Source organism: Aedes aegypti, chromosome 3, assembly GCF_002204515.2.
Source record: "Aedes aegypti strain LVP_AGWG chromosome 3, AaegL5.0 Primary Assembly, whole genome shotgun sequence".
Taxonomy (NCBI): Eukaryota; Metazoa; Arthropoda; class Insecta; order Diptera; family Culicidae; genus Aedes; species Aedes aegypti.
The window spans coordinates 113532015-113676193 of record NC_035109.1 but is presented as its reverse complement, the minus strand read 5'-3'; the positions used below and the strand labels follow the sequence as shown (position 1 = coordinate 113676193).

Genomic DNA, 144179 nt, shown 5'->3' with positions numbered 1-144179 from the left:
GATGTAGGTTAATTGGATTCAGTTCGAAAATATTTCTTCTTAAGTAGAACAGCCGTGCAACAATGAGTTTCCGTCACCAACGTCGTTATTCGTTTCTTTTCCCATTTCTCCAACAAGCAAATCAAATCAGCAATGCTATTATCGGGTAACGAAATGTGCTCCAACAAGGCTATGACATATGATGCAATAACATGAACGGAAAGTGAGTGATTCTACTCTACGGCACCGCCGACGGTTTGCTGTGGAACGTAAGTGAACTACCATTTCGGGCAATGGATAATAAAGTGAGAAAGGATAATAACATTCAAACAAGTAAATTCCTTTCTCATCCGCTGAAGAGCTGCAGAGTTGTGAAACAAAATTGTCCGCCAAAAAAAGGCTAGGGTAAGTGTACCCTTAGTGGGTGGTTGTCTATAGTGACACTAGTGGCACAAAATTTCAGCCCATTTCAACACAATATCCTAGTTAGAAACAATTAGTTCAATTATTACGGAAATTTTTGGGAGTAACTTATATCAAAAATTCCATTTCACTTAGTATCCGGAAGGCCACTAAGTTTTTTTTCCGTAGGTTTAATATTTTTCCTATAAAACCAAGTTAAGAGCCTCTCAAACAACATAAAAATAATTCCTCTAGCTTTATCATTGAATATTTCATTAAAAATGTTCTTCTGATCGGCTATTGGCACACCGACCCTAGTAAAATAATGCACCGTAAAAGCTTCAACGCTGGTTGGTTTGCACAAAGCTCTTATAGCGAGCGACTGTGCAGAAAATCCGAGGACGGCATAGAGAAAAATTTTGCTGCTAAACTATCCTTCTGGAGAAATGCATTTCCACCAGTTGCCCGTCGTCATCGTCATCGTCGTTAGGCATCCCCGTCAGAAGCGCCGAAGGGTGCTGCACTGCAACATGTCGTACTACAACAATTGCTTCATATTGCATAAGTAAACCCGCGGGTAAATCCTTTGCTGTTGCATTTTCATGGAAGTTCGCACTGACTGTGCTCGCTCTCTATGATGTTGCCAGAATGTTTGATGCTCGTTAGGTTTGTTTAAATGGCAGAGGATACGTTCTTTAAAAAGCTTTCACATTTCCCCGAAAACCATTCGTCCGAATAGTTCTACGAAACAGATAGGAACAAAGATTTCTGAGATCACTATACCAACAATACTAATAACTTAAACGCTAATGACCAGTGCTGGGAATGGTAATAGTATTAGGCTTGACTTTTCGCGAAAATCACGTGGCACTCCCAGTACAGTAGTTCAAAAACGTGAATCTCATCAAGTAGCCTTTGTTGGGTGCACGAATTTTCTAAATCATGAGTGTCATTGAAGGCTCTAAATGCGGGAAATGCAGCGGGAAATAGAACATTTTTCTACAGTAATTTCGGGTTGCCCTTAGCAACGGGTGTTTTGCAATTTTCAAGGCATTTGCCTACAGCAGCGATGGGCGTGAGTTTCACTGGCTTCGCTGACTGTGATTGGCTTTGTTTGGCTACTGTAGAGTGAGTTTCAGATTTTTTCCCAACCCTGCTAATGACTATCGGATTAAAAAAAATGTCCATACCGAAGAAGAGGACAAATTCATAAAAACTTTGAAACATAAAACAGTTATTTAGGGTATTCAAGCCAAATATAATAACATCTAAAATGTATATCCCCTTATTAACAAAAATGTGTTTTCTTTCTGATGAACAAGCTTCTAATCTTCAAACAAATTTTCAAGCCTGCCATGTTGTATGCTGTAACAATATAAACGGGCTTTTGTAACACCAGGACAAGAGTTCTACAGAGAACTCAAAATAAAATTTTGAAAAGGATTCTGAAGCCACTTTCCTGGTAATAGGCAAATAAATACATTCAAAGCTAAACGATCACTTGGGCATTTGCCAGAAGAACTGTCATAAAAGGGGTGTGGGTTGAAAACGTGCCGTGAGCAGCAAAAGAAGGGTCAACCAATTTTTTTCTCGGAATAATTATTTTGCAGTCGATCAATGGGAACTGAAACCATAATAAACTTTTTTTCCTTCGAAAATCTACATAGAAAAAAATCCGTTCTCGTATCCGTGAACAGCAGACGTGAACTCGTCAACAAGCAAAAGTACACCGTGAACTAGATCATGTTTTTGCGTAAACATGATGGTAGTTCATGGTGTATTTTTGACAGTTCAGGTTGATGTTCAGTAGTCACTAGGCGGCGTTAGTCAGCATGAAACTTTTGTTTTGCAGATCTCAGGATCCTGACCACTTACAAAGATGGCTTCGGCAAAGTTGTTCGGTAACTCAAGGACTATAATTGTTCAAGCTAGTTGATGCAAAAATTTGCCACAAGCCGCTAGTGAGCTTAAAACATTTGTTTTGCAAATATCTCAAGAGCCTAATCACTTAGAAACATGGCGTCTTCGGCCGAGTTGTTCAGTAGATCAAATGCTTTCTTTGTCCTTGAAGTTCGAGATTTGGTAAAATAATGATAGCCTATTTCTGGGCTCAAATAATGATAGCCCTTAGACTACTGAACGACTTTACCGAAGATGCTATCTTTTTAAGTGGTCAGGCACCTGAGATATCTGCAAAACAAAAGTTATATGCTCACTAGTGCCGCCTTGTGGCAAAATTTTGAATGGACTAGCTTAAACAATGTTAGTCCTTAACTGACTGTACAACTTTGCCAAAGACGCCATCCTTCTTAATAGTCAGGATCCTGAAATATGTGCAAAACAAAAGTAAAACTTCCATGCCCACTAGTGCTACCTATCGGTCAAAATCCGAATTGAATGATATACCATCAGATAGCGCTTCACCTTCAGAATAACTTAACTTATGACCCCAAATTTCTAAATTATCTGGATCTTGAGATATACCGATTTCAAGCTGTGGTTTACTTGAACCGTATATAGTGCGTTTGTTATTATGCGACTTCCGTGATGATTTTATCACATTGTTAAGGGTCATACTGTAAATAAAAACTGTCGAGTATTGTTCTTCAGAAGATTCTTGAGGAATACAGTTTGGTTTGATGTTCATTAAGATCTTTGTTCCAAATTGATAGAATATAAATCACAACTGTTGTACAAAGTACAACAGCGCGACAGCCCGAAGGTTAAGACTGAGGTAGCCAACAACAAAAATTTTGTATTTCAGCTTCCAGTCGCAACCCCCAATTAACAAGTTTCAATTTGAATATTTTTTGTGGTAAGAAAATTATGCTGCTGGTAGTAAGTGCTGATGGATAAGTAAGAGTCAGCTTCCTTTTCCATGGATCGCAATACCGACCAAAGGTGACTCCCAGATCCTTTCCTCCTTCACTAATGAACACCCTTTCCGTGTTGATGCAAAGGTATTCTCGGTCTCTAGAAGCAACAATCATAACACCCTAACATTCCTTTCCCATGCCAACTGATTGTAAGGACTTGGCCGGCTCCGTTATTGATCTATAATGGGACATTTGTTAAAATGTGCACTTGGAGAATAAACGAAAAGTTCCATCCCTTATTTACTTGGATCGAAAAGCAATTCTTACTAGTTTCGGAGTAGCAATCCATTGACATGTACACTGCCGTTCTACGCATATTTGTCCCACGGTCTTTAAGGTTTACACAGAACATTGTCCTATGTAGGCGTAGAAGGGCAGTACAGTCAGCTATGCTATGCTATGCTATTGACGTTACTACAAGACACACTACTAAGGAAGGCCCCGCTTTTGATAATTTTACGTGTCCTAGAATTTTGTTAGTTTTTTTATTTCCAAAAATCTAATAATTTAAAAGACACGTAGTTTATTTTCGATACCGTCCACACCCCCTAGTTGAATGTTAGGGGTCATGAACTTCTGCTTACCCACGTATTTTGCAAAATTCACATCTTCTTTTCTGAGCAAGACCATCACTATATGTATGTGGATTATTAGTAATGCATTTTTCATTACAATGTTCCTTTTCTTACAAAGCTGTTCTTGTACTGCTAACATCCAAAACTACTAATATTTTTATCACAATTTTACAATTCTCTCTATCACATAATATCCTTTCGAATTTTTAAAAGGCCCATCCGCCCAAATTTCTCAGCTATAGATAAAAGTTCACAAACGAACAATCAGTTTCATTTTATTAAAAACTGCTGGGAATTTATAGTATGTATCGTGTAGGTAATTTTTTTATTTGTTTTCTTTGGTTATTCGATTGTAGTTTCTTATTGATGGTGGATTGGCTTTTCAGTCTTGATAAAATTAAAAACTTTTGTTTTATTTGGTCCAACGTTTCGATCCGTTTGGGCCCCTTTTCAGAGGCTTTTCAATTTATTGTCTTTTTTTATAAAATTTTTACGTTTTATTATAATAATTTTGCTTTTTTTACCAATTTTTACAAGTTTTTTGTTCAGTGTGGTTCGGTAATTAAATTACAAAAAGTTAATATCGACATTCATTTTACGCCTACGCATTTTTGGCATTTTGGAAATGACATTCGAGGAAAAGTTGCATAATCGAGGGGTCAATATGCCCCCTGAGCACTTTTCAAAGCTAAAACATTTTTGTTAGTGAACCGATTAGTGATATTTTTTCACATATTTGTAAGTCTCTGTAAGTTGTTTGTGTAACGAATGGATTTTTTTTTCTATTATTTGAAAACATATTTTTTCTAGAATAACTTAAAAAAAAAAAAGAAAAAAAGACACTACACGTTTATGCTTCCAGTGGACTATTTGCCCTTTGAAGGAAGCACCACACTAGACAACGGACTAGCATGCAACGCCCTCTCGAAAAGTTTTCGGCCTGAGGCGGGAATCGAACCCACGCTCCTTAGCACGATGCGGCTAAATGCCTCGGTGATACTAACCGCACGGCTACGAAGCTACACAACTTTAGGAGAACTTTATTGAAAACAGTAGAGTTCGAGTGGAGCAAAAGTTTCTTTTCTAGATTTCTAGCTCAACTCAAAACAAAACTAATAAATGTCATGATGGTTTGAATGCTATTCCAATTTTTACCCTGAATATCATAAAAATCGATTGAGATTTGGAAAAGTTTTGGTTATTTGTTGTTTTTCGATGTGAGTATTAGAATTTTCGTTGCATGGAACAAACAAAGATTAAATCTTTTTCAATATTTTATGTAAGCGCGTTTCTAGGCCTATCATTAGCATGTTTTGAGGAGAATTAGTTGCTTGGAAACAATTTTTGACCCATAGTGGGGCAAAAATTCGAATCAGCGGGGTAAAAGTTCGACCCAATGTTTTAATTGCCTAAAATTCACATACTATCTTCAAATTTAACGAAATTTGCCTGGCCGTGCGAAAATGTCACAAAAATTTTACATTTTCTCTTAGTTTAGCGAAAATCTGCTATTTTTGGGTATATTACAATTAACTCTGTTTTGGGCAATTTTTGATGTAAATGTAGTGTTTTTTTTTCTGTAAACATAAGTTTTTTGGCTGGTATAAATCATGTATGTCAAAAGTGTCGATATTTTGTGTTTCGACCAGCGAACTTTTCCCTCACACTAGAATCGAACTCTTACCCCACCGGTGGGGAAAAAGTTCGTTTAAGACTAGTTGTTTACGGAACAAGTTGCAGAATGATGATTTTTGCAAAAATCTGTAAAAATCGATTTCTGCAACGAGTTACGTACAATATATTTTGCAACTTCTTAGAAGACCACTTGAGGGTATCAGGAATTATATCGGAATGCATTCACCATCATTTTACAATTTCTAAAAAAAAATGTTGTGTTATGATTCATTACGTAACTCAAAACAGTTACGTAATGAGAAAGCGTTGCGTAATGAATCATTACAGCACTGGTTTCAGTTGCCTTATGACTATTCCCGTTCTACATCTCATGATTTTGAAGAATAGAAAAATACATAATTACAGCAAAGTTGATCATTGAATCAAGGGCTTCTCTGCGTTTGCTTAACTCAACAAATTGCTTCTAGCAGGTGCTAGTGACCTTCAAATATTCCCAACTCATATCACGGTGTCTTTTTTATGTATTTTTATAGCAAAAAATCGGCGTATATGCGTATATATTTCAAGTAGTGTTCTTATGAGCACTTCCATAGTTCATGAAGGCTTTCTATACCAAAGTTGTCATTTTCGCATATCGTGTGGCAGGAGACACCGTCAAATTGGCTTTGCTTTGAAGCCGCGGACTCTAACCACTCGGCTAAATAAGGCCCCATAAGCGTATATTTTCGCAATTTTTTTCACTTTTTTTATAACCTTCCCTGCAATGAACCATCCTCCCTTGAATTTTCATATATTTTATTTATTCATTTATTTTTTCAGCATCGACTTTTTCTTTCAAACTATACCACTCCAATGTGTAATAGCGTTTAAAGTTCTAGTATTTTTTATCATAATGAGTTTAGTAAACTTGGTACCAATTCGTGATTTGGAATTCGAATGAATGGTTTTCGGAGAAATATGATAGAACCGCTCTTTAAAGCGTCAATATGTTCACCCACTACGACTGCTAAAATTTGTACCACTGCAGATTAAACTGCTGGCAATACTGTCGCACAGCACATGGGCAGCCATTTGTTCTTATTTCCGTAAGATAAAGGAATAAATCCAATCGCTTCGAGCTGCACTAATGCGACGACGGTGTCCTCAATTTATCCTCATTTTCTCCAGTGTGCCATGTTCTACAATCTTCAACATTCCTCTGAATTAACATATACACTTGGGGCATAGTTGTTGCCACGGTTTCCGTTCGTTTTCATCTGTGTCGCACGCTTATCGATTCCATGCGCTGAATATTAGATGAGACATTTGCCCTCTCCTCTGTAAACACAATGCACGGTGCTTTCGTTGTTCGTTACTGCACATTAGACTGATGCAAATTTTGAAGTTTTTGCTCCCCTATGCCTAAACGATGTCAATTATGATGAAAATGATCCTCCCAAAATTTGAAATGATTCGGAAAAAATTTGTCTGTGCACAAGCCATTTGAAGTTTATATGGAGATTGCTATGAAAAACGCCAATCTTTTGTGTTCAGCCCTCTATCTCTTCGTCATAATATTTTATGGAAAAGTGAACACACTCATCTCATGTGAATACTTCCCAACTACAACTTTGCTGAAGACCACATTTTGATGGGACGTAAGGATATTTTGTTATTATTGATAACAAAGTCTATATCATGCTGAGATGATCATTCAGTTACTTCAATAGCAACACTGCTTTTTTGCTGTAGAACATAGTAGCCTGGATTACTTTAATCTATTCTTCCCGCCAGGAGCACCACTGTTGCCTGCCGAACAGTTGGTGAAGCATGCTACATGCAAACTAACTTTATGATGATGAATAACAATTTATCCTGACATCCAAACAAGAAGTGGTCTTCGCAAAGTTGTAGCTGGGAAGTTTTCACATGAGATGAGTGTGTTCACTTTTCCATAAAATATTATGACGAAGAGATAGAGGGCTGAACACAAAAGATTGGCGTTTTCCATAGTAATCTCCATATAAACTTCAAATGGTGTGTGCACAGTCAAATTTCTTCCGAATCACTTCAAACTTCAGGAGGATGCTATTTACTATAATTAAAATCGTTTAAGCATAGGGGAGCTAAAATTTTAAAATTTGCATCACTCTACTGCACATCCTACCTAGCAGGATGGACGATAGAACTCTGCCAGGAAGTTTATCGATCAGGACCAACTCACTGCCAGAAATCCTCAGAAAGTTTCAGATCTCCGACGGATTGTTTCTGAATTCTCAGTAACCAGTATTGAATTGAAATAGTCTGCTATTGATATCGTTTGAAGCTAGTAAGGAACATCGTGATTTAAAACAATGTATTAAATTCAAAGTTTTCCGTTCTGAAATCAGCAGAAAATCAACTTTGATAGTTCCTTGAAATATGAACTTTGTAATGCACTACACCATCTCTCAATGTTTCTGTATATTTCATAAAACGAGTTTTGATTTGTCAGTTGACAATTACCGTCAAGAAATTGATCTACGTTCAAATTTTATTAGACCTATTGTAAGTTTTTTACCTTATCGAAAGCGACGATGTCGTCGCCAGCCAAAGGCGCGTTTTTTATCGATGAAACGGACAATAAGTATGAACTGTGGATTTTTTATGTGTTGGAGCTGAAGTAGACTTTATCTGAAAATCTGGATTTTAAGAAAATAAAATCGGGGCATGATAACACCTGATTTCCTATGTAGTTATTGATAAGTGAAAGAGATATGGACCAAAAATGACACACCCACTCTCCAAGAAAGTATGCACGTGTATCTTGTTGCGAACCTCATTCTATTACAAATGAATTGAAATTGATTGTTCCATGCGTGATCGATGGAAGTCTGTTTTCTGTGGTGAACCCATTGAGTATATCCATGTCGAATGTATCAGTATGTCAGTAGCACAAAACCAAAAGTGGGGAAAGCAGAAGATAAACAGAGGAATAAATCGATGGTTGAGGTAAACAGCAAGCAACTAGAAACGAATGGAGTGGTTCTATAAATATTAACGATTTTCTCAAAATGCGCTTCGGATGATTGTATATTGCACCTTAGTATCAGCTTTCCGTGAATATAGAAAGCATTGTAAGATTTCTTGAACCAAGTTTATTGGTTTAAAATCGTCACGAATAAGAATTCACAAAACCATTTTTGAAAAATCGATTCACTGGAAAAACCTAATGGATCATAAATAAAAGCAATATTCAGTGACTTTCACTTAAAATAGAAGATTTAATCAACAACGGAAACATCTGTTTACTGAACCATACAACTACGACAATTTGCTTAATACACTTTTTGCTACAAATTCAAGGCATCGTTAGCGCCCTAAGCGTAGGTTACTCAAGTGTCCTATTGCGCTAGACTTCTTGCTTTTATACCATCCAGCTGGCATTCCGACGCCATAGAAGAGGGAAAAGAGATTGCAGTTACCGCATCGACATCACACAAAGAATGGCTTGGAAGATATCACCTTAGTGGTGCTATAGGGCTAGTACACGTGATAATAGTGATTACTTAATCGATATTTATAGCCCAAGTGAGCAGAAGGATACCGCCTCCCAGGAGTGAGCCGATTTACGTGCCAGGAATATCTTAAGAAAATGGGAAAAAAATTACCGACGATTATCCTTAGAGGTTTTTTTTTCTTATTTTCTATCTTAACACTGCAAGCAGGCAAATTACTCCGTTACTTTTGGGTATGATGCTGCTGTGCAATGAATGGAATAAAACGCAAACATTGGGCATATCTAACTTTACGTACCCAATATCCAAAGGTACTTTCAAATCTTGAATCAGACGATGATAGCTCACTTTCCAGCCGATTTTTTGAAATGAATGAGCGTCGACACGTTTACGCTGATATTCGGCAGCGCTTCCCATGAACATGCACAACACGAGCGATCAAACGAATGTCGAAAAAAAATTGTCAATTGAATGCCACTGGTCACGATAGCTTCGCAAGGAAGCATCACGGTTTTGTTTGTTTATGTTTTACTCTCACTGTATGCGTCACATTCGACATAACAGGCAAGATCAATCAATTTATGTTATTTATTATTCGATGCCTAAGTTCTATGCAAAACTTATGATTTATGCAAATGTCATCGATTCTGACGACATTCAATTGACACTGACCATGGCAACGAAACGAACGTCGCGCATAGTGTTGAATGTTTACAGCACTGGCTACCCCGTTAACTTGAACGATACCTACCTCCTGGAAACTATTGAGGATCATTTTCGTTTTCGTGTTCGTGTTTTTGTTTATTTCAGCAACAAAATCGGAATCATAAATTACAGGTATCTAAATTCATGAATATTTCTTATGTTTTCATGAATTGTATTCATGATTTTAGATCCTGTTTCATGATTTCATGACCTAAATTTCCACTTTTCATATCAAAAATAAGAATCATAAATGACAGGTAACCAAATCTTTGAATAGTGCTTATGATTTCATGAATTGCATTCATGGTTCTAGCAAGGGGTGGGACAGCCTACTGAGCTCGAGCTAGATTACGAGTTGTTTTTGAGCAACTCTGTTGTAACTCGATATATACGGTGTCATGTAAGCATAGCAATCATAAGCTTATTTGGGCTTGTTTTTTTTTCGTATTGAAAAATTTTCACGTCTTATCGCATGCAATCGGCAATCCTCATCAAAGGTCTTTAACTGAGTGGGACATTTGAATTTGTTCCATAAAAGCTTAAAAACAACTGAACTAGTACTAGAAAATGTATTTGGGCTAGTGTTAGTAGAGCTTATGAACTTCAACTCTAATTATTTAAATCAGGATTTCTCCAAACTGAGACCAAATTTGCTACAATTCTGTTCAATTGACGTGACGATTTCACTATTGAACTATCTATTGAAGTACTATCCTAGAATTGTCACGTTGATCTTAAAGTATTAATTAAAGAGTAATCTTCATGCAGTAAATTATTTTATATAATGGGAAATAATTAGGGAAAATATACAAGTCGGTTTGGAGGAACTTATGATCGATTATTCGATTTGAAAAATGTGTATTGCAGGGAACACGGAAAGAGATGCAGTTAAAATAGAAGAAGAAGTAGTGTATTATTCAGCGTCAGATGTTACATCTGATAATAGTTTTGATCCTCAAAGAAAAAAAAACTGTTAATGTCAATCTACCTGCAAATGATTTGATTTGATGAACCCCGTGACCGAACAAGAGTTGTTGTTGGCAATCAAAACCAATTTGGACAAGTCGGAATTGGGCATCTCAGAGAGCCGAAGGAGGTGTAGGGTTGTGAAGGAGAAAATGGGGTCGTGACGGACTTTGGTTTTAGGTTGGCCGATTGCGCTGCAGAATCGTTACCCGTGCTGTGGCGTAGTTGGTTAACGCGCCCAGTCTAGCGTATTGGGAGTCGTGGGATCGAAGCCCACCAGAACGGTTCTATTATTTTTCACAATCTTACAACTCAATTTGTCCAAATTGACTTTTGTGTCTACGACCTTCAGGTATTTTCAAAACACCGTCAGCTGGTTAAGCCGTAATAGACATGACAACCCTTGTTGAGTAATTAAAACCAGTCAATCTAGAAAATCTCTCAGAATTGATGGTCTGTCCAAACCGTTTTACTTGAAATGTTGGAATATTATTAAAACAAAGTTAATTGCAGTTATTAATGATGTTCTCAATGAGAAAATATAAAAAAAAAAATGTTGAGGGTGTCATAATCTTAATACATGAAATAGAAGCTGCATTCAAAATTACCGACCAATTACGTTGTTAAATTTTGATTACAGATTTGTTGCAAAAATTCCTAAAACTCGTTTAAGCAAATTTAGTCCGTTGCACTTGTCTGAAGCACAAAAATTTGCTAATGTGCCGAACACTATATTTGTAACAACTTATGGCATCAGAGATTGGATTTAGCTTGCCGAGAGTGTTAAGGTCCTAGGCGTTTATTATTACAACAACAGCAGAACAGTGATGAATTTGAATTGAGATAATGTTATCCTAAAGTTATTTTTTTTTTTCAATGTGGAATAATCAGTTTCTGAGTTTATATTTAATAATACAAAAAGTAATCTTTTTAAACACATTTGCTGCATTAAGAATTTGATATGTTGCATCAGTGGTGCCGTTAGACAAAAAAAAACGGAATGCAAAGATTAGAAACATTTATGGTAACCTTCTATGGCATCGTGCTACATTAAGAGTCGCTTTTGGTCAATTATGCTTGCCTAGAAAATAAGGAGGATCGGGTTTGATTTCACCCAACCTCAAAAGCAATGCTCTTTAATTAAATAGATATTTGCACTTAGAGTCAGTATCACCGTTTCTCCACAACTGAGCTAATCAAATAGATAATCCTCCACCAAAGATGTTTCCCTAAATTCACCAGTTCTATGGTGAGTGTTTTTTCTTCTAGAGATTTAAGACTGGAAGCACAGGTATGCAAACTGCGAAAAAGTGCGTAAGTATTGGTGGTATTCCTTGACCCAGATAAATTAATAAATAGGAATCGAACTCAAAATTCATGTTTCGATGATTTTAAGTTTCCTGTTTTGAGTCGCCTTAATATGCTCTAAAAAACGGAAGCTTCAAAAATATTTATTGAATATTTAAATTACATAAAAAGCAGAAGCAGAGAAAAGCTGAAAATGGTTTTCAATTTTAGTAGTAAGACATGAAATTGGCACTTTAACAAAAAAAAACGGGAAAAAGAGATAAACTAACTAACAAATAATTACTATTAGGTAGCAACTATTGTCACACGAAATAAAAAAAACACATAACAAACAAACATACTTAATGTATTACAATATTAAATGGAAATAAAACAAGTTTTTAGAAAATTAATTATATTCCGATCTCTTAGCTGAACATTTTGGCACCAAGAGCACGAATTGTAGGATGATTAATCACATAGGATATTAAAAGGAATTATGTTCATATAAGAGTAACGGACTGATTTAACGATCGGAAACTTGTTACTAACAAATTATGCCCTCCCATAGCGGCAAGGTCGCATAACCAAGGGGAGTGTTCTACAACTAGGAGACGCTATTGATATACAAATATGTATTTCAAACCCATATATTCTACGATGCAAAACAGCTAGACGGCTTATGTTTTCGGCGAAGTTGTTTATTGGGTTTTGGGATACGTATTGCACTCACTCAATCTATTCGATAAAAATTACTGAGTTTTTAACCAACGAAAGTCCAAAACCCCGATCAAATTATACAGATCTTAGTAATTTGATCAAAGTGTGCATGCTCGATTATTTCGATTTTTTATCTGTAGACCAAGGGCCACAAAATAATTATTCGAATAGCTCAATGATCGGCAACTAAAGGGTACTTTCGGTTTTATTCAAAATCTCAAATGTCCAGATGACAATCATTTAGTTGTGAGGATTTTCGCATAAAATGCTCATTAGGTCTAAGGCTATTTGGATTAAATAAAATAAAATAAATTCTTTAAGTTTGAATAGTTTTCACATTTTGCCGTCCAGAGGAGACTGTCAAATACTTTAAACCATATTTGGAGATGCAGATGACTAGAATGTGTTTGAAATATTTAATAATCATCTTCTTCTTCTTTCTGGCGTTACGTCCCCACTGGGACAGAGCCTGCTTCTCAGATTAGTGTTCTTATGAGCACTTCCACAGTTATTAACTGAGAGCTTACTATGCCAATGACCATTTTTACATGCGTATACCGTGTGGCAGGTACGAAGATACTCTATGCCCTGGGAAGTCGAGAAAATTTCCAACCCGAAAAGATCCTCGACCGGTGGGATTCGAACCCACGACCCTCAGCTTGGTCTTGCTGAATAGCTGCGCGTTTACCGCTACGGCTATCTGGGCCCCCATTTAATAATCATAGCGCCTGCTAAATGAAAACTTTTTAACTTACTAAACATGCAGTGCTTAGCAATTTCTCTTGAACAAATGAGTAGACAACTTTATTAAATATATTCGCCGGCTGTTTGATTTGCATCATAACATATATCAGTATAAATTCTTCTTCGAACATGCTGAAGGTGTTTGGATTCAATTCCCGGTTGGCCCAGGATCTTTTCGTAAAGAATATTTCCTTGACTTCTCTAGTATCATCGTACCTGTCACACGATATGCGAAAATGGCAACTTTTGAAAAGAAAGCTCTCAGTTAATAACTGTGGAAGTTCTCATTGAACACTAAGCTGAGAAGCAGTCTCTGTTCCAGTGAGGATGTTATACCAAGAAAAAGAAGAAGAAATGGGATGTAATTTATTCGGGAAATCACCCAAACATTTGTAAGAAAATGAGCTTTCAATAGCTGCTTGAAGGTTTGTAAGTCCTTTGAAACAGTTGATAATAAATCTTCGCACCGTTTAATGGAACATCTATATATATAAATGGAAACCCTAATTTAGTACTATACCATTTAATTCCACAAGAGTTCTCTCTAGAATCAAATGGTGTAGTACTAAGTTCTGTTTTTTCATTTATCCGCAAGACAGGCTTTAGGTGTACAAATGTTAAAAATCGGAGTCTTCTAAGTAATGCAAAACAGTAAAAACTGTAACTATGAACTCGATGTAAAAAATACGTTGAATTATGCTACTTACCATTGAGCCAAAATCACCAGCACCTTCTTTAGTAGCGGGTGATTATAAAACAGTAAAGACAAAGCACTGAATATAATAGTTTATCTGTTTTCATCGGGTTCTGAATTCTCAATACAATCTGTAGAAACTCTCCAGGTAGTTTGACACTTTTAGTTCACAATTGACAACTGAAATTAAAAAAAAACAAGACCCATAAAACAATGAAATGCACTTCCCAATAGCCGCCTCAACTTCCGATATTCTTCTGGTAATGCCGATCACGAAAATTTTCTCCCCCGCCCACTGTCGTAAACACCGCACGAGTTATTTGGTACCAAATCACCTAACTTCACATGACCGCCACCCACTGGTAAACCAGGAGATCAGGACGTCAGGCACAAACAATAATGTTCACACTGCGAAGAATAAACAATATGCTGGACAAGGACGTTCGTCAACCCGCCCCCACTCTTCTTTCTTCCACTCTGCGTATCACAACGGCTTCGGTTATATCACTCCAGCAGTCTGGCTGATTAAACTTTCATGTTTATGATATTCCCATACCAGCTTCTTTTTTCATGGCGTCTGTTGAATGTTGCTTTTTTGACGGCACTACGCTTTTTCCAAACACATTTCTTCTTTTTTGTTTGTTCGCACTTTATGGTATTTTTTTTCTCTTTTCTACACTGAAGTAATGGGTTCACTTTGGTGGTACGGCCAGTTTCGGCATCACCATCGGAAATGTTTTCCTTGTCTTCATAAAAATGATAGCTGGAGGCATTGGAAAGGACTACGGAAGCGGTTGGCTGCTGCGGAAGGTAGAGTTGCTGACGACGATGGAGGTCTGATTAATTCTATTTTCTGCTTGGTAGTATATTAGCTGATTCCACCATATAAGACCACTTGACGTTGTTTAGAGGCGAGAAGGTCCTTGACTTTTTGGAAAAAAAAATATGATAGAAGCAGCTAAAACTATTTCAGCTGAAGACAAAAGCAAGAAGGCTATTATGATATTATGTTGATTCAATAGATTTTATGGGAGTTATCTACGAGTTCAATCGCAGAAGCTGAAGCTGCTTACGGCAGTAAGAGAAAAAAATGGATTCCTTGAGGGACCTTCCTTAGCCGAGTAGTTAGAGTCCGCGGCTACAAAGCAAAGCCATGCTGAAGGTGTCTGGGTTTGATTCCCGGTCGGTTCAGGATCTTTTCGTAATGAAAATGTCCTTGACTCCCCTGGGCATAGAGTATCATCTCACCTGCTACACGATATACGAATGCAAAAATGGCAACTTTGGCAAAGAAAGCAAAGCTCTCAGTTACTAACTGTGGAAGTGCTCATAAGAACACTAAGCTGAGAAGCAGGCTTTGCTCCAGTGAGGACGTAATACCAAGAAGTAGAAGAACAAGAATGTTTCACCTTAAACTGCCAACACTAAAAAATGTCATTCTCCTTGATTACATTTTTTTTTGTTTAAAAAAAGAGAGCATATAGCCATAAGTTTGACACATGGTTTGGTGGTCATATTAGATTTTATAATGACATTTAATTAGGATATTTAAGCATCATTACAAAGTGCCCAAGTAACAATTTTAGTTTTACGAATTACTACCTGGGTGCTATAAATAAATGCCAATAAAACCACAGTCAAGGTACTTTGCCTTCATCACAACCCCCAAAACCTTTTGTAAACTAGAACGTAACTAGATAGCCCACTCTAAAAGAGGCTATGAAGTATATAGTTATGTAACACAGATAAAGCAAAGTAGCACTAACGGCAGCTATTTTGAGACCAACTGTTAACTGCAGTTAATGATGGTGATACAAACCAATGCAAAACATAGTGAAGGTATATAATGAACCATAGTGGTCACAATATTTCAAAAAAAGGACATGAAAACCGATGATTGCGTTATGAAACATATGTATTTACTATAAAACAAAATATAACAACCAATTGTTCATGCCGCTTCATTATTTGAATTGTGATTTGGTTTTGTCCAGCAAGAATTACCTCAAATAATCTGGCGGGGGTTCGACTGTAACACTTAATCGTTCTGATTTAACGGCTACGCAATCTTTAAGGGAATAAAACGGATGCGGCTTTGTTTCAAAAGTTAGCAAAACCAAAAATTCGTGTGCTCTCATGAATTCAAATCAGAGAATTCTCAAAGATTAGGCTGAAATACTAAGATTTAGAGGTGGCGCAAGCGTCTTGAAGGTGAATTTTTAAATTATAAAAAAGGGCTTCAGTTAAGTTACTATAACTACTATATTTTCTATCCAATTTTGAAACTTTCAGCAAAATCAAATTGTTCAAAATTAAATTCATGAAAACTTTATTGAACACCAAATTTGTCTAAAATCAAAACTAGTTTTAGTTAAAAGTAGTTTACTCCAAATTTTTCCTTATTTTACTAAATATGTTATCTTTGTTTGACCATAACTTCATAAATACTCAATCGAATTCAAATCTTTTTTGCATTCTTTTGAAACTTATTCAATTGTTCCCAAACTATACAACACATTTTACTAGAAAATTGTTTTGACCAAGTTATTCAACAAAAAATGCACAAAACATGCTTTTTTCACAAAAAATGCAGGTTTTGTCGAACTTTTTGCCAGTTAAACAATATCTCTAAAGCTGGAACGAGTTTTTCTTGTTTATTAAACATTTTACAAGCACTTTGCAATAATTTTGAAATAATTTTAAAACAAAAATAGTTATGCTCATGTTAAAAATATAGTTACTATTCAACTCGTTATTAGAACAAAATGCATTATAAACTTAAGTTTTATATAATCCAAAGAAATTTGATTTTTTCATCAAAAATAATGTTGTTTTGTAGTTTTTGTTTAATAACTAAGTCAAACCCATTTTTTTCGAAAAACGTGTTGTATGAACAGAAGATTGCTTCAAAAACATGTTGATAAATTTGGAATCGGTTGAGCATTTATGAAGTTATGGTCAAACAAATATGATTTTATTAGTAAAATAAAAAAAATTGGAGAAAACTTTATTTACCCAGACTGTTTCGATTTTAGACAAATTTTATGTTCTACAAAGCTTCCATAAATTGATTTTTGCAGATAAGGTGTGGCCCACTTAGAATTGGAACAAACATCTTTGGTTCTTAAAACGCCTCTAGTGCACAATGGTCGGGCTCCATATAAAAGGGCGGCCAAAACTACCAAAAACTTTTTTGAGATTTTTATGATCTTTTTAGTTTTAAAATGTACCTCATGTGTTATATTATTATGATCCTTAATTGAAATTGAACTAAAATTTAAATTTCTATGATTTTCATGACTGCAAACCAGCTGAAGTCGAAAAATTGAAAAATGTAACAATAAACTAAAGCACTAAATTTATAATTTAGGAATGCAATATTTCACCAAAGCTACCCACTATCTGAAAGCTTATGGTTCAACACTTTTATTGAGCATAAGGATGGAAAAAAATATTTGGTTTAAGTTTTAATACTATTCAATATTACACTTTAGTAATTTTGGTGATTTTGAATATGAAAAACAACTCTTGTCGCGTCATGTCGCCGCCAGTTCGAATATTGCACATCAAAAAGCATCCTTAGATCTTACAAAAATCCTTTAAAATTTTTGCAGAAATTTGCTGATTTGCAAGTTAGAGCTATTTGAATAATTCAATATTTTACATATATTTTGATGATATTTTTCATACAAAGTTTATTTAAAATATATTTAACCACTATTCATACACATTTTGATCAAACTCAATCAAATATAAACAAAATTTGTGCTTTCAGCCCAGTTTGATAACAATTTTAATTTAAAAAAATCTTTTTTTTTTCAAAGTTACGTAATTTGTGAATAACCCCTTCTGAAACAACAAAAACGGCAAATAACATATTCAGATTACATATTTCATCGATTAAGGCGATAAAACTAGTTTTGGCCAAACTTCACTTTTTCCCGACCATTGTGTAGTGGTCCAATTTAGAAACCGTTTATGTGTGCTCTATAATAATAATAACATCACATAATTTTTTTTTCGTACCTGAATTCGAACGCACTTCTGAGAGATTCAACGTGGAAGAAGAGAGAAAGGAAATAATTGCGCACAAAAATTTGAAAAAAAAAAACGCCTTGATCTTCAAACCTTAATGAATGATGTTGCTGAAGAAACAAATCCTTTTTGTGCTAATTTTGTTTGGGATTTTTGTACATGTTTGCAGGGCTGTAATCCCATACTAAGCTGAAAAATAGCAAACAGACTCATGAATATCTCTTCTGTTATCCGTCGGATTGAATTTCCCTCTCCAGAATTTTTTTTTTTGATTAAGGTTTGAAGAATGAGTTTTTACTTTGGGATTATAATTTTGTACCGTAATCCGGGGTAACATTGATCATTTTTTTGAATATTTCTTAAATATTTCGTTGGAAAATGCAAATGTTGCAAATTTTATATTTTTAAAACAAGTACTGCCACCCATAGCTCGTGACTATATACTGCATTTTGTTTATTGAAAGATTCAAGCATGTTTAAAAAAATGTTTTACGTGATTTTTTGGTTTAGATGATATGGGGTAACATTGATCACCTATGTAAACAACGTTCGGTAATTTTGAAAATATCGTTACTTACTTATATCATGGCCTCCGAAGCCGAATATGAAGGCCAAACGCTTACAAGTCATTTACTTTTTGAGTTATTTTAAACTTAAAAACACTTCGAACCACGGAATACGCCTAAAGGTAGGCAATATCCTAAGAGAATTCTATATTCTTTACAGTATTTCGTTAATGTTGCCTAATTGAGCATACTTATGAAAGTTTTGACAACGGAATCTTTTCCAGCGATGCCATTTTTATTAAGAACCGCATTTTCCTTGCTAATATCGTTTGCAAAACTTATGTGAGACATGAATCTTCGGTAGTATCATCCTTACCCATTGAAATCATTGTTTCGAAAAGTTGACAAATTTACGCATAATGTAAACGCAATTTCCGCAAAAATCCTCACTTACATCAGCTTATGAATATAAGAAAGAGATGCACCATTCGTAATTTGGAAATGTTTCATCAATAAATGATGAGACGAACTTTTTACGAGGTGAGTCATTCCGATCAATGTTACCCCGCTGATCAATGATACCCCGGATTACGATACTTACATTACAGTACTTGCGTGTTTGGAACAGATCTCTTTATTTGTCCATAGTAATTTCCATATAAACCTACATTATCTTTGGGCCACCTTTAAATCACCACCTAGAAAGCTGAAAATTTCACGGAACACTATTTTTATGGTAAGGATGGTTACGAGCATATGGGAGATAGGATTCTCAAACATTTTTTAAATTTGAACCGCCCTAGTGGACAGTTTGGAAACAGCTAAATTTGCTTCAGAAACATGTTAAAAGATTTGGAATCGGTTGAGTATTTATGAAGTTACGGCCAACCATTTTTTTTTTGGTATAATGAAAAAAAATTAAGGAAATTAATAAAGGAAAATAATTTAAATTAGGATGAGATTCGATTTTACACAAATTTAAAGTTCTACAAACTTTTTATAAATTTAATATAGGAGAAAATGGTGGCAAAAGTTTTAAAATTGATTAGAACATAACGAATTTATGGTGACTTCACTAAAGGCCATTGAAAATTTACTTTCAAGACACTTGCGCAATCTCTAAATCATAACATATTTAGCTCAAACTTTGAGGTTTCTCTTTAAATATGATTCAAATGCATAAGAGCACACGAATTTTTGGTTTTAAGAACATTTGAAAAATAAGCCGCACCCTACTGCTTAGCCGTTAAATCTGAACTCAAAATAATATTGCAAAAAGTGACTCACAAATTTAACGCCGATATGTATAACGCATGCTTGATATGAAATTACTTTGAAGTAATGGTTATTTTGCTTACTTTTTTCTACTTTTACAGTTCTAACCTCTCTAGATTTGTGATACACCTTAAGATTCTTCAATTGTCCTTTCGTCTTCATTTTTTTCTTCCAAGCGTTATGGCCCAACAGAGACAGATCCTGGTTATTAGCTCTTTAATTCTGAGTGAACCGAGTGTTGTCTTTGACAATTGACCATTTTTTTATGGGGGGTCTGTAGCCTTGAGGTTACGCTTTCGCTTCACAAGCGGAAGGTCATGGGTTCGATTCCCAGCCCCTCCACAACAAAAACCCGTCCAGCCACCAGAAGACGCCTCACGGAGGACCGTGCTTTGGGGGAGCACATCCATCCTCCGTCAGTATCAGATGGTGACTGAGACAAATTGACCCTCTTCGCAGGCAGCTAGCCTCACTAACAACAGAGCTCTCTCCTACCTGCTCGGTGGGAGAGTAAAAAAGAGTAGGAGAGAGTGAAAATAAGATGTAAATATAGATAAGTTGAAAATAGATCTATACCGGTAAAGAAGAAGCTACCGATCAACTGATTCCGACACAGTAGTGGCCACGAGCACAAAATGCCTTAAAAAAAAAGAAAAAGAAAAAAAAAATGACCATTTTTCCATTTGTACATCGTGTGACAAGCACGCGTTATGCCCTGGGATGTCAAGAAGATTACCTTCACGAAAAGTTGCTCGACCAGTGGGAGTTGAATCCACGGCCCTCAGCATGATCAATGGTCGTGCTGAAAAGCTGATCATATACCGCTTCGACTATCTGGCACCAAATATCCCTCTACCCTTTCAAAACTATATCAAATATAAATTATATCTAAATTAAATGTAGACGAAGGATTTATAGCGATTACAATAACATTTGTGAATATTCTTCCAATTGAATATCAAATTGAATAGAAATTATGCCAAAAGTCTGCCAATGGGTTTATTAAGAAGAACACCACCAGGCATCGAAAAGTGTTGATAGAATAACACTTAAAACTCAATCAAGGCCAGTTAATCAAATTGTCATTAAAACAGACAAAATACAAACAACAAAGCAAGCTCGCTCAAACGGTTTGTCCAAACTTTTGCGAATTGGGATAAAATCAATGGTAAACTTGTCATGACAATCACAGGGCGCAACATTGTTGCAACCTTTTCGTCTCGCGATTATTCAGTTATTTGAAACACAAAACCAAATTTATTTGATGGCTGCTATTCGATAATGTCAAACGAGTTTTTTTACAAATATTTCATAAAGTTGCTGAATTGCGAGATTTTGTAAAGTACGAACATTACGTATGGTGAATGAAATTACCGTTACATGAACGAAATTTTGTTCAACAAAATGGATATTAGAAAAATGCGAAAATATGTTTTAAGGTTGGGCTCTCCCATGAGAGAAAAATTATTTTGAGATATTCTTAATTAATTACACGCTTGGGATTATGCTACATAAATTCGTTTAAAATATATCCAGAAATTTGACAAAGAACTTTCAAAAAATAATCATAATCTTCCCAGACATCAAGAAAGATTACTATAGGATGCATTACCAGAAAGGAATGATCTGCGTAATTATGCTTGAGAACGGACCATAACGAACTATTGCTCAGAACATTCAAACACCTTACGCATAGCTTTCAGGATTCACCTACCAATAAGTAAGTTAGGAAGAAGATGGTATGTAGAAAGTTTCCGTGGACCCTATCGGAGGTCATCGGAGGTCGTGGACCACTAGTATGAAACCACTATTGTTCTTTCGCTTCAATATCACGCATATTGTTTGAACCTATTCGGTGTTCAACTAACTTATTCAAGAACTTCTTTTCTTCGTATCGATCTGTCACGCCCGTGCTTGTTATTTTCAATTAATGTCCGCATGGTATTTTTTCGCATTCTTCACCACAGCACCACATATCAACTACATCCTGTTAACCAACAATTTATCGATCAAAAAGAAAGAACGGCAAGTTCCACAACAACTGATTTCTTTTCACCCCACTTAGTAGATATTTTCTTTTCAATATATTAGTAAACTGCTTCCACCGGCAAATCCTCGTAAATTTCTGTAGAGAACTCAAACCGCAATCGATAATAAACGTGCGTGTCCTATACTAATCCGTATATCGCAACACGCTCCTCCAATGCACTCAAAAAATTCTTATTTCCATTTTAACTTTCGTCACCTTTCACCTTTACGTATTTTCGCAGTAAAACCAACAACCACCAACTAACGTAATGGGTCCACCTGCAACATCAACACCATTTCCGTCGATATTGAAGTCGGTTTCCTTTGAGACACATCACTCTAATGGAATTCCCTCTGCAGTTTTTACTTTTACAATTCGGTGTACAGAACAGTAACACGCGTCGGCCAAATCGATGATCCCCCTCCGTTCTCATTCAAGTCAACACACTCCTGGTGAGAACTTTTACTAACCTACACCACGACGACGGACCGGCTTTGGAGAAGGTCAAGCAAACGTCTTAGTAGCCGAACAAACACTGACTGATTGCCGTTCCGCTGACGGGAAACCTTCTGTTCTGCTGCCACTGGAGTTCATGTTCCAAGCGTAGCACGCGAAGGAAAACATTCGGAAAAGCCGAAAACTTCCCCATGGCCTGTCCTTCCGCAACGACCCGCGGCACGCATGAGAGCAGGGTCGGCTTGAGGGTTGAGAACAAAGTTTGATACACAACAAATTCAATTAATAATCTAGTTAGTTAACTGACTGTTTATTTGAACAAGAGTATATTAGAATTGAAATAAATAAAGCTAAATTATGCATGAGGTTCTACCCAACCAGAATCTCATAACAAGATTATAACACATTTCTATCAACAGCATTAAAACATAACAAAAATAGTATAATTACTTTTTGAATGAAATTTTTAAGGATAGGAACCAAAGACGAAATTAAAACATATCTAGTAGTCAGGCAAGGAACATGGTGGTCTTTTTTGGCAAGGAACAATTTCGTCTTTTGAGGAACTGGAATTACCTGCAAAAACATTAGCGTAGAAATTTCCTTGAGTATTTGCTTTTGAAATTAAGTGATTCAAACGGCTCGACGCATGTGCCTTTTTAATAAGTATAAATATAATCGAAATTGGAATTTTGCGAACTGTTTGATGCTTCTAATCAAAAAACTATCCTTAGTCCTTATTTATAACGTTTTAAAGCATTAAGACAGGTTAAATTCGTTGAGTTGTCGAATACTGTTTGCATTATTTTCTTCTAAATCTGCTGTTTTTCCTTACCTTACGCCGTCTCTGTTGGTAGAAAAACATCCACCCGAAGTACCAGCTGTTCGTGGCTAAATTCGAGTTTCGAATCGCGAAACCCGACCAGCCACGTGTTTGTGTGTGTTGTAGGAGTTTTCCATGCCGTAGCTGTTCGCGCCACCGTCTGCACCTGTCACGCTTCTCCTTCACCGCTCCATAGACGAATGTCGCATTTCATAGGTAAAGAGGAAACAGTTGATCCGGTTGATATTCTTCGCCGAACAAACACAGAGGCCCGCCGCCGCGAACACGGGGCCAACGTTTTTGTTTTGATAGAATTTTCCTTTTGTTCTTTAAAGTTCTTTGTTTCATTGTTACACAAAGAAACGCATCAACCGGTTACGAAGGTCCTGACATCGGAGCCGGGCGCTGGTGTTTGTTTGGGACATGAAATTGATATCATGCGTTATTAAGCATACTCTATATGATATATCTACATATATTGTATAGCCATTAGTCATTTAAGTATGGTACAGTTTCGATTCATATTCCGAACACCTAAGGCATATAGTAGCTTTATATACAAATAATAATAAAAAACCCGTCAGGTTTTATTTCGGATATATTCAATTTAACTGATAGCTAACAGTTAAATTTAATATATCAGAAATAAACCTGACGGGTTTTTTATTATTATTTGTATAGGAAGCTACGATATGCCTTAAGTGTTCGGAATATGAATCGAAACTGTACCATACTTAAATGACTAATGACTATACAATATATGTAGATATGCTGTATTATGTCTCATTGGAATATGATCAAATTTCGAACAGTATTGATAGAACGCATATGGATCATTTTGCAATCAGTTATTCTTATTTGGTTTTACTGATCTCAAACTAAAGAATCATTACAATACCTAGTGTCTAAAATGACTTCAAAGATATCGAAATTGAGTTGCAGACTTATTTCAGTGAAAAATTTCAACAAAATCGTCATACAAAATCCGAGTACATTTGATATATGAGACAAAACGATATAAGTTTCTCATTCATTTCATACATGAATTTGTAAAAATTGCATGCAAGAATTTGCATGAAGTTGGATGTTGTTAGTGAGTAGCTTATCGTTATATGACACGATTGGTCAACGTTTAGATTTTATTTAACACTTCAGTCGTCGCGCTGTTGTATTTTGTACAACACTGTGTACAAAAACTCGCTTCTCGTTTACAACAGCAGCGTGGTGGTTCTGAAGGTGGCAAACCGCGCGACGACTGGAAGGGGTAATACAACTCATAACACCATTCCTGGACATTCCCAACAAACATTTTTGCTGAATAAAATTAACATTAATTAGGTACTCCTAAGCTTATTCCAGTTTATTGGTTATCTTTTGGCTACTAATGTAACATGGGCACCGTTTTGTCTCAAATTCCGAACAGACTCATATTCCGAACACTCGGTTTTTGTATGGCGATTTGGTTGAAATGTTTCGCTGAAATATGTCACCAAATCACAAGGAAATGGCAGTCAATTGCAATTCAATTTTAACGTCTCCAGTATAATTTATACCGCGGGAGTAGTAAAGATTCTCTGGTTTGAGACCAGTAGAATCAGCTCAGATAAATTTATATGCGAAATTATTAATTTGAATACGGTTTATTCGTGCTGTTCGGAATTTGAATCAAGGTGTTCAGAATATGAGACAGAATCAACACAGTTTTCGGCATTTGAATCAAAATGTTGTTCCATACTTTTACGTAAAAACAATACTAAAACTAATTAAACCAACATTATTATTGGTATCCATCAGCTAACAGTTAGGCTTTGCGAGGAAATTAAAATTTACACAAATATCAGTCAATGTATGCCAATCAGATGCATTCGAAGTCACTATTGGCCTTAAGTGTTCGGAATATGAGTCAAAACGGTAGTTCAAGGGCATTTCAAATCGCAAAAAGGTAAGTAAGTAAGAGTTTATTGGAGGAAAATCCATTTTGATTGAGATCAATGGGTACGAGTAAAGGATGTAATATGCGAAAAATAAACATGCGTTCATTCTTTGTTGAATATTTATAATATACTAGGGCAAATGTATCATGAGTGGTGTACCTAAGAGAAAATAGATAAAACATGCTGTTAATGTAATAAAATATATGATTTTAACGTATCAATGGCTAGATTTCAAATTTTTCTATGATACAAATGTAATAAAAATCACGATTCATTCATACTTTCTTTGCAAAAATCCTTGTACCAACAATAGGGACCCTATTCTTATAGTGGAGGAATGTTTTTAGCATGATTTCTTTGATAGCGCAATCCATTAATTCTTATAAGGCCCCACTATGGGCGCTCATGCACCAGTAGCGTTGGGCTAATTCGAACAGAACATCGATGTTACTGAATCGATTTAAATTCAATATGTCGAATCGATTCACCGATTAAATCGAATCATTTTAATCGATGTTTTTGAATCGATTCGAATGTCAGGCTCATATGAAAATTTACAAGAACAAGTTTTCAAAATAAGACCAAATGAAATTGCACATGATTTTTAAATTCCTCCGAGTGAATAACGCTTGAAATTAAAAATTATATATTAAACACTTCAAAGCTGATTCAAAACTATCACAACTCATTAAAAATTCTAATCGTTTTGAATCGAAACAAAAAATCGAATAAAGAAAATCGATTCACTCGATTTTGAGTGCTCCTAACATCGATTCAAAAAATCGATTAATCGAAACATAAAAATCGATTTTTGGAACACCGATTCAAAATCGCGCATCGCTATGCACTACTATTGGTGCAAAGGAGCAACATTTTAAAGCAAAATATTTATTTCAAATAGCTTTATGATAAAATTGAATGATATTATCAATTGCTTGTATTATTTGCACATTGTACATCCTAGAAAAATATCACATAGTCATTTATTTGTTTGAAACAAGCCAAAACACCCCATTTTGGATACTATGATTCAATTGGACCAAGCGAACATTGAATATCAAAGTAATGTTTCGTGAACCAATATCATTGTATGCCATTATATCCCGAGCAGAAGAAAATAACTTCTGAATACCAAATTGAGGTATTCCATACCAGATAATTTCCAATACTTACAACCTGAATGAGGTATGAATGAGCCCTGCATAAGAGGTAAAATACCTCAAATAATACCTTCTGCATATTCTACAAATACCAAGCCGATACTTAGATCAGGTATTGTAATACCTAAATAATACTTGATGGATTTTCATATAAAAGTGAAATTTTTCAATACTAGTTCAATACCTCCAGCAGTCCTCAATAGCTGTCGAATACCAAAATGAAGTATTTTTAATTGTTTTAAACATTTTTTTCAAATACTATTATAATACCAAAATGAGGTATTGATAACTGAATAATACCTAATTCTGGTATGATACCAAAATATGGTATGCATAAGTTATTGGCGAGTTATTCTTTCCTCCTCGGGATGCGGCATTGACCAGGCCGCATGCGCTACTAAAGTATCGAACATCTAGTACCTCGTAATATGTAGAACCCAAATGATTCACACGATCGAAAAAAATTCGGAAACAAACAAAATCATTCTTTGTATTTTCATGAGAAAGCATGCACGACGTGGCAGTACTAGATGCATCTTATTTAACCGATTTCACATTCTAGAGGAGACCGAATCGATGGAAACCCAAAACAAACGTTATATGGTGAGGAAATTGTGAGATTGTCTTCATTCTCATTTGGTGTAAACAGACAGATGCGAGAATGGTATTATTCGTTTTCGCGATGCATCGCAATAGTACAGCAAATGGATTCGATCAACGGATATCGAAAACAAAATAAACTTCCCTAGCGAGCTGATTTTGTTTATACGAATGCTCGGCTACCAATGCCGTTGACATGGTTTCTTAAAATCAGCACTACGGTAGTAAATGTAATTTAATTTTTACTACCATCGTTGGGGGTAAAAAAATTACAAATCTGAAATATCTCAGTAAATATTAGAACTAATGCAAAAATTAATTGAAGTATCCAGAGTTTAAAACACCATCAGGTACAGATAGTTCAATTCGGGAAAGTCTATGGAATAATTGGGAAAACGGAAAAAGACTAAGGTTAATTTTGTATGGAGGAATTCTTGACGTCTTCCAACAGCCTACTATGACAAGACGAAGTTTGCCGGGACTACTAGTTTATAATAAAAGCATGAAACGAGCTCATCAAATTGATGATCCATCCTTGACTGTAAACCTGTAAACAACTTTAATCTGCACAAAAGCAAATTATCACTCCGGCGACGAGAAACCCGAACTCGATTTCTTCCAACTCCTCGTGTTGTGTCGCTCCGAACAACGTTACCGATCATGACCCTCTGTACGATAAGGTAGCGCGCCGATGGGTTTCTGTCATATCGCCCTTGTATTGTAATCGAGGAGAATTGAAAAGAGTGCGATCATGGTAAACAAATAAGCGGATATTCTAAATCTCGAAAGATTTCTCTTTCTTCGCCACCGAAACCCAACACGGTTGTAAACTCAGAACGCGAGCAAACTAAACAACTTCGGCGACGACGCATTTTTATTGTTTGGGCTTCAACGAAGCACTGCCCAGCAGAACGCGTGCAAAATGAACCGATTTATAGATAATTTATAGATAAATAGACATTTTTTTTGACGTTGGATAACGTCTTACGGCAACATACTGGGGTACAATTTCGAAAAACGAAAAATCGCTCGCGTCACGAAAAGTGGTTAGATTTTGACTGTTAATAACTTACTAATGCCCGGATAGATTTTCTAGATTCTTGCACCAATCGATTGGAAATCTTTCTACGAATCTACTCCAACAATGAAAACTATTGATTCTCATGGCTAAACTATTGAAAAATTGAGAAATATCGAAGCATGTCTTATTTTTCGAAGAAAAGCACATTTTTCCTGTGTATTCCTGACACAGACATCATTGAGAGATATCTTAGCCAATGTTGCTGAACAACGATCGGAAACGCGAGGCACGATGAATTTTCGTAGGCATCAAAACAGAATCTGCGAATATACACAAACAACCGTTCGGGCGCTTCATTCGTTCGTGTTTCATTTTCGGATCGCTGTTTCTCCCGACGCTATCATCGGGTGATTTTCCATCGCTTGGTAATGTGAACGGTACGATCCACGCCGCCTGCTCTTCGCGAAGAACAAAAAAATATTCATTTCGATCATCTTCATGTGGGCTTGCAACAATCACGCTAAACTTGCTCCGCTCAAAAATGAGTGCCGAGCGCACAAAATTGGCCTCTTTTCGTGCAGCACAGATTCTGTGCAAAGGGGCTGTACACAGTTTTGTGCAAACGGTGGTAAACAAATCTGAATGAGTGAATTGCGCACAGAGGAGGAACGCTTGGAATGCGGAATTCGTTTCCATTTTTGTTTTGCTTCTTAAAACATTAAAAAAAAAACTTTCCAATTTTGAAGATTTTCAGAGATTTTTTCATTTGAATAGCCGAAGCGGAAGCAAATGGGGAAAAAACTTTCGCATTTGCGACCACCTTCCGGCTTTTCGCTAGAAAACATCTCAGAAAACTCCCCATCTTACCAACGGCCAACTGTTTGCTGCCACGCGGGATATCATTGACAGTTCCCTTTTCATCGATCTCGGACAGCCGAAGGCGAAAAGTCGGCAACTCACAGAATTAGTGCGACCTACTCAGAATTTTCACTCAGTCAGCCAGTTCTGCATTGGTTGCTTCATTCTGTGTAGTTTTAACACATGCGCTGCGTGGAGCTGGCTTAGCGTAGAGTGTTTGCTTGACTTTACGAGAAGAAGCAACCTTGCAATAAATCACGAGAATGAACAGCACGTGGATAAATGAATCCTATGAGGGGAGAGGCTTCGCGAACCACTTATCGGTGTGTTCATTTTGCTTCTTCGACGTTGCATCCGTTCGCTTTTTGCGATGCTCTTCGTGACGCAAAAATGAAAAATGAATTTTGGCGAATGTTGGATCGCGAAGATGCGTCGATCATTGTTCACGAAGAAGATCCATCACAACCCTGATCTTAGCCACTTTCGTCTTTCGAAGGGAAACGCCCCTTTCGGTCCTCTTCTTACTTCTCTTTATTATCTCGTGTTCAGTCAAAGCCAATCAAATTCCACTTCACGCGCACGCGCACGACCGCATTTTAATTCAATAGCCTTCGGTAATCTTTTGGTGTGTTTCTGTCTAAGAATGGAATGAAAACCCAGTTCGATGGATTGTGACTACCACCAACCGTCCTTATCAGGACGACAATTTAATTTTGAAAGAGAGTTATGAGAATTTTACACCGTGAAGAGCGACATTACTGGTGAATGGATGTGATGGATTCATATTTCGGTCAGTCATTTGCCACATGCATGCCAAAGCAATCAGTATGAACTTGTCGAATTGAAAGCTAAAACTTATCAGCAACAGCTTTGTTGATGATTTGATTTGGTAAGAAATTGTCGATCGAAACCAAATAAGCGCATAGAGAAAACTGCAAAAATGCTACCGCCGCCCGACGGGAACCTAGCTAAAACTTTGTTTGCCGTTGAAAAACTAATCATCCGAAATTTAAATTGGTAATTAAATAAATTAATTAATTAATAATAGGTGAAATATCTTAAGCCGTAACTCTTTTACGTGGAATACATTGTTGTGGCTCTGAAAAGGGCCGTTTTGCTTGAAATTGCGTCCTAATTCAATTTAAACTCGTTCGCCACGGATACGACGAGCCAGCTAGAAGGCCTTCGGCATGATGGTGACACGCTTGGCGTGGATCGCGCACATGTTAGTACCCTCAAAGATAGGCCTCGCTCGCTTCCTGCTGGGCCATGACGCCAAGCTGTGTAATCGCAAATCGGTCTTGAAGTCCTGAGCGATTTCACGGACCAGGCGCTGGAAATACAACTTGTCGATCAGCAGCTCCGTAGAATTCTGGTAGCGACGGATCTCACGCAGAGCGACCGTTCCTGGCCGATAGCGATACGGCTTCTTGACTCCTCCGGTGGCTGGGGCGCTCTTGCGAGCGACTTTCGTGACCGGCTGCTTGCGAGGGGCTGCTTTCCAACCATCGTCGTAGTAGTGTTCTCTGGACGGATTGAAACAAACGAATGATTGAATTTGCGCGGCTGCCGGTCCCTTTTATGACCTTCTCTTGCGAGCGAGCGAGACGAACAGTGAACAGCGAGCGAGCAAGAAGAATTCATCCATCGCGTACCGCATAAAAGCAGCCGAGCCGGCGGCCGAGCATCAGTTTTGTTACAATCGTTGCCGAAGTTAGACCGGCCTCGGAAAAGGAAGCGCCAAGCGTGACAACATCCAGTGCATCATCATCCGCCGTCTGGCTCGCCGTGGCGACGTCAATCGTACCTCCGGTCTCATCTACGAGGAAACTCGCGGTGTGCTGAAGTCATCCAGAATTCTGTCGGCTACGCTCTGAAGTGGCAGGGCCATACGCTGTACAGATTTGGAAGCTAAATCGTCCCCATCACCGACAGCAAAACTACCACTGAATTCACAAAACCTGAGCATGAAATGGCGATCGACGATATCCTCACCCAACCGTCCTTTTCAGGACGACAATTTAATTTTGAAAGAGTTTCGAAAATATTTCACGCAACATTATTGGCAATAGTCACAGCAACAGGACTGTCGGTGAATCAAAAATAATAGTTTTGGTGAAATTTTTAGTGATTTGCGGTAAACATTTTACCAAAATCAGTAAAATTCCAACAATATCTACAAATTTTGTTTACCGAATGTTCCGCTGCTGAGTTATTATCAAAATTCGTAACTCACCCTTAGTGTGTGGACAAGAAAACCAGCATCAATAATTTACAATCATTAAGGTGAAGAAGAATCGAAGCCAAACCTCAAATTTTCAAGAGCACGGATCTGGAGAACCGAAAACACGTTTGAGCTGAAAACTTAATCGATTGGTCACCACCAGCGAGTGACCAATCGATTAACTTTTCAGCTTAAACGTATGTATTGAAAATTTGAGGTTTGGTTTCGATTCATCTTCACCTTAAGCTGCTGCAAATCCAGTGTCCGGTTTGTGAAATCGCTGGCTACGAGATGGCTGAAGAAAATCAGCTCAAGCCGCTTGTTCAAGCGCCCATCATCATCGCCACCGCAAATCTTATCGGGCGAGGAGGATTTCAACCTGTTCGCTGGCAAAATGTGTCCGCGTTACTCGATTCTCACAGTTCAATCGGCCCTTTTCAGTGCCAACAAATGTGTCCTAAAGAGTTATTTGTGTAATATTTGCTAATGTGTTTACCATATTCTTACATTTATTCATCTCGTAGCATCATACAATATCTGATTAGTTATGAATAATTGACAAAACGACAAATCGAGAATGTTTCCGAGTCGTGCTGTCGGAATGCAATAAATATATTTTCTATTGTTAAGGAATGATTCAAATATTACATAACCCAAAATGTGCCAGTTCTAGACCCCCTCCTTCCCCACGTAACAACTTTTGTATGGAAGATTTAAATTGTGTATAAGGGCTGTAACACTATGGAAGACCCTCTCCCTCCCCCTGTGACGGAACGATATATTTGAACGATAAGGCCTGATGTCGTCACTGCGTTCGCATGTTTTCCAATCTCCGTTGTGATGCGCCGTCATTGCCAAAGCCAAGATAAAATTTTCCTCAGTACCGCCAGATGCAATTTCTTCTTAGCAGACGCAAAAGTTATCTTCTTTTTTGACGTTGGATAACGTCTTACGGCAACATATGGGGGTACAATTCAGAAAAACGAAAAATTGAGCATGTAACGAAAAATGGTCAGGTTTTGACCGCTAATAACTCAGTCATTTATCGATAGATTTTCAATATTTATCCATGAATCGATTGGAAATTTATCTACGCGTCGATCGAAATGCAGGACACTATTGATTATTAGCAACAAACTATTGAAATATCGTAAAACGTTGACCCCTTTCTTATCTAACCAATCACGTTCAAGCACATTTTTCGGTTCCGCTTCCCACTATAAAAGCGCACCGCACCCTGCTTCTTCCCTCATTCTTCTTTTTGCCGTCAGACTGTCAACACGGTCGGCGAGCAAATTTCGAGAGTCATTCGCGTCCTCAGTTCAGTTTTCAATAGGACGCGAATACAACACGCATTAGAACCGAAGAACTACGCATTTCGGAACCGCAGCAACTGAAGCCGCTCATTTGAGTACACCAGCCAGCATAATCGTTTTCGGCCAGAAATCGTCGCTACCAGCCAGTGCTCCGCTGTCATTGCCATGCGGGAGGCTAGCGCGGTCATTCTGGTTCATTAGATCGAGCGGCACAGCCGTCACCGTCCGTGTAATATTCCCTAATTTGTACGAGATGGCTGAAGAAAATTGACCAAAGCCGCTTGTTGAAGCGCACATCGTCATCCGCACCGCAAATCTCATCGGGCGAGGAGGATTGAAACCAGTGCGCCGTCAAAATGTGTCCGTGTTACGCAAATTCCACAACTCAATCGGCCCTTTTGAGAGCCAACAAATGTGTTTTAAAGAGTTATTTGTATAATATTCCCTAATGTGTTTACCACATACTTGCTATAATCTCTTAATTCATTCTATAGCATCATACAATAATTGATTTATTACGAATAATTGACAATACGGCAATTTGAAGCTGTTTCCTAGGATGCTGCTGCAGTGCCGTCGGGTTGCAATAACAGCATAATGCTAATCTGTACATCCCTTACCCAGACATCAGTTTCATATAGCCTATTTCCCTGATAAGAAAACGAAGAATATGAAAAGAGGAGCATCATTTGCTATTCTAAGGGTATAAAGCATCCCTCCTTCGTTGAATCTGGTTTCATTCTGTTTTCGCTTTCGAGCTGGTAAGAGCTCCTCCAAACCTGCTCAGTTCCTCGCCACCAGAGGCAAGCTGTTGTACGAGATGGCTGAAGAAAATCGACCAAAGCCGCTTGTTGAAGCGCACATCGTCATCCGCACCGCTAATCTCATTGGGCGAGGAGGATTGAAACCAGTGCGCCGTCAAAATGTGTCCGTGTTACGCAAATTCAACAACTCAATCGGCCCTTTTGAGAGCCAACAAATGTGTTTTAAAGAGTTATTTGTATAATATTCCCTAATGTGTTTACCACATACTTGCTATAATCTCTTAATTCATCTCATAGCATCATACAATAATTGATTTATTACGAATAATTGACAATACGGCAATTTGAAGCTGTTTCCGAGGATGCTGCTGCAGTGCCGTCGGGTTGCAATAACAGCATAATGCTAATCTGTACATCCCTTACCCAGACATCAGTTTCATATAGCCTATTTCCCTGATAAGAAAACGAAGAATATGAAAAGAGGAGCATCATTTGCTATTCTAAGGGTATAAAGCATCCCTCCTTCGTTGAATCTGGTTTCATTCTGTTTTCGCTTTCGAGCTGGTAAGAGCTCCTCCAAACCTGCTCAGTTCCTCGCCACCAGAGGCAAGCTGTTGTACGAGATGGCTGAAGAAAATCGACCAAAGCCGCTTGTTGAAGCGCACATCGTCATCCGCACCGCTAATCTCATTGGGCGAGGAGGATTGAAACCAGTGCGCCGTCAAAATGTGTCCGTGTTACGCAAATTCAACAACTCAATCGGCCCTTTTGAGAGCCAACAAATGTGTTTTAAAGAGTTATTTGTATAATATTCCCTAATGTGTTTACCACATACTTGCTATAATCTCTTAATTCATCTCATAGCATCATACAATAATTGATTTATTACGAATAATTGACAATACGGCAATTTGAAGCTGTTTCCTAGGATGCTGCTGCAGTGCCGTCGGGATGCAATAACAGCATAATGCTAATCTGTACATCCCTTACACAGACATCAGTTTCATATAGCCTATTTCCCAGATAAGAAAACGAAGAATATGAAAAGAGGAGCATCATCTGCTATTCTAAGGTCATTCCGAATCGAACTGCCGTAGTGAACGGTTGCGTGTCTTTTTGAGTTGCGAGACAAGTTCGAATTCTCCTCCGTTCGTGTGCGAAGTGCTCTTTTCGCGATTTCCCGCTCCCGCGACTGCTCTCCGGCGCTGACCTACCTCCTTGGGGTGGCTAGCCAAAAGGCATCTCTGCAAGCAGAGCAACCGCGGCCCATAGCGATGGGTCGCAACAGGAAGCAAAAGGCGGACTCCGCCTCGACCCCCACCCCGCTGGCCGACAGTGGGCAGACCAGCGCGCCGAAACGCGCAAGAAATGAGGATGCCAACCCGGCGGCGTACAGCAGGTTGCTGGCAAACAACCAGTTTGCCTCCCTGCCTGTGGACCAAGCCCCCCCGGGCGCGAAAGTTCCCCCCCTCTTCACGGCGTCGAAGGACCTCTCGGCGCTGCGATCCGAGCTAGCGGCCAACAACATCCGGCCGCTGTTCAAGCTGTGCCATACCGGCACTAAGATCATGTGCGCCTCCGGCGCCGATTACGACAAGGCCGGCAAGCTGCTGAAGGCAAAAGGGGTGGAATTCTACACCCACGATGCCCCCGGCAGCAAGCCGTTGAAAGTTCTCGTCCGAGGGCTGCCGGAGTTCACCCCGGAGGCAATCGTGGACGAAATGCAGGCGGCTGGACTCAAGCCGACGAATGTGTTCCCCATCCGGAGAGCACAAGGAGGACGACATCGGGACCAGCTCTACCTGGCCCACTTGGAGAAGGGGTCCACCACCATGGCGGGACTGACGAGGGTGAGAGCGCTCTTCAACATCGTCGTTGAATGGGAGCGCTACCGCCCGAAGAAACGTGATGTGACGCAGTGTGGCAACTGCCTCGCGTTCGGGCACGGGACGAGGAACTGCCACATGAAGCCTCGCTGTGGCAAATGTGCCGGCGCGCACGCCACGATAACATGCCAGCCAATGGAGGAGGGCATCGAGCCGAAGTGCGCCAACTGTGGCGCCAACCACGAGGGCAGCAGCCGCAACTGCCCCAAACGTGCGGAGTTTCTGGCAATCCGCCAGCAAGCGTCCGCCAAGAAGCTGGGACGGCAACGCCAGCGCCAACCACCCCCACCGCTGACCGAGGAGCACTTCCCGACGCCCCGCTACCAAGTGCCCAATCTGCCACCGCTCCAACCAACCCACCGGCAGGCATCCCGCCAGTCGGCCCCTTCCGTTCAGCATCGCCTCGCGGCCTCCGCCGCCGCCCCTCCGGTGCAGAATGCGCCCCCTCCTGGATGGGGGAATCCTGGACGCAGTGTCCCCGGCACCCCTCCCTCCGACGACGGCTCCCTGTACACTCCGGAGCAAATGTTGGAGTACACCAGGGACTTGTTCCAACGGCTGCGCGCCTGCCGTTCCAAGTCGGAGCAGATCAACGCCGCCAACTCGGTGGTATTCGCCTTTCTCGCCAAATATGGCCCGTGAGGCCACCACCAAGATCCTCAACTGGAACGCTTGCTCCCTCCGGAGCAAAAACCGAGAATTGTCCGCCTTCCTGGACCAAGAAGGCATCGACATAGCCGTGATCACGGAGACGCACCTCAAGCCGGAAGTTAACATCTTCATCCCCGACTTCCGGCTCGTGCGGCTTGACCGGTGCGGATCCGAAGGTGGAGGCGTTGCGGTTGCTCTGCGGAGGAACGTAAACTGCACCCTGCTGCCGAGCTTCCAACTAAAAGTCATCGAGGCCGTAGGTGTTCGGGTGGAAACCTCCATCGGCCCAATCACGATCATCGCGGCGTACTGCCCGAAGCAAACCAACATCAACGACGGAACATCGGCGGCCCTAAAGCAAGACATCGTCAAACTGACACGGCGGCAGGGGCAGTTCATCCTGGCTGGCGATCTGAATGCAAGGCACGAGATCTGGGGAAACCCCCGGCGAAATAGGAACGGCCTCATCCTACAACAGGACCTGGAGGAAGGCCACTACACCATCCTGAGCTCGGATTCACCCACCCGCCTGAGCCGGTCCGGGGCCCATGCGACCATTGATATCTTCCTGACCAACATGGCCGACAACATCTCCCAACCGGTCGTTCACCAGGACCTGAGCTCGGACCACTACCCGGTGGTGGCAGAAGTTGGTTCCCTGGTCAACCGGCATCGGGTCACCCGGCGCAACTACCACCGTGTCGACTGGGGCCAATTCCAGCGGTGTGTCGACGCTAACATCCAGTACGAGGCTCCCCTGGCGTCCGCTGAAGACATCGACCGGCACCTGCAGAGCGTCGAAGAGGCCATCTCCGTGGCCCGAGAACAGCATGTACCAGCATCTGGTCAGGTGAGCAACACCCTTTTTATCGATCGTGTTACCAAAGATCTCATTCGTTTAAGGAACACCAAACGCAGGCAGTACCAACGCTCTGGTCTGCCTGCGTTGAAAAGCGAAGTCAATCGCATATCCAAAATAATCAAGGCCAGAATGGTGGACCTCAGGAACGATGATTTTTCCAACAAGATCCGCTCTCTCCCAGATTGTGCTAGGCCATTCTGGAAGATGACCAAACTTTTGAAATCCAAACCCAGACCTATTCCACCGTTGATCCCATTAGACAACACCGACTCTAAGGATCGCTTGATAACCCCTGCGGAGAAGGCTGCTGAGATAGGTCGGCATTTCGTCAGCTCCCACAATCTAGGGCTAGACATTCCTAGCCCACACGACGCTGCTGTTTCCGAACACGCAGCTAACCTACACCGATCTCCCAACGACTTCTCGGAGGAGTTGGAGATCACTGCTGACGAGTTACTGGCCTATCTCAAAACATCCAAAAACATGAAGGCCCCAGGTTTCGACAACATCCTGAACTTGGAGCTCAAGCAATTGAGTCTCCAGTTCTACCAACATCTGGCACTGATTTTCAATCAGTGCCTTCGACTTAGCTACTTCCCCTCGTCGTGGAAGTCAGCAAAAGTCATCCCCATTAAGAAACCTGGGAAGGATCCTTCCTCCCCCAAAAGCTATCGACCCATCAGCCTTCTCTCAGGGTTATCAAAGCTCTTTGAAAAAGCGATCAACAGACGGCTGCTTTCGGCAGCCGATCAAAACAACATCTTGCTCGAGGAACAGTTTGGCTTTCGACGCGGTCGTTCAACCGTGCACCAACTGACTCGAGTAACCAACATCCTCAGGCGGAACAAGTCCCTTGCCAAATCCTCCGCCATGGCGTTGCTCGATGTTGAAAAAGCATTCGACAACGTCTGGCACGACGGCCTGGTGTACAAGCTGCACCGATACAATCTTCCCACCTATTTGGTGAAAATCATCAAAAACTATCTGTTTAACAGGACGTTCAGGGTTTCCCTTAATGGAGTCAACTCAGACCCTCACAACATCCCCGCAGGTGTCCCACAGGGCAGTATTTTAGGTCCCCTACTATACAACCTGTTCACCTCGGACATGCCTCAGCTCCCTGAAGGCGGCTCTCTGTCACTGTTCGCTGACGACACATCAGTCGTCTACAGCGGCAGATTCACGAGAGCACTAACATCTCGACTCCAGAGAGGCCTGAACGTCTTGTCAGATTATTTGAACAGCTGGAAGATCTGTATCAACGCAGCGAAGACCCAGGTCATCCTCTTCCCCTATTCCAAATCCCCCAGACTTGTTCCGGCTGAGGATTGTAAAATCACCCTCGGTGGATCAACGGTGGAGTGGTCTGATGCAGCCGACTACCTTGGGCTAACGTTAGACAGCAAGCTTCTCTTCAGACAGCAGGTTGACAAAACGGTCACTAAAAGCAACATCTTGCTCAAAGCATTGTACCCCCTGATCAACCGGAAGTCAACTCTGTCTCTGAAGAATAAGCTTGCTGTTTACAAACAGGTCATTCTTCCAGTAATTGAATATGGCGTTCCAATCTGGGAGAGTTGCGCTAAAACCCACCATCTGAGGCTCCAGAGGACCCAAAATAAGTTCCTCCGGATGATCCTCAATAGTCCTCCGAGAACGAGGACAACCGAGGTCCACCGTCTGGCTGAGATCAAAACACTAGAGGAGCGCTTTGGTGACTCGATCGGCAGATTTAGGGCTCGTTGCCATCAATCGGACCAGCAGGTCATCCGGGACTTCGTTCCCCCCTAGGTTATCAAATTTTTCTTGTAGTGTAAATAGTTAGTTAGGTTATCAAATTCTCTTTTTATTAAAACTACCAGAGCCCATAAGGCCAAGAAAAACTAGGGTAACACCACAAAATTAAACCAGCCAAACAAAAACTATGACAAACAAAGTTGAAGGACCCCTTCGGGGTCAAACTCTTAATATGTAAAAATACTTTTGTACCAAAAATCCAAATGAAAAATAAAAATGAATTTAATGAATGAATGAAAAATGCTATTCTAAGGGTATAAAGCATCCCTCCTTCGTTGAATCTGGTTTCATTCTGTTTTCGCTTTCGAGCTGGTAAGAGCTCCTCCAAACTTGCTCAGCTCCTCGCCACCAGAGGCAAGCTGTTGTACGAGATGGCTGAAGAAAATCGACCAAAGCCGCTTGTTGAAAATCAGTGGGGTCGCATTTGCCAAGTGATCCATTTCATTCATAATTTTCTTATCAATTATCGCAGTCATGATCATTGATTAGTTGCGAGTTTGGTGATGCATTCCCTATTACGGACATCATTTTCATACTACAAACAGATCACCCAAAACTCTTTCTCTGTTTATTTGGAGAGCAAAAGTTACCGCCCATGATTCTTCTTCCATCGACCGATTCTATCGGTGTTGAAGTGTTAACCGAACCAACCAAATAATAACACTTAATATCCATAATAGATCAGAATTGACATGAAACAAATAGTTTGAAAATTGATTAGATTTTTAGATTTCTAGGTAAATCTTCCATAAGTTCGTGACGGTCCTAAATCAGAAAATAGAAGAAGCTAACGTTATCCAACGTCAACTTGGCGGTCGTATCTCGGAAACAACCTCTTACTTTTTTAAACTGCACAATTCGTTTCACAAGCCGAATCTAATAAATTTACGGAGACGATAAAAACTTAGCAGAAATTTTCAACACAACCGTTCGCGCGCGCTGCCTGCTGCGATCTCCCGTTTTGATTCATATTACGAACAGTTTCAAAATCCGGACAGTCTACTTTGTATGGGAAACATTTCACACGAAATGTTTCAATCTTTGTCGTTCAAAAGTTCTCACTTTTGAGGCTTGTTTTAATAGACATTTTCTATGTATATCTATGAAAATTGATAATGCTTAGCTGCGATAGACGTTCCTTTAGAGGTCTGACGATTTCAACTGATTATTTTACTTTTCTATTTATGATTCACATGAGCTGTCCAGAATTCGAATCAAAATGTACGGAATATTAGGCAAAAGTAAGGAACTGTCCAGAATAAGCATCACGAAAAGTCAACCAAATTCCATTTATTTAAAATTATTCATGTTGCGGAATCAAATTCTTCACCCGTCATTCGAAAGCCAAGTGTTTTGGAGGCTCGATAACGCGGAAGAATCATACAAAACGATTTATTTTGTTCGCTTTCTGATGAGTTATACTTCACCGAGGCCTTAAGTGTCCGTAATATGAATCAAAACGGTAATTCTTGGATAAGGCATTTGCAAATGCTAAAGACGTGTTTGATAACCATTTATTTTTCGTAAAACAAGAAATGTGAGAAGATTGACCCTTTCTCATCTCTCCAAGAAATGACATTGTGTCAAAGGAACAAAAGAATGTTTCGCATTATGAACAGAACAATGAAACCGATTTCTACATTATCGTGTCTCAAGAACTCTTGCAACATTTTGCTTATTTTGTTCATACAGAGGCCCACATATATATTGTTTGGGACAATTCGCATAAAGACGTTTCGTATAAGGACGTTTCGCATAATATTATGGGTGGACGTTTCACATAATGGACATTTGGCATGAATATAATTATATGCCTTCTTAAAAATGCTACTTGTTCTTATATGAAACTGCTTTATGCGAAACGTTCATTATGCCAAACGTCTTTATGCGATTGGGTCATCCGCTTTCAAAAGCAAGCCCAGCGGTTTTCATACTGTGCTACGCTATGGAACTCCGCTCCGTGCTCCGTATGGCACAGTTTTAGTTGCAAAATTAGGCTTTCTTGAATTTTGTTCAAAAAACGGAACTTAAAGCTTAATATATCCAATTTTCCACGGCTGAATATACCGTTTTGATTTATATTACGGACACTTAAGGACTCAGTGAAGTATAACCCAGCATAGAGCATACAAAATAAATCATTCTGTACGATTCCTAAGCGCTATCGAGCGTAGGAAGCCCTTATCTTTTGAATGGTGGGTAAAGAATACGCTTCCGCAACTAGAATAATTTTAAATAAATCAAAATGTGTGGCCTTTTCATGATTCTTATTCCGGACGCTTCCTCACTTTTGCCTCATATTCCGGACACTTTGAATCAAATTCCGGACAGCTCATGATAATCATTAATGGAACAGTCAAATTATCAATTGAAATCGTCAAACCACTAAAGAGGCATCTAAGGTAGTTGGCCATTATAAATTGTTGAAGATATTCATGGAAAAAGCTTACTAAAACGAGCCTCGAAAATGAGAACTTTTGAACGACAAAAATTGAAAATTCGTGTGAAATGTTTCCCATACAAAGTAGAGTGTCCGGAATTTGAAGTTGTCCGTAATATGAATCAAAACGGTATTTTAAAACTTTCTTGGTGTGAATGTCTTGTCGGAATTCTTATCCTTATCGAAAAAAAGTATATCTGAGGAACATGCAACTTCTATAATAATTAAAATTTTGACACCGTGATGATATAATTAATAATATTTCACGAGTTTTATCAAAGTCATGAATATTTCTATGAGTGCTGAACACATTACTATGGGCTTAAAAAGAAATATTTTGTGACACAATGTCGCTCAGTTGTTCGAACTAAAAAACAAAAAAAAACAAAAGTTAAACAATTTCTTGGCCAAAGAAAGCAAAACTGCCGTTTTCCAACCAAGAATTTTGAAATACCAAATAAAGTTTCATTAAGATGCCTTATTGTACAGTTTAGGCCTGAAGTTAAAAAGCTTTCGCAATCAAATAAAACAAACCTTTTTTTGATTAGCATTGACAGTTTAAAAGTAAATAGAGGTGAAGATGAATCAAAGGGGTCTTTCTTAGCCGAGTGGTTAGAGCCCGTGGCTACTAAGCAAAGCCATGCTGAAGGTGTCTGGGTTCGATTCCCGGTCGGACCAGGATCTTTTCGTAATGAAAATTTCCTTGACTTCCCTGGGCATAGAGTATCATCGTACCTGTCACACGATATACGAATGCGAAAATGGCAACTTTGGTGAAGAAAGCTCTCAGTTAATAACTGTGGAAGTGCTCATAAGAACATCAAGCTGAGAAGTAGGATTTGTCCCAGTGAGGACGTTAATTGCAAGAAGAAGAAGAAGAATAACCAAACATAATTAAACTTGCTAATATGTTAATTACATCTAGATTTTGTTCCGCTCAATATTGCGCCTAGGACGTATCACGCGACACCTGAAAGGTCCGTGTAACATATTCATAGGCATGTATGGCGTCTCCCAACAGCAGACGTCGAGACGCAAGTTGCGCGCGCTCTCTCGGTTCTCGCAAACCGCGCTATGGCTAATTTCTTTCTCGAGTGCACAAAGTGGAGTGCACCAGATTTTTCCTATACAACGCCACCGTTGGTCTAGAAATGCCAATACAACTGCAGATTCCTGCTGTGTTCATACACGCTATTCTCGTGCACAAGAGAGACTAAACGGCTAGACTGGACATTCTCTGCAAAACGATGGAGAGACACATGGCAGTTTGTCTTCTTTGCTTTGCTGTTTTCGCTTGCTGATTGAGCGAGTCCATGGGATGGAAAATCAAACGGTGGAGTCTGGATTTGTTCACTGAGGGCGATGCACCAATTAGGCAAAGAACATTTTCAAGCAACTGCATTTATGAATGTTGCAAGTATTGGGAATTATAATGTATATTTTTATTTTATTAGTTTGAAATCTTCGACTGTAAACTGCACCAAGTGCACTTGAGGACGAGACGCCACTGCTGGGAAGTCAATAAAATTTCCTCTACGATAAGATCTTCGACTGGCGGGATTTGAATCCATGTCCCTCAGCTTGGTCTTGAATATCTAAACGATTTATTATGTCAAATTCTCAGATTTTGTTTTTCAATAGTTGCTCTAGATACTCATTTTTTAACATTTCCATATACTTGCTAAGGGATTCGTCCAGTAATTTCTTAACGCATACAACCCCGTGCAAAAGTTTGGGTTCATCCCCTAAAAAACATACAAAAGTGTTCTGTCCATATCTTTGTGAATACACCTCCAATTTAAATTCTCCATGGCGCATTTGAAAGGCAATAAAAGATTCTTACTTCATATGTATTTTTTCCGAAAATATTTTTTTATTTTGAGTACCTAATTTTAACTTGAAATTGAGTCATATTTTGAGAGACACGTTGCAAATACATGGCTAATTTTCTCAGCATTGGATCGACCAAAATTTTAAATCAATGTGTCATTAGAATCGTAATCTTATACTCTTTGAAAACCACTTACGAAATTTTGGCGAAAAAATCTGAAAATTATTCAAAATCAATGAAACAGTCATTCAAGTCATCGTGCAAAAGTTTGAGTTCACCCCTTAGTATGCTGCAAATCGTGCAAAAGTTTGGGATCACCTGATTCGCAACGCAAACCATTTTTGACAATATCAATGCCATTTTTCAACCGATTTTAATAGTTCATGGCTTAGTCAAACGCAAATAATGTCGCGTACATGATTGGTTTAAGATTTCACCGAATATCCGTGTTTTAGGAAAGTTCAGGTGAACCCAAACGTTTGCACGATACACCATACTGAGGGGTGGACCCAAACTTTCGCATGATGATTTGAATGAATGTTTCAATGATTTTAAATAGTTTTCAGAGTTTTTTTTCGCCAAAATTTCGTGAGCGCTCTTCAAAGAATGTAAGATCATGATTCTAATGACACTTCTTCTTCTTTAGTCGATCCAATGCTGAAAAAATTAACCCTGTTTTTTCAGTGTTTTTTTAGGACCACAACTTGAAATAAAAATTTAATATACAAAATTAAATTAAATATTTTTGGTAAAATACATATGAAGTAAGAATAACTCATTGCCTTCCGAAAGCGCCAAAGAGAGTATCAATTGGACGTGTAATCACAGAGGTATGGGCAAAACACTTTTGTTTGTTTTAAGGGAGTGAACCCAAATTTATGCATGGGAGTGAATAACTAAATTGATTATTGGGAAAAAGTCAAACAAAACATTGTATAATATCTTACAGGTATTTTCTGAAAGTATCCGTGGAAAACCTTGGACATAAACTATATAGAAAATCATGAAGAAATTATCTTGGGAATAACTTTTGATAAATTCAAATTCTTGAGAAACCTCTTGAAAAATTCTAGATGAATTTATAGAAGAATTGTGACAAAAATCTTTTCAAATATCCTGGAGAAATTTCTTGAATAAATTTCGTCAAGAAACTATTAACATAATTTCTGTGAAAATAGTTGGAAGAATAGGAGAAAAATCAGCGTATAAAATAAATGCATGAAATCTTAGGAGAACTTTTAGTCATTCCTGTGGAAATTACTGGAAATTTCAGCATTATTCTGCTGAAGGACTCTAGAAGAGTTCCTAGAACCATATGAAGGATTTGGAAGGATAATTGCAAGAATTTCTGGAGAAATCATTGGAACAGTCCCTGAATGTATTTTTGAAGTATTCTCTGGATGAATCATTGAATGAAGTCCTGTAGTACTTTTTCGTAAAATTTACAAAGGAATTCCTGTGGAAGCTGTAGAGAATACGTTTGGAAATATCCAAAGACATCTCTTGACTCCTAAGCAGTTGCAACAGGATTCACTACAAAGATTTTTACACGATTTTTTTTGTAGAAATTCCATTTACATTTCTCAAGGGAGAATGGAATCGAAATCTCTTCATGATTTCAAGCAACAGTTTTTCTTATGATATTCTGAGATATTTGTCAAAAAAAAAATATTCTGCGGTGTGAATAGTTTCTTTGAACTTCAATATTTTATCCAATAATTTCGACACTGTTTCTTGCTAAACATGTTTTTTTTACAATTTATACAAGGTAGCCAACTTTGAATGCATAGTACATAATTATCATTGCATAACATCAGTGAATAATTAATTTTAAGAAATTGCATTTTGTGATTCTCATATGATTCATCATTGTAAACTATTGCAATGGCATCCATATCCAATGCTAGAAGAGAAAAAAAAATCTTTAACATTTCTCTGACTGAAGAATTAATGATTTTGCACGAAAGGTCAAAATTCACTTTCCAATTCGCACCAAGTCCGCGAAATCCGCAAAAATCCCGACAGCTGCGTAGACGGAACAACTGGAATGCATTATTAATTTCTAAAAACTTTACTGTATCTCTACATCAAGTTTTCTTATGTTTTTTTCAGGAATTTTAATTTTCTGTTTCAAACAAATATCATTATATTTCTTTCAAAACATCCTAATACCTTCCCTAATTTTTCTCCTTCCAAAAACTAATCGCTTTCCTCTCAGCTTCAATCAAATAAATATGATCCATAGCAGTTTTCTTATTGTATGCGTCCACGGCCATCTCCATTGCTATGTTCAGCAAGTAAATTGTTCTGAAAAATCGTGTGCTTAGTACACAAAGAGATCGCACATAAGTTATTATTGTCATAAATGCTCATAATTCCTAGTAATCCAAGACAATAAATTAAAACAAAATCCAAAACATCCGAAATATATTACCAGAAAAGATCACTGGTGTACACCACGCGATCAAATGAAAGAGAAACACGATGAATGAACACTCCACACACCTACTCTCCGTGCAATCATTTTTAACAGCCATTACCACTGAACGATTTTACCGTTACCGTTGAGAACGTGTTTTTGGATACAGCTGTATTTCTATCACTTCACTGGTCATCATATATACAAGGAAAAAAGCTGAGCTTAGAAAGTTCAAAATCTAGACGTAGATTTACTAACGTACCAACTCACATGTTTCAATTGAGTCAATGCAACTGCTATACGACCAGATGTAGTCAAATTGCTGCAACTAATAGTGTGAACTCATTTATAACCTAAATCAAAACCGTTTTTTGATAATTGACTAGTTTGGCACTCTAGAATGTATAGAAATAAAACATTTCAAAATTCGTTATTCCCACAGTGTGTTTAATGTCGGACCATACAGACACATCACGACTGCAAATGTGTACGATCAGAAGGGGCTAGCGCACATGCGCTTCGTACAGGTGGGTTTTCATTCATTCATTCATTCGCTCATCAATTAACGTATCGAGCTGCTTTGAAGGGGGAATCGCATTGCATTCACTGCATATACATATATCTGCTGATATATTGTGCAGTTTAAGCTCTACAACTGTCTGCATCTGCTGTTTTATTCGCGACTACTGCATCAGTGCTGCACCGTTTCTCGCCTATCACTAGAATCAAATTGAACAATCCTGCCTTTATATAGCAACACGATTTTATCTCTAGCTGGGTAGTCTGCCATGTCCCTACGGGAAAAAGGTTCGAGTTACCTTAACAACTCACGATCCACGATACACGATAAATGATGAATCTACTCTGTTAAGAAAACTCTCCGTCAAGAAAACAAGAACAATGGACATAACAAATCCATATGGAAAAGTTAATCAAGTAATAAGTTCGTTACGCGAAAACTTTAAATTACCGAGGGACAGATTTGGACTACTTTTTGCTGGGTGGGTATTTTGCTACTAATATTCAACCAACATTCAGCTCACACACAGGTTGCAAATAATGCTGATTTATTGTTGATATATGTGTCCAAATTATCTCAAAGAGCTTTCAGTTTTTGTGTTTGTCCTAAACTTGATTGGAAAAGGTTTAACTGGTAACATAAATATTTGTAATAATACTTTAATTGAGTTTTATTTATTAAAAAATAGCGGAAATTGCAGTTACTTGAATGGATGGAAAAGAATCCATTGTTGAGGTTTACCCAAACATCACGGTTAGGCAGAGCTTAGGAAAACTATTAGAGTGGTGGATTCAAATCCCAGTTGGTCATGATTTTTTTAAGGTGGTAAATTTTGTTAACATTTTGTTTAATAAGAAGCCGTCCATATATTTTTTTTATGTTTAACAATACAAGCTGTTTAAATGTCTAATAGTCAATAACGTCATATCACAGCTATTGCTAAATTTTACGAAAATTTTTGTTCATCGAAATGATCGCCTGGATGAAACATCATCTCTTGCCGTCAATTTGCGCAAAATTTCTCCCCCAAACGTGTATTAGTTGCCATTTTGGTGATCATGCGCATTGCCTTGAAGAGTTTCTTCAAGAGGGGAGAAATGAACAACGAATTTCATCAATTATTTATTTCTCTAACACACTTCAAGCGAAAACTGAGCAATTGTTCGTACGCGAGTGCATTCACCATCTCTTCATACAAATCTGTACCCACTGCATAAATCACTAGACCCAAAATAAAATAGCGGTTCGATATATATCAGTTTGAAACCGACATCCGCAGGGTAGTCTGCCATGCCTCTACGGGTAAAAGGTGAGAGTTACCAACAGCTCGGAAATACATAAACAAGAAAACTTCTCTGTTAAAGGAAACTCCGTCAAGATTGAAAACAAAACCAATTAATAATATCAAAGTAATCAAGTAATAATTTCGTTACGAGAAAACTTTAAATTACCGAGGGGCAGATTCGACTACTTTTTTGTTAGTTTGTTAAACCATGTATATCAATCAACAGTTATTCGGTTCTGTTTAGTTTTGAGCAACCTTTGTTTCACAGTAAGAGTCTTGCTGTCAAAAATTGCTTACCTGTCGAACTTTTCACAAAATTCTTGTATTCGTTTTTATTTTACGTTCAATCTTTTTTCCTACTGCTATATACACACATAGTCACACAAAACTAATCGCAATTAAATATACACTAAAACACAAAACATCACACAATAATCATTACTCAAAATTTAAAACTGCACCAGATTATCCAAGTGACATTATTCTTATAAATTGAGCAATATGTCGTTTAAGTCAACCACTTAATTAACCATTCGTTCCTATTGACTAGAACTTGTTCCATATATCATTGAGTAATGCCCGCTATCGAATTTCATTACTCCAGTACTGTTTGATCATGTCGGCAGCCTTCTCGCCAATCATTATGGCCACAGCGTTTGTATGAGAAGCCGCAATCTCGGGCATTATCGAGCAATCCGCCACTCGTAGACCTCTTATACCGTAGACGAGAAGTTCCGGATTCACCACTGCACTCGGATCACTGGGTGGACCCATTTTACACGTTCCGGACTGAAATTGAAGACAGAAATAGAAAATTAAAAGAACCTACTACTAGTCAAATTTCTATTCATAAAGAGCACTGTTTTCACATTGAGTGGGTTGAAATTATTGGATGAAGCATCGAACTCGAAATACTTATCAAAAATGAAGGCTATACACGGAGCCACCAATCAACCCAACTTTGACTTCTTTTGACGTAATTCGGCCCTTTCGTGGGATAACCCAAATTTGGGTAAACTGACATATACCTATCATTAGTTTGTTTTCATTTGACAACGGCAAAGCAAACAACTCAGTGCCATCAGTTTTGTTCGAAATATACTTTTTTATATTCCAGAAACGTTTGATTTATGTTGAATCCTATATCGAAACGTGAACACTAATTGATATATTTTCAGAAATATTATTTTATAACAATGCATACAGACTTATAATGGTGTTTATCATGCATGTTTGAACTTAAAACACTTTTGTAGGTACCGTAATCCGGGATAACATTGATCAGCGGGGTAACATTGATAGGAATGACTCATCTCTTCAAATTTTTGAACCAACAGTTATTGATGGAACATTCTCAAAATACAAATGTTGCCTCTCTTTCTTATATCCATAGGCTAATGAAAATTAAGGTTTTTGCGAAAATTACGTTTCGTTCATGTGTAAAATTGTCTACTTTTTGAACCAATTATTTCTATTATTATAGATGAATGTACCGAAGATTCATGTCTCATATGAGTTCGGCAAGCGATATGAGCAAGGAAAATAGGATAGTAACTTAAAAAGGCATCGCCAAACAGTAATTTGGCTGTTGGTTTCCATGTGTTTACATATCCATTATCAAAGTTACCCCAAAACTAAAAATTTACTTTCAATAATATTAAAAATTATCGGTCCATTTAAAATAAGTCGTTATGCAATCTTTCAATTTCAATCGATAGCTGAGATACTAGTACTTGTTTTAAAAATATAATATATAAATCTCTAAATCTAAGTGTAGAAATATTCAGATTTCCTAAAAAAAAACTGTCAAAGTTGCCCCATTTTGCGGTACTACAAAAACAGTACTTTTTAATGCTACAAAAACAGTACCTTTCAGTACTATTTGTCTACTATTGATCCCTTTTCGATTCTTGTTTGGACACGTGCGTTCGATTTTTAGTTGGACCCGTTAGAGAAAGCTAGTGGTGGTAATCCTTCTTGAACGCAGTCTTGGCAAAAATATTTAATAAGGTCTCTTTTTTTTTCGTTTATTCACTAAACATGGTTGCAATCACGAACCGAGTGGCAAGAATAAAAGAATGGAACCGGATGTAAACTTTCTTCCAAGGTTAATGTTGATAATTGCATCGAAATGAGCAATCATTTTTAAATGCTTTAGATACACTTTCAAAACATCAAATCGAACCAATCTCTAGCCCAGTCTCTTTGGTTCGTGTGAGAAAACAAAAAGAACCGTCAGTCATAGTCAGTTGTTCCGAATTTGGAGGATTTAGGCAGGAGGTCTTGAACTCCATTAAGGGAAACAAGGTTTCCTTCTAAATCGCAAAGAAAGCAGATTGTCGCGATTTGCCGGAAACTTTTGAAGATAGCGAACATCTTCTCAAACACCTCAACGATAAGAAGAAAACAGTTTTTATACTTATGGCTACAAAACTGAACGTTTGTTCAAAGTAGTCTTGAAAGTTCTCTTAGGTAACTATGAATTACCTGAAGAGATCAGAAATGGAATATCTAATTTCCTTGAACTTTCCCTAGTCCAAGTAATCATTATGTAAAAAACATGACCCAATCTGGCATGTATCGGAAAGAACTTTCTCAAGAATATTATTCAGTTCACTTTAACAAAAAAGATCTGAAAAATATTAAAGCTTTGGAAAAAGCAAGACTAATGTCCGTGTGACATGGGAACATTTTCAGAAACCTGGAGGAAATTTCCAGAACCCCACTTAGTGCCGTCGGTGCCGAAAATGGGGTCATGGAGCAAAACACTGGGCGGTATGAATAAAATGTAGTAAAATTGAGTTTACTACAATATCGGTAGTGATCGCTATATGTGAAACACAAGTGGACCATATTTGTGTCATTTCTCTTTCTACACCTTTCGAACATACTACAAATAACGCGTTGCTATGAATAAAGGTAGCATTTTTTACAAAGCTACTGGTAGTTAGCTTCAGAGGTTGCTACTCATGCTTTGAGAATGTTGAAATGAATGGAATAATTAAAATTTGAATAAATATCATGGGAAAACTTTGTCAGCCTTGATATTTCGAATGGTATTTTCAGATTTCCGTAGAAATTTTGATATTTCGAAACGAATTTTGAGATTCCGGTAATGAATTTTTGAATTGATTTGAGAGATCTGGTATTCTGTCAGGTGTTACGTCCCAACTGGGACAGAGCCAAATTGCCAGCTTAGTGTTCTTATGAGTACTTATACAGTTATAAACTGAGAGCTTTCAATGTTAATTGACCATTTTGCATGTGTATATATCGTGTGGCAGGTACGAAGATAATCATTACGATAATTATGTTCAATCTGGCATTACGATAATTATGTTGTTTCTTAGGAATTCTCGGATGTCGGATGGATTTCAGCTTATTATAAAGTAATTCTAAATTTTATGTAAGAGTTCTGCCATCCCCGATTCTCTGATTTCCTTTGGAATTCTGGAATCCCTATAGTAATTATGGGTTCCCGATAGGCATTCTAGACTTGTTATAACAATTCTGGGATTCTGGGATTCTTTTGGGAATATTGTAAATCCGGTATTTGATCTGGCTATTAATCTATTGAAATAATTCGGTTATCTTCAAGACGGTACTTCTGTAAGAATCTCTGAGATTTCAGTGAAATTCCTGCAAACTCTGGTCCGAATCTTTGGAATTCTTGTAAACTTTAGATTCCTTTGATTTCCAGTTCCGTTGGGATTTCAAAGGAAATCTTCAATTATAGTATAAACTTTTGAATGTCTGAATGTAAAAATGAAAAAGAAAATCCTTAATTCAACCACTATTGTGAGAATTTGTTTTAATTTCTGAGAATTCCAGGGATACTACCAGGAAACCTACCGGAATAACGAAAATACCACAGAAATACTAATACTAACATGTTGTTTTTTGCTAAAATCTTGAAAATGTTAGGAATTTTTTAATTTCACAATTGCTGTAATCTCAAAACTCCTTCATAGGATACAGATTTCTAGCTAAAATTCCAAAATTCTAAGAAAATCTTTGGCGTCAAATCATTATAAAACTCACATGCACATAAAGGGAATGTTTATCGCAAAGTTACACTTCTAATCGTGTAAAGTTACATAACCTACATGAATTTGTGTTCATGATCGACTATGCGATGCATAGCGGGAATGTAGTAATGTTCATATTTTTACATGATTTGTCGTGTGAATAAACAACAAATGTTTATCGTAATGATCTTTCATAGGCGTACTGTTGTCGTTATATGAAACTAAAGATTTTGAAACTTTAGGCGTTTCTGTTGAAACACAGCTTGGTAAATACACTTTCATAGCTGCCTATTTGCCTTTTCAATGCTCTGGGCAGCAAGTAAAATTGCTCCAAACTGACTTGTATAAATTGACTCGCAATAAGTCAAAATTTGTTGTCATTGGTGACTTTAATGCCAAACATCGGTCATGAAATAGCTTAGCTTACACGGAGCCGCAAATCAACCCAACTTTGACTTCTTTTGACGCAATTCGGCTCTTCCGTGGGATAACCCAAATTTGGGTTTACTGATGTATACCTATCATAAGGTTGTTTCCATTTGACAGCGGCAAACAACCCAGTGCAATAAAAATCTACCCAGCGTTAGCTTTTGAAGTCTCCGTGATGGGTTAAAACAACTTAACGTTAGGTAAACTCGAAAGAACCCAAATTTGGCTTATTCCATTGAACTTCGACGCTGGATCGGTGCGTCTCTCTCTCTGTTTTTGACAACATTGCTTTTGCGAGAGAGGCAAAACAACGCAACCGTGGGTAAAAACTTAATGCAGTTTACCCAAATTTGAGTAAAAAGAACTTATATTTTGGGTAGTCTGATTTCTCCGTGTAGACTGGCTACATACATACACGCTAACATGAAAGTACCCATTAAATGGGTTTCTTGTACCCATTTTTATGCTCTGTATGGAGTTGTCAGAAAAAGGGTATTTTTCAATGACATAAAAAAGGGTACTTAAACCACATTATGAAGTTTCCTTACTGTTGATATTAATGGGTAAATAGTGCCCATGATAGTTTGCAAGCAAAAGTGACATTTTTTCAATTTCTGCCTTTAACCACTCGGTATTAGTGAAGAAATAGAACTGTTTGATCGATAATTACGGAGGAAAATCGTATACGTATACATGCTCTTTTTTCCGATACGTAAGTAATATCAGCGGATACATTCTAGTTAATCTAGTTAATCTATTATTAATCGTTTTGCTCGTTACAGATAATTGGATGACCACAAGGTAACTAGCAGAATTTACCGGCGATTTGCAACGATTCCCGTAGTGCTTGGACTGTATGCAAAATTGCCACCTTCATGCTGAATTTTCACTTCTCGTTGAATATGTTAAGAACTATGAGAAATAAAAGTGGTACTAGGTCTTTCATTTTTTTTCTTTTCTTTATTATATGAAGATTTTGTTTAATCTAAAACACTTTCCATAACCTCAATCTGCAGCAACCCTCAAAATAATGGGGTTTTATTACCCATGTTCGCACAAGGCAGCAAGAGTGAAAAATACCCATTATTTGAAGTTCGAAGCGAATACTCTTTAATGGGTAAATGGACTTTACTCTTTTAATGAGTTAAGCCACTTTAGTTGGAAATGGGTACCATTTTACCCATTAATGGGTACTTCCATGCTAGCGTGTATATCAATGGTTGCTATTCCGTGATTGACCGAAGTCAGTGAAAATGCACAAAGAATCAACTAGAAGTTCGGCTGGGATTGGCCATAAACTTCTTCAGTGTGCATAATTCAGTGCCTCTATTTATACAGGGTCAATAACGGCGCCGGCCATATTCTTGCAGAAATATTAGTGTGTAACCTTTGCTATTTGGAGACCGTGTTTGCCTCTGCATCTCCACAAAGGTTACTGGGAGGGATGTTTGTTAGTGGGGAGGATCTTTGGGTCACTGGATTCACTTTGACAAGCAATTAGACCATGATAAATAATTATTTGTGAGATATAAACATCCATATATGTAAATATATTTCGTTTGATATGAACAATTTCTATGTAGTGGAAAATTATACCGACACTTGAGGTGACGAACCATTCAAAGTTTGTTGAACAATTATCTAAATGTAACATTCCTAACACTCTTATTCTTATGCCGACACTTACAGTGACGAACTATCCAAAGTTTTTTGAAAAAAAAGTGAACCTTCCGCAAGTCTACACTTATAGTGTCGAACCATTCAAAGTTTTTTTTTTTAATAACAAAAATAAAGGTAAAAAGAAAGGGGTGTTTTGAAAAAAATGTTTAACATAAATAATTCATGAATCAGAGTTTATGTCGACACTCACAGTGACGAGCCATTCATAGTTTGTTGAAAAATCATATTTACGATTAAATGTGCAGTCTTACATATTTTATAGATTAGAAATATAGCATGATACGATCTCAACAATTGATCCGTCATCCTTGACTGAGCAGCAACAATCCACTTTCAGCTCCATTCATTTGCTCGGCAATATAAAAGCACTCAGAGAAAATGGGCGCGCGACCCGAGATCTTGCCCTCATCGCCCGCCCCCGCAGGTGCAAGCGTCAAGGTCGAAAGATCAAACACTACTCCCAAACATCGATCATGGAATAATTCACGAAGTAATTCCAATGTCAGAATTGTATTGGATGAGTGCTCTTCAGGATACTTCTCTCGTCATGGACATTCGATCACTCATAAAGTTTTACTATTTTATTGGTCTGGCTCTTCCAGACAAAGGAAAAGCATTCGACAGTGTTTCGTATGAAGGCTTGATCGTAAAATTAAAAAACTTTAATTGTCTAACATACATTGTTAGAACAATTCAAAGCAATCTGTAAAATCGTACACTTCAGGTTAATTATCAGAACTCCAGTAGGCGAATTTCGGCGCGTATTTTTTCGAAGAAAAGAAAATTTTCTTGCTGGTGGATTATGGAAGAAAATTTCTTCTCTTCGAAAAAATTGTTCGCCGGAATTCACCTACAGGTCAGAAAAACTTCCTATAAGAACTTGTGCTTCTCAAGGCAGCATTTTGGGACCAATATTATACAGTATTTTCACATCTGACTAACCTGAGTTACCTCATGTCAAAAATGTTTTGTTTGCAGATGACACATGCCTCTCCGCCAAAGGGCGAAGCCTGCGTGTCATTTTTAGTCGGTTGCGAAAAAGTTTGGATATTTTTCTTCATGCTTGCAAAAATGGAAGATTTCTCCTAATGCTTCCAAAACTCAACTAATAATATTATCACATAAACCAAAAGCTCTTTAATTGAAACCTACAAGTAGAAATGTTGTCACGATAAAAGGAATTTCAATAAATTGGTCAGATGAAGTTAAGTATCTAGGGCTCATGCTAGATAAGAATTTAACTTTCGAAAATCACATTGAGGGCATTCAAGCCATATGTTATAAATATGTAAAATGTATGTATCCCCTTATTAATAGAAAATCAAAGCTTTGTCTTAAGAACAAGCTTTTGATCTTCAAACAAATTTTCAGGCCAGCCATTTTGTATGCTGTACCAACATGGACTAGCTGTTGTAATACCAGGAAGAAAGCTCTTCAGAAGATTCAAAATAAAATTTTGAAAATGATTCTGAAGCTTTCTCCCTGGTATAGTATCAATGAGTTACATAGAATATCCAATGTTGAAACATTGGAACAAATGTCAAATAAAATACTTAATAATTTCAAGCAAAAATCGTTACAATCTTCTATTGCCACGATTAATGCTTTATATATTTAGGTTAAGTTAGGTTAAGTAAATTGAAAACGTTTTATTTTTCTCTTATAAGCAGGTGAAATCAACTCACTTGTAAAAAATCGGAACCCCTACGGCAAAGGGAATGTAATATGTTGTGAACATAAATTTAAAAAAAAATCTTAAATTCATTTTACCAAATTAGGATGATAGTGTTGTCTAACATAAAACACCTTATAAGAAATGAATGTAATGTTTGATACTAATGATACTTATAAAGAAATTAAAAAAAAAACCGTGAGTGGAAGCTTTATCAACAAACTAAATATTTTCGTCGCCAAAAAATAAACCTGTGCAACTTGAGATTTTTGAGATTTTACTAAATAAATATTAAAACAGTACCTTGTATGAATATAAATTTGATTATCAGCATTAGCTTTGCACCAACCTGATGTTGTAAACTTGTTCCTATTCGACGAATGCAGCACTCCCAGTATTCATCACTCTTGAAGATATGATTCTCACAACCCAGGAACGGCGTCCGATGCAATCTGGCACCGAATCTTGCAAACTTGGATGACTCTCCTATTTGAACTGCAAGCTTAACGCCTTCTCGCAATACCCTCAAGTCATCATAGTTCTGATAGAAATTTCCCTGCATCCTGGGCCAGTGGAATGGATTTCGACTTTTCAGCATAACTCGTCCGCGGCTTTTGGGTTTCAGTAAAACCGGTGAAATGGTGAATGCGTGCTGTCCCAAAATCGAACTGTAGGTCTTCTCGTAAAACTCCCTTGACAAACCGAACGCTGTTCGCAACGATCCCGAATCATCATTATTAAAAGCCCCTGTGCCTAGCACCAACTCTATGTCTGGAACGTCTGGAGCTGCAAGTGAAGACATAATTTAGAACTCAATTCTTCTGTTTGCCATGGGCATACCACATCTTACGCAAAAATGTAATATTGGTTTTAACAAATGCAACTCCTTCCGCACCACCAGGAATTGTAAAAGGTCCTCTTCCGTTCAACAAGTAATCCAACACAACCGGCGGAGCACGCATATCTCTTTCTCGAACCGTAACTGGTTGATTTACGGTGAACACCAGGCCAGGTAAAGAAACGTGATCTTGCAGATTGAAGCCTACTCTGAGGTCTTTCACAACGGGAACACCCACTTCCTGAAGGTGCTCCTTTGGTCCTACTCCCGATAGCATCAGAAGTTGTGGTGAGGCAATCGATCCTGCGGAGAGAACAACTTCTTTGCTTGCTTTTACTGCATACCGTCGTTTGTGCTTGAGGAACTCTACGCCATAGGCTGATTTCGTTATAGGATCAATCAGAATTCTCGTAACCCTCGAAAGTGTGGAAATGTGCAAGTTGGGTCTATAAGCGGCGGGCCTGAGAAATGCTTTAGCCGTACTACAACGCCTTCCGTTACGCATAGTGGCTTGAGCTTTTGAAAAACCCAAAAGGCTTTCTCCATTAGGATCAGTCTCCACGTATCCCATTTGCTTCCCTGCTTCTATGAACGACCTCAGCATCGGCGTTTCATACGACGAGTGCTCTATATCGAGATAGCCTTCGCCGGAATGATAAGGAGATCTTTTCAAGTTGTTTATTTTCACCCGTTCCGACTTTTTGAAGTACTTCAGTACCTCTCGGTAGCCCCAGCCGGTATTTCCGGCACGTTCCCAATCGTCGTAGTCTTTTCTGTGTCCACGGGTGTAGATTAGGAAATTGATTAAACTGGTTCCACCTAAGCCACGCCCCTTTGGCCAACTGCAAACTCCATCCTGCAAACCAAGACAAGCACCATTCATCGGATCAGCACGGTAGCCCCAGTTGTAACCTGTAACGGAGTTATAATCGTTAAAAAAAAGTAGTCTACGAAACAAGTTGCAGAATAATTATTATTTATAGAATAATTAAAATTGCACAAGGATTGATTGAATGGAGTTATTAGCTAATTCTTCTCAATATGCACGAATCGAGAGATCAAAACTCTAATGCTAATAACGGTACCGGCCACGTGCATACGGTCTTCGGGGAAGAAGGAATGTCAATAAGACAACTATTGTTATTAGAGATCGCAATCGCCACTGGAATTCAACAGAAAGTAATAACTGACGGTCTCTTAATATGTTTTATTGATGAAATCTATATAAATAAAAATGGAGTGGTGTTTGTATGTCACGAAATGGCTTGAGAACGGGTCAACGGATTGACGCAAGTTTTTCACTGTTGTATTCCACAAGGCATGCGACGTGTTCGTGCGAGGAAAAAGTTTGGGAAAGTCTCCAGGATAATCGGGAAAACGGAAGAAGACTATGGTTTCATTTTGTATGGGGGATTTCTTGACGTTTTTACTACAGCCTACTTGATGGCAAGACGAAGTTTGCCGGGACCACTAGTGTTTAATAAAACTTCCGAAGGAGATACTCTTAATGAAAACTAGAGCACAATTCAGAATTGAATACCTAAAGCTATATCAAGAAAAAAAATCTGACTATACCTATTTGGTATAATTTTTGGGATTTTAATTTGATTATTCCTTCTGAAAGCTTAAGAATGAGTCTTTCCTAGACATTTTTCTAACATTTCAACTAGAAATTATTCAGAGACTTCATTACAAAAAATAGTATTGTCAAAAGTTCAGAAATAGCAAAATAATGGTGAATGTATTCTGATATGGTTTCTGATAACCTCAAGTGGTCTTCTACGAAATTGCAAAAAAAAATGTTGAACGCAACACGCTGTAAAAATCATCATTCTGCAAATTGTTGCGTAAACTACTTTTGGCAAATTCCATCGCGATGCAGGAAAAATTCACTTAAAACAAAATTAGTAGCTTCTCAGAGCATTCCCTAGTAATTTGCCAAAGATTTTTTTTGCGACAAAATTTGTCAAAAATGTCGATATTTTTCCCAAGATCTTAAGCAGAAATTATTTTCGGATATTCACATGGAAAATGAAAACTTTACAAAACTGTGTTATATATATGTCCTGTTTGATCTGTTAAGAAACTATTTTTCGCTTTGAACTTGATTTTTATATATTACTTCTTTTCTTACTAGAGAGAAATTGGAAGAATAACTTCAAATTTCAACGATGGGGTGACATTCTTCACAGGTCTTATATATTCGCCCGAGTCAGATAATAGAATGCATTTATACCTGGAGTTTTGAAGACTTGAACATATTTAAGAATAAACGGTACTTTTGAAGACCTGTGATAAAACATTCATATAGGTACAATAAGCGGCTCTGTTTTGCAAAAAATCTATGTACCAGTATTGATCGTAGTTTTATCCAACTAAAGCAACCAATTTCTTCCTCAAATAAAACTGTTGAAGGCTCTGTATTTGTTTTTTTTTATTATTAAACTTCGCACCAAACCCGTAATATGCAAATGCTCCCTAAACCATGACCCTGGCAAAATATTTTATTGTAACCATGAAAAACATGTTCTCTAACTTAGATCTCTTCCATTCTCTGATGCCAAACAAACGAATATTTTCAACAATGAAGTGAGATTTTCGAAGTTGGAAACTTCATCTCCACATTAGAATATACTACAGTAATAAGATATTACATTCATAAACGTTAACAATAAAAACAATATTATCACAGTTTATGGGCCATACAATATCTTTAGTAATGATAGATATTTTTACATAAATAAACTACTTTCATTACCATGCTAATGCTTTCTCGGATTCCGCCAGTAATTGAATCATAGATGAATTCCAGCATAACATTTCTGCTGGAATTTCATCAAAAATCTCCAAGGCGTGTCATTTGCTTTCAAAAAAATTCTTTAAAAATGTTCAATTTTTGGAAACGAACTCGCAAAAAAGTCGAATTATTCGATCAGACATTGCTTATCAATAAATATAAGACATATTTTATCAAAAAATATCATAGAGTTTCATTTACAATTCACATGTATGTTTCTCTGGCGCGGTAAATGGCTGGGCATGGCGTACCATTGGTACCTCGCGTACCTGCAGGAATAAAATAGACCCCTTTGTGCGGTCCTTAGCCTCTTGCCCAGCAACTCCTATCCCTACCTCCTCGTGATACTGGCCGGGGTACGAGTAACCTTGGGGAAGATCGGGTAACCAACCCCCGGTGGGAACTTTGGTCGTATGCTGCCAGGGAAGAGGGAGTTTGCTTTTGCTTCTGCAAACATTGAGCGTCTGTGCTCCATGTTTGGAGCAGCTCACAACAGCATCTGTTCCCCATGTCAGGGGCGGCTGATCATCGTCCGAGTGCCAGAGAAGGACTCTAAGCTAAACTGCGCACTATGGCCCTCCGAACATTTAGGGGGAATGGTCCTCCGGAAATCTAGGGGGTTGGTGTCAGGCCCTGCAAGCCAGCCGTAAAAAAATCAAGCAACGAATAATCAACGAGAGAATACAAACCGGGACAATCGGCGAAGACCACAGCGACGTAAAGGGACTAGCGATTGGAAGCTCGGTACGTGGAACTGTAAATCTCTCAACTTCATCGGGAGCACACGCATACTCGCCGACGTGCTGAAGGACCGTGGATTCGGCATCGTAGCGTTGCAGGAAGTGGTTTGGAAGGGATCAATGGTGCGAACATTTGGAGGTAACCATACCATCTACCAGAGCTGCGGCAATACACATGAGCTGGGAACAGCTTTTATAGTGATGGGTGATATGCAAAGGTGCGTAAAACGGATAGCATGATTAATCGTGAGAATCTATGTCTCTTATTAAATAAGTTTGCTCTTAATAGAAGTCTATAATTCAACATGTGTTTCTAGAAATACCGTCAAAAGCAAGCTGCAATTACCCCTTATGTCAGCTAGATATAATTTCATACTACTACAGGAAGCCGTCGTAAACATACACATAATAATGACAACCTTTTAATTGCAGCAATATTAGGACAATCTTCTTTTCTGTGGTAAGATGTTATTTAGTTGATAATCTTATACTCAAAGAGTCTCATTTTATTAATTTATTATATTCTGGAGACGCAAATTGATCATATATGTTTGAACTACTATCCTATTACAGTGCTTCAGTTTCCAGGAGTATCATGGAATCAATATATTGGAGATACTAATTGAATCACTGCGCTTCATTTCCGGATTATACTTGCGAGATTGAAATCATCATATCCATCAATTCAATAATTTTAACATACCTATAAATCATATATGAACATAATTTACATTATTATAAACATCTTTGCATATATATATATATATATATATATATATATATATATATATATATATATATATATATATATATATATATATATATATATATATATATATATATATATATATATATATATATATATATATATATATATATATATATATATATATATATATATATATATATATATATATATATATATATATATATATATATATATATATATATATATATAACATGTTGGGAAGTGGGAGGGTGGGTTTGCGTAAGTGTCTTTGCTTACGGGTCCGTCACGCCCCTTTTGGCCCTTCATACAACGGTATTATGAATACAAATTAATAATGGAAATTGGCTTTGCTATCCAGTGGAATCGCATGCAGAGCAAGACTCAAGCAAGGATGGTGGCTATCTACATACATACATGCATACATTTCATCTGATCATCGAAAAGGACCTGCAAACGATATTTTTAATTCATGTATTTTTTCAGGATATATCAGCAATATATTATTGCAGGAAGCTGTCGTAAGCATTTAACAGTATAAACATTGACATTTTTTTTCAGACTTGTTGGAGCAATCTATTATTATGTATTTAATATTGTTTATCTTTCATTCCAAAATTCTAGGTCAAATCATTGAGTTGTTGATGATTTCTCACATTTTTTATATTTTATACTGTATTTAATTTTATTACATAACAACCATTTAATTGAATATAACATGGGTGATATTGGGAGGGTGCATCAGGGCATCATTGAAGTTACAGCTGGACAATGGAGTGGAGTGCCAGCCGGAGTCACGGGTTGAAGTAACCGTAACATCCTTGTAGATGGGTTCTTCTATCCCAACAGTTGTAACGGATTTGACGCGCCCTTCTTATAACAAACCATCCCGTGGATAACTTGACAGCTATTGCAAATTTCATTATACTTTCCGTTGGATCATATTATTGGAAGGAGATTCTCTATTAGCCGCGGAATTCGCGTAAGTGTCTCTGCTTACGGGTCCGCCACACCCCATTTTGGCCCTTCATACAATGGTATGTTGAATTCAGATTGATAATGAAAATTGACTGTACTGTTAAGTGGAACCGCATGCAGAGCAAGACTCAAGCTAGGATGGTGGCTACCTACATACACATACATACATGGGTGATATGCAAAGGTGCGTGATCGGGTGGTGGCCGATCAACGAAAGAATTGAAGGCCGATTCTTTAACTTCAGCATAATCAACGTGCATAGCCCGCACTCCGGAAGCACTGATGATGACAAGGACGCATTTTACGCGCAGCTCGAACGCGAGAACGACTGCTGCCCAAGCCACGACGTCAAGATCATCATAGGAGATTTGAACGCTCAGGTTGGCCAGGAGGAGGAGTTCAGACCGACGATTGGAAAGTTCAGCGCCCACCGGCTGACAAACGAAAATGGCCTACGACTGATAGATTTTGCCACTTCCAAGAACATGGCTATTCGTAGCACCTATTTCCAGCACGTATCGGTACACCTGGAGATCACCTCAGCAGACAGAATCGCAAATCGACCACGTTTTGATCGATGGACGGCACTTCTCCTACATAACCGACGTCAGAACCTATCGTGGCGCTAACATTGACTCCGACCACTACCAGGTGATGGTGAAACTGCGCCCAAAACTATCCGTCATCAATGATGTACGGTACCGACGCCCGCCCCGGTACAATCTCGAGCGGCTGAAACAACCGGATGTCGCCAATGCGTACGCGTAGCATCTTGAGGCAGCGTTGCCGGATGAGGACGAGCTCGATAGGGCCCCTCTTGAGGACTGCTAGAGGACAGTCAAAGCACCCATTAACGACACTGCCGAAAGCATTGTCGGATTTGTGGAACAGAGCTCAAGAAACGATTGGTTCGACGAGGAGTGCCAGGAGGTTTTAGAGGAGAATAATGCGGCGCGGGCTGCAATGCAGCAGCATGGTACGCGGCAAAACGTGGAACGATACAGACTGAAGCGGAAACAGCAAACCCGCCTATTCCGGGACAAAAAGCGCCGCCTGGAAGAGGTGGAATGCCAAGCGCTGTTTGATTCTCAAGACTTGTGCTCTTAAAAATTTGAGGTGTGGCTTCATTCTATAATCACCTTAAAGAAATAAAATAAGTCGGGTACGGGTCGGGTTCGGGTTTGGAAAATTTGAAACCTGACCATCACTAGTAGATTCGAGGTAACCCGATAGAAGTGGCCAATTTCACACATGTACGAAATCATATCAAATTGGGCAACAGAGTTTAATATTTATAAAATTCATGCTTCCGGAAGCAGTTTAAGAATCACCGTCTACCATAGACAGTAGGTTCCATGTGGCTTGGAGGATGTGGAGCATTTTCAGAACCGCAAGCTGTAATAGCCACTCTATAGTGGATTCCAGGAGCCCGTAGAGAAGTGGCTAATTCGGAACTTGACCACGTGTCCCGGAGCACTTGTAACATGCTATACAGTGGTTTAGCAACTGCTGGTTCTGAATATGCTCCCAGGAGCTTTACCTTTAAAAATCTTGAAGCTTGACACCCATATACCCAGACATACCCAGACATGCTCCTAATTGACCATTTCCTTCAGCGCTCCTGGAACCTACTATATAGTGGTCCGTGCATCTAATGGTGCTGCCGAAAGCAAAATTTTGAAGTTTGATGCCCACTTGGATCCGTATAATATTAACACGATTTAAATACAAAACTGACCATATTTTTCGGAACCAATTTTACGGAAATGGACATATATCTGAAAATTTTCAACTAGTCTTAATGCGTTCAACGGCATTCAACTTCCAATAAGTTCTAGTTTTATGAAAAATTGTGAACATTTATACAACCTCACATCGCACAAGCGACAGGAAAAAAAATGTCATTTGGACATGATCTCGGAATATTCGGAACATCTCCAGTATCCGAAGGCCAATTTGCATGGCCAAGCAAGTTCCTGAAACTAGACCAAATTTGCCGTCGACTGATTCTGGAAGCATCGAATTCCATCCATATATCATAAAGTTTTAAGCATTTGAGTTCAGGAAAAAATTGCCTATCTCATACTCTTCGAGAGTCGATTGATTCCTTTGTTAATTCAAAGATTAATCTTGAGAAAAGTTCCGCGAAAGCACTTTAATTTCTCCAGAGACTCGTCCCATGATTTTTCCAGAAAAGTTTATAGATAATACTTGAGAGGGTTTGTTTTCAGATGAGAATTATTATTATTCCAAAATTCTTTGCTTTTCATGACAGAAAAGACCCTCAGAAGTTCCCCTATTTTACAAACTCCTCAAAAAGTTCTTCCTAAGTTCATTCAAGGGTTCCGTCAGGAAATTTTTCCAAGGATTTATAAAGAAATTACAGAAAATATCTCTACAGAAGTCTTATATATGGAGAGATCCATTTTCCCAACTATAAATGGTTGGCGTTAAGTCAGAGCGAACCAAGTACAAAACATGGAAAAATTGGATTATTCTTTCATTAGCTGCAAAATTACTTTATCTTCATTTCACTTTGATCAGATTTGATTAATGTTGTAAACTGCGAGAGATATGTAATAAATTCACTCTGGATGATCAATAAAAATCCATAAAAGTATGCAGTCAGAGTGGACCAAGTGTTTATTACCATAACAGCAAAAATGATCAGCGCGCTGTGGAATGCGATGAAATGAAAAACATTTCAAGAGATTTGTCAGATTTTTCGACATCGAATGATTCTTCTACTTATCCATCAAAAGAAATTTATAAATATTACCTAATTCGATGCATTTGGTTTTGATTTTTGACCATTTACCATATTTGGATGAGTGGTCAGAAATTGCAACAATTTCTGTGCAGACAGAGTGGACCAAGTGTTGAAAAGCAATAAACTGATTGATTATTGCATTTTTTAAGTCAATTTTAGAGTCCGATACAATTTTATGGCAATTCTGTGGTGTATGTGTGGAATGTGCTCGAAATTGCTTATTGGTCCTGTATATTTTGATTGGTACTCAAGATTTTCACTTGGTCCACTCTGACTGAACACATATTTGATTTTTTGTGGTCTTCAATGCCCTGACCCTACAAAAAATTTAATTTTCAAGCTATCGGAATGCCACTGATTTTGGTATTGACGATATGGATTATTGAAGAATTTACGATACTGGTATCAAAGAATCTTGATAATCTGCTTATCCTTAGACTTTAAGGTGCGTTAGACTTTAAGGTGAAACATCTCGGAATCCAATGATGGCCGGCACAATGGCCGACTTCTCCCCCTACTCGCGTTTTCAAAGGCACAAAACTGGAGCAATAGTTGGCAAATGTTTCTGATCTTCTTATTTTAAGCTTTCTGCTAGTGCACAAAGCCAAAATAAAAAGTGAACTGTTGTGAGATGCTTTATTTACTAGATTTGTTCCTTTGAAGTTTTAGTGCGATCTTAGAAGCTGATTCCAAAGTGTTTCACCTTAAACCCATTTTTCTCAAAACATTATAATTGTCACTTGGTCCACTCTGACTTAACGACGACCAAATGATGAGCCTCTAAAATAATTGTGACCCTCTATCACCATTTAAATGATTCTGTGTAAGGAACCTAACAACCTTTACATATAATTTAAACTCAATAATGTATAAATTTAACAGAAAAGACAGTAATGAAAGTCGTCATAGAACCTCTCTTAAGCTTACTCAAATAAACTAAAATTAACTAATTCAATATATAATACTACTACTGCTGCACCATCATATTTGTTTGGCACACTTAAATCATATTTTCAGAAAATCAAGAAAAATAAATAGTTGAAAAAATCGTTAACCCTCTCACGCAACTAAGCCCTTATGATACTGAATATGATGATTTATTGCCTTGCAATATATCAAATTAAACATCAACATATGATGTACGTAACAATCTCCTAATAACAAGCGAGAGCATTCTCTTGGGATGAACTTGCCATTGCCAATTGAACACCTGTATTTTACACACATTCATAGTTAAAGGTGATATTTAGCGGTTTGCGGGTTCATCACAGCTGGTGTATTGTTTGGTCACAGAAGCATTTTGAAGGGGAAGATGAATATTCATCACTGCTTCTTACACACAACCAGAGAGCGCAGAGAGCAAAAACGTAAGCAAAGCGGCGGCACGAAACAGGTTTCATCGAGCAAGCATCAAAGCCACTACAAATGTTCACAGACCGTTGCTGCCAATGCTGTCTGATCAGGTTCAATTTGAACGTTACTTTTCGTCTTACAATGGACGAGAAGGATCAAACAAATTGTTAATGTGTCTGAAATTACAAAAAAAAATAACATTCTTTAGTGGGGTAGCATTGAATTTTGATTGCTCTACCAATACCAAGTTAAAACTTTTAAAACTAATAATTTAGTTTAATTTTTTTTATTAATTTTACACATATACACATAAAATGAAACAGTAATGAAAACATTTTTTTAAGATTAGAATAATTTTTTCGAAAAAAAAAACATTTATTTGTCATGAACTTTTCATCATTTGATACTAAATCTAGTTCAATAACCAATCTTACCATGTGTGCAGGACTCTCAAAGAATCAGAGCTAAGAATTTTATACAATCATGATAGGAATTTATGCAAAATCCTAGACAAAGGTCTCACAATAAATGAACATGTTTCTAAAATTAAGAGGTTTTACGGTATTAAATAATGTTTATTGCAATTTGTTCTACAGAGCAGGCATTTTAAACCTAGTATAAAGTTTATGAACGGTTCATCACAATAACATTGCCAATAATTTTGTTTTGAAATTTGTGAAAATAGCTCATAAAGGCGCGAGTTTCATGAAATACATGAATCTATACAAACCATTTTGGTGTTTAAAATGTTTAAATCGCTAAACCCACCTGTGAGGGTAGTCAATCCAGCCGTCAGGGGAACATCTGTGAGCATGTTCTCGTCTTTTCCGGCCTCCAGAAGAAGCACGTTCCAGTCTTTGACTTCCGAGAGGCGGTTCGCTACCACAGAACCCGCCGAACCGGCACCGATCACAATGAAATCGTACTCTTTGAGGAAGTGATTAGTGTCCGGGATGCGTTTCACCGTGTCATTCCGCAGAAATATACTGGTTTCGTCGAAAAGCATTTCAAAAAAGTTCCCCGACACGGAAATGCGTACCGGTGGAGGGACCAAGCCAAGCACGAGAGGCAGCAGAAGAATGAGAGAGATTCTAAAGAGCATCTGAAAGAAAAGAAAACATAACATCTTAATGAATCCATAAACATTGTCAGATATAAAAATTACAAATAATTTAAAATTTTAAAAATACAATGTTCCATCCTAGTACCTAGTATAATTATCAGAATTGAATGGAATGCTTGCGATGCATAACGACGCAAATAATTTATAAATATTTTTATTGGAACCATACTGCCGTGAATCGCAAGTCAGTCCCATCTGCATTTTCGTCAAAATTAAATTAAGTTCAGTTTTCAACAGATCTTCCAATGCTTTTTCACCTGCACTAATGAGATAATATGATTTGTTCGGAGACATTAGGAAAAACAGCAAGTCAAATTGTCCCATAATTAAGAGTATACGGTACAGGGTGTCCGCAAATTATCCGAACAGCAAAATATTGTAAAGTTGATCTCGCATTGAAAACAATGAAGAATCAATGTCCATGTACCTTTTATAATACATCTATATGTTAACACAAAATACCACTTTAAAAAAAATCGAAATGATTGCTTGTCACTGAGATAGGCAAATTTAAATTTTTCGGAGACGTTTTTCCTGAGGGCCGCTAGTCATACTGGAGATGTGTTATCCCTAAAACCTAAAAGAGATGAATCCAAACGTCCTATTATTATTTGAAGTAATCTACAGGTTAGTAGCTTCAAGTTAGACTGGAAATAGAAAATTGTACGTTTCAAATCCAGTGAGTTCTATGGACATTTCTCTTCCGTCATAAAGCTCGGAAAACAGCTTCCTTTAAGACACCTCAATACATTTGGGTTTGTTTTGCAATTATTTGAAATCGGAATGGTGTCAAACTTACTTCATAAGAATATAATAAGCCAATGTTTAAAACCATGCAAGAATATTGAATTTATTACGCTTGATTGTATAGAACCATGTCTTCAAAGTTTGTACGGATAATTTGCGGACACCCTGTATCAGTCCCGCTAAAGATTTCTGCACCGTGTAACACAAAAATGAACCGTTCCTTGATCATCTTTATATTTTTCTCGTAGATACATCGTAGTGCAAAGCAAATTGTGAAAGTTTCTTTAAGATTTGAACATGTTCCAATTCTCTGGATTTTTCTGAATAATCAGAATTTGGAAACTTCATAGCCCATTTTCTCAATGCCTACTTTTAACAGATGGGACTGTCTTGCGATTCACGGCAGTGTAGTACAATCAACTCTCCATAACTCGATATTGATGGTATTATTGAGTTAGCGGGGTATCGAGTTACAGAATACAAAACCAGTGCAACTGAGATCCAATGGACCATCGGATTCGCCATTAAAACCAACTTTTACTACAGTTCTATAAGTTGATATCGAAATATAGAATATCGAGTGAGGGAGAGTTGAATGTAACATGTTTTACCATACAGTGTGATAGCATGAAAATTAATGAATTTCCGTTAGATAATTAATTTTTAAGCGCAAAAACCCTACTTTTTGACTGTTATTGAAATAAGTATTTTTACCACGAGTAAAGATTGTAAACAAAAGAATACATTTTCGTTTAAAACGAAGAAAAGCTCTTTCGTAGTGCAACCTTCTCTTATCAACAAATTTAAAAAATAAGGAAAGAGTATTGGGTGAGCGTCGCGTAATAAGAGGGTAAGGGGTTCGGTGGTTCGAGCGTTAGAGTTGGCTTTTCATAGAGAAACATAGAGAACTCCACTGTGGATGCGACTGACACTGACACTGAAGCAGACTGCAAGTGGTAAACGAAGGTTCAGGGACAAACGTAAGTAAAACGTCGTAAGAACAAAAAATCGAAAGACAAGATCAAAAACATCGAAATGACAAAAGATCGAAAATCATTTGCTTCATATAAAGATATCCCATCTTTAAACAAAGGTTTTCGATCTTTTGTCCTTTCTTTATTCTTTATTCTTCTACATTTTGTTCTTTGACCTTTTATCTTCCGAACTTAAAACGAAATTTATTTTCAGTTTGTGTTAGTACGTAATGTGCTTGTTCTCAAATAGTTGATAGCAATACAGTCAAACCTCCGTGAGTCAATATCTGGAGTGATCATCAACTCATGGAAATATCGAGTAATAGAACAGAAATGCTTTGAATAGTGGATTGAGGAGACCATCATAGTAATAAATGGAATTTTGTTTAAGTATGGTTCCATGAGTCGATATCAAGTCATTGAACATCGACTCATGGAGGTTTCACTGTACAACAAAATAATTTATTTTGTTGGAATAGCAAAAAAATAATGGTAAAACGAGTGTTGCCATAATTAGGCAAGCACTGTAGCATTTTAATGTATATACAAATTAGGAGAAACTTAAATAGAAATATGCACTAACGAAAAATATGTAGACATACTTTTATGTACGATTTTATTTTTTGCTAACACTTCTATTATCTGGCTGATTTAATCTTGTGTCTTGTTTTAATTGGTATTGTTAACGTAAGTGTATAAAAAATGCAGAAAAACTAGTTAGCGAAATCTCCACATAAATGGATCTCAACACTGTTCTAGTAGTAAATAAATTTTCAAACAGAAGCTAATTTGCCATTAGCATTAATTTTCTTAGCCCGCCTTTATTTACCTCCTCCGGTGACATGTCAAACTTGTGAACATGTCCATAATGTATAAAGAAAAAAATAAACAACAGAGGTTAAGGTCAAACGGTCAGCAAGAAATTGATTCTGTGTGCCTTCATTTGATCCCGCTGATTGATCATGATTAGCAACCGTCGTCGCTTTTGAACACATTTGTCTAATAGATATCATTTCGCGATCAAACATGCTATGCGCCACGATGACAATGGAATTCGAAGCCTCCCGGCGCGACTAAGCCTGATCTACAATGTTGAACGATACATTTGCAACATTTTTGATTTTCGTACAAAATGATTAACTTTTATAGGCTAGATTTCAGTTACTTGATCATGATCTGGGGTAACATTCAATATGCAAGTATTGAACATTTTATATTTTTCAAACAATAATTATTCATTCATTTTCTCTTCTTCTTTCTAGAAAATCGAAAAGCAAATGCAAATGTTTTGTCCAATACCGTAGCTAGCTGCCACAAGTGCGGTGAGTTAAACGTTGCAATCGATTAGCTAGCCGGCAAGTCGAAGCACAAAGTGGTACCTAGTCAGTCAGTGCATCGGCGTCGCGTTTAGCGGAAAGAGACTCAGTGAAATTGTTCACGCACTGATTAGTAAAACCAACGCCCCCCTCGCGTCTCCAAGGGTTGTTGAGGTGATCTTTCCCTGCCAAGGTCGGTGCAAGACCGGCCAGCGGAAATTGCTGGAAGTTATGAATTGATTAATCTTGCCCCATCGAGTCATGTTCATGGTTGCGGTACGTTATCGTTGCGATATCAACACGTGTGTGGAGTTACGTAGCATTTCTTTTTCGTTTTTTTTTTTGGTTTTCTGTTTAGTCGAGCTAGCTAGCTACCAGCCTTGTAACGTGTGAAAGGGAGCCCTTAAGAACCTCAGGGCAAAGAACGATGTGCGGAGTTACTAGCAGAAACGAGTTTAACCACTTGCACCATTGCAAACTTTGTCGAGTAGTTGCACTTCTTGTTGGCAGTGAGTAAGGTATTGGCTGCTATTTTGTATATTATTGTAAACAGTCAAATATTGTCCTTTCACATCTCAAGCAGTGGGGCGAGAAGTGCGTAGGACGGTATAAGACATTTACTCGATAGAAATCAAATCGAATGACATTTGGTCGAATGACTTGAGAAGATTTCGTCGTAAGATTATTTAGTAATGGTTGATCGAAAAATCGTATGCTTCAACAGATTTATGCTAAACTAGATTTTTTGCACAATGGATGATCTTAACTTTTATCTACATCACGAATTTATTTACATGATAATCATAACCTATGCCTTACAACGTTTTAGTATATGTACTATTGTTCTCATTCATCAGCTATTTTTAGATTGGAAGACGAGACGTTTTATTTTACTCAATTTTGTAGAAACTCAAAGGTAAATGTATCTATTTATTGCTCAGCGTTGGATATTGATTTGTTGAATTTCTTATTCTTTCAAAAAATCATCCTCCTAAATATTTTCATCACTCACATTGTGGAATATCGAACATTGTTGAATTTATTATTTTTAAAAGTTTTATCGTTCTTTATACATAACTGCTGAATGACAAATGCTTCTTAAGGCAATTAAATTCCTAACGACCAAATATCCATTCGATGAAATATACATTCGCCCAAATGTACATGTACTTTCTACTAGATGTCATTCGACCAAAAGTCATTCGACTAAATGTCTTTTGACCAAATGTCATAGATTCGCGTAGAACAAATAAGCGGCTTTAGGACATTTGGTCGAATGACATTTGGTAGAAAACATAGTCGAATATTATTTTTTTTGTGTTAATACACAGTTATTGAGCCTTTGAAAAAGTACATGATATTACTGAAAGCTGCATATGCTAAAACATCGTGATAGAGTCGAAGAAATCTACTCTACTGTACTGATGAAATTTCTTGAACAAACATCAAGATTTCAATATGTGACGAACGATATTTTGTTATTTTAATTGACCACCCCGACCCCCACAAAATTGTTTGACTCCTTGCGTTTGTTAAGTAATTTGGTGTCATTTTTCTGATAAAGGCTTATTGTGAAAACCGGATATTTCACGACGTGCTGATTTCAGATGAAAGCAAGTGATCTTCCGGTACCTCAGTCGACTCATATTAAGTCACGCGATACACAGGATAAATACATGTTTGCTCAAATAATGTAATTTAGCTGGAAGTCACAATAAACTGATTTACTATGAGTAAGAAAATGTATCTTATGCTTCTTAAAGTAATCAAATTATGTTCGACCATATGTCCATTCGACCATATGTATTTTTGACTAAATGTCATTCGACCAATAAGCAGTGCCAGATTTGGATTTCGGGACCCTGGAAAAATCTCATAAGGGGGCTCTCAATGTATGCTGGAAATTAGCCCACCAACAGCCACAGATACTTCGATCTCCCATTTTATTAATTGAATTACTAGAAATGTTTTGTTTACGACTCTTTGAGAAGTTGGCAAGAAAAATTGAAATCCTATTAAGCTTATATAAAGGATGCTGCATAAAGACTAAATTCACCACACAGTCTCACTGAATTCCTGGCAGAGTCCATAAAGAAATTTTAATGGAATATTGAACAAGAATCTAACACTATCCTTGACGGAATCCACGAAACTCTTGTCGGGATTTCAACAAGGTAGAAGGGCAACATTCTTTCAAAATCAAGGACAGGATTCTGAGCAGAGCTCTTGTTGTATATATTGATCGGTTTTTCAAATAATTCGAGGTGTAATTCTGACAGAATGCTGTGTAATTTTCTGATAACTCTGACCATTTTTTGTAACTTCTTGACGGCTTTTTCACAGAGTTCTCAAAATCTCCATACAATCCTGACAAAAATTTTCACAAAAAATAACATAATTTAAGAATCTGTGAAACTTTCTTATCAACCCAAAAAAGGTTAGTTACAATTTAGACTTCTTCAAAACTTTTGAAATGCTTGTAAATTATTTAAGTTTCGGGTTTCTTACTGTATAGAAAGCTTATAATTTCAATGATAATTACAGTTATTTGAAAATTAATTGAAAACTCCTTGATATGTTTCAAGCATTTTTTTTATTGATTATTGACAAAATTTGTCATTTTGAATGCTATTTTGCAATGAAGCTTTTAGAAAAGTTCTTGACAAAATCTATGCGAAATTTAAAAAGTCTTATGAAATATTTAAGTTTTTTTTCGAAGAATTTCCTGAAAAATGAAAAATATTTTCATTTCCGCAGAATATGATCCATCCTGTTTTATCTCGAAAATGTTTAATATTTTTCCTCTACAATAAAAATCATGAGAAAAGTCTTGGTAAAACATTTAAAATATAAAAAAAAAATGCGATGGCTTAAGAGATCTATTTCAGGCATAATGTCTTGAATTCCCAATTCTTCCATGAGCATAAGCATTGATGGCCGTACAATTCATAGTTGCTACTCCGTGATTGACCAGAACAAGGCGGCATCCACAAATTACGTAACGCTCTAGGGGGAGGGGGGGAGTAGGCTCAAGCGTTACGGCTCATACAAAAATTTAAAAAATTTCATACAAAAAGCGTTACGGGGGGGGAGGGTGTCAAAAATTTCCAATTTTAGCGTTACGTAATAAATGGACGCTGCCCAATCGGAATTGCACAAGAAACCAACAGATGGAGATTGGGAGTAGCTTACCATCTTCAGTGTATAATTTCGAGAATTCCAAATATTATAAAGTCAATAACGGCGCCATCATCATCGGTCATCAGGGATGGAAAGGAATGTTAGTGTGACATCCATTATTAAAACCGAGTATACCTCTGCATCTTCATGGTTGTCACGGAACGAGTTTTTGTTAGAGGGAAGGATTCAGACGCTACACAATCTGGATTCACCGTGGTAAGTGATGTGATTTGTGTAACCTCAATTCAAAAAGTTATCGATTTACATAGTCTTCTTATATTTTACTATTCTGCACAAATTTTTGTCAACACCTTCAGTGGCGAACCATGCAAAGAGTTTGTGCGTTTGGTAAGTGAATCGAATTATGAAACATAAACTGAAATAGTCTTCTATAATTCTATGGAAAAACAAACGTCGACACTTCGTGTGTCGAACTATTCAGTTTTTTTTTGTAATTACAAACAGAGGTAGGGTAGATGTACCAATAGTGGAGGTACTAAGCACGATTGAACTTCGTTTAACCGCCTAAATTCAAGAAGCGTAATTAATGTACATGTTAATGTTGCAACGGGAAGAAACGACCTTTGACTTAATGAGAAAAATGATTTCATCGCAGTAATCCACGGCATGTCAGTGAAAAAAAATACCTCCACTATTATTGGTACACTGTTCCTTTAGTTGCGGTATTTTTTTTTTAATTTGTGTTCCTATAGTTGTGGTATCCGTTGTTTTCTTATGGGATCCTCCACTATATGAACATTTTACCGCAACTATTGGTACAAGCAAGAAAAGTTTTAGCAATTTTAGTGATATTTCATCAGTTTTGAAGCAATTTGAATGCTCTTTTTAACTATTCCGTGTATCAACAAGCCAAAACGTCGATTGGCAGTGTCGATTCTGTGGCTAATGTATTAAAATCAGTGAAAATGGCACTACCGCAACTATAAGAACACCCATAACTAAGGAAACACTTACCCTAAAAGTATGTGTCCTTCAATATGCATTATGTAAAATATGAATCATAGTACGCCAACACTTGAAGTGTCGAACCAATCATTATTTAATGAACAAATAAATAAATGCAACATTCACGCCGTTTTTACGATAAAGATGTGAAATAGAAGCAAGAAACGAGCTCACCAATTGATGATCCACCGTTGACAGGGGAGCTCCAAATCACATCAATTTGGTCATCAACACGTATTAAGCATACGGACTAAATGAGAAACGATTAAGCTTGCTTCACGAAGCACTGCTCAGCAAGACGCGCGAAGGCAGGAAATAAATCCCGGGAGTTTTCAAAAACGATAAAACAAAGCCAATTTAGTGCATTTTTAGAAGTTCTCCATTTTTCAAGTATACATATTACATTTAATATATTTGTATTAATATTTCCTAGTTTGTTTTTCTTAGTAATTATTTCATGTTTCTCCAGAAGAGTACTCTTGGCCCCGTTTTGAAATAAATTTAAGTAGGTAAAGTTATCAATAAAGTAGGAATAAAGTAATCAAATTTTATCCAGAACTTGAATGAGAGCGAAATAGAGTCTTACGTTGAAATTGTGACTGTTACCTTGAACACAACCCATGAAAAACTTTATAAGACTACTTATTTTATGATATAGATCTCTCGAAAGATTTTTATTGAACATAATATTTTTTTAACACATATCGTTGGAATGATGCATTTTATTAATATATATTTGATTACGAAAAACAACAAATAATAATTCAAATAAAACAAGTGAGAACATTGCACATTGCTCCAAAAATCTACAACATTTATTGTGCTATCTTTTAAAATTAGTTTGAGAGCGAATTTCGAAAGCTTTGAAATTTGGCGCATAGGACACTTCTGCATATAACGCGCCTTGACCAGACAAACAAATGTTCAGAAGACTCTAAAACGCTATCTCTTATATGTACCAAGTTATTAATTTATTCCACATAATTTCGTTCCGTGGACCAATGTGCATTGGTTGGTATGATATGAAAAATAAACTGTGCGATGGTTTTTTGTTTGAATGGTCAATGGTCAATGAGATGGTTAATGCTTCAATTAAACAAAATTTTCCAAATACGGAAATCACGAGAAACAGAAAACTGTTTAGGGAGGTCTGGAGTTATTTATCTAAGAACCATTGATTCACAGCACGATTTCAAAAATTGTACTAAATAAATAGTTTCGCTTAAAATTTAAGTTCCTTTGCCCTATATTAGATCTTTGTTCCTACAGTAGCACTTAGAGAAAATATTTTTTATTAAAGAAAATAATTGATGAATTAAGAACATTTTTATATCAATCGAAAACTGTTGATCCACACTTCAAAAGAACAATATTGCTATTTTGTCAAACTACGGTTTTGATTTGTGTGTTGCCTAAGCTGTGATGCTGGTGCTACATAAATTATAAATCCAGCTACTATTGGCACATGTGTTCCGATAATGGCACAAGCGATAATAAATACAAAAATATGAGTTCTCGTAGTTTTCATATTTTATCCACAAAACCAACTTAAAAAAAAATCTCTGATTATACAAAGATAATCCCACTGGCTTTATTTTTATTTTTTACGAATATTTATTTTTAGCTTTGCGACTATTGTTACACCGACCCTACTGAAAAAAAAAAACGGCGTTTGAAAAATGTTTGAATGAGGAAGGTCGTTCCCCAAGAAACATTGGTGTACTATCTAAACCAGGTGCTCAATAATCAAAATAGACACAGATTCAAAAAGCTATACTATTTTTTTTTTGTTGAAAATATGTGAAAAAATGGTGCGATTTAAGTTGTTATTTTATGTGGAAAAAATTATGCTTTCCCAAAGGGTGGTTGAAGAACTTTACCATTTTAATCCACAAAGATTGCTAAGGTTAAGGTAACCCAGTTTTATACAGAATAAATGAAACTTAAAAAAAATCAAAACATTTGTTTATTAGAACCCCTTAAATCTATCATTATCACTGCAAAAAACAGGAAGTATTTGCGATAAAGAAAAATATAGAAGTCAGGGAAATCTAAATCAGAGAACTAGGGGCACCAAAATTCGGGTTTCGACTAAGGTGTAATGAGTAGCTCAGAGTTTGTTACTCGGTTAGCGCATTTTTTATAACAAAATATGTTATAATTTTGGCTGATTAGTAGTTCAATTAACAAAAAATATAACACAATTTCCTCTACACCAAACAAAACTGAAACATAGTGTGTTATAATTTAAACAAAAATGTAGCTCTTATGTTTCAAATCAAACAAAAATATAACTCATTTTGTTATTTTGCATAACAGAATAATAACAAAATTTGTTAAAAGAAATTTTTTGTCGTTTCCCCATAACAAATTGTGTTTAATTTATGTTTTAAATTGAAACAAATTTTTAACAGACCTAGTTATTAGAACTGATTTTTTTGAATGATGTTATAGTTTCCTCCATCAACTCAATGTGCTTCTGACAAAAATGGAATGAAATTAGTTATTTGTAACAAATCTTGACATAATTGTGCTACAATTTTGATGTAATCCACTGGTTGGGATGTATCTCAAATTTTCTGATTAATTGTTTCATCGTTTTTATCACGCTGGTCTCAATTTGTTTGCATGTTCTATATTGGCGCTATTTTAAAGTTATTGAAAAAGCAAGAAGTCGTGGTTTTGAAAATGTCACTCATTGCAGTGATAATTATTCCGTACAATTTTTTGACGCCTTAGAGATCGTTCAAATATTATGTAACCCAAAAGGGGTGGGAGGGGGTCTTCCGTAGTGTTACGGTCCATACAAAAAAAAAATCCATACAAAAGCTGTGGGGGAGGAAGGGGGTCTAAAATTGGCAAATTTTGCGTTACGTAATATTTGAATCATCTCTTAGAGAATCTTAAATAAATCTTCATAGTCATTCCAAACAATTTCTGGAAGAATCCTAAAAATGTTGTTCAAAACGTTCTTGGTGGAAGCTCAGGATTTTCTAAGGACGAACTCTTAATGAATCTCTGAAAAATAACCGTGTTGAACTCTTAGAGTAAGTCGTGTAGCAATGCCAAATGAAGTCAATGAATATTATCCAATAAATCCAATGCTATTTAGAAAACTTTGTTTGACATCATCATGCCAAGAGCAAACTCCAGTTATAATAGTCAGTTAACATGACAGGATCTAAGTAAAGGAACGGCACAAAAACGTCTTCTTGGAAATGTATTGAACGAAAAATGTAATTTTAAATGTAAAAGAACACGAAAACGATGGCACGGTGATTGACATTTCATTAATCAGGCACTTACGTTATCATAATTTGACGCAAATTTACGTCATTCGGCTCGCTTTTTTTTATATGCGTCCAAAAGACGTCAAATCACTTGATTTTTTGGGAGTGTGTAACTGCCAAAACAAACAAATCAATAATAAAAAAAGCTTTACAATTTTGTATTCAGCTTAGCTTAGACACAAGCTTCTAAACAATTTAATTAGATTTCCACCATTTGTCCTACCCATGGTTTTGAATGTGATCGCGCCTCTTATCTCATGTATCGTCGATGTGTCCAAAAATTAAAGTTTTTACACCAAAATGTGATTAACAATCATTTAGAATCTCTGACGGGAGTTTGTGCCAGTGCCCTAGTATGCTTACAGACGTACCGTTCGTAGTGAACTTCACCAAGAATGGGGGGGCTTGACTGCATGTCGATACTTGATTTCAAGTTTAACCATGTAGGTCAATCAGGCGAGGAGGACCTGTTCCATGCGAACGACAATTAAAATAACTGTGGCGTCGATCGCATGTATGATGCAACCTTTCAAGTGGAAGGAAGCGGATAACTTTTGCAGGTTCACTTTTACTTTTATAGCTGGGAATAATGAAGAAATGAGTTACACCCACAGAAAATCAGGCTTTGAAGGCTCCCCTATACTTCATCAGAACGTAACTCGCGAGCCGCCAAATTCACACATTACCTGGCATCGGGGAGGAATATTCTTGTGTTGATTAGCAATTATGAAATTCGGCATGCAACCGGATGACCGGTTTGTGTGCGGAAATTCCGTCTAGACTCTGTATGTGCTAATGTGTGACATCAATAATCATAAAAAAATGAAGAAATGCACAACTGAACACAAAAGAACGGAATTCTTATTTTGATATCGACGTTTTCATTTGATGATGCAGCACATTTTTAATATGCGCTTCCGTGTTACAAAAAAGCAAAAGGCATGCATAAATTTCGCTATTTTTAAGAGTATATGAGTTAACTTTGTACAAAGTATGAATCTAGGTATTTATGCTGAACACGAATAATTATACTTTTGAAATCAGTTACTGTAATGTTTCGTATTCCAGACACTCTACTTTGAGTGAAATGTTGTTCGAAAGTTGTCGCTGAAATACAATCACACCGGAGGCACATTTTTGAAGACAAAAAGAATGAATACTATGAATTAAATTGTTTTGTGACTTTGCGTCAAATATTGTACATTTTAGAATATTTTTTCTGCGTATTTATAGATTTCTTTTTAGTTGGCCATTGCTTCTTAGTCCAACTAATCAAAATATGAAATTATGCTAGCATATAATTTTGATTGAAACTGATCCTTATTGAGAACAGAATCAACACGAACATTCACTGATGCAGCCGTCTTGTTTTGATACAAAATCCCCTGAAGCATTCCACATAGTTCACCACTTTATTTCTGCAGTCAGTGGATGACCTTCGCCAGGTTGCTTACAATCTCCCTCAGCGAACAAAACCATCGTATTCTTCGCGGCTCGCTAGAACATACATGTCCTGCAGCTAATATTAGCACACATGGAATCAAATCTACTAATATCCAAATGCGTCATTTAATATGCAGATTTGCATGCAGCTGATAAAAAAACCAACTGCATCGTCTCTAAATCTGCATCCTGCGCCACTGCATCATCCGCCAACCGGTACGGCAGGGTGATTGACTATAGTTTGGGACGACCTTGGCTGGAGTCGCAGGCAGCTCCCAACAAAAGCGAACAGCTTAAACTGGTTTTAATTATTGGTCTTCGTTTGTCTTGGCTTCACGCTGGTAGCCGTCGCGATTCCGTTGTTTTGGTGAAGAGTTTAGTGGATGAAACGGCGATGTGGAAAGCTCGAAAAAGAAAACCGACCAAAAAATGTATTTGTAATCAGTGAAGGTTAACTGTTGCATTCATGTAAACGGTCACGTATCCATTCAAGGGCGGTTACAGCTCTTGAGAGAATGGTTGTTTTTGCGACAGTTTTTTTCAATAGCCCAAATCAGAATTGCTGTGAAGGATTGAAAGCTTGATTTTCGATTACCATAGTCATGTAAGTTTTAAGCGGTTCTTGGGAGCAACGTAATATAAAACTGTTATGCGTAATGTGTCAAGTGAATGATAAGATGTCATCATTCTTCATGTGATTGATTGGTTTATTCAACAGCTCAAAACTAACGCCTTTTGACAACCACAAGATTCTTAGAATGCACTGTGTGCCTTCTACTTCTTCTTCTTGGCATTACGTTCTCATTGGGACCGAGCCTGCATCTCAGCTTAGTATTCAATGAGCACTTCCACAGTTATTAACTGAGAGCTTTCTTTGCCAAAGTTGCCATATTCGCATTCGTATATCGTTTGGTTAGTACGATGATACTTTATGCTCAGGGAAGTCGAGGAAATTTCTATTACGAAAAGATCCTGGGTTGATCGGAAATCGAACCCAGACACCTTCAGTATGGCTTTGCTTTGTAGCCGCGGACTCTAACCACTCGGCTAAGGAAGACTCCTGTGTATTTCTTTTAAAAGCTTTAAAAGGCAGCGTTGATGCACATCGCTTATGCAAATGGATGTGCACTTGTTGGCATTGAAACTAGCATTAACATTGAGGACACATACAAATGCGACACATTACATTAATTACTAATTTTATTACGAATAAAATATTTTAGTAAGGAACGATGTGGTCAAAGGTGGGTGTAAAAGCGTTTGTCACAAGATAAATAGATAGCTATCCATATCGAATCACGTTATGTATGGATGACCTAAGGATTTACCGTTTTGACTTATATTCCGAACACTTAAGACCAACAGTGACTTCAAATGCATCTGGTGGCCATAAAATAGCTCTTATTCATGAAAATTTTTGTTTCTTTGCAATGTCTTACTGTTAGCTGTTAGGTGTACTGATAAAAAAAAAATTTAAACTTGATAAGTATTGTTTTTACGTAAAAGTATGAAACAACATTTTGATTCAAATGCCAAACATAGTGTTCATTCTGTCTCATATTCCGAACACCTTGATTCAAATTCCGAACAGCACGAACAAATCGTATTCAAATGAATATTTTTGCAAATAGATTTATCTGAGCTAGTTTTACTGGTCTCGAACTAGAGAATCATCACTACTCTCGAGGTATAAAATATATTGGAAGATGATTGAATTGATTTGTATTCAACTGCTATTTACTGGTAATTTAATGATATATTTTAGCGAAACATTTCAATCTCATCGCCATACAAAAACCGAGTGTTCGGAATATGAGTCTGATCAGAATTTGAGATAAAACGGTATGTTAATTTTTATTGCAAAACGACACAGGATATTTGTGATAGAGTTGAGTTTGACTTTGATCGGCCGCCCGTGGTTGCCACATCGGTATCGACTGATCAGTTCAGCACTTACACAAGGGACAAACCAGATGACTGTTTGGGACTTACAGACACCCTTAGTGCATTAGTGCTGGTGATCTTCTATTTTGAGACAACAATGGCGCCTGCTACGTTGATTCTGACCAATGAAGCGAAGGAGAAGAATTGATGACGTATTTAAAACTGACGCACAGTAGACCGAATAAACCTCTGCATCTACGCCAGTTCATGTGGGAAGGAATAGGGGTAAGGTAATTTTATTTCAGAAAGGCTCGCTTTTGATTAGCAGACTGCCTATGGATCAGGCGTGAGAAAAGGCGCGCTATAATGATGGAAAAATGAAAGCGAAGGGGACAGATTAAGAAAGGTTAGAAGCAGCACTAAAAAAATTTATACGTCAAGGTCATGTGTTTTACTCACAGATTTGCACAATGAGGAAAACCACATGACTCGATTGTGATAGCCATATGAATTCCATCATTGACTTCACGTTATAATAACATGTGTATCACATTAGATTTTTGTGTGAAGCAAACATGGTTATATAAAGCTTAAATAATGAAAACCGACTGCTTTACTTATTGAATACGAAATGCAGTGGCTTGAGATAACCACGTGTGACAGAACAGGAATATTGTGAGACTGAAATCAGAAATTTGGTAGTAGGAATATAAATTTGAGGCACCTCTGCTTAACGCAAGCTCACTTTTTTTCACAAACAAGTTTGCTAGCGACAAGCATGGCTTAGTTTGTGAAGCCCGAAATTGGCATATTCCATTTTATTCGAAGCTGAAAACTAGGAAAAATTGTTAGTGAAATGCGATATTTCCCCTAAGCCGTACATTGTATTCAAAGATGAAGGTAATGCATTGTTTTACTAGAAAATTACAATGTACTCCTCTTATTTCAGCCGTCATGCATTAATTAACGAAAAATCGAATCCGCAAATTTTCCTAAAACACTTTAAGCATCTGACATTGCTTCTTCTTTTTCGAAGCATGATGTTGACTGTCACTCGACCCGAAGTTCGATCGCAATTTAGTTCGCTATGGGTTAATCACAAACAATTTAGAAAATTTGAGAATGGAAATCGACAGCAAAGTTCAGCGATTTCATCATAACACATTCATTGCGAAAATTAATGCATCGATCACCTTGAACATGAAGTTCATAACACAAAACAACCATAAGTAAAACACACTGGAAACGTGTTGCATGCGTCAGCCTATGCACCCATAGATTGACGTCTACAAATCTGAAAGGGAAAGCTTCAGAAACTTATGTGAAAGAAATATGGAATCCTCGTTGTCGGTTGACGAATCAGTCCATAAAGCAAAACAAAAGAATTTAATGTGTAACACAACTTTGTAAGAAAACGATATTAACATTCATGTAAGGATCCATAATTTTAAACACACGGATCAAACGTGTGGATTTTTATCAGTGAAGTGAAAGATTCTACTACAAAGTACAAGGAAAGGGACGGGCCTGGGATTGAAACCATGATCTTCTGCTTATGAATCAGAAGCGGTTGCCATTAGACCACCAATCCCGTCTATGAATAATATCTTTGTGGAGTAAATTTATTAGAAGAAATGCTAATAGTCCTTACGAAATTTCAACAAAAGATCGGGTATTAAAATCCAATGTGGGCTGTAAAAATATAAATGTAGTTAGTTTGCACGGAAGGTAAGCACTTTGTTTGAACTATTTCCAATATTGTCTCCAGCACTTATTTTCATATTAAATGATTTTGGTTCAACACAATTTATATAGAATGAAAGTTGTTGAAAAAACTAATAAAATATTTTTAGCGAAAGCAAGTTCACTTACATTCCTTTGCTTCTAATCCCTCTTAAAAATTCAAAATTCTTCATTAGCTACATGAATATCTCTTAGTATCATTCCTAAGATTCCTATCCGAAGTGTTTTCGGGAAGGCTGAAGAAATGTGTAACCTGTTTCATACTGTTATATTCATACAATAAAAAACAATTTTATTGTATGAAGAACATTCACCAAGAACGAGTAAGTATGTCGTTTATATACGTCACTAACCGTGACCACCACTTCAACTGTACCATTACTCGACCAGTGCATTACAACAGAGTTGTAATAGATTTTGTTACTCAGTAAACCCTTTTTTCTAACGTGGATACGAGTAACTGACACTGAAGAAGACTGCAAGTGGTAGTCGAAATACGCGTATCTGTCAAAGATAAGCATTTAGGAGCGGAATTAAAAGGTACACGGTACTCCATCTACTTTTAAGTTTCTCTATTTGAGATTCTACTCAGAGGATTCGAACATTTATTAAAGAGTAACAAAATTTGTTAAAATTTGGGCTGTATTTAAAATAACTAAAATAATAACAAAATTTCCTCTTCATTAAACCAAATTGAAACAAAATATGTAATAATTTAAAAAAATAAATAACTTGCTATGTATCAATTTAAACAAAATACCACTCATTGTGTTATTTCACATACCTAAATTGTAATTTTCATCCGATTACTTAGATTTTTTGTATAATTTGTAAAACAATTTGATATGATTGTGATACAATTTTGTTCTAACCCACTGGTCGGGTAGCCTCCATGGCAGGAGCATCAGGTCTATCCCGGTGGTTTGGTACACGTCTCGGATCGATTCCTATTAATGAATCGTTTTTTTATCAGTATAAAACCCCTTTTATTTCATAATTTTTCTAATAGAAAACTAACACACTCAAAATATTTCCAAAAAAATGAGTAAAAATATATAGTTTTTATCCTAAGCGATTTTTGTAACAAATTATGTAACAATTTTGATATGCTCTAGTGCAAAATTTTAGTTATTTTAACAACATCCTGCTTCTAATTTATAACAACCGGTGTTACTAAAAATGAACTTAACTAAATAACACATCAATTTATAATTCTGATAGTTTCAGCTGGCTAAGTGTTAAATTTCGACATATTTTATATTTATTCTTCAGCTATGAAAAGATGACGTTTTCAATTTTTGATATCAGCACTATCAAAAAATCCTACCCGAGATCTTGAAATTTCAGATTTCCCAATACTTGATGAGATAGTGTATAAAACCGAGTTTTGCATATTGTAATGGAATGAGAAGAGTTTAGATCTTTTATAGTGTCGTTTTATGCAAAAGTTTAGAATAACTTCACAAAAAGGATGCAAAATGTGACAAAAATTGTCATTTTGTGAGAAGTTGTTCAACAATGCCCTTGCGATCGTATCTAAATTGAGGTGATTGGAAGCAAAAGGGTGTAAGTGACAAAACTTAGTTTTGAGTAAATCGAGTTTGAAGATTTTTCAGCAATTTTTCAATTCATACAAATTATATGGAAAAAAACAATCTTCTACAAATTGTTATTTCTTTTGTTGGACAAAAAAAAATACTTAAAAATACCATTGAAAAGCTTGAGAACAGTAGAATTGTTTAGTATACCTAACTCAAAACCGTTCAAATTGTCAATTACACCCCTTTTGAGTCCCTTTATTTTTATTTATATACTTCTGGTTAACTTTTGGCTGACTCTTTGCTCTCTTGACTTATTCTTTGAACCCAGTATTGATTGAACTTTCACCAGTGCAACTCTCAAGTCAATTTCGACCTAATTTCAACTAATTTCGGCTCATTTTTGACTGGCATTCTACCCAATTTCAAAACAATTTCAAATCACCTCACCCTATTATTGTCAATTTACAGTAACTTTTTTTTCTTTTTCACTGTGTGTTAGTTCTTGACTCAACTCTTGTTGCAACCTTGACACTGGGCCCACCCTCGATTATCTATGGTGGAAAACATAGGTATCGCAGAAATACTTTCTAAATATAGGTAGGACCTTATCATTAGGTGCTTAAACGAAAAATGTATAGAAAGGACTACAAAATTTTTATTTTTATTTTTTTTTTTCACAATTTCTAGAACATATTTCAAGGCAATACCTACTTTGTTAATTATATTTTTATACCATAGACACCGTTTCCTTTGTTTGTTCATTAGTTACCTAATTAAGAATACGCGTAACATAAAGCAAGGCGATCTGAACTGTCGTCTAGGTCCTTAACAACCCTAAGCGTAAAGTATCCGCTTGTAAAGTATTGTCAAAAGATTATCGAGATATTGATACACCCGATTCTGTTTTTGCACGGATTTTTTTACACGGCCGTGCAAAAAAAGTTTCCATACATTTTTTTCCGCCAAAACCTTATTTTTGTGTGAAACGTCGAGAAATGATGTTACTTTTTTTGCACGGTACGCATCCCCCGTGCAAAAACAGAATCGGGTGTAAAAACAAGTAAGTTTATAACTGGGAATGTTTCCATAAAACATTAAAAGAAGCTAAGTACATACTATATTCCGGTTGGAATGAATGTCAACAATAAGAAAAATAAATCACCGAAACTGAAACTTGCGTATTTCAGACTATTTCTTTCTTCCTGTAAGAAGCATATCATTTTTGTATTGCAATCATTTTATTCTCTTATAAATGTATTCGAATTCTGAGCAGAATCTCAAAAGAGAAACTCAGTATCTCGTATCCACTGATACGAGTGGATCTGTGGATACGAGTAACTGACACTGAAGAAGACTGTTAGTGGTAGTCGAAATACGCGTATCTGTCAAAGATAAGCATTTAGGGGCGGAATTAAAAGGTACAAGGTGCTCAATCTACTTTTAAGTTTCTTCATTTTATTCCATCATGCAGCAACTTTAAGAAGTGTCAAATCATTACACTTTTTTATAAGATTTTCATTTTCGTCCATTTTGAAAAATTGATAATTTTAAAGTGAGTAAGCTTTACTTATATCATTACGATGAGCTAAGTTTATCTGGAATATTTTCACGATTTTTGAAACTTGTATAATCGACGACACCGAGAGCTGAAATTTGAGAGCTATTATTTTTGCTACCAAAGATCACTAGATATTCCACTCGTTGATCAAATTTAAATAATAAATTTTAACATTAACTTTTGTAATTTCATTATTTAAATCAAACTCAATCCGGAAATTCTAAAATGCACGTATATGGGAAGTATCACAAAAAACCGGTATTCATGGAAACGGTAATATCATATCTTTCTCGGAAGCAATCTGCTTTCAAACCAAAAACATCAAACTTAAAAAAAATCGAATGCAGAAAAAAACCTGCCATCCAAAACACCAGATTAAACTAATCGCCTTAGTTCGTCGCAATGTCTGCCTACCAGTCCGTCGAGTGGCTTCGGAATCCAATTCAAGTTCATGGATTGGATGGCGTCAGCCACCAGAGACAAAACAGGTTATTGTTATGTATGCATTCCTAATCAGTTGAACTTGAAAAACCGATATAATTTTGCTCTGTGACTCTTTTTGCATCAGCCAACATTGCCACCGTTGCTGATTAGCATGCTTTCAGCGTTTACATGCAAACACACTGCTAAACAGTAAGAAATTTCGTGTCTAGCCATGTGTGCTTTCAATGACTAACATTTTGATTGAATTTCGTTCGATTTCATCAAAATTTCATGAATCACGACTCACGAATGTTCTTTCTTCCACGTGACTACGCATACAGTGGATGACATTCGTTTAGCCGAGTTTCTAAAAATTAGAAATACCTTGAGAATGATTTCACTGGAATATTTGTTGGTCGTAGTTATGCTAATAACTAATAATTATTCATGAGTGGGTGATGCACCTTACCTTCGTAACTATATGTACGATACCTTCCTTATACCATACCTTCCTTATACCATACCTTCCTTACCATCTTTACGATAAAATTAATAGCCTGTGAAATTGCCAGCCTTATCGGTGGCGATTTAAAGGTGATCAAAAACAAAATAGGTTAATATGGAAATTACTATGGAGAAATTTTGAATAATATTACAAACACGTTAGTACTGTAATGTATGCACAAAACTATCATCTTCTTCTTCTTGGTATTAACGTGCCCACTGGTTCTTATGAGCACTTCCACGGTTATTTAAAGGCACGATTATACTCTATGCCCAGGGAAGTCAAGGAAATTTTCATTACGAAAAGATCCTGGACCAACTGGGAATCGAACCCAGGCACCTTCAACATGGCTTTGCTTTGTAGCCGCGTACTCTAACCACTCGGCTGAGGAAGGCCGATTATCATAGCGTTGTGAAATCTCATTTTTCAAAGAATAAAAGAAGTTGCCGAAGAGAGCAACTCAATACGACGAATTGAAGAAGAGATACTCATGAATTTGTTTGTTATTCTTTAGCTCCATATGGGAATTCAGCCTTGAAAACTTATGAAAATCCCAAACATAATTAGCTCAAAAAGGAATTGTTTCTTCAGTAATTTCCTTTTTTGAGGCTTCTGATACTTCAACAGTTTTAGATGTATGATGATGAATTTGTACTTATATTACAGTTCTAGCGAGTTTGGAACATTGATTTTTTCAGTAGTTTTCAAATAAACCTACATCGTGTTTGGGCCACCTTTAAATCACCACCGAAAAAGCTTAACTTTGACTCAAATATGAATAAAAATGCTTAGTTTGAGAAAAAAAAATTGACAGAAACATATCGTACTTTTCCTATATTTGTACCTTATCACGGTTTTTTTTCCCGAGATAAACTACCTAGCCCAGGGCTAAAAATCTCGTAAATAAAAAAAACATCCAGCGTTTTTTTATCTTTATTAAGGAGATGTTTAGCCTTGGTCTTGTTCATCTCGGGACCAGCGGTTTTATTATAACCTTTTTTGCCATAAGTGACTATCTCGGGAATGTGATTCGATCCCACATCTTCAACGTGAGAACCATGTGTTCTAACCACTCCGTCCCCAGTAATGATGCATATAACATGCAATTTTGTTTGTTTTACTAAATGTCATGTGAGACCAACTACACTAAAATTCATGTAAGTTTCGCCATCTATAGGGACTCATCATAATTCTTACGAAAAAGAACATAAATAAATTGTTCCTAGCTTTTATACATCTAATAAAAAAAATTTGAATATTTCCGACCACAAATGAGCATGAGCATGATTGACCGCTCGCAGTTGCTACTCCGTTATTGCAAGAACAACCATACTTGCACAAGGAACAAACGAGTGCTATTTGAGATTAGTTGCACCCTCAGTGTGCAAGTATTGAAGTTTCCATTCTTTGTACTGAGCAATACCGGCGCCAGCTGCGTCCGAATGTCAATTTGGGATGAGGAGGAAATGTTGACGTGTTACTCACCTAAAGGAAGCCGATTTGTGTGAGAGTGCAAAAAAATTCGAGGATTTTTCGGGTACTCTCTCTCATTCTCTTGTTGTGATGCTCACCTTTACACACGCTTCAAGAGAACTCTTGAGTGTCCCCCCCAGCAACACACATGTTATAATTGTGTATTATCAACTGATATATGACCAAAATTAGTCATATATAAGTTGATAACACACAATTATAACATGTGTGTTGCTCGGGCCGCCCAAACAAGACATTCCTCGGGGAGTCGTGAGAGCATTCTTTTTTTATGGAATTTTATTTTGTTGTGTTTTGTGTTGCATCTTCCTCGCTCATTTTGCGTTGACTCTCTGCTAAGCATTTTTTTTCGCTCCTCGCAAAAAGGCAAAGGCAGCACGCTGCTCTAAAGTAGGTCATCAAACTCTGATGATGTTGAGGAGTATTTTCAAGCCTGCGAGTGGTGAGCGCGTTGTAGTCCTGTACACGGTATTTGAATGGTCCAAGAGAGTCGTTGCTCTCGCAGCAACATGAATTCAACACCTTACTGCGCGCGTGTATCATACATAGATATATGGAGCATCCGATGAACTGTTTGTCGTAGGACATGTTGCGATGGGTGGTAAATGACTGAACAATGCGTACCATTGGTACCGTAATCCGGGGGCAAATTGATTACTATTTTACATCTTTTTATTGTGTTACTCTTAGGAATTCAAACATTGTCAAATAAATTTAGCAAAATCAGTACTCCTTTAATATTTATCAGTATATATGATTGACTTTTTATGAAATATTATTTAACATATCATAAGAATAGTTTTAATATCAAAAATTTAAAATGACACATTGGGGCGAAATTGATCACTATATAAAAAAGCAGGTTTAAGAATGAAATGTTTCCCCTATCTACTAAATTTGGGTCTCCTGAGTCTGAAAATGATGTCAAAATTCTTACAACTCGAGAATTTGACCATTTTATTCCAAAATTACACTATGAAAATCAGCCTAATACGTCTAAATGTAGGCAATTTACTTCGAAATAAGCACATTCATTGAGAATAAACGATTTTTTGAGCAACAAACTACACAGAAAAAAATATTTAATTTTCAATGTGATGTAAACTGAAGTCTACTGTAAAAATAAATTAAATTCGTGTGTTGTTACAACATCATGTAAATTTAAATGAATATACATTCAATTTTCAACTATAAATGGATGAATATTACATGATCGTGTAAATTTAAAGTGAATTTGATTTAAAAATAATGGATTGGTCGTTGAAATTTAGGTTTATTTTGATGCTCCAAATATGTGCATGAAAATAAACTTAAATTTACAACATATTTTTAGCTGTGTATACTTGCCATGATGTATGATACCAAACATGAGTTCAGTAGTTCATGCTTAAGCTTACACAACATTTTAAATACTCAAAGTTGCAATGTAGGCATAGTACCAGTGGATTGTTTATCACCGACAATTCCAGCTGTATTACTTACACCTTCAGAAAGTGTGAACATTTCTTTGCAAAACTGACCCTAACAAAAATTAAATAGTTCAAAATCATCATAAGACATCGATAAACAAGAAAACATGAAATGTCTGTGGTGCCACTAAATTTTCAACATCCTTGGGAGAAAATGTTATTTGGTACCGACCTGATCAAATTCGCCCCAGTGGTCAATTTGCCCCCGGATTACGGTACTTCGTGTACCTGCAGGTATAAATTAGACCCCTTTTGTGGTCCTTAACCTCTTGCCCAGTAACTCCTATCCCAACCTCCCCGTGGTGCCGCCTGGGGTAAGAGTAACCGTAGGGAAGATCAGTAACCACCCCCGGTGCGACCTTGGTCGTTTGCTGACGGGGAAGGGGGGCTTCTCTCTTCTGAGGGTGTAGCTTATCAGAGCGTCTGTTCTCCATGTAAGGGGCGGCTCAAAACAGCGTCTGTTCTCCATGTTAGGAGCGGCTGATCATCGTTCTAGTACCAGCGTGGTACTCTAAAAAGTGCTGTGCACGATGATCCTCCGGCGAGACAGGGGGTTGGTGCAGGCCTTACAAGCCAGCCGTAAAAATCATCAGTACAGGAAGCATACAATGTAAATTCGTACCGGAACAATCGGCATAGACTCAGGTATAGACGATTGGAAACTCGGATCATGGAACTGTAAGTCTCTCAATTCCTTGGGCATTCTTTCCGAATTATTGAGGGTCCGCAAGTTCGACATCGTAGCGCTGTCAGAGGTTTGCTGGAAAGAGTCGACGGTACATACGTATAGGGATGGTTATACCATCTACCAAAGCTGCGGTAACAGACACGAGCTGGGCACAGCTTTTATCGTGTTGGGCAAAATGCAGAGGCGCGTGATTGGGTGGTGACCAATCGACAACAAAATGTGCAAGTTGAGGAGTTTGCCGCCTCCAAGAACATGGCCATACGTATTACCTACTTCCAGCACAGCCTTCCGTATCGGTACACCTTTAGATCACCCCAACAGACTGAATCGCAAATCGACCACGTTTTGATTGATGGAAGACACTTCTCGGACATTATCGGCGTCAGAACCTATCGTGGCGCAAACAACATTCGGTACCGACGCCCGCCACGCTACAATCTGGAACGACTCAAGCTACTCGATGTTGATGACGCGCAAAGCCTAGAAGAAGCGTGGCCAGAAGAGGGAGAGCTCACCGAAGCCCCTCTTGAGGACTGCTGGGGTTGTGTCAAAGCAGACATTAACAACGCAGCGAAAGGTGCCATTGGGTTCGTGGAAGGAAATGGACGGAACGAGGAGTGTCAGACGGTTTTGGACGAGAAGAATGCAGCGCGGGCGATGATTCTGCAGCAAGGCACCCGTCAAAACACGGAACGATACAAACAGAAGCAAAAACAGCAAACCCATCTGTTCCGGGATAAAAAGCGCCCCCTGGAAGGGTTGGAGTGCGAAGAGATGGAGCAGCTGTATCGTTCTCAAGAAGCGCGTAAGTTCTACAAGAGACTCAATGCATTCCGCAAAGGATTTGTGCCACGAGCCGGAAATTGCCGGGATAAGAATAGAGATATCTTGACGGACGAATGTGAAGTGATTGAAAGGTGTAAGCAGCACTACTATGCACACTTAAACGGCGCAGAGGAGGAAAATCAACACAGCAGGATGAATGGCTTCATCAGTACAGCGCATGAGGCAGACGTGCCAACTCAACCAACCAACCAACCAACCAACAATATGTGAAGTTAAGGATGCTATCAAACAGCTCAAGAACAACAAAGCAGCTGGAAAGGATGGTATTGGAGTGGAACTTATTGAAATGGGCCCGGGCAGGTTGGCCACTTGTCTGCACCGATTGATAGCCAAGATCTTGGATATAGAACAGCTACCGAAGGAGTGGAAGGAGAGAATAATATACCCAATATACAAAAAGGGTGACAAGTTAGAATGTGAGAACTATCGAGCGATCACCATTCTTAACGCAGTCTGTAAAGTGCTTTCCCTAATCGTCTTCCGCCATCTATCGCCACTGGCAAGCAGATTTGTGGGAAGTTATCAAGCCGGTTTTGTGGACGGGCAATCTACGACAGATCAAATCTTTATGTTGCGGCAGATCCTCCAAAAGTGTCGCGAACATCAAGTCCCTACGCACCACCTATTTATCGATTTCAAAGCACTTGGAGTTTTTGAACGACGTGTGCTTAGGACGATCTTCGACGGAGTATGTGAGAACAGCGTATGGAGGAGAAAAGAAATCACGAGCTAGCCCAACTCTACGGTGAACCCAGTTTCCAGAAAGTCGGCAAAGCTTGAAGGGTACGATGGGCGAGACACGTTGTGAGAATGCCGGACAACAATCCCGCAAAAATGGTGTTCACCTCTAATCCGGCCGGTACAAGACGAAGAGGAGCGTAACGAGCTAGGTGGTTTGACCAAGTGGAGCAGGGTCTTGGAAGTGTGAGGCGATCGGGGAGCTGGAGGGTAGTAGCCATGGACCGAGTTTATTGGCGTAATATTGTGAAGCAGGTCATGTCTTGTAAGAGGTAGCGCCATCATAAGTTAAGTAAGTATGTTTTTTTACTCGAAATAAACACTGAAGTTCAACTAAATCTTAGACATTTCTGCACAGGATAATCAAATTTTGTATAATTCAATTTCACCATAATGAAAAGTATTGAAATATTGGTTTAAATCTTTAAAATTGCCACTGTATTTGAGTCATGTTCGGAATTAAAGACAAAACGGTAAGTGGCAGTATTTTGGTGCTCAAGAAAAAAAAACTTGTACCGCTGTGGTATTGATCCCCATGGTTCTTATTTTTTTTTTCCACGTATTACTAGGGTTAATCAAAAAATTTCATTGATTTCTCTAAATACTTACTTCAAAAAAATAAATATAATCTGCTATTCAAACTCAAAATCATTCAGACTCCTTGAAGACTGGGCATTTCTCGATAGAAATAATCATATAAATACATCAGTTCATGACAGATTTTTGTGTTTTGGCCCTCAATTTGTTTTCAGTGTGGTAAACGTGCGTAAGTGTGGTATATTACCAACTCATGAGAGTAAAACAACGAACAAAAAAATATAACAACACAACTAATATCTTGGTTTTTGTTACCTTTCCTGAAAAATAAAATTGAAACTCAACTAAACGAATGACGACCACTGTATCTTGCTACGAAGCTTAACCTGTCCTAGCTGTTAGCAGCGTGTGTCCTTTCTACATCAATTTGTGTTTCAAAACATGGTGAAACAAATTTGAGTTGATTCCGTAGAAATTGGTTCACTTTTGAACGATTTCGAAACTTGATCCGCTCAAGTCATGGCTCGAAAAGAGGTTATCTACTGTGTGACCCAACATGACGACGATTGGTCATAGTGTGGCCTATAGATACTCGGTGTCAACGTAGGAGGAAGGAAACCATGATCTACAATGTTACCTCGGATCCATCAATCACGGTCTGCTGCACCGCCATCTACCGGATTAGATGAAATGTTGCTCCACTCAAGTTCAATGCTACCGTCAACGACCGACGAGTAGCTGGTCACGTTTGTGTTCGTCGGCTTCGAGAGGTGCAAATATCTCTGTCACAATAACGACGAAGCCAACGGAAAATTGGTTGGAGCGTTGTTGGTTTGAACTATGGTTGGCTGCAGTTTTTCTTGTCTTACCGGCCAATCACGCTAATTGGTAGTTTTGGTGGTGCCACAAACGTATCGGTTTTAGGAATGACTAATAATAGTGAGGTGTGACAATTTTGTGTACGAGAAGTGATCTGGTTCACACACAGTTCAATGTGGACATTGACATTTATGTAGCATTTGACAGTTAGTCATATTCTAGGTGAACGTTTGCATTGAGAATAAGCCTTTTTTAGAGACGCTCGAATGATGTTATCTGGTGGGCCGCTCATTGTTAAAACAAATTTAGCATGATTTATGACGATTTTATTTTTAAGACGACGCGGTTTGTTTTTCGTCATTTTTTAAATAACGCGGTTTTTTCAAAGTGGGGCATCGACCGACGTGAAAAAAAAACCTTAGTGTATTCAGTTACAATATCTTCTTCGTTTAATATTGTTAAAATTTTGTGTAATTTTACCACAAAAAAAAAAGTTTAATGTTTTTTGCTGGTCGGAATATCAAAAACTAGATGGTACACATATTAAGTCACGCTAAATTAGGATTGTTTCGACCTTGTCATACTTTTGGCATGACACCAGCTCTTCATCCCTTGGCGCGTAACATAAATTGTGCATGGTCCCTACGTACCAAACGATAGTTGTTAGATCTTTCTGAATGAAACAAAAACGACCTATTCCGGTCATAGATTTCAAATCTATTTTCATCTAATCTGATGGGCGATGTCCATCATGGTTGATAGATCACTCATTGTAAATCATCGTGAATAGTTATATCCCTATTAACGTCAATAAAACCGTCAACCCCAGAAGCGTCGTTTCCAACAATGATTAGCATCATATTTACACAAACCGCATGGTGGAGCACATCTCGTGTCCCCGTTGAAGAGCAATTGTACTTACCGATCTGCAACACGATCAGCCAAAGTGCGATACTCAATATACTCCCGGTTTGAAACTATTTAGCGCCACAAAGTGATGTTTAGCCACCGTGTCAAACAATATAATTACCACCGTACGTGGCCCATCATTTCTTTGCTGTTTCTTACTTCGCCGGGACCGGTGTGGTGCATTTTTGCTCAGATGCGGAAGCGCCACGCTTAAGGTTACTGGTCCAATGTCGAGGGTAATTTAACGGGCTTATTTAGCGGTGCAATTGAATTCGGGCGATTTGCTGTGTTAAAGATTTCCCATCAAATAATTTGTGGCGCGACGGCAATTGCGGTAACGATCACCAGAGCATGGGAACCTCTTTGTTCTGTTGACAAATAGATTTGACTAATAAATATTATCAAATTAACGCCGATAATGGCAGGAAGTTGGAGTGGAGTAGCTTTAAATTCAAATCCAACATTGTACGAAAATATCGGAAGCATACATCTCAGATGGGAAACAACAAAAAAAGCATCGTGAACCAGGGGAAAATTGATTTCTATTTCCTAACTTTTTGCCATATAATCCTTACTCTATAGAGGTTGCAGACAGCTAGTAATCGGCTACACGCGTTAAAACGTTTGCTCTAGAATTCAGTGATGTACACGATTATTAACCAAAAACAAATCGATGAAAACAAGAAAGTGTGTGCAAACACTTGTTTCATGATGAAACCAAAAACAAATCAAACGGATCTAATTTCACGATTTAATCGCCTGAGTCGGAAGTTTTATCATTCACGTGGATGTTTCGCCTTCCTTAGCCGTCAGCGTCCGCAAGCCATGCTGAAGGTGTCTGGGTTCGATTCCCGGTCGGTCCAGCATCTTTTCGTAATGGAAATTTCCTTGACTTCCCTGGGCATAGAGTATTATCGTACCTGCCACACGATATACGAATGCGTAAATGGCAACTTAGGCAAAGAAATCAGTTAATAACTGTGCAAGTGCTCATTGTACACTAAGCTAAGAAGCAGGCTTTGTCCCAATGGGGACGTCATGCCAAGAAGAAGAAGAATGCATTTTTTGCAATTTCTCATCGTAATAGGCTGTTTTTCATCACGCCAATCTGTCATTAAACGGCCTACTTTCCTGCACTGAAGTATGCAGTGCGGGAATAGTCATTACGCAACTGAAACCAGTGCTGTAATTATTCATTACGCTTTTTTGTCAGAAAAACTTCAGTAACTTTTGAATTAAAATGAATATAAACAATATTTTTGCATGGTGATTTGCGATTTCTTTTTCATTCATAGACTACTTTGATGAGAAATATATATGAGCAAAACTAGATTCGAAAACCTATTTTTGTAAGACCACCCTTTGTCGATTATGCGAAAATGCTCTTAATCTGGCTGTTTTTAAGCTACCATCAGACGGGGCTACTTTTGATTCCGAAGGTTACTTTGGACACCCACGTTCTGGAATTATTTGCAGCTGAATAGTTTTGTGCCTTCAGCACTATATTATTACACCCATATATGCACTACAACCAGGCATTAACAATCACAGCATAAACAATATTTCAAAAGAGTCCGAACAAATCGGAGGATCTATGTTGCTAATAGTGAACAGCATGCTTGATAATTATCTTCAACATCATCAGAGTTTGGTGACAAACTCTAGAGCAGCGTGCTGCCTTTGCCTCTTTGCGAGGGAGCGAAAAATGCTAAGCAGAGAGGCAACGAAAATGAGCAAGGAAGATGCAGCACAAAACACACCAGAGTAAAATTCTATCAAAAATGATTACCATCATAACTTCCCGAGGACAGTCTTGTTCGGGCGGGAAGCTCAAGAGTTCTTTTGAAACGTGAGTAAAGGTGAGCATCGCAACAAGAGAGAGAGAGAGAGAGAGAGAGAGAGAGAGAGAGAGAGAGAGAGAGAGAGAGAGAGAGAGAGAGAGAGAGAGAGAGAGAGAGAGAGAGAGAGAGAGAGAGAGAGAGAGAGAGAGAGAGAGAGAGAGAGAGAGAGAGAGAGAGAGAGAGAGAGAGAGAGAGAGATAGTACCAGAAAAAATACTCACATGTTATTGCACTCTCACTCAAAACGCTTGAGGATATGTGTTAAATATTTTGAGTTCATTTTTTTCTCTTTAGAAAAAACGGCAAAAAAGAGGAGGCTCTTTGCATCGCAGAGGAGTTTCTATCAAGCCTGGTGAACAGTTTGTTCCTACAGTGCAGTGATAAATAAATTAATTCACGTTAAAATAGTGTCTTCGTTCAATTTTGCATTTAGTGTTGCCCTGAGAGAGACTCGCGAAGAGGAAAAATATCAACGTCATATGCAGCCCAGATTCCCCTCTCACGAAACGTCAAATGCAGCCCACCGTTTTTATGGCTGAAAAAGTGAAAAGTATTGTGTTCAAAGTAAATTGTTATTGAAAACCTCAGTCAGCGGAGCAGTATTTCCAAGGTTGCTGATAAATTTAAGCAGAAGATTAATTATTTCTAATGTCTGCTACGTTTGCTGGCATGAAATTTCACTCAAACGGCTATTCATGATTCGATGTGATGCAAACTCAATCATTTTTTGCTGAGAAGTTCATTTGAGGATTTGAACGGCTTGCGCATAATTGGTTTAAACCAGGCGTTGCAGAATTCGCTCTCATTTGAGAATGAAGCACGATCAAAGCAAGCAAAGAAAAACATCCCATCTGTTGCGGTCCACGATCGTCATTGTATCGCAAGGTGTAACAAGTCTGATAAATGGAAGCAGAGAGTGAGAGCCCCAACGAGAGAGCGATGATAAAATCCATTTTTCTCGCTTGTTTACCGTTGGGGATAGGTGTTTTTCTTTACTGGCACGATGAACAATCCACGAACTTCCAATAACAACAGTGTCCCCCAGGCTTGGAGCATGTTTAGAGGGGTTTTATCATGCACTACTATCCCCCCAATCTGATCAAAGTTGTAGCAGTATACGATAAACAGTCTCTCATAATGTACAGCATGTTATGATAGTTACAGAGAGCGATACGTGAGAGATTCTCTCAATTTTCTCAGGATTCAATCCCTGGTTTAAACACAAAGTGGAATAAGAAAGAAACTCAGCAATCACAGAAAAAGAAGACCGTCTTCGCGAGTCTCTTCTCAGGTGTTGCCCAAGCAGCTGTTAGAGGCTAGTAACTTTTGTGTAGGGGGGCTGGGGGCAAGAAGGACATCTTAAGATATATTGGTTCAAATCATGGCTGATTAGCAAATTTTTGAAGATTAATACAGTGTAGGGGCATGCTTACCTCTTGTTCTAAATGATGTTATTGGTGAATTTCAAAAATATGATAAATACATGTTGATTGGAAATTTTTGAAAATGTCTCTTCTTATGAGGTTTTTCAACGAGGCACAGGGCAAGAGGGCCACTCGTATGAGGCAAGAAGACCACCAGAGCAAAATGCAACAAATCATTTATATTATTATTTCCCCGTCTAAATGGTACATTAGAGAGTAAGTGAAGATCACAGCAATTTCACGAAATATATTTAGTTTTCATCCTATTTGACTGTAGCAATGATAGTAATACTTTTTTCAGAAGCATTTTTGAATGTCCAAAATGGTTTATCTTGATTTTTTTAGCATAGCAAGCATCGGATTCCGTGATTGATCGGAACTGGTAAGAATTGCACTACGATCCAAATGAATAAGGGATGGGAGTTTCCGCTTACTCTCGAAGTGCAATTTTAGCAGATATAATATTATTGATCAATAACGGCGCCGGCCAAGTCCTTACAGTCAGTTTCGATGGGGAAGGAATGTTAGGGTGTAATGATTGTTGCTTCTAGAGACCGAGAATACCTCTGCATCTCCACAATCACCACGGGAAGGGTGTTTATTAGTGAGGGAGGAAAAGATCTGGGAGTCACCTCTGGTCGGTGATGCGATCCATGGACAAGGGGGAAATATACGACTTATATTTAAAGCTAGTTTTGTATTTTTGTCTCGAGAAGTTTTAGGTAGAAGCTTTAAAAAATAGGTCAACATCTATAATGTCGAACAATTCAAAAGACATTTTTATTAATGTCGAAAACTGAAAATTACATGTATATATTTTAAATTATATGAAACAGGAATAATGCCGACACTTGTAGTGACGAACCATACATAGTTTGTTTGAAAATAACATATGAGTATTACTGTGCATTTTGTCTCGATATGGTAGAAGTTTTAAAAAATACGTCAACATTCACAATGTCGAACAATTCAAAAGATAATTTTTAATAATGTCAAAAAGAGAAAAATATATGTATATTGAAATTGTATAAGAAAATAGCATAATGCCGACACTTATAGTGACGAACCATACAAAATTTGTTTTAATATTACATAAAAGTTACGCTTTCAAGAAAAAATGTGTTATCATAAGCATGAAACGAACTCACCAGTTGGTAATCCATCCTCGACTGAACACAAAACTGACACTGACAGCAAAACTTCTTGGCGTTCCGAAAACAAACCGTCTTGCTTGGGCCTTCCCAAATACCTACCCAGCAAGACGCTTCAAAACAGGGAAAAACAATTCTCCGGCGACGAAAACACGCGCGAAACCGTGAGCAAAATCTATCGGACGACGCAAAACCGAACTGTCCTGCTTGGGCTTCACGAAGCACTACCCAGCAAGACGCTCCAAACAGGAAAAAAAAAATTCTCCGGCGACGAAAACGCGCGAAATTGTGAGCAAAATCTAACGGACGACGCAAAACCAAACTGTCCTGCTTGGGCTTCACGAAGCACTCCTGTCCAAAATGGTTTATCTTGATTTTTTTGGTGCAAAACATTATTCTAATTCAATATTAAACAAGAAAAATAAAACTTCATTTGCTTTTATATGAGAAAATTACGGTGTCCTTCAAGACAAACTGTTTTTATATATGCAAAACTTAATGTTAAAAGAACCTTTTCGAAATAAATCTACAATTGTAGTAAACATTTTTAACTGTTATATTTACACAACCCTCAATTTTACACTGGATAAAACATCAAAAAATTTATTTGAACTACATGAAATTAGAGGTGGCACTTTTGCCCCGGGTGTCGCTCTTGCCCCATGTCCCCCTATACTGCATTGTTTCATCTAAGTTTCATGCATGTTTCGTTTGGTGGTAGTGTATAGGTGCTAAGCGAAATGACTCAGTGGCGTTCGGGAGCAAATTGTTGCTCAACGTATTTTGACAGCTACTGAAAGCTGTATATAGCTGTCAATTTACTTAGATTGCTGCTCAGATAAACCACGCGTCAAAAACCGGGATGGATAAATTGGTGAGAAATCTAAATGGTACCAGCTATAAGGCAATTTTGGAATCATCTAAGTCTGTGAGCAGATAGTTGGAAAGTATTCATACTTGTTCATTGTTTGAATTTAACTCTAATAAGAATTTAGTTGGAAGAATGATAAGCAAGGTACATCAAGTACGGCATCGAAGCCGAGTCTGATATCCAACATAAGGTTCAGGAAGACGTTTTGAAGCCGAGTCTGATATCCAACGTAAGGTTCAGTAAGACGTTTGCGGTATATCGGATGATGTTTTTGTTGGAAGAATTAGTTTCGTTTATGCTGTCAAGAGTAATGCTGGTACTACAATTAGGAAATTAGGAGTACAAAAAGAAGAGCACTGCGAATGATGAAATGTAAGTGACTCGTAAAGCTCGTCCGGTCAGCTAAACGATTAAGCTAAACGAGTCCAACCAGAGTAGCAAGAACACTCGCAAAATTTTGAGACACAGGAAACATGGTACTATTATTGCTGAGAGCTCAATAGGTTGTTAATGTTGTGAAAGTTGGCATTCAAAGCGATTTAAGTGAAAATCTCAATGCCGTTGTTTCCTTATCGGTGCTAAGACTTTTAATGAAGGGCATAATCGATCAGTTTTTTTTTATGTATGATGTAGGATGCATGAAAATCCACATTTCAAGTACAAAAAGTGGGGCCTTCCTTAGCCGAGTGGTTAGAGTCCAAGTCAAAGTCATGCTGAGGGTGTCTGGGTTCGATTCCCGGTCGGTCCAGGATCTTTTCGTGATGGAAATTTCCTTGACTTCCCTGAGCATAGAGTATCATCATACCTGCCACACGATATACGAATGTGGAAATGGCAACTTTGGCAAAGAAAGCTCTCAGTTACTAACTGTGGAAGTGCTCATTGAACACTAAGCTGAGAAGTAGGCTCTGTCGCAGTGGGAAACGTATATGCCAAAAAGAAGAAGAAGAAGAAGTACAAAAAGTACAAACATTGAAGCCAACAAAGAGACACATAATTGTTTGTTAACCGCGCAACAAATGTATGTTATATTTTATGGGTGTTGTATTGTTCCAAAGATTAGTGTTTGAGATGTTTCAAATGTAGAGAATTCGGGCACATGAACTTGAAGAGATCGCAGTAGTCTGCGAGCGTGAGCGGACGTGACAAAATTGTGGCTGTCATATTTTTGTGTGGTATAAGTTTTTAAAATAATTTATTTGCCTATAAGTTTTTGCATTCTTTACATGTTTTGAGTGTGATTTGAGGTGAATGGTGTTATCGGTGCAATTCAAGCTTTGTCTGCATCGAAAGAGATCCATAATAGGGGAGGTGTACCAGTTTTGGCCACCCTAAGGAAAATATTGTTTATACATAAATCAAACGACCTTTGGTTACTGTCAATACATTAACCCCTTTACCGGCAGCTTCATTTTTTACCGCTAAATTTAATTCATATCGTTATAACTTTTTTGTTTTTCAATTTTTTGCACAATTTTTTCACAAGTTCTCAAAAAACTCTTCTAGTTTTAGGATCTGTGTCGATATTGATCATTGGTCATCTGGTTTTGAAGATATTCCAAAATTCTTTGGGGGACCGACCCGTAACTAGAATCACCCATTAATTTCTCTGGCTACAGAATTTTAATCGTATTCGGATATTCACTCTTCGGAACAATACTTTAATGAGAGTATATTATGAAAATATGAAGCAATGTGGTGCAGCCGTCTTTAAGTAATGATCATTTAGGTTTCTGGAACCACGCTGGCCAAATAAAGATCTTAAAAACTTCAAAAAACATCATATTGTAATTTTCAGATATCTCCAAGAATACAGAACCGATTTAAATGATTTTTTCAGAGAAGCTCCTTATTACCTGGCATTATATAGCCCACATTTTATTTTTTTGGTAAATTGATCAAAAACAAAATGGCGACCAAAGACATTTTATATGGAAAATGTCGGTCCCCCCAGGAACATCGGAATATCTTTAAAACCAGATCACCAATAATTGTAAGTTGTAACCAAGTTGTAAAAAAATGGTGCAAAAATATTGAAAAACAAAAAAGTTATAACGATTTGAATATTTATTTTGCGTTAAAAAATGAAGCTGCCGGTAGAGGGGTTAAACTAAAACTTTAAGTCCATACTCAGCGGGAAAATATAAAAACTAATCAGAAACTTTGTTTTTGTATTGAAATGGGGGTGGCGAATACTGGACCACTTGCACCAGTATTCGCCACGATTTTAATTTCGGTTCCTGAATTCGCCACTTACGTTGATTTCTTATGAAGGGTGGCGAATCAGGAACACCATGGCAAAAAATAGGTGCAAGGGAGCAAAAATTTTAAGAAAAATGTTTTTTTTCTTTTTTTTTCTGAGAAAATTTTGCGGTTTACAGGAATGTTTCCTTATCTTCTTAAAGCAATTTAGCGAACACTAAACAATTGGCAACCATATATGTCGTAAAACGGTATATAATCCGGGGTGGCGAATAACTGGTACATGGCGAATACCGGTACACCTTCCCTAGTGTTTTCAGCAACTGATAGAATGCAATCCTAAGTAAGGATTCGGCTGGTGAATTTATGTTTGGCTGAGGGGATTATGTACGCAATGTGTTTATGGTGAAAAATGTAGTTTGAATCATATAACTTGTATATAGAAGGACAAGTAGATCAGTTTCCGAAGAAGCAATGTGATGTGTTGTGGTGTGCCGTGGGGACGTCCAATTTCTTGCTAGTGAAATTATTCTACTTGAGCCTAACGGTTGGTGTGCGGTAATACGAACCACTGTTATGGATTGGGCATCTTTACCAGCTATACACAACTGGGATACGGTGAGTTTGTTCCATATTATAATCAGAATATTATTAACAATAGATGAATCTTGATAAGTGCCCCGGTAACGATTCGATTTTTTTTTTGTTTTGTTATATGCATCGTCGGTTCGGGATCACGGATAATCAAGTGATTCGCGGTTGGAATGAACTATGTTTTGAATTTGCCACTATTTCCACATCATCTCCGGTTTTGAGCTTTTGAAGTTACAATATAAAAATGCTTTTTTTAGAAGTGTCGAAAATTCTTCACAATAAGTTGAATAAGTTTTTTTTTTGTTTCCAATGTTCAATTTACTAATAGTTAAAAAACATACAAGGTTTGTATATCTCACGCGTAGCGGTTTTTTTACTATTGTTTTCTATTATTGTCCTCCGATGACCCTTGAGGGATCGGTTCTGCTTTTAAATCATTAATAAGCAGATACCCACACTTGATTCGTCGCAAACATAATCATTTAAAACGGAAAGTACTATGAAGAATTTAATTAACCATATATCTTAAATACGAAAAATATCTTCTCTTTGATTGCTGGCATTCAAAAGATTAAATAAAAAACACCTAAACAATAAATGCCATGGGTCTATCGCTAGCTTTCAAAGCGAATCCTGACCTTTTACCTCTCCCAACCCCCACCTCCGTAGCACTTATAAGGGTGTCGCTGAGTCGGTGGCCTCTCATTAAGTAAGTGCTACATCAACATTTCCTTCCCCTATCCCAAGTTACGGTAAAGATGAGCGTGGCCAGGAATAGCGATATTTATGGTTTTGGTCTTCTTGTTTAAGATTGGATCAAGGAACACTCCCCACCCTTGTTCTTGAAAGCAGTCTAAATGAGATTATCAAAAAGAATCATAAATGTTGCTAGTATTCAATCTACGAAGTATACCGTAACTACGCTAACGCTAACGCTAACATGAACTTGAATTATAAAAAAATGCGATGAATGCTGTAGGTGTAGTGGAAGTCACAAGACAATCGAATGTACGTCAACTTTTTTGATACGTCTTCTTCTTCTTCTTCTTTCTGGCGTGACGTCCCCATTGGGACAGAGCCTGCTTCTCAGCATAGTGTTCTAATGAGCACTTCCACAGTTATTAACTTAGAGCTTACTATGCCAATGACCATTTTTGCATGTGTATATCGTGTGGCAGGTACGAAGATGCTCTATGCCCTGGGAAGTCGAGAAAATTTCCAACCCGAAAAGATCCTCGACTGGTGGAATTCGAACCCACGACCCTCAGCTTGGTCTTGCTGAATAGCTGCGCGTTTACCGCAACGGCTATCTGGGCCCCCCTTTTTGATACGTATAAATTGTATAAAAATGAATAAACAACGTAAAATGAACTAGGACGTCAACCACGGAACACTCTGTTATGAATGAGAAGTCTTTAAGGATTTGAATGAAAGGAAAAAGAGCAGCCTATATTTCAATGAATACCAATCAAGTTAAAGTAGTAATGTGAATCAGTTCGATATCTTGTATTTTAATATAGTCGGTTTATCTACAAACTACGTTGGATTACGTCAGATTGTAGAAGATAAACGTATTAAAAATTAGGGACCCGAATAACTTAAAAACTGAATTGAATCATACTGTAAACACTTGAGTATGAAGTAAATCAGACATGAATCACTTAAAGGTAAAGTGAAACAGTAACATCTTCAAATATGGAGTAAATCAGCCCTAAATCTCTAGAAAATGAAATCAATCGTACATGAAACACTTGAATATAAAGTGAATCAGTCTATATTCACTTGAAAATGAAGTGTATCAGCCCTAAACTGCATGAACATGAAGTGAATAATACCTGAGCAACTGGAAAATGTAGCAAATCAATACTGAATGAATTCTAGGTGAATCGAGCCTGAACTACTTGAATACCAAGTATTTCATACTTGAAACAGGTGGATATGAAGTAATTCAGACCTGCATCAAGTGAATCAGACCTGATGTACTTAAATATGCAATGAATCCGACAAGAATATGGATATGGAACGAATCTATCATGAATCTCTGGAGTATGAAGTGAATCAATCCTAAATCACTTGAAATGAATCATTAGAATATGGAGATAATCAGGCCTGAATCACTTGAACCTTAAGTGATTCAAACATGAAACACTTGAAAATGAAGTGAAACAGACATGTATCACATGAAATCATTTGAATATTGAGTGAATCAAACCTGAAACAGTAGAATATAAAGTGATCAGATATGAATCACTTGGATATGGAGCGAATTGAATCACTTGGAAATTAATCATTAAATTATGAAGTGAATCAATTCAAAATCATTTGATATGAAGTGAACCAATCCTGAATCACTTGAATATGAAGAGAATCAGTCTTGAGTACTGAAACTGATGAAACTGATGTGATTTATTTATTATACTGATGTGATTTATTTATTATAAAGATAATCAAACCTGAAACACATGAATATAAATAGGATCAGACATTAATCACTTAGGTATGGAGTGAACCAACATGAATAACTTGAATGTAAAAACAATCAATTTTGAATAACTTGGATATGAAGAGGTTCTAACTTGAATAATTTGAATCACTCGTACATGAATTAAAACATACCTGAATCCTTAAAAGATGCATCAGATCTGAAATACTTAAATATGTAATGGATTAGACCTGAATCACTTTAATATAATGTGATTCTGACCTTAATCACTTTAATATTCTGACCTTAATCACTTCCCCTTTAAAATGCCAAAAGCTTTATGAACAACATTGTGGACATTCTATCTTATTGAATCATGAGATTTAATAACAGTCAACCCTCCATAACTTGATGTTTTATATCTCGACGAAGAGCTGAAGAACCAATGTATAAGTTGGTTTTCATGGCAACCTCGGACCTCAGTAACACTGATTATGTGTTTTAAAACGGAGTTTTAAGTTCAAGATGCTGAAATTGACATCCTCACTAGCACCACCAAGCGGGAGAATAACGTATCAAACTGTTTGACGCCCGGATTCTTTTGACTGTCCGAACAACTTTTATCGAAAACTCGAACTTGCTTTTTCAAAGAATTGGATCAAAAGATAGGACTAGTTAAGATGGCTCAATTTCACATGCTCACTAGCGCCACCTAGTGGCAAAATTCAGAACCAATTATTTGCATTTTTGATGTCCTTGACCTTATAATAAACTTTATCGAAGACTCGAACTTTCTATCTTATCTGGATAATGAGAAAGATACTCATTTTGAACTGCACACTAGCGCCACCCAGCAGCAAAATTTCGAATAGAACTACCTACCTTCCGAATGTCCTTGACATTCTGAATAAATTTGTGGAAGACTTGAACTTTCTATCTCATATAAATCACGAGACAGAACTTGCTAAAAATGCTCAATTTTACATGCTCACTAGCAGCACCTAGTGGCAAAATGGCGAACTAAACTGTCCGTCTTCCGAATGTCCGTGACATTCCGAACAACTTTGCTGAAGACTCGAACTATCTATCTAATATGGATCACAAGATATAACTCGCTTAAAATGCTCAATTTTACATGCTCACTAGCGATAAAATTGCGAATCAAACCATTTGCTTCCGAATGTTCTCAACCTGCTGAACAACATTGCTGAAGACCGCACCATTATAGATCATCAGCATCTCGAGATATAGCATCATGAATGTTCCTGTTCTAAGGTGATGCTAAACTTTTCAGGGTGATTCAATATTCAGCTGAGTGCTGCAATACTTTTTCAAGCGAGTCCGTATTTATGACGGGTAGTGTACATTCAGATAACCATCATTATATAAAAAAAAAACACTAGAAGAAGAAAATCTCAAATTTCTATTCAAAGAGCTATCAAGTCAAGCTATTAGCAGTTTCGACCAAGAATAAAAACAAATGATTTGACGTCAAAAAGCTGTTGACGCAATGGGATAAACCAGTAAAAGCATGTGACTGCTTTCAACTAGTTTCCAGGTCAATGATGTTGGAATTTTTGTTAATTTTTTTACGTCACATAACTCATCTCTCGAGCAATTTCCAACTTGTTGGTGAATTTTAAGGCTTGCTCTTACTCCTTATTCCTGATCTTACTGAAGCGTTACGTGTTTTGTGAATATCTACTTAGGGACCATCCAAAAATGACGTAGCATTCTAGGGGCGACGGGGAATCTACGATTGTGTGACGAAGCTTGTATTAGGTATAGGAAAATAAACTACAATGGGGGATGGGATATCAAACTTTTCCCAAAAAATGCTACGTCATTTATGGACTCTGCCTTATGGTATTTTGATGAAAATGAAACAGATCCATACCTAGAATGTCCAATACCACAAAATGTGGAGATCCAAACAACCACTTTTAGAATTTTGATCGTTTGGTTTCTCACTGGAGGTAAATAATCAATCAAGCGAGGTTTGGCTTGGCTCTCTAGTTTGTGCTCTTGTATATTCAAGTTTTTGTCTCGATACTTCATCACCTAAACACAGCTCGTTATAAATTTTGAAAAAATGAATAAATTTTATGCTGATAAGTATTCGTTTTTTAGAAGATTTTAATTTCAAAGCATAGATTTGTTCTAGATTCCATAGATTATGCAACGTTTTTGAAGTTTTCATGCGAAATGAGTACAACAACGTAGAGTCGAAATATCACGTGACCTAAATTATGATCGACCCTACATGTAAGTGTAAGTGGGAACGTAAAAAAAATCAGCAACCCCGTTCCATTTCTTCAGCAAACAAAAAGATATGTCGCAGATTCCTATCAGAATCGTTAATATTTTCCTCTATTTATGGCATTTTTATGACCACATGAATAATTCATTATGCGCAGATAGAGAGAAAGCCACAAGCGTGAAAACATTCTCCGTGAAGCCACTTAGCATACCCAAATAGGTATTCATTCGCTCATTAGCATGTGTCAAATCACAACCGTAAGGCAACATCCAAGGAACAAAAATGCTCGAAAGAACATCGACTGTTGGAGTTTCAATTGAGCATGTAGTTGGCATGTATTCAAGTGTTGCTTAGAATTCGATATTTAGGGTACAGAGCGGTCTCTATTTGCAATGTGGATATTCATTGTCTTTTAAGGGATTGCGGAAGTAGATTACTGACACATATTTGTTTCTCGAGCATGATACATTTTGTCCAGTTAAACAATCATAACAGGTCATTTGGTCCTTTAGGCTGGTCGATTCTGGTTGATGGACAGAAGACGGTGATCTCACTAGTTATAATGCTTCCCAAGAATTTGGTTTAGTTTTTGTTTTGTTTCAGTTTTTTTTTTTTTTTGTTAAAGTCTTCTTGTGTCAAGTCAATAATTTATTGATCAACAAGATTTCTTATAAATAAAGTAACAATGTTATTAGTAGTATTATTATTTAAACTTTATTTGATTCATCATAATAAGCATTTTAGTGGAAAATTTTTGCCTGTCTAGTGTTAGTAGTGACCAGCATCTGGCCGTTCAAAATCAGGACGTTAGGCAAAAAATGGCCTTTCGATTTGTTTTTCAAATATGGTCCTCTGTTAGTCTTAATCTTCTATTCATTTCTCTCATCGCTCGCTTGCGATTATATCCATCATATTCTTTCATTACTTTCCTTACTCCCTTCTCTTTGAGTAGTATCGCGTTCACCGAAAAAAGCCAATAAAATGCCCATTATGATATAGTCATGCGGTGATTCTTCTTCTTCTTCTTGATGGCATTTGTTTGGGCATCTGCCCTATACACGACGCTGAACTACTCCACTGTGCCTGCAGTCGTCTGGCTGAAGCAGACTATCGCATTGTGTCTGACCAGACAGACACCGCTCACTACCTACATCACAGCTGCTGTCCTTATTACTCCAAAGTGGCTGTGAAGACCACCAGCGAACCATCGGCTGGCGAAGTAAACAACAACCGGTGGACAATGGTCGGTTAGAGAAGTGCTCTCGCACTGATCACACCGATCGTTGTTCGCCTAAGAGATGATGTAACTTACATCGATCATCAGAGAAGGGAGGATGGTTGGCTAGATCTGATGATGATGTGAGAGTTTAGTTTACTCGAGACCAACGGCGCGATCGGTCACTATTTGCATACGCAGTTCAATTATCCGCCTTAAATTTCAGTACAATTAATTATAGAATTAAATAACCAGTAATATAGTGTTTAGTTGAAATCTCAGTGATCCTTTAATCAAGGTTCAACCCGAAACTACCGGATTTGCTTGCTAACCTTGTGCTCACGAAGTTCCATGGTGTAATACGGCTGTTTTGTTGGACTTTCTACCTTTGGTATTCGATGACGAAGGAGTAGTGCGTAGTTGGTGCTTACGGACGGGGTCGTGTGTGTGATAGCGATATCAATTTGGTTCAATCCGATGATCAAAATTTTATGAGTCGGCTGCGGGAGCCTTAGTGAGACTTAGGACGATTCTCACCTTATCGAAGGAAGGTTCCGGAGACGACATATGGTCCTTCGAACCGGATGAAGCGTGAACCAGATCGCATAACGATTTCCCATTGAATTTGGTACCGCGTTTTACTATTGCCATTGTCACCAAGCTACAATAGCTGATAGCAATCCTGCCGAGAAGAATAGAAAAGTACGTGGACAAAGGAATAAGGCTCTTGGCGCGTACAAGCCAAGCCATCGTTGCCCTGTTTGGTTTCCTGTACTAAGGATTCAGGGTAATCGCCACTAGCATCGGGTTGGAAGACAACACTAAGTTTACGTCGCCTGTGGGATTTCCAGGTAATTGCTAAATACTTAGTGTATGTCTTGTCGAAGCTAGACATTTCTACGATCTAACACCGCTTTTCGTTCTCTACTGCACTACTCATCACAATTACGGAGCCATCGAGTTATCTTCGTACCCAACAAGGGTCACAGATAGCAACACTGGTTCTGGATCGCTCCCATCTACCGAAGAAGCGGATGCAAGCAAGGAGGCAGCGACGTGGTACTTTCTCCAGGTTAGTGAACACTTAGTGTGTGTCTGCCGAAGTGTGGACGTCGGATATTCCACATTTTAAATAAATTGTATCCTCTTTGGCTTGCTCCCACACTCCTACATGCAATTACCGATTGTTGAGGCTAACACAATCAAAATTTGAACGTTTGGACTTCGGATACGTTCATTGATTTCCGGGCATTGGTACACCGTTGTTTTCTCTGGGTGAGTTGCACGGTATATGTCCCGCCGAAGTATTTTATTTGGATACTACCTAATTCGTCCCTCCTCTTCATTCCTTTTGGATTGCACCAAGGATTGAATTTCCTTCCGGTTATAACATTATCACACGGTGATACTATTGCTGCTTTGTGACGCTGTTCACTCCGTCAGGTGAGTTGAACAGTATATGTGCAGCCGAAGCAAGGTTTTTTGGATACTACCGCCTCGTTTTTCTCCTCTTTTATCAACCCTCCCTTGAGACACCAAGTAATCGACGTAAATTGGACAACCTTCTGGTGAAGGATTCTGCAAAGCGCGTTTGAATCTTCAACGCCGTTTAAGGTCAGTTAAGCACGGTATATGTCCTAGCGAGGCTAGGTCAATTACGCAGAATACTACACCAATATTTTCATCCGTTCAACGCCAACCGTTGCGGGGATCATCATGTCGAGGAGCCAAGCATCATACAAGCTGTTGGTAGCGAAGTTGAATGACGTCATTTTTTCCTTCAACGATATATGGAAGTTCGTCGAGAAGTTTCCGGAGGATTCTACCATTAGTCAAATTACGGTCCGCTTGGACAGACTTGACGACCTTTGGGAAAGGTTTTCCGATTATCTCATCGAGATCAAAACCCATGATAATCATGATGATGAACAGAATCCTTATGTGAATGAGAGGCAGTTGTTCAGCGATCGCTACTATGAAGCGAAGGCGTTTCTGATGGAAAAGGTTAAACTGAAGCAGGAACCAGAGGAGTTAAATCTCTCCGGCAGAGGTTTAAATGTATCTGGCATTGGTAATCTTGACCATGTTAGGTTACCCCAGATTAAACTTCAAACCTTCAGTGGAAATATTGAAGAGTGGCTCAGTTTCCGGGATCTATTCTCTTCTCTTATCCATTGCAAGGCGGATCTTCCTGAAGTCGAAAAGTTTTATTACCTCAAGGGATGTCTCCAAGGGGAACCGAAGAATTTGATCGATTCTCTTCAAATCACGAGCGCAAACTATAAGATTGCATGGGATCTCCTTCAAAAGCGGTACGATAACAGCAAACACCTTAAGAAACTCCAAGTTCAAGCTCTTTTCAAGCTTCCCAGTTTGGCTAAGGAGTCTTCATCCGAACTACACACGCTGGTAGAAGGATTTGAAAAAATAGTGCAGACTTTAGATCACATTGTCCAGCCTGGTGACTATAGGGATCTACTGTTGGTCCACATCCTTTCAACACGATTGGACCCAGTAACGCGTAGAGGGTGGGAGGAGTTGTCTTCTGCGAACCAACAGGATTCGGTGAAGGAACTGACTGAATATCTTCAACGTCGAATTCGAATGCTGGAATCGCTTCCGGGGAAGTCATTAGACACGAAAAATGTCTTCCAATATCAGCAACCAGGAAAACCCAAGCCATCCTCTATTAAGACCAGTTTCAGTTCCATCCAAACCACTGGAGGTCGTTGTGCAGCATGCAGTGCCAATCACCCATTATTTCAGTGTAACAGTTTCCACCGGCTGCCACTACCAGAAAGGGAAGCAGTCTTAAGAAACCATTCGCTCTGCCGGAATTGTTTCAAACCTGGACATCATGCGAAGGAGTGCCAATCTAAATTTTCCTGCAGGTATTGCAAGGGTCGCCATCATTCGCTAGTGTGCTTCAGAGTGGATAAGGATAATTCGTCTAAGTCTGTGGCAGCACCCAAATCTACCAAATCTATCGGAGCAAGAGAAGATAAGGATTCTACCGAAACTCCTTCTGCCAATTCTAGTACACCCTCTTTGCAAGTATCGAACGTGGCGACGACAGATAGGGTAGTAGCTTTCGGATCGGCCCATAGTTCTCAGGTTCTGCTGGCTACAGCAATCGTGATCGTCGAAGACAACAGTGGACATCGCTACCCAGCACGTGCTCTTTTAGATTCAGGGTCTGAAAGCAATTTCGTAACGGAGAGACTAAGTCAGCGAATGAAGACCACCCGTTGCAAGGTGGATGTAAAGATTCACGGGATTGGTCAAGTAAAGGCCAACGTCAAGCAACGGATCGAAGCGACTATTCGATCGCGAGTATCAGACTTCTCTCAACGCATGAGTTTTCTTGTGTTGCCTAAGGTCACAGTAAATCTACCGACGTCTTCGATAAACATCGCGAAATGGAACATCCCAGATGGCATTGAGTTAGCTGATCCATCGTTCAATATGTCAATGAACGTAGACATGGTTCTAGGAATTGAATCATTCTTCAATTTCTTCAGAAATGGACGACAGATTTTGTTAGGAGAACAACTGCCGGCTCTCAACGAATCCGTTTTTGGTTGGGTTGTATGTGGTGGTGTGCCAGTTTCCAGTCAGTCGTTGAACATCAGCTGCAATTTGTCAACTTCAGTAGATCTTGATGAGTTACTTGCCCGATTTTGGTCCTGTGAGGAAGTCGGATCGGATGAGAAACATTCACCACAAGAAAAAGGGTGTGAGGAGCATTTTGTGCGTACGGTTCAAAGAGGAAGGGATGGCCGATACACAGTTTCGCTACCAAAGAATGAAGAAGCTTTGGAGCAAATCGGCGAATCACGCAAAATTGCTGTTAATCGTCTCTTTAGCACAGAGCGTCGATTAGCGAGAAACGATGATCTTCGTAATCAGTACTGCTCTTTCATGGAAGAGTACCTTCAGCTCGGCCATATGAATAAGGTTGAGGTAGTCCAGATTTTACCCAAACGGTGCTATCTACCGCACCATCCGGTAATTAAGGAGGCTAGTACTACAACCAAGGTTCGCGTTGTATTTAACGCTTCGAGTGAAACAACTACCAGAGTCTCGTTGAACGATGCGTTAATGGTGGGTCCAATAATTCAAGATGATCTACGATCAATCATCATGCGAAGTAGAACGAAACAGATAATGATCGCTGCTGACGTTGAAAAAATGTTTCGTCAAATTCTTGTGTGTGATGAAGACAGGCCATTACAGTCTATCCTTTGGAGATCTACACCGGAAGAGGAAATCGGTACGTATGAGCTGAACACCGTCACCTATGGGACAAAACCAGCACCATTCTTGGCAACTAGGGTTCTTAAACAACTTTCGGATGATGAAGAAGATAGATTCCCACTTGCAGCAAGGGCAGTACGGGAAGATACTTATATGGACGACGTGATAACAGGTACGGATGAAGTGGATGAGGCGATTGCTTTGAGAGCACAACTGCAGAATCTCATGAGCGCTGGAGGTTTTAGACTTCGTAAATGGGCGTCTAACCATCGGGGAGTATTAGACGGAGTTTTAGAAGAGGATTTAGCTATTTCCAGTGCGAAGGAGATCTCTTTAGATCCAGATCCGTCGGTGAAAACACTCGGTTTAACATGGCAGCCGGGAACGGACACTCTGCGCTTCCAATTTTCCATCCCAAGTATGGATGAAGCAAATCCCTTGACCAAGCGCAAGGTTTTATCGGTTATTGCAACTCTATTCGATCCGATAGGCCTTATTGGTGCTGCCATTACGTCTTTCAAGGTGTTTATGCAATTATTATGGACCCTCAAGGATGAAACTGGAGAACGAATAGGTTGGGATCAACCTCTACCCAAACCGGTGTGTGAGGCGTGGCAAAACTATTATCAACAGCTGCCGCTCCTTAATCAGATCAGAATCAGCAGATGTGTGATAATCCCACAGGCACTGAAGGTTGAGCTTCATTGTTTTTCGGACGCATCCGAGAAGGCTTACGGTGGATGCATTTACGTTCGAAGTGAGGATGTCAACCGCAACGTTCTAGTTCGCCTGTTCGCTTCTAAATCTAAGGTTGCGCCTTTAAAGAGTCAAACCATTCCCAGATTAGAGTTATGCGGTGCACTTTTGACCGCAGAACTACATGAAAGGGTCAAACAAGCTATCAGAATTGAAGTGAAAACATATTTCTGGACAGATTCTACATGCGTGCTACGATGGATAGCAGCTACTCCATCTACTTGGAGCACGTACGTTGGGAATAGGTGTGCAAAAATTCAGCGTTTGTCGGAAAACTGCGTATGGCAACATGTTCCAGGAATACAGAACCCCGCGGATCTGATATCTCGGGGAATAACACCAGAAAATATTGCGGAAAACAACTTCTGGTGGCAAGGGCCGAATTGGCTGTTGGAAGGGCCGGAAAACTGGCCACTAACACCAGGTCTACAATCTTCAGAAGAGGTTGAGACAGAAAAGCGACGTACGGTTACGGCAGCTACAACGATGACATCTGAGGAGTTTATGGAAGGGTACGTTGCCAAATTTTCGTCATATTCTACCTTGATCAGAACGACCGCTATATGGCAACGAACGATGAAACTCCTGAGAACACCAAAGGATGATAGAAAGGTAGCATATCTTTCTACAGATGATCTCAAAGAAGCAGAGCATACAATTATTCGGAAGGTTCAAAGGGCAATCATGGCTGACGAGTGGAAGGCCTTAACCTCTAAGGAATCCGTGTCGTCAAAATCGCCTTTACGTTGGCTTAATCCATATATATCGTCAGAAGGAATTATCCGCGTCGGCGGCCGCTTAGAACACTCTGTTGAATCGAGAGATGTCAAACATCCGATTGTTCTGCCAAAGGGTCATCGACTGACCCGGTTGCTCGTAGAACATTATCATAAGCGCCTACTTCATGCCGGGCCACAGTTATTGTTAAGTACCATTCGGCTGAAATATTGGCCACTAGGAGGGAGAAACATCGTTCGAAAGGTGGTCCACAGTTGCCACAAATGTTTCCGCGCAAGACCGGTTACAGTAAAACAATTTATGGGAGAGCTGCCTGCTCAGCGAGTTACCGTATCTCGTCCGTTTTCACGAACGGGCATTGATTTCTTCGGACCGGTTTATGTTCGGCCTGGACCTAGACGTACCGCGGTGAAGGCATATGGAGCCATCTTTATATGTCTTGCAACTAAGGCGATACACATAGAATTAGTGTCTGACTTGTCCACGGATCGGTTTATTCAGGCACTTCGACGGTTCATAGGTAGACGAGGACGGTGCGCTGAAATATTCTCCGACAATGGAACTAATTTTGTTGGAGCTCGAAATCGGCTCCGAGATCTTTTGTTAATGTTGAGAGATAAGGATCACAAGGCGAAAATGAACAATTATTGCCTCAATGAAGGCATAAAATGGCACTTTAGCCCTCCAAGTGGCCCCCATTTTGGAGGACTTTGGGAGGCGGCAGTGCGTTCCACTAAATATCATCTTCAAAGAGTGGTAGGAGAAACACCAATGTCCTTAGAGGACATGAATACGTTATTGGTCCAAGTAGAGGCATGTTTAAACTCTCGACCGATTACTGCGCTCTCAGAGGATCCAAGCGATCTTGAGCCCCTCACGCCAGCACACTTCCTGATAGGATCGTCTCTCCAATCTCTTCCGGAAACTGATGTTACCGCCATGTCATTGAACCGCTTGACACAACTAGAAGCTGTTCAGAGAAAGTTCCAAGATTTTTGGAAACGGTGGAGACAGGAATATTTGACCCAGCTTCAAGGAAGAACGAAACGCTGGCGACCACCGGTTAAGATTGAAGCGGGGAAGCTGGTAGTCGTCTGCGACGACAATCTGCCCCCCTTGCGCTGGAAGCTGGGCCGGATTGAACAAACTCATCCTGGATCGGACGGTGTGGTCCGAGTAGTAACAATCAGGACAGCTTCAGGAAGTTTCAAACGGCCAGTGGAAAAGGTTTGCCTCTTGCCAGAACCAAACATGGAACCGGAATTTTAGCTCAATTCAAAAAAAAAAACCTCATCCCAATTCCCATCCATATCCCATTCCTGCCAAGGAGGAGTCTGTTTGTTTCTTTTCAGAAATTCGATGAATTTCAGGGTGGGTGAGAATGTTTGGGCATCTGCCCTATACACGACGCTGAACTACTCCACTGTGCCTGCAGTCGTCTGGCTGAAGCAGACTATCGCATTGTGTCTGACCAGACAGACACCGCTCACTACCTACATCACAGCTGCTGTCCTTATTACTCCAAAGTGGCTGTGAAGACCACCAGCGAACCATCGGCTGGCGAAGTAAACAACAACCGGTGGACAATGGTCGGTTAGAGAAGTGCTCTCGCACTGATCACACCGATCGTTGTTCGCCTAAGAGATGATGTAACTTACATCGATCATCAGAGAAGGGAGGATGGTTGGCTAGATCTGATGATGATGTGAGAGTTTAGTTTACTCGAGACCAACGGCGCGATCGGTCACTATTTGCATACGCAGTTCAATTATCCGCCTTAAATTTCAGTACAATTAATTATAGAATTAAATAACCAGTAATATAGTGTTTAGTTGAAATCTCAGTGATCCTTTAATCAAAGTTCAACCCGAAACTACCGGATTTGCTTGCTAACCTTGTGCTCACGAAGTTCCATGGTGTAATACGGCTGTTTTGTTGGACTTTCTACCTTTGGTATTCGATGACGAAGGAGTAGTGCGTAGTTGGTGCTTACGGACGGGGTCGTGTGTGTGATAGCGATATCAATTTGGTTCAATCCGATGATCAAAATTTTATGAGTCGGCTGCGGGAGCCTTAGTGAGACTTAGGACGATTCTCACCTTATCGAAGGAAGGTTCCGGAGACGACAGCATTAACGTCCTCACTGGGACAGAGCCTGCTTCTCAGCTTAGTGTTCTTACGAGCACTTTCACAGTTATTAACTGAGAGCTTTCTTTGCCAAAGTTGCCATTTTCGCATTCGTATATCGTGCGGCAGGTACGATTATACTATATGCCAAGGGAAGTCAAGGAAATTTCCATTACGAAAAGATCCTGGACCGACCGGGAATCGAACCCAGACACCTTCAGCATGGCTTTGCTTTGTAGCCGCGGACTCTAACCACTCGGCTAAGGAAGGCCCATGCGGTGATTAAGCTCTGCAAAAAAATGAATTGATTTATTTGATTCAGTTCATAGTTTGTTTCAATTCTGAATAAGAAATTTCATTTGTATGGCAGTGTGTATCTTCGGGCGAGAAACTAACTACAAAATGATTTGTTTAGGGTGCAGAAAAAAAAATCTTTCAATTAGAATATGCTATTTATTTGCTTTGATCGATGTATTGTTCTTGTTTTCTACACACCAAACAAATCTTAGATTTACACGTAACGTAATATTAGCCTCAACCATGCAAAGCCATTTCTCATGTATTATTCAATGATAAAACCTATAAACACATCTATTATATACAACATTGTTACCAAAATCCTTAATATTGAACGCGAAACGTCTTCTCTCGAAGAATGTTGCATGCAAAACGGCACGGTTTACATGATTTTCACGCTGAAAATTCAATCATAAATAATGCACATCAAATGACAAGCCGTCGATCCATCCATGTGCATTATTTTTGACAGAATATTCATCGTAGAATCATGTAAACCGAGAATTCTTGTTTGCAATTTCACTTTCAAGATGCAAGAAAGCATGCAACATTGGCGAATGTTGGATGGAAGATCATGAAATGTTTCAGTTTCACTCAAGTTTGCAAGCATTATCGAATGCAATGAGACAGTTTACATTAATTATCGTTGAATGTTCAGTTGCAACTCGTTTTACATGATTATCATAAAGAATTACGTGCCATGTAAATTTGAGAATTTTTTGCTGTGTATGCAATTACTAAAACATTTTCTTAATACTCTTGTGCTTCTAAAATCGAACTGAATTGACCTTTGTAAAGTTTTTGAGCTTTGCACAATAAAAATAAATAAATTGTTACATACTTACAGGTATTGCAGATACGAAGCACGATCAAAAGAAGCGAAGAAAAACATCACGTCTTTGTTGGTCCATGATCGGCAATGTTACGCAAGTTGTGACAAGCTTGATAAATAATAGCAGCGAACGAGAGCCTCAAAGAAAAAGCGATGAAAACCCACATTTTAATAAAAATGTTTTTCTTAGCACAATATTTGGCCGATTTTAAAAATTTTGGTGATTTATAAAAATATATGTTTTTATGATTAAACAAGAATCTTAAAATTATTCTCAACACCAATGATATCCATTTGAAGTTATAAATTTCTTAACTAAATATTAAAATTGTCCATTTCCATTGATTATTCGCAATTTTGCAACACGAACAATAGGTTTTCGAGAGTATAGGCTTTTTATTCATCTCTATTGACTTATTTTCTTGATGAAGAATCGCGAATAACTATTGGTAATGACCAATTTTAATATATATTGTTTGATATTTCTGTATCATACTTGAAATACAGCCAACCCTCCATCTGAAGGGACCATCGACTCATGGAAACATCGAATAATAAAACAGACAGTAATAAAACATCATAGCCATAAAATTTTGATTTAAGTATTATTCCATGAGTCGAGATCGACACATTGAGGTTTGACTAACTCGAAAATGGCTACATCAGAAAAAATTATCATGATAATTATTATGGTTTAGAATAATTTCAAGATTCTTATTGTATCACCAAAACTTCGTGGCCGTGCGGTTAGTGTCACCAAGGCATTTAGCCGCATCGTGCTAAGGAGTGTGGGTTCGATTCCCGCTTCAGTCCGGAAAACTTTTCGTCAGGAATGTATTTTGACTGTGCCACTGTGCGTTGCATGCTAGTCCGTTGTCTGGTGTGGTGCTTCCTTCAAAGGACATAATCGTCCACTGGAAGCATTGTCGGTCGGTGTCTTTTTAAAAAAAAAAAACGTATTTATTTCGACAAAAATAAATTTCTGAAAATCCACCAAAAGTTATCCTTGAAAAAAGCATGTATTAAAAATGTAAAAAGATGTATCAAAAGTTATAAGAATATTGACGTCAATATGATTAAAATATCACCCAAGGTGTCTTTTTCAATTTCCATCATTCAAGTAGAAATGAAGCTTAATTGTTACGAGACTCTTGTTCTCATGAACTCACCAGTATACGATTGAGAAGACCAAGAATAAAATTTGAGTTGATAGAACATGTCTATTTCATCTTGACATAAGATGGTTAATACTGTCAAGTTGAAATAAATATTCTTTGTTGAATCACTGTTTACATGAATGGTGCTTCTTAATCTTATATTTTGAAATTCATAAAAGCATGGGTTTCATCCACGTATTTTTTATAATTTTCAACTATCTTAATTTATTTACTGATAAATAACTTCAACAAACTTTACGTGAATTTTGACTCAGAGTGTTAATACTTTGAATGGAATCGCTGAAAACAATTTTATAATCAAATTTTCTATGTGTATGCCAAAAATATAAATTAACACTGAATCTTTAAAAATTTTGCGATTAATTGCTCCTTCATTGTAAACCTAAATATAAAAAATATTAACAATTGAATACAGTTATAAACAATCTAATCTATTCTTCTTGTTATATCTGACGAGATAAAAAAATTCTCAAGTTCACTACACTAGAACACTAGTCAAAGCATTCGATGTCAATCACTACCTTCAAATTTTGCTCCAAATCCACTGATCTCCAAATTTTTCTTTGACCAATCTTCTAATCCACACAACATAAATTCACTTTCTCACAAGTTTCACTTCTGTGATATCTGCCAATAACACTAGCCAGCGTTTCATTGACTGGTCAAAAGCACTGTACATGCAATTCAAACTCACAAGAATCCTTTGCCTTGCACCCAAACCCAACCCAAAAAACCATCGGAACTAAAAATCGTTCTGCACGCGACGCGCTCCACTCGATAACTGAAGCATTTATTTTCGAAAAATAAAAAATTATACCAAAATCTCTTATCGTTGGCGTTTCGCGGCGCTGAAGTCGGACTGACGACAGCAGCCTGCGCGGGCCTTATTGTTGTTTTGCTTCCAGTTCGCATCGATCGTGTACATACAGGTAGGAAGGTATTGTTTGGCAACCGGCGCGCCGGTGGCGTCCGAGTCATAACGCGCTAAAAACCATGTGTCCTGAGACAACAAGAACAATTTGCGCGCGCGCGCTGGTGAACTCTTGTCGTGAGTGCCAAGGCGTCGGTCGGTGTCGATGCGGCGCGGCGCTAAGTTACTCACCTTTATTCGTATTTAGCAATTAGCTGCTGACGCCAAGCCGCAGCGCATGACGGACCGATCCGCTTCGCACACAGGATGGTACCTACCGATGGTATATGCCAACCAAACATGAAAATGAACTTTTAAACATTTTAAGTCATTTCCATACGCATGATGCTGTGACAGCGATAATTGACTGTTGCAATTTCGTCGTTGAGCCTTTTTGGGTGATTCTAGCGTTGAAGATGTAATAGTTCCTGCAGTGACTATTATTACATTGCACATTTCACGGTGGTTTGATCTTGGACAAATGTCGAAAAAAAACCTCAAACTCTTTTAGCATATTTCATGCCATATTCAAGCATAATGGAGTTCTGTTTTCAAATGTTTCTTGTTTTGGACTGATAATTGGGATACACAGTATTGGATAATATATTATTGTATTTAACCAATTCATTTAGTCAATTCCACTTCAAAGTACATAGAATTTCGAATGCGAATTTCACTTCAAAGTACTTCTAAGGAGCTAAGTAGAGAATCTCTGCCAATATATTACTGCATCTTTGATAAAAATAATGGGAAGCCGCCTGGTGCAGTTTCATGTTTTTCTCCAATGGTAACAATGATCTGGTGAAATTTAGACAATTGTTATCATGCATGTTGTATTCTTGTTGTATGCATGTTTTATTCTAACAACTCGCTGTTAATGCCACGATTTAAAAAAAAACTCTTTATTTACATATTTATACTGCCCTTCTACGCCTACTATGTGAACCTTATGGACCGTGGTACAAACATGCGTAGAACGGCAGTATATATCTCGCAAGAAAATTGTTGGGGAGATCAAAAAATTACAAATCACTGTAAGAAGAAGGGGATTTGAGAAAGTGTTACGATTCATACAAATATTTTCATAGTGTAATACCAAAGGCGTGATATAGAAAAAAAAAAAGGTTTGTTATTGTCAAATTTTACGTGATGTAAATAAGGCTGATACAAAATTTAATTTTCCTTTATGCCACAAAATATATTAGTGATCTATCCACCTAACAGAACAGTCTGGTAATCATGTTTTCAGTATTTGCTTCAATTCGGTAACTATCGACAGCAAAGATGGAGTTTTAGGGATATTGTGGTTATTTCATTTTCAGATTTGTCGTTCAAAATTTACCTCGTAACCAAATTTTCAATTAGTTATGAACTATTTTTAAAAATGTTTTGAAATATTTAAGCAAATTTTAAATCCACGAAACATTGCATTAACAAACTGCACCATGCTCGTCCAGACAACCTTGGATTTATCATTGCATCATGGCCTCCTTTGCAATTCGTAAACAAACTGCATGCTAACTTTGAAGTAGGGCATTTTTTTTTATTATCGGACAGGTTTGGGCCGGAGGTTCTCCGATTTGCATGAAATTTTCTCCAGAGGTAGAGCTCGTGGATACATGACCAAAAGTGAAATTCAAAAAAATTATAGTGGCCTATTTTCCTGGAAAACTCTAGATGAATTTTCACGATTTCTCTATATACCTCAAACTTTGAAAATTCATATCTTCTGAACTATGCATCGTAGAACAAAAGTTTTTTTTTGTGTAATCGAAAGGAAATTTTCTCAGCAATCTATTAAAAATATAAAAAGAAAAACATTTCTCGGAAAATTTTTCACCATGGAGAAAATTGTCGGAAATATAGCGAAAAAACTATCGTCTGCATCATGAAAAATTTTCAAAAAAATATTTTTTGTTTCATCAATCCATACCCTAACTTTCGTCCATAGACGCCAAAGTGGTATATTTTACCGTTTAGGCGACAGAACTGAAAAACCGATGACCACCCGCACGCTTCCCATAGGAAAATGTGTTCTATTGTGGGCCTCATAACCGTGCGCTAACGACGGCAGTAATTAACACGCAATGCAAGTGTAACACAGTAAACTATCCTTTCCTTTCCAGTCAGAAGAAGCTTTTCGTCAATCGGACCACTCTCCATTGGTCAGTTGGGTGTTTTGTGTGCTCTTCATCAGCAATGTTATTTAGTATTAAAGCTAACAGCCTCTATGAAAGCCGCACGGGAAGTTCTTGTTACAATCAATCATTATGGTAACGTTTGAAGGATCAAATCTCAAGATCCACTTTCTTTGAAAACTTATGAATATATTGTTAATATGTTGTTTCGGCCAGGACGTCTTTCCTACGTTGTGTCTTTTACGATACAACGGACGGCAAATGAAGCGAACGGCTTCACTTTATCAGATTTATTACCACTGAGAGGCAGCATGCCTACTCGGCGGAGAAACGAAAGAAACTACATTCTTACAAATTCAATGGGTGCGCCTTATATAGGCGCACGATACGGCCAGACAAAACATACAATAGTTATTTATTACGCGCGTACGCTTCTCAATACAGTTTGGCGCGCAGTTGGGTTGGCGCCAACTGTAGAGGCTGCATGCTGACTGGCAGTGGAATATTCCACAGCAGCCACCAATGGAACAATAGATAGCGTCCCTGAGTGTTATACAGTTGATTGATATTATATACATGCAAATACTATACTATATTCTTCCAAGGAACAATCAGAATTTATATCAAATATATCACTTTGTATAGAAAACAAAACTGAAAATTTATTCGCGCGTTTTTAGTTAATTATCTAATCATTTGATAAATTGAACAAAATTTGAAAAAGGCAAGAAAATTACAAATAGCACTTTATGTATGTGTAAATATCCTTTTTGCTTGGCAATATATGATACTGAGGGTCAAGCATGGGAAACACTCACTCAGTTATTGTGTTTCCCTCACTCGCTTCCACGCACAGTCGGGAGCGAGAAAGCCGTTTTTTTAACCAAGCCGAACGTTTCAGTTTCCAGTGCCCATTTTGCTTCTTCGGCGAGCACTAAGCGAAACAAAAAACGGCATCTGATCAGTCGAATGCAATACCAAAATACCAAAATACCAAGACCAAGAGGTCTTGAGCTTTTTTTCAGAAACGTTGCTGTTGAGCCCTTTTTAACCCACCCACGCAAACTAACCCCACTATCAGAAAGATTGGTGTAAGCTCTTCCTGATAGTGGTATTAGTGAGCGTGATCGAGTTGAATTGGGTTCAACAGCGGCTTGCAAAGCCAATGCTTACCAATGTCGATGTGCCCTTTTGAAATGTTTGTCCAGGAATGATTGATTTTGATTCCGTTCGCATGGCATTCGGGTTTGAGTGCTAATGAGCGTTCACTGACTGGCAGTCCACATCACGAAATGATTCAGTGAGTAGGAATCCTCTCAGTCAGTTCAATGCATTCGGCGAATGGATGCTAAGTGCATTAACTCGTGCCTCGCAGATACAAGTGTATTGGTAGTCACTTCTCTTCGCGTTCCTTCCGACTGTCGCTTTTACACAATCGGTTTCGACGCTTTCATGCTACACTCCGCCTAGGACGGTTCAGCTATCACTGAATGTTCGATAGCAGCAGATTTTTTGCTATTTTTCATCGGTGGCATTCGGGTGAGTGAGTGAATTTTCCCATGCTTGCTGAGGGTCAGTTCCTATTACCTATATTATTAAATGTTAGGATCGTTTTCAATTAAAGACTGTTGGTCTCAATAGTAAAGGTTACGAATAAAGGACCAACAGACCAAAGGAGAGTGCTCCGATTGACGAAAAGCTTCTTCTGTATGGAAAGGAAAGGATGGTTTACTGCGTTACACTTACAATGCGTATTAATTACTGCCGCCGTTAGCGCACGGTTATGAGGCCCACAATAGCACACATTTTCCTATGGGAAGCGTGTGGGTGGTCCTCGGTTTTTCAGTTCTGTCGCCTAAACGGTAAAAGATACCACTTTGGCGTCTATGGACGAAAGTTAGAGTATGGATTGATGAAACAAAAAATTTTTTTTTGAAAATTTTTCATGATACAGACGATAGTTTTTTCGCTATATTTCCGACAATTTTCTCCATGGTGAAAAATTTTCCGAGAAATGTTTTTCTTTTTATATTTTTAATAGATTGCTGAGAAAATTTCCTTTCGATTTCACAAAAAAAAACTTTTGTTCTACGATGCATAGTTCCGAAGATATGAATTTTCAAAGTTTGAGGTATATAGAGAAATCGTGAAAATTCATCTAGAGTTTTCCGGGAAAATAGGCCACTATAATTTTTTTGAATTTCACTTTTGGTCATGTATCCACGAGCTCTACCTCTGGTGAAAATTTCATGCAAATCGGAGAACCTCCGGCCCAAATTGTCCGATAATAAAAAAAAATCCCCAGTACCCATTAATAGGTACTTTCATACTCATTTCAAAGAAAAATGGCTTAACTCATTTGATGGCTATTGGCCATTTACTCAGCTGTTGAGGACTGCTGGAGGTATTGAACTACTATTGAAAAACTTCACTTTTATATGAAAATCCATCATGTATTATTTCGGTATTACAAAACCTGATCTAATTATCAGCTTGGTATTTGTAGAATATGCAGAAGGTATTATTTGAGGTATTTTACCTCTTATGCAGGGCTCATTCATACCTCATTCAGGTTGTAAGTACAGTCAAACCTCCATGAGTCGATGTTCCATGACTCGATATTGACTCATGGAACCATACTAAAAACCAAAGTTCGTGGCTATTATGATGGCCCCACGAAATAGCTTTCCAAAGGATTTCTGTTTCATTACTCGATATTTCCATGAGTCGATAGTCTCTCAATTATCGACTCATGGAGGTTTGACTTTATTGGAAATTATCTGGTAAGGAATACCTTAGTTTGGTGTTCAGTTATTATTTTCTTCTGCTCGGGTCTTGGAGTGTTCTGTTCAAGAAAAACAGTCAATTTAGTCTTTGATCCTGCTGCCAAAAAGTATTTCACGTGCAAGCTGATGTAAGATTAGATAAAAATTAATTATTTTGTTATAAAATCCACGTGTTTTAAGTAACAGATAATGTCCACGTGCATTGGAGTCAAAGTAACTTAGATTTTATTTGGTGATAGCCAGATGAAAAAAGTGAGCACATGCCGAGCCGTAGAGTGCCCTCATGCACCCTTAGCGAACCTTTATATAGGCGCCCCTTAGCCAAAGCATTATTGCGGTTTATTTGGCAAAATACCTACAAGTTTTTAGGAGAAGTAAGACTTTATGAAGTATAACATACGTATTTCAAAAAAATATTTTTTGAATGCTAGACTGATGAAATCTTCAAAAGATATCAAGGTGTATTTGCATATTAAAACTAGGTACATTAAACTACAACCTACTAGTCAAGACTCATCTGCTGATTAACTAGAATTGAAACAAATTCCTTGAGTAAGGAAAAAAGAAAGCCTTGTTTTTAAGAAAAATTAAGATGAATAAGATCAAGTATTTTATGGAATATGAAAATTTCCGGAAGATAGGTAAAAGCTTTATTTCAAAACAGTTACATAAAAGTAAATGGAAAAGGGTAAGGTAATTATTAAATAATATCTGTGAAAATGTTGCGCAGAGTTCTTCATGAATTTTTAAGCAATTTTCACTCCTAATAATAAAACATGTTTTTATAATATGAGTAATTTACAGACGAATGCACTTTCATAAGTTTCTCAACAATGACTCAAATTAATTGATCATTGTGATGATAGGGGAGAAGATCCATCTAGAATCATTTTGCAATTTGATTTTAAGGTAAAAATATCAACAAATGATGTTGGCAGGTTTTCAAACATGTTATAAGACTCACACTAAAAATGTTTTTAAACCTTGTTATCTCTCCTTGAAACGAATGATTTATCTTTACCAGGCACGTTCAAACTTCTGAAGCGCGGATTCATTCACAGAAAGAATATGATTTGAAATAAATAAAAGAAAAGAATAAACCTTGTCGGTGCACAACCATCTCAACTAAACATTTTGAACATTTTCGTAAAAAACAATTGTCAGTTGTTGGAAATATTCTGACCAAATTTCTCATGTTAGAAACAATACCTAAATTTACAGTCTATAGCTCACGTTTGCTTGTTACTGTAACGAAATTCTCTAAAAAATCTGCTTAGGATTCAATGGTTGGATTCACAGGTTTAAATTCATTGAAAATCATACCTTATAAAAATTATGTACAGAAACTTCAAAATATTTTGCCCAAACCCACTTTGGATTGAGTTGAAGTCCTGCTCAGGTTTTTTTTGTGAGAATTGTGTTTCGAATTCTATGACAATCTTGTAGAGCAGGCCTGTCCCACCATTTTGGCTCTTTTTGACATAAATGGTTGCTGCATCCACAATAATAATTCGATCTGAGAAATTTTTACCTCAAATTATTATTTTTACTATTATTATTATGCTTTACTATAGACACTTTACCACATATCTGAGTGGCATTCGTGTCTGATCTTTACCTCAAATGCTTTGCTAGCGATGCAATAGGAAAAAAATAGTCCGAGCCACGGGTTCACTTTTTTTAACTTAACTGAATCACTAGCGTTAAGTTTGTTATAAAGTCAATTTTTTTACACGAATCAATCAGATATAAAAAAAATTCTCTAATCGGACTATTATTGCGAACGCACCAACTATTCATGTAGAAAAGGTTGGACAGGCCTGTTGTAGAGGATTACGTGAATAGCATGACAAAGATCTTGTAAGAATCTTGCTCAAAGTTATGTGAAAATGTGGCTAATGTTTTCTGGAATCCAAATAATCCAATTGTTCATTCGAATCTTGTTAAGCATTCTGTAGACTTCTTTCTGGATTTATAAGGTTAAATCACCGCATGACTTTATTATTATGAAAATTTATTGGCTTTTTTCGGTGAACACAATACTTATACTCAGAGTGGAAGGGAGTAACGAAAGTAATGAAATGACAAGATGGATAGAATCGCAAGCGAGCGACGAGGGAAATGAATAGAAGTTGAAATTTTTTTAACAGAGGGCCATATGTGTGAACAACACAATCGAAACGACAAATCGTTGCCTAACGTCCTGGTCTTGAACGGCTAGATGTTGTAGTGTTGGTCACTACTAACACTAGACAGGCAAAATTTTGTCGCCTCGACCTGTTAACTATATTGTTCGGCGTATGTAACAGTTCTATCGATCTTTGGCATATTTTTGGAGATTGATAAGAAATTGACGTTACTTATTGGATTTTTTCGCGTCTAATATCACATACCCCTAATTTGCCCAAGTGCTCATTCGAACTGAAGTTAGATTTCTTTGCCAATTATATTCTACATTTATAAGGTTTAATCACCGCATGACTTTATTATTATGAAAATGTATTGGCAGAGGGCCAAACAAATTTTCAACTTCTATTTATTTCTCTCGTCGGAAATAAAAAAAATATCTAAAAAAAGATATACTTACTTACTTATGGGTCCTGGGCGCCCATTCTGGTGCATAGGGCCGATTTTCATCCTGCGTGATTACCAGCTATCGCCTTGACCTGCGGCCAGGTCAAATTGCCGTCGACTTCTTTTATTTATTTGTTGAGGCTGCACCGCCATGAACCTCTGGGTCTGCCTCTGCTGCGATGTCCTGCTGGATTCCATTCCAGCGCTTGTTTGTAGATGTTTGCAGAAAAAAAATTAAGCTTCTAATAAAATTAAATTTATTTAAATTTCCAATCAACAGTTTTTATACCTATTATTATGGTAACATTATATTTATAAAGAACATCTAATGTTAGAAAGATGGGTGAATTTGAGCTAAATATATAAAAATCTTCAGTGCAAAAATTCATTTCAATATCGAAACTCTAAAGAAGAATTAATATTTGAAAGATGGGTAATTTCTAGATAAATATTAAAATACTATTGGCAATAACTTTCTTAATATGCTTTCGTTTATTCAAGAGTATATGATTGTTGAATTAAGTGTCATTTTGTATCAATTGCCTCCGAAATAAGCCTGCCGATTCAATAGATTCAAAAGAAATCCTTGGTTTCAGACACATTATGCTAAACGACGAATATGTCAAACGACCATTATGCCAAACGACCTTATGCCAAATAACCATTATGTCAAACGAATTTATGCCAAATTACCTGCCACCGAATGAATTGTACCCCTTTTGGCATAAGGTTGTTTGGCATTAAGCCGTTTGGCATAAAGTCGTTTGGCATAATGATCGTTTGGCACGATGGCCGTTTGGCATAATGATTGACTTAGAATGAATATCGGCATTTTCGAAGCTTTTACCGAGATCAACACCACCGAGCCCAGAGAATAACAATTTTGTAGCTTCTCAATAAGCGTGGTGGTCGTTCAGAGATATTCCAAGTTCATTTCATTTCATTTATTTAGTTAACAGATAACACTGAATCAACAATTTCACGCCACAATACTCGGTTCGTGGCCGCATCTCTCCATCCTCGGTTCTGCCCCACGCTCGCCGATACGCACTTGATACGCCCACCTAGCTCGCTGCGCTCCACGCCTTCTTGTGCCAACCGGATCCGAAGCGAACACCATCTTTGCAGGGTTGCTGTCCGGCATTCTTGCAACATGCCCTGCCCATCGTATCCTTCCAGCTTTGGCCACCTTCTGGATACTGGGTTCGCCGTAGAGTTGGGCGAGCTCGTGGTTCATCCTTCGCCGCCACACACCGTTCTCCTGCACACCGCCGAGGATCGTCCTAAGCACCCGACGTTCGAAGACTCCAAGTGCTTGCAGTTCCACCTCAAGCATCGTCCACGTTTCATGCCCGTAGAGGACTACCGGCCTTATGAGCGTTTTGTACATGGTACATTTGGTGCGGGCGTGAATTTTTTTTGACCACAGCTTCTTCTGGAGGCCATAGTAGGCCCGACTTCCACTGATGATGCGCCTCCGTATTTCACGGCTAATGTTATTGTCAGCCGTCAGCAAGGATCCAAGGTAGACAAACTCGTCGACCACCTCGAAAGTATCCCCGTCTATCGTAACACTGCTACCTAGGCGAGCCCTGTCGCGCTCGGCCCCACCAGCTAGCATGTACTTTGTCTTGGCCGCATTCACCACCAGTCCAACTTTTGCTGCCTCGCGTTTCAGGCGGGTGTACAGGTCTGCCACCTTTTCAAATGTTTGGCCGACGATGTCCATATCATCCGCGAAGCAAACAAATTGACTGGATCTCGTAAAAATCGTACCCCGGCTCTCCGCATAACACCTTCTAGCGCAATATTGAACAACAGGCACGAAAGTCCATCACCTTCTCGTAGTCTCCAGTGGGATCCAAACGAACTGGAGTGTTCGCCTGAAACCTTCACACAATTTTGCACACCTTCCATCGTCGCTCTTATCAGTCTCGTGAGCTTCTTGGGAAAGCTGTTCTCGTCCATGATTTTCCATAGCTCTACGCGGTCGATACTGTCGTATGCCGCCTTCCCAGACAACCAGAAGTCGCATAGCAGTATGCGATCAAAGTTGTTTATTTGAACAAACTGCATCACTCTCGCACTAAATGGTGGATCAAATCGTTTGATCGATGAATTTCCTCGCATAAAACGTTATTTTATGAGTTCATACGTACATTCCGTTTCGTCCCCTATACTTAAACAAAGTAAGTCGGATCAATCTTAAGCAGCTGTCAAATACACTTTGTTATCATAAATTAATTCGCATAAGAGTACAGACTAATTCGCAAGAAAATCAATACACACGCATTGCAATTTATTTTTCATCATATAAAATATGTACACATATCGCCTCCACTTTTGTACGTATAAGGCATTTTCGCGACATCTTATACGTGAAACTTTGCGCATATAAGCATCGCATAACGTAAAAAGCGATTCAGTTATATGTACATTCTGGTTGTCTGGGTTGAAACCGATGAAAAGGTGATGCGTTGGGACCAAGTATTCGCGACATTTTTGGAGGATTTGCCGTACAGTAAAGATCTGGTCCGTTGTCGATCGGCCGTCAACGAAGCCGGCTTGATAACTTCCCACGAACTCGTTTACTACAGGTGACAGACGACGGAAGATGATCTGGGATAATACTTTGTAGGCCGCATTTAGAATGGTGATCGCTCGAAAGTTCTCACAATCTAACTTGTCGCCTTTCTTGTAGATGGGGCAGATTACCCCTTCCTTCCACTCCTCCGGTAGCTGTTCTGTTTCCCAGATTGTGCCTATCAGCCGGTGCAGACAAATGGCCAGCCTTTTTGGACCCATCTTTATGAGTTCAGCTCCGATACCATCCTTACCAGCAGCTATATTGTTCTTGAGCTGGATAATGGCATCCTTAACTTCCCTCAAAGTGGGGGCTGGTTGGTTTCCATCTTCCGCAGTACTGACGAAGGCATTTCCTCCGTTGTCCCGTCCTTCATTGCCTGTGCTCTCAGCACCATTCAGGTGCTCGTCGAAGTGTTGCTCCACCTTTCGATCATCTCACGATCGTCCGTCAGAATGCTTCCAGCCTTATCCCTGCACATTTCGGCTCGTGGCACGAAGCCGTTGCGGGATGCGTTGAGCTTCTGATAGAACCTACGCGTTTCCTGAGACCGGCATAGCTGTTCCATCTCCTCGCACTCCGTCTCCTCCAGGCGGCGTTTTTTCTCCCGAAAGAGGTGGGTCTGCTGTTGCCGTTTCCGTTTATAGCGTTCCACGTTCCGCCGGGTCCCTTGTTGCAGCATGATCGCCCGCGCTGCATTCTTCTCCTCCAGAATCTGCCTACATACCTCGTCGAACCAATCGTTCCGTCGACTCCGTCCCACGTACCCGACGTTGCTCTCAGCTGCATCGTTGTTGGCTGCTTTTACTGTTCTCCAGCAGTTCTCAAGAGGGGCTTCGTTCAGCTCACCCTCTTCCGGTAATGCAGCCTCGAGTTGCTGCGCGTATGCCCCTGCGACATCCGGTTGCTTGAGCCGCTCTAGGTCATACCGGGGCGACCGTCGGTACCGTACGTTGTTAACGACGGAGAGTTTTGGGCGCAATTTGACCATCACCAGATAGTGGTCAGAGTCGATGTTAGCGCCACGATATGTCCTGACGTCGATAATGTCGGAGAAGTGCCGACCATCAATCAGAACGTGGTCGATTTGCGATTCTGTCTGCTGTGGTGATCTCCAGGTGCATCAGTATGGAAGGCTGTGCTGGAAGTAGGTGCTACGAATGGCCATATTCTTGGAGGCGGCACAATCAATTAGTCGTAGGCCGTTTTCGTTCGTCAGCCGGTGAGCGCTGAACTTTCCAATCGTCGGTTTAAATTCCTCCTCCTGGCCAACCTGAGCGTTTAGATCTCCTATGATGATTTTGACGTCGTGGCTTGGGCAGCTGTCGTACTCGCGTTCGAGCTGCGCGTAAAAAGCGTCTTTATCATCATCAGTGCTTCCGGAGTGAGGGCTGTGCACGTTTATTATTCTGAAGTTGAAAAACCGGCCTTTGATCCTCAACTTGCACATTCTCTCATTGATCGGCCACCACCCGATCACGCGCCTCTGCATATCACCCATCACTATAAAAGCTGTTCCCAGCTCATGTGTATTGCCGCAGCTCTGGTAGATGGTATGGTTACCTCTAAACGTTCGCACCATTGATCCCTTCCAACACACTTCCTGCAACGCTACGATGCCGAATCCACGGTCCTTAAGCACGTCGGCGAGTATGCGTGTGCTCCCGATGAAGTTGAGAGATTTACAGTTCTACGCACCGAGCTTCCAATTGCTAGTCCCTTTACGTCGCTGTGGACTTCGCCGATTGTCCCGGTTCGTATTCTCTCGTTGATTATTCGTTGCTTGATTTTTTTACAGCTGGCTTGCAGGGCCTGACACCAACCCCCTAGATTTCCGGAGGACCATTCCCCCTAAATGTTCGGAGGACCATAGTGCGCAGTTTAGCTTAGAGTCCTTATCTGGCACTCGGACGATGATCAGCCGTCCCTGACATGGGGAACAGACGCTGTTGTGAGCCGCTCCTAACATGGAGTACAGACGCTCAAGGTTTGCAGAAGCAAAAGCAAAAGCAAACCCCCCCTTCTCTGTCAGCATACGACCAAAGTTCCCACCGGGGGTTGGTTACCCGATCTTCCTTAAGGTTACTCGTACCCCGGCCAGTACCGCGAGGAGGTAGGGATAGGAGTTGCTGGGCAAGAGGCAAAGGACTGCACAAAGGGGTCTATTTTATTCCTTCAGGTACGCGAGGTATCAATGGTACGCCATGCCCAGCCATTTACCAACCATTCCAAGTTATGAATGTCAAAACATGGTTTGGATACTAAATTTTGTCATTGATTGTAGATGACAGGTCCAGTTACTTTGTTATGAACCAGTTTTTTTTACAAAAGGAGGTAGAGTAAAATGGAACAAGAGCTTCTTTTAAAGATTTCTAGCTCATTTAAAAACAAAACTTATAAATGTCATGGTGTTTCGAATGCTATTCAAGGAAGAGACTTTCGCTCCAAATGTCATAAAAATCGAATGAGATTTGGAAAAGTTATTGCTATTTGTTGTTTTACGACGTGAATATTGTATTTTTTGGTAAAACTTTCGTTGCGTGGAATCAAATGAAGATACAATCTTTTTTGATATCTTATGTAAGGGCGTTTCTGGGACAATAATAAGGATGCTTTGAGATGTATTAGTTTTTGCATAAATGTTTGGAAACAATTTTTGACCCATAGTGGGACAAAAGTTAGAATCAGCGGGGCAAAAGTTCGACCTATGTATAAACTCACGGAAATAATTTCAATTTGCCTAAAATTCACATATTATCTTCAAATTTAGCAAAATTTGCCTGATCGTGCGAAAAATGACACCAAAATTTCACATTTCTACTTAATTTTGCGAAAGACTGCTATTTTTGAGTGTATTACAATTACCCCTGTTTTGGGCATTTCTTTATGAAAATTTAGTGTGTATTTTTCTGCAAAGCTTACGGCTGGTAGAAAATATAATACTTTTTTGCAAATATTGCGTCTAAGATGTCGTTAAACTGCCTTATACGTATAAAATTGAAGACGATATGTGTTCATATGATGATGAATAACATATAATGCGAGTGTATAGATTTTATTGTGAACTAATCTGTAATCTTTTGCAAAAAAATTTGTAAAAAAAAATAATGATTAGATGGCTGCTATAAATTGGTTCGAGTTATTTTATACGTTCATACGGAATGAAACAAAATACGATAATGAACACAGAAGTTGGTATTTAATGCGATGTGAAACTAACCGGTACAAGTAAACGACTTTTTCATTAAAATCTTATGTGACTTCTGGTTCTCTCGGTTGTTTTATATGAGTGATTCCAAGCAACAGCACCAAAATTTGGTAAATTTTTTAATTCATTTTTTTCTATTGAGCTGAAACTTTGCACAGTTTTCCAGTTCCATCTAAATCGTCATTTTCCGATATCAAATCTTCAAGTTGAGTCACGACTAACTTTTCAAAAGGGTGTATGTGAAAATGGTTCAAAAATATTCAAAAAGCTGCACAGCAAAAACGGTTCGTTCGATTGTTAGACAACTAAAGAAACAAAGTTAGACAACTAAATAAAGATTCCAAAAAAATACACACAGTAAAAAAAAATTTTTTTTGCATTAAAAAACATAATTTTTGACACAAAAACTCAAATATCTCAAAACCCTATCGGAATACCAACGTAATTTTTTGAGGGAAAACGGTCCATTATATTAGCTATCTACCATAAAAAATTGGTGATGGTAAACCAATAAACAAAAAAGTTATGACATTTCAAACATGTCACAATTTTCACATTTAGTAGAAAAAAAAATTTTTTTTCGGTGTAAATTATTACGGGAACCGCAGTTTGTTGCTGATTTTATTGTTAAGGGCCTTGCGTGAATTAAACAAGTCGTTTTCATGTATTCATTAGAATTATGTATATTGTATGTATAAATATTATGTATATGTATAAATATTATATGTATATGTATATATGTATACATTAAAATGAATTAACAGATTACACGAAAATAATTTTTTTTTTACCAGGATATTTTTTTTTTAGAGTATGATCGATGAGTTTCTAAATGTTATATATATAAACTTTAAAAGTTTTGGATTTGGGTATGCGTTATGAGATCATGAAAACATTTTATTAATACTTATTTATTTATTTATTGTTATTCATTTGTTTTACAATATCGAACACTTTTGCATCATTATCAGTACAGTTCGAGTATAGTTTTGCTTTAATTTTATTTTCTGACAATGGAATGAAACAGTGAAATTTTTGGGTTCCTTGGATCGTTTTCGCGTTATTATATTGCTCGCTGAGCTCTGATGCCGTTAATTCGTACTCTTCAGTAGTAGTAAAACAAAATGATAATTTTGTTAAATCTTCTTCTTTTCTGCGATTCGCCCAATCAAATAGTTCTTTTGCAGTTTTAATTGGATGCTCACGTTCTTTGGCTAAACTTGCTCTTGTGGCCATGCGCTTTATGGTTCCTCCAATAGCATCACAAGGACCTTTGCCATGTGACGTAGCAAAGAAATGCCATTCTGCATCAATTCCGTACTTTGATTTAAATTGGCATAGGCTCGAAAAATTCTTACGGTTTTTGTACTGCGATGCTGCTCCATCAGACATGAAATATATCTTTCTGATTTCTTTATCCTTATCAACGCGTAAAAAGTTAATCATTTTGGCAATGAACAAATCTACAGATACTGAGTCGTGTCTTAAATCTTCGGAAATTACAATAAAACTAAAATGTTCAATTTGCGTACTTCCATTGAAATAAATAACGAATGGATGAATTGTAGCTTGTTGTACGTTCCAGTGATGGGACTGCACTTCATCTTGCAATACAAAGCTATAGTTTTCAGAAAAATCACAAATGACTAAAAATTCCCCATCTTGTAATGTACTTTTCGTATTTTTTAAAAAGCGGGATTGCTCTGTTTTAATAAAGTCATGAGGAATTAAACTTTCTAATTTCAAGCAAAAAAATGACACAAACTCATCTACAGGTTTTACAATAGTTTCTAGGTCACACCTATCCGTGGTCACCCATTGCTCAAATGATAACTGATCAATATAATTTTCTTCAAACTCAGCGAATAAAGTATTTTCCAATGATGAAGAATCTGGACAATCCGAACAAGATCGTAGATAGCAATTTGATGTTGTATTTTCACACAAAAGACTACCAGTTAACATTTTAATATCCTTTGATAAATTGATTCTTTTCAAACTATGTAAGATTAGGTTAATATTTTCGTGTGTTGTGCACACACAAACATTATGTGTTCCTGAATTGGATAGAAGCTTGCATTGCCTTGGACGAAGGCTTGCAAATGAGAAAAAACCTACCTTAATATTTTCGTTAATTTCCTTGAAGCGTGTATACGCTTCTTTCAAAGTAGTCATCATTAATCGTTTTTGGATTGCTTGACGCTTTCCATCTTTTTTTACAGATACATAATCTTTTTGGCCAGGCATAGCTCTACTTACTTCATCGTCTTCAAAATATTGAATTATTTTTTCTTTTGTCTCATCTGTTAATGAAGTACTTGACCTAGCATTTTTGGTTGCAAGACAGTTATTTTTGAATTGTTTTGCCTCTTTTGCTGTATTTCTATTGGTTTTGAACTCATCAATGGCGTCTTGAATAGACCACGAGCTTGGCAGCATCGACAAAATCAATAATTTTTCTTTCCTTGTCGTGGCTAGATTCGAGAACCTTTCCTTCATATTCATAATTACCTCATCGTAGTCTGTATTTTCCACATCCTCAGGTCCTAATTTGAAGAGGTTTCTTCGTAAGCTTCGTTGATTTCACGGTATTTTTTCTCGGGATAATTGACGTAACCCATCTTCGTCCATTTAATCGGAGTCACTTTTATTCCAGGTATCCCTTCGTTGAAGCGTTCGATGTTGACCTTCTGGATGCACTCATCTTCTGATTGATTTGTTGAAACAGATGTCGCTGATGGTACCGTGGCAAGACTATCTGCACTTGGTACTTCTGGTAACTCCTCAGTTGTTGTCGGTGCATCTAGTAATTCCTCAGTTGTTGTTGTTTTCGAACTTCCTGCAACCTGATCCACCGATGATGTACAGATTGCCCGTTTGTCAACGTTTAAACGGCAGGACGTACAAATGCGTAAATTTGTATTCAATGTAGACATTGGAGCATAACCAGCCGCTTTCAGTTTATCTATGGTGCTTTCGGTGAGATTTCGTAGCTCTTTCGAACACTTTTTTCTGCAAACGGCCTGCAACAGTTGAGAAAGCGACTACTCATGTTGCTCGTTAGATTTTAATAAACAAAATCACTTTTAAGTTTTTACTGACTAGTTTGGTGTCGTTTGCTTGACTGAAGAAAAATTTTACAATTAAATCTTTTATAACCATAGTGGTAGTATATTTTTGGCTTTTTCGTGAGTATGTTCATGGTATGTACCTATCATGTTTTTGATGTTGTTGAAGTTACTCGCTTTCTCCCAAATATGATTAACAAAGTCTATTCTCTACCAAGGCGGGTCTATACCCAGGTGTAATCAGATTTTAACTTTGTGGAGAAAACCAGCGCCGAGAAAACCGACCTGCTTTACGTATACTAGATCACCTGGGTATAGACCCGCATTGTTCTCTACGAGGTAAACTTTTTGCAGGTAAACTAGTCGTATACCTGTATAGAAAACTTTTTTTGTAGCTTTTGTCTTCAATATTAGATTCTTGCATGCCTCCGTGGAATCCCTCATATGCGAAGAGTCATGGGTTGGATTCAGTATAGGATTCCGCCATCAATTAATCCATAAGCTCTTTGAATGATCCCTCCTGAAATTATTTCTCTTGACATATTCTCAGGAAATTTTTAGGGTAATGCAACCTTGGACTCATGAAAAATGTGTGTTTTAATACCTCTGAAAACTCATCCAATAATTATTTGAGAAATTCCCTAGAGTACCTATTCATGTATTCATCTTAGTGTTAAAGTTTTTTTCTGGAATCATAAAAGACTACATTCAAAAAATGTCGAGTAAATTTCTCCTGGAATCAATCCTACGATCAATCTTCAAACAGGAAGTTGATATTTTAAGAATAATTTCAGAGATTGTTCAATCCAGACGTTTACTTCGGGTCTATCGAAAAATGTTTTGAAAGTGATAAGTGTTTTTCTTCGCAAAGATTTAATTCAACGATAGCTTGTTTCGTCCTGGGTACTTGATTTTTACGTCTATGTGCTTGTTATTTGGGCCGGTATCATGCCACCCGGTTAGATTTTTTTCCTATGTGATAAGTGTGATTCCACATTCTCGCATTGAAAAGTTTTCCCAGTTATGCTTGTACTTTGAAACTAATCATGTAAAATGAATCAGTAAAATTAAACGAAAAAAAATCGGTAGCTAGAAATCACATAGTGCAAAATATGTACATCGGAAAAAAGTTGGAACCATGGTTGGAACAATGTCCACCTGACGTGACGTGTGATCGATTGTGACCATTTTCCGCATGGATGAGTGAAACGCAGTAGAAGCTTACATGCTGATGCCAGCTGCACGGTCGCCTTCTAGGATCTTAGTAAGGTTGTTCTGATTCATTTGATTTTTAATTTTTTCAAGTTATTTGCATAACAAAACAAATAGGGGAAAGTAGTCTAAAATTCCACTTTGAGGATTTGTGGCGTTTTCGTGGGTGTTGTGTTTACATTACATACATTTTTAGAATATTTTAACACAATTCATGAGAAGTTTTCATTTATTGAGGATACATACATAATAGATTACTGTTAAACGGGTGGGAGATCAAAATAACTTTTCTTTTCGTTTCAGAGAGCGAATAAGGGCGCTTAAGCCTAGGCTTTAAAGCCAGGACACAGGTAAAATACCTGTGTCCCATCCTAGAAAAAGGACCACAAAATCAATGGAGTGCGCATTAACATTCTTAGCAACGCCACTCCCAACGATTTTGCATATCCCCTAAAAATGAAACGGTTGGTCCGGTTGTCCCCGTTTCTTCCATCACAATATTTAAAAATTTCCTGTCTATCATGTTATTCATCCGTGAATAATATGATCGCCGGAAATTTTTGAATTATTTTCGAACCACAAGTATGCACAGTGGGCCTGGCCATTTTAATATTTATATCAAATCATTGATATGCTGCAAATATTAATGCTGACAAGAGAATACTGGAAGAAATTTCGGTATTTCCAGGATGCCTTTCAATATTGGCTGTGCACTTAGAATGAAATTAGAATAGAATTAGAAAAGAATAAGAATACAATTTCAGAGATTGTTCATTCCATGATAAGGGTTCATGGTAATTTATCCATGAATACTTCTAAGAACACCCCAAAAAAATAATCTACGATACCCCAAAGAAATTACTGCTACCATTTTGAAGGGCTTTCTAAAGAAATCCTTGATGAATTATTATTATTATAAGTCTCTGTATAAATTTCAATGAATAGAAATTTTATTTTTATTATTGGAGTAATTTATGGTGTTGTTAAATTCTTGAACATATTCAGGAGGTAATGAATTTTGGACGAATTCCTAAGGCTTTCTCTGAGACAACTCCAAAAAACAACTTCATTCAGAATCTCCAAAGTAATTTCACAAGAAAGAGATCAATTAAGGAATGTTAAAGATTATTCATGTAATAATCATGGAAGTCTTAAAAAAAATCAAGGATCCAAAGGGATCTTGGCAAAAAATCTTAATATAAAACTAATCAACTCGTGCCTTGTGTTTTGAAGCTATCTGTGTCAACTCGTGCCTTGTGTTATGAGGACTATCTGTAATATATATCCTTGAAGAGTTGGAAATACCCTGAAGAATAACCATACAAGGAAATTCAGTTTTCATTGACTTATTCATTATGAAAAAACAGGACTGTTATCCTTCACAGTTTAACGCGGAATGAAGGGTGAATTAAAATCTGTGACGAAATAATTTTCATTTGATCCAAAATTTTGCATTGCTTCAGGGGGGCCTTCTCACTAGTGTATTGCTCTTTATAATAAGGCTGATACAAATATTAATTTTCTTTTATGTCACCCCCCCCTTCGAAAATCCGAAAATTTTGAAGGGGAGAAAAAATAAAAGATTCATCATTTTTTGACATCATTTAGGTTTTTTTCAATTTTAAAGTAAAAAACAAGTAAAATAATGATCCAGAGGACGATTAAAAAAAGTTTAACAACTATCATTAAAAATAATAATTACAAAAAAATATTTTTTTTTTTTAATTTTTATTTTTTTGTTCCTTATTTATTTTTATCCCCCCCCTCGTACCTTCCAAGTGGTCTCGGACATAAAAGAAATTTAATATTTGTATCAGCCTAAGTAGATAATGTAAATCGGCACTCACGTACCCACGTATAATCAAACCACACACGTGAATAAGCTTTATGTTTGTCAGAGGTGATGTCGTACGCAGTTAGGTTGCTACTGGACCAGAAGCTGAGGAGGAAATTTATCATGCTCGCATCGAGACCAATCGGATTGACAGTGAGGCACTCACGTCGCGTCGTCATTAACAGCTTGACTTATCGTGATCCAAGAAGTTGATCACACAATAACAACGCATCGCAGCCAGTGGCGCTCCAAAAGCCTTGAAACTCATAGCTACTGATTATGCGCTAATGGGTTTTATGAACCAATGAGACTGATACAAATTCAATGTTAACTGTTTGTGTCTACCTACCCACTCTCAATTGATGATGGTGTTTCAAGAGATCAGTTCAAAACTGTGCATTTTTTTTTTCATAAGCATTCTAAATAGATTTGTAACCAGTGTCTCTGAGATGTCCAATTTGATGAGATTTGTCATGTTCAGAGTCGTAACTGTTTCATATAAAAAGAAATGCAGAGATATGAAGTATCAACGTCACGAACGCATCATTAGGTTGAGCTGGACCATTTGAAAAGTTCAAGCAGCCTTAGATTGAAAAAATAAAGTTTTAAAATTATTTGAACGAACTAAACAGCAGTCTATTGTTATCGTATTACATGCAATGCAAACCGGTTACAAGACCCCTCAATCATATGCACTATGCATCTGAAGTTACATAATATAAATTGAATGAAATATTTTCATTGATTGATGTTTCCATTTTGATCCTTTACTGTCCGCATAGCGCATGCCAACTGTTCAATTGACCCTGACCAGCTACATATTCCTTTTTCCATCCATTTGCATATCGCCGAAAGGGTGTCATTCCACTTCAAACCAAAAGGAACATGCGTAATATTGAAGGAACTTCTGCTTCACTCTGGTAAAAAACAACAATCATCGGTTAACGGCAGAGCGAATAATAAAAATCAATCTACTCCCTCAAGTGACCAAAACTGGCAAAAATCAATCAAAAGCCAGTGAATGAAGCAGTCACTTTATTGCTGCATAATATAGTACCTGAAGGTCAACCTGTCGATCTCGGAGCCATTTCTTTGCATTCACTTGCATGAATTGCGGTGTCACGATTGAGAAACCTTGAGTGACTATAACAGCCAAAAATTACATTCTAGAAAAGAGGAAACACTTTGCTGTGAGAATAGCAAAACTCAGTTTTATCCATCTTTTTCATTAGGATTTCTGAAGCTGTTTAGCATACCAGTCGATTTATTGAAATGAGATCAACGCAGAAGTTTGTACGCGTGCAGTCCTGAACCGTTTTACAAGGGATGCTTTTTCATGCGTCCGTCGCCCAGACATAGATTTGCATCTACCATTTTGGAGCAAGATTACCAATAGTCAAGAAGTTGAGAGTAAATTACATTCAGGCATTCTATATAAAAGCCTGAACTTGAATTCCTAACAATCTTTATGATAAAAATAGAGTTATGTCAAATTTTCAACCGTTTCGGTGAGGGTTCAAAGGTTGATGAACTTCAGTTAATTGTATCACTGGTAATTTAAGCAGCCAACATCTGCTTAGTAAGCAAAAGCGCACGACATTAGGCTGTCGATCTTGCACATTTCCAATAATATTGCCGTGAATCTAGCACTGTCCATCGTTGGCGTAGGAATAGGGTATATTTCACAAGAAATAAAATATATTCAAATTGAATTGGAACCAATTTATGCATGCAGAGCAGTATTAAGTGTTGGATTAAGAACTCAAGTTAGACGTTACAATAATTTATTACATGACCTTACAGATGTTACGTAATAGACACCTTTAGAGCAGCATCGTTGATGCTGTTCACGATAAGCGAGGTTTTCCCACATTACATGAACAATAAAAATCGTGAACATTATGTTAAGGTGAACTGGTTTAAGACATTTGTAATTTTAAATATTAATTTCACTTGATTTTGTTTCAGAATTTTACCAGTAATGTTTCCGAATTCATCAAAATTTTAGAAGCAACAGGCAGTTTTTTGAATACAGCCAAAATTTGTTCCGATTGATTTTATTTCTCGGTATTTTTAGAGGAATATTCATAAATTCGGTTGGACATCTTGTTTACGAACTGTGTTAAAAAGTCTGTCAGTATATTTGACAGATAGAAATCTCAAAATTTCACCACCATTGTAAGTATGCATTTGAAACCCCATCTTGAATTTCCTAAAGCAAACAAAAAGAAAATTCGACTAGATTTATATCCAAGCATTCGAATGAAATTATCCTCAGAAAATGCACCAAAAACTCTCCTAGATTATGCTGAAAACTTGAACGAGTTGTGCTCTAGGATTGTTTTTATGTATGTACTGCGTCAAGAAAGTAATTATCCTGCCTCGATTATTCTATGACATGTTTTTTCGCTGACAATTAATAAACTGATTTTTAACAACAACAATAAAAATACTCTGAGCAATATCAATCAGTTCAATGAATATTTCTGGAAAATTTCACTTCAAGCCAAATGTTTCAACTTTAATATTCTAAAAACAAGTATCAGTACTAATCGACAGTGATTATATGTTTTTTTCTGAAAGGACTCATGCTGATATAAAAAAAATGGTTTAGGGTAAAGCCTTGATTTTGCTGAATTGTACATCCTTTTTGACAACGGAACCGTTTTCGATAATGCATTTCTAAGTAAAAACATTTACTTTATTTATTTTTTATTATTTTATTTTTCACAAGCCCGGTCGATCTCGGTTTTTCAATTTTAACCGAGGTTACACTACCAAATTAGCAGGTTGCTTGTATTTTTCTGTTATCGCTTCACTTTGGTGATATTTTAAAATTTTAAATTTGACTACGGAATATATTTATTCTTTTGCTTATCCAGTTAAATAAAATCCTTCATAAATTCTTCCAAAGAACTTGCGAGGAACATCCATTGTGATTCTTCCATTAACCATGTGCTTCTTCAAGATCTCTTTTACAAGTTTTCATTGAGTTTATTCTGGGATTCCCACGGAAAATCACTCCCGGGATTAGTAGTCATTATTCAACTATTTTTTCCTGCAGTTTATTAGGCTTTCTGATCCTACAAGATTTTTTTTTCGTAGACTCCCAATCAAATTGTTTGGAAAATCTATTGAAGAATTTCGCCAGAAAATATAAAGAATTTTTAAAATCTTTTAAAAAATTCTCCAGAAAGGTCCTCTACGTACACAAAACTTATAATTGTTATTGTTAGTTTGATACATCATCCAGTTGTTCCTTCATAATATGTTCAGGATTTTCTGAAATAACTGAGGATTTCTCCAAGAAATAGTACAAAAAATCTAAGAATCTCACTGAAATTGTCTTCCAAATCACCAAGCAATTATTCTTTCCACGAATTCTTTTAAAAGTTCATCAACAGTTTTTCCAACTTGGCCGTTGAGGCTTTTCTTAAAGTTTCTCTTATGGAGTCTTACATATCTTTCAGAAATACCTCTAAACATCTTCAAGGACTGCTTGAAAAGTTTACAGCAAAAACTATCCAGGACTTTAAGCAGAAAAAAAACACTTTAAATGATCTGTTATTCTAAGGATTGCCTCCTAATATTTAAAAAAATTCCATCAAGTATTTTTTAGGTTCAAGATTTTTTTTTCTCCCGGAATAATTGAAAAAAATTTAGGGATTTCTTAACAAAACACTCCTAATACAATTTATATCAGATTTCAAGAGAAACACATACAAAAAGTATTTGAAGAACTTGGTTCGAAATTTGATACATGATTGCAGCTTACATTTATTGTGGAAAAAATGCTAAATTGATATCAGAAAATTCAAGAATTCAACGTGGAGTTTTAGAAAATATTTGACAAAATTCCTCACGATATATCCGACGGAAAGACTTATGTGTTTCTTAGATTTACTACAAAGAACTTGTTCTTTGAGAGAAACTTTTTTGTACTAGTTTTTTGTATGAATAATCATTGGCGTTAAATGGGAATTTTTACTGAAAGTATTTGTATCAATCATCTAAAAAAACGTTTTGCATGAACTCCGAATTTTCATGATAATATGGCGAACAGGTTGACGTAGAAACATTGCCAAGGTTGTCTAATGGTGAAATTGGTTACATAAAATTGTACTGAATCTTAGAGGAAAATTGTGCATTACTTTGAAAATTTGTAAAATAGTTCCTGGTGGAATTTCTGAAATCAGTAGCAATACGTATAAAAATTCTTATATTTTTCAAAAAATCCTTGAATTTACCTTCTTTTTTCTTTTGAAAACGACAATATTTTTATATTCAACGAAAGCTTAGCGACTATTTATAATCTTTTCTTTAGCGGTGAATAATTTTAGGATAATGGAAACCTCAATAAAAAAAACAAGAAGTTCCTTGAGCATATTATCTTAGAAATATTTTTGGATTCCCAAAAGCTCTGCAGGAATTCTGGATTTGCAAAAAAGTTCAATCTCAGAATATGTATTCTGCCAATAATTGATAAAATTATTTCTGAAGAAAAGTTTTGAGGAAGATTTTTACAAAAGTATTTATAAATATCATAATACATCCCTTTCCCCTTTCTTGTTATTTTGCTTAATGTTTTCCACAGTTTTCTTTACCGCTATTTAAATATCAGAAGCAAAAGTATTCTTTAGTTATTCAACAATTTTTCTTCTGAAGATTCTAGAAAAAAAGAAATAGAAGAATTTCTGACGCAATATTTTGAAAACATTTCAGAAGACATTGGATGAACTTCGTGAAAGAATTTGAAATAAAGCTTGTGGGAAAACTATTTGAAGGGATTTACAGAGGAATTTCTTGTAGAACTTTTAGCGAAATATCTCAGTATAAGATTTGACAGAATCAATGATTTACTGGAGGAGATGCAAGGGAAAACTTTGAACTTTTGAAAGGTCAAGTATTTTTTTTTTTTTCGTTGAATGTAGGAGCACATTCCGAAATCTATTTGTGGATAAAACTTAGACATATAAGGAATAATTGTCCTTCAAAAGGAATTCACGTTAAAAGTATGAAAAAATCTCACAATATTATTTGAATAATTTCCAAGAGTCCAAAAAATCTGAAGTCACCCTTTGATATTATTTGAGGAACTTGATAATACTAAAATTCTTCATAAGAACTCATAGAGCGGCTTAAAAAACAGTTGGAAATAAGTCAAATTATTATTGTAATATCTTAAGAATTTAAAACATAAGTTTTCTTGAAAAAATGTAGTTTTGAGTTTGCATAGTAAGTTTATTCATGCGAAATTTTTTAAAATCATAGAAAGAATTCATTGCTAGAACAAAAAAAATCTAGGTCGATTTTGCTAGACTTTTGCACACAAGGTTAAATTTCTGCCATCCATCATAAGAAAACATAACCAAGTTGGAAATTCTTTAAAAGATTTGTTATAAAGCCATATTTTTCACTCGAAATTCCCGCTAAATATTTATTGTCAAAGTAATTCCTTTAGTTATTTCTGTCTATTTTGCAGTCATTATATGAATTTTAGTTAATGCATGATTTTTTTCCGTGAATTTTTATGAACAGAATCCTTATCACGTGGCATCTTAAGCAAGGCATTCTCCAAAAATATGGGAAATCATAATGCAATGATAAAACTTTTAAAACAGCATATTTTGCATTCTTCATAAAACACGAATTTTGGGAATCAGATTTTCAAGATATTGATACTTTTTTGTACTAGGTTTTTTTTTGCAACGGAGATGTCAAAAAATTGTGCGCACACAACGACAGGCTGGTTCTAGTGGTTGGTAACCAATCGAACGATACCCGGACGGTTACTCTTTCGGTTGTCACGCGATTCACCAAAGTCAGAACAACCACGCTGATTACATAGCATCAATTGAGGGCATAATGGACACGTTAAGCAAATGCTCATTATAAAACCATAAAATGGCAATACTTTTCAGTTAGCCGTGGCCAGTTTCCAAGCTTGCAATTAGTACGACGTTCTGCATTCATTCATGGTGAAAAAATATCATATCAAAAGTCAGAAAAACGAGATAGAAAAAAGGGTCGAAAACAAGGGTGGTAAAAAGGTATCGAGGAAAAATGAACACTTTAGTGATGAGTGTCAATTGTTTCAATGCATATAGAGCTCTAACTCGATATCGAGATATGAAAAATCGAATTAGCTGACTGTACTTAAAAAAAACGTAATCGACTGCTTAAGTCGACTTCGTTGAAGCTCTCCCTGAAAATTCTTTGAATCTCAACAAAAATAATATTATTCCTAAAATAAGTTAACAAATAATTCCTCCAAAAGTTTTGTCAATAATTTTTCTAAAAATTTAGTAAAATAAATCTCTTAAGAACATCAGCAGGCAATTCTCTATGATTTATGATACAAATAGTAGTAATGTTCAATAATGTTCACGGTTTATTTAATCAGACAAAGAAATTTAACATAGTACAATACTTTGTTTGGGCATTCTGCCAAAAAAAAATGTTACCCAAACCCACGTAAAATTTCATTAGAAATGCGCTAAAAATTACTCAAAGAATGCAAACAGATTCACTTGTTATGTTATTCTGACACAAACAATTAATTTTCATTTATCATCAAAGATGCGCGTTATAGGTGAACACACTCGATCTATCAATTAACAATTAACAATTAACACCAACCAACTATCAAACCACCTTTAACCATAGGTCTCTAATAAGAAAGAGAAGCGTCATTGTTCTGTATGGACCCCAAAACGAACAACAACAAATCAAATGCTTTTGGCAGTC

General features: G+C 37.7%; 1 protein-coding gene across 1 annotated transcript; it reads right to left on the bottom strand.

The window, feature by feature from the left end:
• Positions 1-47058: 47058 nt before the first annotated feature.
• Positions 47059-117938, bottom strand: LOC5575403 (glucose dehydrogenase [FAD, quinone]). Its single transcript, XM_001661873.2, has 5 exons — positions 117640-117938; positions 65532-65865; positions 55411-56310; positions 54910-55346; positions 47059-47540 (listed from the first exon to the last, which is right to left on the bottom strand). The coding sequence occupies exons 2-5, from the start codon at positions 65863-65865 to the stop codon at positions 47334-47336; spliced, it is 1878 nt and encodes a 625-aa protein (XP_001661923.2). The 5' UTR covers positions 117640-117938; the 3' UTR covers positions 47059-47333.
• Between the last annotated feature and the right edge of the window lie 26241 nt (positions 117939-144179).

Coding starts and splice junctions, on each gene's coding strand:
- LOC5575403 (XM_001661873.2), bottom strand. CDS start 65,865: ATGCTCTTTAGAATCTCTCTCATTCTTCTGCTGCCTCTCGTGCTTGGC. Junction 56,311..65,531: donor TGGATTGACTACCCTCACAG/GTGGGTTTAGCG, acceptor ACTCCGTTACAG/GTTACAACTGGGGCTACCGT. Junction 47,541..54,909: donor GAACAAGTTTACAACATCAG/GTTGGTGCAAAG, acceptor CTTCAATTTCAG/TCCGGAACGTGTAAAATGGG.